Genomic DNA, 117,990 nt, shown 5'->3' with positions numbered 1-117,990 from the left:
GCTACCCCAAAAATCTTTCTGCTTCACCACAAACATCTTTGGAGTTCTCTGTAGAGATAGTAACACTGCATTCTTCTCACAGTGAAAGAGGATGGTGAGAACCTCTACTTCTGTAAAAATAATCCATGTAGGAATGAGTGGGTGAAGAGTAAAGTGGATATGTGCAAGGATGCAACAAATGCAAGTGAAACTGCGGTTGGCATCTGAGGGTAATAACGCCTGTCCTGGTGACCTGAGCAAAGCTGATGTGCCACAGGTCACTGGTATGTATAAAAATGGGTTGGCTATCCTGTAGGCTGCCTGAAGGTGCCTCAAAGTGACATGCTCCAGGGGCTTCAGGTTCTGCTACTCTGCCTATGCACACACTGGTGAGGAAAATGGTTTGCTCCCAGGGCACAACTGGCTTCTGAGCAGGGGTTTTCCTGAGAATTGCCCCATGCTTACAACTTCTAACCCAGAGTTTTCTTTCCTTCTTTGTTCCCCGGCACCTGAATGGAGATCAGTGTTTTAAGTCCATTCTTGGGTACTCCTTGGCTGTCTTTTGTCCTATGGGGACACTCCATGCCCCCATTCTTCCTGACTTACTAGAACTCTGTAAGTCTGCGTGCATAAAATTTGTTATACAAAGCAAGACCAAAGCATCTTGCCTTTCCCTACTGATGCTGTGAATTCCCTGTCACTTGAAAGCCCTAAATCAGAATAAGCATATCTTCAAAGAGGCCCCCTGCCAAAAGGAAGATTTTGAGGCAAGAATTACTACTGGTTGAAGATTTCTGCCCAGCAAATCAGATCAGCCTTCTCTGATTTCAGAATGTATATTTGATGGATAAACCTTATTCTGAATGCACTGATAGTTTGAGTGACAATTCTTTCCATGCAGTAACATCTGCACATTGCTTTGCTGTTAGTCTGCGTAATGTTTGCCAGCAACACAGCAGGGAAGTTCAAGCCTTTCTGGTGATGAATTTTTACTGAAAAAGCCAAGGCACACATCCCAGAGCTCTAGGGTGCTCTAACTGATTGGAAAGTACATTACAGAGCTCTGCTGTTTTCTTCAGTGCAGAGGCTGTATTTATTCATAACAGCATTGGCTGGCATAACAGACCTGCATAGAGCAGTGAATTAATGGTGCTCCCCACTCAGTGAATGCTGGTTGCTATCGCAGACGTGTGTGGTACAGCCCCTCATACTCTTCCATCCATGTGTCACCTTCACCAGTCTCTCCTTGTAAGACAGTTTCATTTTTGAATTAAACCTCAGATTCTCCTTCATGTTTTGAGTTGATTTTGCAGATGCAGATGTGGAAATTAAGCAAAGCCTGACCAGACAGCTTCTTGCAATTGTATGAGAAGTCTGGAACAGAAACAGAAGATGATTGCAGTTTTGCTGAGTTCTCACTATGCTGTGATCCTTGTGTTCCCATGTCTTAACCACATTCTTTGGGAAGCTGACTGTGTTTCAGAGCTAAACACACCAGTGGTTTTCCACTGCCTGTTGGCTGGTCATGCTACTTTCCTGTCTGTTGTTCAGTTCTTGAGTCTGTCCCTACAGCTTCTGGGGAAAGGAGATATAAATCAGAGAAGGTGTGCTGAGCCTCCAGCCCCAGTCCTGATGAGGAGTCCTCACCTGAAGTTGGGACTTTTGCTGTTTCTACAAAGCAGGAGCATCAGCCACATCAGTGCCTGAACTGTGCTGAGGGCCTCTCGGATGCCCACAAACTGGTGTCCTTTGCAGTTTAATAACCATCTGGTTGACAGAATTAATTTTATAAGAGTGGTAAATACATTGTCTCTAGCTGAATATATGCAGCTTTTGGAGCACCATTAAAAACAAAGTACTTGTCTGTTTTTTATTAAATGTACTGCTATGATAACTGGTCTCTTCAGTCCCTAGCATAACCAAATTATGTAATACTGATTCATCACATGATCCACTTCCTAAAGCATCAACTCTGTTTGCATACATGAGGAAAGAGGAAGGGCTTTTACATCCTGCAATCCACCCCAGTTTCCTTGGTAGGTGTTGCTACATTATCTACACATACGTACCCATATTCAGGGTAATAGCTTTTAGTTGCTCTGAATTTCTAAAGTAAGGGCAGTTAAGACTAGAAATAGAGTTTAAAGTAGTTATATTAAATATTTCAGCATGCACACACACACGCAGGGGACACAAAGCAGTCAAGGACGGGGAGTCTTTCCACAGAGTCCTTAATTTCTACTTTTCATAGCTTTGCAGTAGTAATTTCTACCTGTGTGGAAAATTCATGTCGTTAGATGTTAGTGTCCACAGAGGAGACAGAGGAGTCCTGTGAAAGTACAGACTTCCCCATCCACCTACTACATGCCTCCATAATATGTAGCCGTTCATGATCATTAAATTAGCTTTAAGTCCACACTGGGCAGAGAAGGTAATATTCGTAACTCTATTAAGTCTTTGTTCTTCACAAAATTCAGGAGTCTAGCATGACCTTGGCTGAGCAGCAGTCCGTGTCAATTAGGAAGTCTTTCTGAGATTAATGGGTTCTCTTGTTATTTCCTTATCGACAAGTCTCTGGCCTTATCTATAAGCAAATTCACGCACTCTCTTTGTAAACACGCATTCATCTTACACCTGTCATATCTGAGTTTAGCTTTGCAAGTTCCTATCATCACATGGGAAGCTAAGAAATCCTTGGCTCCTGCCTAGTACTGTGCATGGTTCTTAGTGACTGAGGCTGCTGAATGTATTTCGGAAACAACGAGGAAAGGTCTCAGCTACTGTTAGGAAAGCACGGCCTTACAGCTGTCCTTGGAACAAACATGGCTTTTCCACGCGGAACGGGGTCGCGTGCCAGCCCTGCGATATGGAAAAGCAGTTTGCACCGGGGTTGGTGCACTACAGCGCTAAAATTCAGTTTGACACCCGGCCTCGTAAGATCCGCATGTTTCAATGCCTTATTCAGTCACTTTATTAGATTCCAGCTACTCAAAACCAGGTGTTTTAGTGGGTATGTAAGTAGGCAGGTGATCTCAGCAGTGTCCTCGCGAGCAGGACAGCCTGCCGAGGATGGCCCGCTCGGATCCACCCTCCGTCTCGCAGCTGCCGCCGCTCCTGCTGGCTCGGGGAGCGAGGTAGCGAAGCTCACACGCGGGCTGACGACAGCGGAAGCGGGGCGGCGGGGCCGGGCCGGGCCGTCAGCCGGGCAGAGGCGGTGCTGCTCCGCCCGCGGCGCCCCGCGCTGCCCTGCCCAGCCCAGGACATCCCAGCCCTGCGAGCTCCTGCATGCGGGAGCGGGAAGCGAGCCGCGCCGCCCCGCTCTGCCAGCATGTCCGCCCGCTGCTGCGCCGGCCAGGTAGGGTCGGGGGCGCGGGCAGCGCGGCAGGTGTGCGGCGCGGGGGGCGGACATTGCCGGGCACGGCGCTGGGGGCCCGCCCGGGGGCTCCGCGGTCGCGGCGGGGAGCGAGATCCCGGGTGAGCGGCCGGAGGGGCCGGGGCGGTGGGCGCTCTACGCGGCAGCGGAGGCCGGGGTGGGCAAGGGCCGGTGCGCCGTCCCTGCTCTGCCCCGCGGCTCGGCGGGCTCCGGGCCGAGCTGCGCGCCGGGCTCCCCGGCCATCGGCGCGGTAGAGGAAAAGCAGCCCTCGCAGTGAGCGGCGTGCCTGTCCAGGCTCTCCGAGTGCGCTCAGTGGTGTTTCTGCCAGTTTCCTGGGTGGATTCCCCTCGTGTTTCGGAAGGGAGGCTGGACGCAGGCTGTCCCCCGAGGTGCGTGCGGGCAGGCGGGAGCCGCTCCGCTCAGCGGCGCCCGCAGCAGGGCAGTGGCATGCGGGTGGAGACGCCGACAGGGAGAGGCCTTCCCAAATCCCTGCACAGCAAGGAGCAATTCCCAAAGGGGCAACAGATCCTTTAGAGCTGCGGGAGGCAGTTGGGTAATAGCCACTGGCTCCAGGTGGTGGGGAGATGAGTCTACATGGTGTAAGAATTGGAATGATCTTTTCGTAACCACTGGCTGCTTATCAGTCCTCAGACCCTTTCACAAATCCTTTAAATTCGGCTTGTGAAGAGTTTTGGCATGTTCTCAGGTGCTGGCAGAGGAAGTGAGAGATGAGAGCAAGTGGTGATGGAGGGCGGTGCAGGACCTACACTGTTCAGTATCCGTGCAGTGAGGATTCAGTACTCCACATCTTACCATGGTGCACCTGTTTTCCTGTTTGAATCAATCCCATGGATGAAGGATCATGACTTGGAGGAGATAGGCAGTAGTGAGGCCCTTTCCAGATCTCCTTCTTGGCTGCACTCAAGGGAAGGACTCCTGTTCCTAGTAGTTGTCTCTCTGACGTGATGTTAGACACCTTCTCCAGGCACTTTATTTTGTGCTGTATTTTCACAATTTTCTGTTTCTGCCGTAGAAACCCATTACTACTGAGATAAATGAATTCGCGAGCCGAATTTTCAGTAGCAGAATATTGAACATTTGTTAGTAGAACAAAGGCATATCACAGCGCTGGGGTGCTTAGCAATATGGCCAGAGGCGCGGCTCCATTCATTTTACCGTGAACTTAAGTACTTCTTTAAACACATTCATTAGGCCCAGAAAGTAATTTCCACTTCACTCAGCTTTCCCCCCTCTCCGGTCTCTGCCCCCTCCCGCCAGCACGACGCCGCCTCGGTCCTCTGGATAGCTTCAGACTTGAAGACAGGCACCCCCCTCCGGTGCCTCCCCAGTCTCCAACCTAATTTGTAGCTGACAGTTTCCTTGGGAGGTGTGAGTCTTGATAACAAACTTCCTGGGATGCATGTGGTTTATCTTTGTTTCTTTAAGATGTCCTGGTTTCTGGCTCTGTAGTTTGTCAACTTAAAGGACATTTATTATCATGTATTTATTACTACGTTTCACAACATACTACAATTATTTCAAAGTTACAATTCACTCTTAATCTTGTTTCTACTTAACTATATTTTACCTTAACACTATTTCTACATAGTGTATTATCACTTGTAAGTGTTAAAATCATATATGTGAAAGACAACGTTTATCATTCACTCATTCATCACACTAATTCTGTCGGCAACAGACTAGCCAGTGAGCTTATTCCTGTTGTTTTACATATTTAAACACCTTATGTCCTAATTCTATTGATATTTCTATTGCCCATCCTGCCCACCCTCAGAATCTCATTATTCTCTTGCTTTTGTGTGAACCACCTGGGGAAAATCTTACATCTTTCCTATAGTTTGAAATCCTGGGCTAGATTTGGTCTTTTGTGTGTAGTTCTTTCAATCTTCAGTGGGACAGAAGGGATTACTGAGCATACATTCGCTTGCCTGCCCTCTGGGAGCTGCCCTCGGCCTCTCCGAACAGTCCTGTGGACCTGGGGGACAGCAGTAACTGCATTTGCTAATATTCTTCTTAACGCAGGGGCCTCCCTGACTGCTGCTGCACAACCGCTTTGGCAGCGTGTGAAACAAGTTGTGGAGCAGCTCAACAAAATATTGTTCCTAGGTGCTGTTACTGCAGTGGTTCACGGCGTTTTGCATTTTCATTGTGCTTTTTTTTTGGTGTAGCTCCTGGAGAAGTAACTTAAATACCAAGAGTTTGAAACTGTTGTGATGCTCGGTGGTGAATGGCATGGCTTCAGCGTGACCGACCTTTGAAACATTCTTAAAGCCTCTGTCCCTACCCCGTGTAGTAATCTCTGATAGTAATGTGTTTCATTGACACTGGTATGCCACTCTGGAGTCTGTAAATAAACTGAACTCCTTAATGTTGTTGAAGATTAAGCAAAAGCCCTAAGATAGATGTAGTCATAGTCCCAGAAATCCCTGGGGAGATGTATTCTGCTGGCTCAAGCACTACTTTTGATGTAAGACTTATCTATGCTAAATATGACATATTGCTGGAGTTACACCAGCAAACATAGTGTGGATAACCTTTCTTTAGGCTAAGGTAATAAACAGCATAAACCATGTTCCAATAGCATGCAGTGTCACATTTTTAAAATGAAAAATGGTCTTTGCCTTCATTACTTGATTTATTCCAACCTTGTTGAGGAGATGTTTGTATAACGTGATTAATACACAAGAAAAACAAAAGGCATAAAAGTTCTTCATTCTGTCTCAACCAAGCTTCCTCAGGCATTTTGTGGGTACTGTTAATCAAGCCGGAAAATCAAGAAGGAATTTGGCCTCTCCCTCAGTGTTCCCCTGAAGTTAGCCCTATGTCCAGAAACAGATTAAGTGCTTGAGGAAAGATGAAAATTTTATAAGAGTTATGCAAAACAACTCCCATGTTAGGTCCCTGATTTTTTCCTAAAATATAGTAGTTTAATGTGTTTGATATCCTGTAGTGAGAGGCTTTTTTGTGGGAAGTATTTTTGCCCTTTTTATACCTTATGCATGCCTCTCTGTGGATCTGCTTTCCTGGAACTGACTGAGAATTTTGCTGTTGTCTTTCTGAGCTGTTTAAGTGCAACTGTCGTTTGTGTGCAATTGTTGTTTGTCTATAGCTGATATCAAAATTTTATTGTGAGTTAACATGACTATTAATTTTCGCTCCAAAAAAATTTCCTGGTATGAAGTAGATGATGAGTGATTGGTACTTTTTTTGGGTCAAACCATGCTAAATGTCTAGTTGATGGTGCCTGTCAGAATGAATGCATTCAGTTTTGCAGCCCAGATTCCTGTTTTTATAGGATGCAGTGGCAAGCTGCCAGATTTCAGTGTACTTTGGTTATGCTGATTTTGCATTTGCAAAATTATTTATAATTGTCTTAATGGACAGTACTGTGTGACTTGCATCCTTGCCAAGTAGACCCTGGGAACTTTCTTTGAAGGAACTTGGCCGTTTATGAACTTTAATTTCTGCAGTTGTTTTTTATTGAGCAATGTACAACCTTGCTTTGAAGACAATTGTGATATTTAGGTCTCTGAGCTGTAATAAACTTGCTAAATATTTCTTCTTTTGCTCATGTCTCATTGACAGACCTATTTTGAGAATGCAGTGAGAATACAGTTTGGCTTGGTCCTCCACAATGCTTTTGATTACATAAAAACTCTGCTTAAATTGACAGGAAACAGGATTTTATATCTGGCTTTTCTTCAGTAGTTATTCTCAAGAGAATAAAGTTGAGATCATGGTTAAAGAAAGCAGCTGTTGCGGAAAATCTTTATTACAATGAATGTGTTTTTTCCAGAGTTAAATAAATGTAATTTAGATCGTTAACATTCATTTTGGGGGGACGGTATGTAGTAGCTGGGTTGTTCAAGAAGATGAATTTTTCAATCAGAATTGGTAGCTATCAAAGCTTATGAAGCTATTTTTGTAGGGCTGTTGAATCTTGAGTGATGTCCTTAATAGTGTTCTGCACTTAGAAATCATACTGTGGAATAAATAAAAGATGTGCTGCAAGTTAGACTATCAGGTTTTCATTTTATATCCAGACCTCTAATTCTGATGGGGTTTTTTTAAAAGAAAAAAAGGGAAAAAGCAGTGAACCTTGGCCCATCTTATGGCTTCTGTGACTCATAGCTTTTGGGGAAAGGAGAGAGATCCCTGTGCGCTCTGGGGCTGCTTTAATCTCTGGTGCTGCTTTACTCTCTGGTGCTGCCTGTTTGCACCTGCAGGTTGAGAAGAGGGCTTGCAGCCCTGTCCCCATGGTCTCCTCTTTCCATTACATGGTGAAAAGGGTGGTTCTGTCACCCTCATCCAGATTTGTGTCCTCTCAGGTTACAGGAGCATTGCAGGACATGTGTGTAGTGTGATGTACCACAGTGCAGTGGGATGATGCCAAGTGGTGTTCCTGGCTCCACTCCACACTGTGCTCCCCAAAATACATCTCTTGTTCTGCAAAAGGTTTTCCTGGGTGAGAGGGGTTTGTTTAGTGTGTTTGACCTGAACATTTAGCTTTGGGTGTTTCCACACCTCTCCCACTGCTATTATTAATCATGATAGAATATGAAGCTATCTGTCTGAGGTCAGATGCAGCATATTGTAGTGTTTATATATTATATATTTATATACTTGTATATTGTAGTGTTATGTATTTAAGACCTAACTTAAATATGTTAGGAAAAACAGCTTGGTGAAGGACTGTTTTCCCTGTTTGCAGAAACATGGAGGTTTTGCTTTACGTAAATGGTTTCCTGAATAATTGAATTAGCAAAGCCTGATTTCCTGCAGCTTTGTCCATTGAGGTTGGTATCTCATGCTGATTCCCCTTCTAGAAAATACTGAAGATGTGTTTTAGCCTTTTCCTTTCTTAGGGTTGAGAGATCATTTTTTCTCCACTAAAACTTTCACTTATTTTCAAGGAAACTTTAATAACTTATCTTTGAGGTCCCATCTGCCTGCTATAGCAGGATAAAATTTACTGCTGGATTCAAAAGTGGTCAGAAACGGAAGGAATAGTGTCCAAAAGATGGGGAGATTCTCTAAGTGTTGTATCATTTGACATTGCATTTCTAGGTTGGAATCCTTTCCCTGTCTCTGTATAAAACAGAGAAGATAGTCTTTCTCATTCTTGCCTAATTTCCAGTTGCTTCCTGTTTTTTTAGACTTTTTCTCTTGCATCCCATGAGTTGGTTGTATTGTGGGTTCAAAGAAACACCTCAGATACCCATAGCTCCAGAGCTGTGGAGTGAAGGCAATATAAGAGCTGGGCGTTCGCTTTTGAGGGCAAGGGAGTACTTTTCTGCAGAAGGATCTAAATACTACTGCTGCTTTTAGTTTAATTTTTGCAAGTGTGGTTGTTCCAGGATATGTTTTTCCCATTACTGGAACTTTCATTTCAACAGATGCATTCACCGTTGTGGGTAAAAGACATACTTGTTTCAGGGGAGCAATTGGATGAAAGCCTGAGCTATGACTATGGTAGGAGGTGAAGGTCTCTCTGGAGCTAGTGACTGCTCTCATCCCAAACACTGGGATGGTGCTGGGGCTGGATGGTGTTCGCAAGTTAGCCGTGAGAAGATGGTTGGACATTAGGTTTCTTCTAGTGTCCTTCTCAAGGACCCCAGTCAACAGTGCTTCCATTCCTGTCTCAACTGTGCAGGCCCTAATATGTCTTGGCATGTAAATGCCTGGCCTCCAAGTCATTCAGGCTGCAGTTGCTCACTCTGTCAAACGGATTTGACCTGCTGCCTTGTTCAGGTTATCCAGGAGATAAGCTTCAGCATCAGCGTGCGCTACAGTGTGAGGCAGTGAGGGATTGAGCCAGCCAGAGTTGTGGGGGACTGTAGTGTGTGCCCATGATGGCATGTGGGGGGAAGGTGGCTCTGTGACCATTCTGAAGGGAGTCCTACACACTAGCGATCTCATCATCATTTTAATTAGTGGCTAAGCAGGATCTAATGTTTGCAGTTTACTAATTGGATCTTCCAGCAATTAAAGATAGTGTGTGCTCAAGTATTTGAACATATAAATGTTAACAGTCTGAAAACATAAAGGTTTGCTCTTCCTTCTGTCCAGTAGCACTGATCCAAAATGCAACAACCTGTAATCTCTGGTACTGAGTTTTAACTGGAACTGTTCTTAATGTTTTCTGAAAAGACCTGTCTCGTCGGTTCGAACTCTTGGCTTATTACAGTCACTGGCAAAACAGTGGTTCAGGAATACTTCCTATATCAGGAAGATATAGTCATTATATTTTAAAAATGCTCATTTTTAGAAGAATCGAGAGGCATCAAGAAGCATCACAAGGATGTGAGCAGGCTCCACTTTGAACCTGCCAGTCTAGAAAAGTGTGTGAATGTTGTGAATGTCAGTTATCTAAACTGAAGCATTTTTTGCAATGCTTTGAACAAGTAGATTTTTTTCTTTTTTTATTTGAAGGGATAAGAAAGAGTTAAGGCTTTATACCAATTTATTGGCTTTGGTCACTTTCTACAAAGTGTTAATGTCTTTTTTTTACTCTCCACCCTAAAGTCCTCTTGGACTCAGTACTGAAACCATCTTTTAAAGACACAGCATGTTTGTGGAACAGCTCAAAGCTGTCTATTCAAAAGCAAAGCAGCTGTTCCAGCTACATGCTTTTAAGTCAATGTGTATGAATATTCAATTTTAACTCCTTCTGCACTCCAGTGGTCCATGGACTTAGGCAGTTACTGCCCTGCATTTTGTTTTCTGTACCTGGTGATGTACCATGTTATACCATGTACCATTCTACCTCTAGAGTCCTGGTCTCAAACATCAGAGCTAACCTGGAAAAAACCTGCTCTCTGTGTGAAGTGATGGCTCCAGTTGTGAGACTTGGCCACTGCTGACTTGTCTTCTATCTTCCAGTTGCTCTTTTAGTATCTCCTCTGCTGTGAAAGTTTGAGAAGTGGCTGCAGCATGAGCTTAAACTTTCTGCAGATGAGAAACTGTGAAATATAAAATTATAGAAAAGGACAGCTGAACACGTCATCCAGTGGAGGTTGCTGTCAGTGAGGAATGTCAAGGGATCAGTGCAGAGAAGCTTCAAGATCAGGTCTGTTTTCCTCAGTGACTTGAGAGGATATTTAAATTTGCTTCCAAAAGCACACAGGCAGATAGAAGGACTGATGCAGTGGAGACTACTACTGAAGCAAGTATAACCCAGATGGCATGACACCACTTTTTAAGTTTAATACAACTTTTTAAGTGCAGCCATCTAGCTGGTTGCTCATCTTGTGTATGGCGTGCTGCGAGGCCAAGTCCCACCCCCTTTGTGGCTGTGTGCTGGGGAGAGGAGTCAGGTGACTTGCTGGACTGTTTGCAGTGGGACACCATGATTTTCTGGGCGGGATTGGGCAAATTTGAATTTTTTGCAGGGAAAAAGACCCTGAACAACTTAGGTGCTGGGAGGAAAAGTCTTGAAGCCTTCAAATGAGACTGAGGATAAACGTTTTGGTTTCCTTCTTTGATGAGCAGGGAGAAAAGACCAGGTAGTTAAAAGGCTGTCTAAGCTAGAGAAGAAAGCCTCACCAGGAACGAGTGCCTGGGGAACTGTAGCAGACAAATTAGAAGGTGGGGTTTTTTTTTCCTCTTTTCGGTGTCAGATTTAAGTAACCAGAGGGATGGACAGTCTTCCTTATAGTGCTGTCAAATACATATGGTCTATGCTCATGGAAGGTAGCTATGCTACTGAGGAGATGGGTGATATGATACACTGTGAGGCTCAGGTCAGACTAAACAATTGACTTGATTTTTCCAAAATCATCAGGAGAAGAGCAGTTGAGCAGACTTGAATTTAGACGTTTTGCAGTGATGTTATTTTCTAATGCTGAGCTGAGTCACCACTTAGTAACGTTTTTGCACAGAGACAGAAGCTTATCGCCCTCAGTCCAGCTTAATTCCAGCTCTGCTGGTGCCTGGCAGTGGCTCACCCACAGTTTAACTCTCGGAGTAGCTTTCTTGCCTGAGTTTCCAGCTGCTTGGTGCTGTGTGGCAGTTCTGCCCCGTGGTGGCTGAGGGCAGGAAACCCTTGCCAAAAAGCATTTCTCAGGCAGTGCCTGGGCTGGCGTGACTTTTCTCTGAAATCTGTTTTAATTTTGCACAGTTTGCAGTGTGAGATGTGCTTCTCAAAATAGGTCATCAGTTGATTAACTGGTATGTTGGTTCACAAAACCTCTTGGCTTAAGTCACATGGTGAGTCTGAATATTAAATAAGAGGCAGTGGAAAGCCGGTTAAGTCAGACAAAGGACAAAATAAAGCCTCTTTTTTGGTGAATTTAGTTACTTCAGAGGAACAAACAGCTGTGTAATCATGTGACCAGTTGAAGAAGCTTTTGGAAAATGCATATCAGCAGTAGGTTTTCAGTTATAGTCTGAGGCCAGCTCCTAACACTCAGGACACCTGGCATCAGACATCTGTTGTTTTCATGAAGCAGTGCACTAACAAAATACTTGCTTCTAGACACTCTTTCCTGAAACCAAAAGTCCAAGCGAGGGCAGGTGTGTAGCCTCTTCATGATCTTTTTCATGCAGGGCTAGCTGCTTTCCCTGTCCAGACTCCTTGGATGCTGCCTGTAGCTGTGAGAGTAGATATTTGGATGTTTTTGACAGACACTGCTATTAACAGCTCAGTGACTGCATTGTCTGCAAACCTTATGGCCCAGATAATGCTGGTAGTCAAGTAATCAAGCAGTGCATGAAAAACTAAGCTGCTCTAGGCCCCCATGAAAGGAAGCTTCAGGAAGGCATGTTCTGGTGCTCTGTGGACAGGCTGGAAGGCATGCATTCTCCCTGGACGCTCTCACTAGGCTGTCAGGTAGGAGGGAAGAAGTGAAAAGCAGCTAAGTCTTCATTTATTGAAGTATGCAGGTTTTTTTCTCCATTGTGCTCCTATCCCCTTTGATTTTTACCATTTCTGATGAAGTCTTCCAAAAGGAAGTGCGTTGTTGTGATAAGCTGAATACTTGCCTATGGTTTGTATAATTTAAAAATACCATAGGCTATTTTGGGCAGTGATCCTGAAACTCTTCACTTTAATGACTGCACAAAGTATTTTCTAAAGCCTTCAAGATCTTTTTGGGAATGTATGTGGAAAATACATTCTTAAAATCTCACTGTCTCTATAAAAGCAACAGGCAAGATAGGTTCACTTACTTCTCAGTTTTGTGTGTAAACAGTTACATGTGCTTAACATTAGTCTCATACCTCATTCTACTGATTTATCAGATTGGATCAGAGCTTGCAAAAATTGAGACTTGAGTGTGTGGCAGGTGTTAAGTGTGTGCTGGTGGTGTATTTATTGTAGGGAGCCAATAGTTTGTGCACAAGTTGGTAAGCCTGCTTTTATCCTGTTTCGTTAACCTGTCTAACTCTTGTTAACCATAGGTGCTCCCCAGGCTATTGTAAGATGGGACTGTTCAATATGTCTGGGCCTGCCTGTACTTGGAAAAGTGGTTTGCACGAACTAAGGCTGTCACGTGTCTGCTTACCTCTGCTCTTTACTGGGTGAATGTCAAAATTACGTTCCTGCATTGGCAGGGACCTACAGCACTCACATCGAATGAGGTGATAGGAAAACGCCACTGGAAACATCTGTTCAGAGAAGGGAGAAGGTGTGTAGGACAGCTGCAAGACATTCACCTCTGTTTTCCCCTTCTGCTCGCGCACTGTGCCGTCATGGGAAATGGTGGAGCTGTTGCTGCTGTTGCATGATAAATCAGCAGCTGAGAAGAATTCATATGTAATTTTTTCACTTGCCACTAGGTTGCTTTATTTGGTCACCCCCAGCAGAAGAAAGAACTGTCAGGGCTCAGGAGGTGCGTGCTGGAGCAGGGGTAGGAGTGAGTGAGTGGCTGGCAGAGGAGTCACAGATCAGTCTGAGTTTGAAGGGATCCACAAGGATCATTGAGTCCAGCTCTTATGTGAATGGCCTATATGGGGATCATACCCACAACTCTGGCGTCATTAGGAAAAAGGCTGGGGGGAGCCAGGGATTGTTAAGATAGCCTATATTAACAGAAAAAATTCCCACACAGCTTTCCACAGCTGCTGTTGTGAAACCAGTCAAGTCAGCCATCATCCAGGCAGTTCAAATCCTGGTGCAGTCTGTTTTCAAGTATATCAGGTTTGCAGATTTTCAGGTCTTGGGCAAGTTGGCACTGTATTTGGTGGGCTCCAGAAGAGTAGCACTGAGCAAAGCAGGCGGCTGGTCTGCGCTGTGGTGTCATGTTGGGTTAGTGTGAGGGAGCTGGCTGATGGTAAGTATTTGTGGAAAGCATAAATATTTGTCCAGTGTTTGTAATTGTTGTCAAACTGTGGTGTTCACCCAGTGAGGAGACATAAGCTAGAGAGAGAGAGCCGGGCTGGCTGTGCTTGCTGCCTGACTTGTGGGAGCCTTTGGATTGAGAAGCACTTGAAGCCAGAACCTGCTGCAGAATGACAGACTCCTGCCAGAGCAGCCTGGTTTTCAAGGTGCCATTGTGCCTGGGTACTTGGAGAACCTGGGCTTGTGGTGATCATGAGACTCTGAAGGAGCTCTGTTCATACAGATCGGGATTTCCAAGGCCTGCCTGCTGGCAGTGGTCACAGATCTGCATTGTTGTTTGGGTTGTCTCTGTCCTAAAATCTGCACAGCATCCTCTTCCTGCAGAACCCCATTTTTTGGAGGAGCTTTTAATGATAAGCTAAATCTGTAGAAGATTTTTGACATTGCTTTCTTTTTTTCTCAGTCTTTATGACAAAAATTTGTTGCTGTCTTCCAGTGCGTTTTGAGCCCTGGGCAGACCATTGCTGCAGTTGAAAGGCAGAGCAGAAGTGAGATGGGCCGTGCCTGCAGTAAAGGATGTGGCATCAGAGTATCTGTGTGGCTTAACTGCACATTGACCAAAACTTAACAGAGAACTCTTTGTACTTCTGGGCTTTGATGTCTTGTCACCCAAAGCTAATTCTTTGAAACCTCTTGTGTCAGTAGGTTGTGGCCAGCATCTTACTCTTTGGGACAGAGACTGTTCTCATTTATTTTTGGATAACACCTATTTCATTGTTGCCTACTGTGGAATGTTAGAGGTACAGTTAAAAAAAAGAAAAAAAAAGGAAACAAACTCACATAAAACCCCCTAACCACCAAATTTGGGAGTGTAGCTGAATAATCTAACCAACTTTCTATGGTTTCCATGGCTATTCAGAGTGCTTAAAGAGGTTCATCTGAAAAAGATGGAAATACCGGTATTTTTCACAAGTATTTCCTACTTTTAGGGTTACGTGTGCAGAATTAGAAACTATCATTAAAGTCTAAGTAATGTGGAAAAATACATAAACGACTTATATATTCTATTTAAGCATTTGTTACTTTAAGTAGCAGCTCCAGGGACCCAGGAGTGGAATAGCAGATGCTGCTGGATGTAGACGAGAGTTTACTGGCAGAGCTCTCTAGCACCTGGTGTAGGAAAATGTTTTTCTCCTTACAAATGCCAAAGCTGCATACCTTGTTACTTCTATACTGTAATTGTTAGTATTATGCTAAGGGCAACTGTTCAGGTTCATCATGGATCCTTTGGATTTGGCTGATACCAAATCCTTTCAGGTTAAAAGGACCTTTAATCTTAATTTTTTTGTTGTTGTTATAATTCTGAATTGGGTGAATTATACATTTCTGGTATGCATTTGTTTTGAAATGTTATCCCATTTGTTTGCTGAATCAGTAACTTACCATAGCTTCCTTATTTCCTGGACTTGTGTTGATGCTGTAAAAGGTAATGTAATGTCACTACCTAAAAAAAATAGAATTGCCATTCAGCCACTACTGCCTTCTACTTTGGCAGTATACTTGCATGATGTGTACACAGTATTTTTAATTTCCAGCTTCGGTGCCAACATGAGGCCATTCTGTTTATTCCCCATATCTGGAGCTCTGTGTTTTGGGGAGGATTTCTGTTTTGCAGTAGCAGCAGTTTTAGCAGCTGCGTGCTTTGAGGCCCCGTCTCCTCTGACATGAGATCCAGTGGTGAAGTGAGAGGAGAGCAGCGTGGGAGCTGGGTTGGAGTGTCCCCACTTAATGTCTTCTGCAGTTGAAGAGCTGCTGTTGAGCAAGGGAAGGGCCTGTCTGCCACCCCCTTCCTGGGGGCTGAAGGCAGGAAGTATGAGCTTGAGTGTTGCAAAAAGACTCCCAGTTTATCATTTCCTTGCCATGACTAGTCATGGCAAGGAAATGATAAACTGGGAGTCTTTTCAAGAGACTTCTTCAAAATTATTTGAGGCTCTTTGAACAACCAGTCTGGTTGTGAGACTCTGTGGATTTATGTGGACTCTGTGGATATATGTGTCTGCAAACCCCCTCCCCTTTATCAGACAAGTCATTGATGCTGGAAGAGAAAGTGTCCTGGGAGGAAAACAGTGCATGATGGCTGGTCACCTGAAGGCACATTCAACCAATGAAGGTTGCCTGGATGACTCAAATGTGGCACTTGTGGATTTTCACTCCTCTGGCAAGCATCCACCTTGTACAACTGCTTGCTGAAAGCAGAACATCCTCTGAATGTTCCTATGGCCCTTCCAAAAGCTAAGGAAACACCAGTAAGAAGCAGCCTTGGTGTGCTCGAGCACCAGGCTCTGGCAGTGCACCATACCTAGCCACAGGGAGCCCCTGGAAAATGGGAGTGTTATGGGGTGAGGTTACTCTGGGTTGGTAGCAGTGAGACCTGGGAGGGTGGCTCCCTGCTCCTGGCTGCCTGCTGATGTCCAAAAATCCCTCCTGTGGTCATGGCCAGTGGGTTAAGCACGGGAATCATACAGAGCTGCTGCCTTTTGCAAGGAAGGGCCTGCCATGGACAGTGCTGCCTTATGTATATAAGTAAGGTTTACCTTTGTATTTTATATATGACTTTTCTAAAAGTAGAAGGCAGGGAAGGTGAATCCAGGTTCTGTGAAAGTCAGTTATACTGTTGACAGCAAGAAAATAATGACCATCAGTCTAGATGCCTTTCAGGATTTATTCAGTACCTTTTTCTTTGCTAAATAAGGTAACTAAATGCTCTTTGCTATGTTTTGTGGATTTTATCTTGGTGGATCCTCAGTTGTGGGTAGAAAACTAAAATAAACAAGGAAATCTGTCTCTCATCCTTAGCAAATCTGGGAAAGCTAGAAATTGATGTGCTTTAAACTAGTGAGTTTTGATAAACAAGACAGTCTGCTTCCACTTAAGTGCTGCTCAGCTGGGAGGAAAGGACTTGAGAAATTCTGGAGTTTTCAGGAAGTCTCCTAGCTTCCCTGTCTAACTTTTGCAATAGAAATGCTAAGGTGGAGGGTTTTGGTGGGTTTTTGACTTGCGGTTTTTTTTCTTACTTTTCAGCTGGCCTGCTGCTGCGGTACTGCTGCTTGTTCCTTGTGCTGCAAATGCTGCCCCAAGATAAAACAGTCAACCAGCACCCGCTTCATGTATGCGCTTTACTTCATCCTGGTGACCATCATCTGCTGTGTCATGATGTCTACAACAGTAGCTAACGAAATGAAAACTCATGTAAGTAACAGAGGTGTGGTCACTCCTGCCCCTGGAAGAAAATGGGGCTCCTTACATGGCTCTTTGTGTATAGGGGTGCTCCCTCAGAAGAGGCAGTCAATTTCTTCCACCCATCCACTTCCAAACCCAGAATCATTTTTCAATGCTTAGTCTCTTGATTTTTCAGCCTCTTCCTGTCACCCATTGAGTATGTTCCACAACAGGAAGGGCCCAGGCCTAGCATCCTTCCTCTCTGGTGCAGAAGTCTGCTGCAGTGAACCCACCCCAGGTTTGCAATGCAGGCAGTGTCACAGGAGGGAGAAGTATTAGGGAATTTGTTTTAGAAGAACAAATCAGTTCAGTCTAACCTTGATTTTGTCTCTGGCAGCTTGTTTAGTAGAAGATGCAGCAAATTAGAAAATAACTCTTCAGGTGTTGCAATTTTAATTCTGCCTTCCTCGTGTGACAGACTACTGCAAAGCACAATGCTGCAGAGCCTCTACAAGGGGTTTCCTTCGGTGTGTGTTGAGTCATTGTGTTCACATGGCCTTTAACCACAGCAAATACTGTTCATCTCTAATTGTCTTTTAAATTAAACAGCTTCAAAAGGATGAAAGGAGCTGTGGCTAAAGCTAGATTTTAGAACTCAAGTTTCTTTCAGAGTCTTAATATAACTTTCCTAAGCTAAATGCTCACCAGCCTCCTTGTTCTCACACACTGGTCCTGTTGTACCACATACTTGGTTTGGTTTCATAAGCCACCCAAGTAGGACAAATCCTCTCTCTCACCCACTACAAACTACAAAAATAAAACCCTGCTTTTAAGTAGAGGGAACAAGGGCTGCTATGCTTAATTCTTAAAAAACGAAGGTTCTGCACCAAATGCATCATTGGGCCTGCTTCAGGGTTGTGTATGTGCTTGTCCTGGAGGTTCAGAAGGCTTCCCTCAGTGCAGGCATCTAGTTGTTTTGTGCTCCTCTCCCAAGAGAGTGCTTTGGTTGCACACTGTTTCCTAGTTGAACCAGTTGCTGAACAAGCTGATGCCCTGGTTACATTCTGCACTTGACTTTCGGTTGTGTCTGGAACACTTCCCTCCAGAGCATCCCAGATGCAGAAGCTGGTGGCAGCACCCCCTTCCTGCAACACAGATGAACCAGCGGGTTTATAGCAGGCTAATTTGAGGGCTTCTGTGCTCTGCTGCCTGTGACCTTTCTTTCTTCCCATGGTACCTTCTTTCTATGTTCTGTCCTAACTTTCTTTCATTTAATAGCATTTCGGATGAGTTACCCTAGTGCCACCTTTTTACCCTGGGCTCCCTACCACCCTGTAGGAGCACCCAGAACAGACACGACACTTGCCTGTGAGCTGTGACTTAAAAACGGTTCAACATGTGCGTGCTGAAATTGCTTGCCAGGAATTACTTTGACTTACTAGATGCTTAGCTTGGCAATAAAGGGAATAACCCAAGGAACTTAAGTGCGTGGGAGACAAATTATGTGCTTATATCCAAATTTCATAAAGTTATTTTCCATCAGTAGTGTGGTTTTAATGCAGCTTGTATCCCTAACAAAAAAAGACTCACTCAGAGTATCCAACAGAAAAGTGATTCAAGAAGCCTTCAACAACATGCTTTTCAGTATTGCCAAATTTCTTTTCCAATTCATAGTCTTGAAAGCTGAGTGTGGGAAGAAATGGCACAAAGAGTAGCTGTTAGTTTAAAGTGGAAAGATAATCACTCTCTTAGTTTAGAGCATTTGATGTCTTTGAATAGTAAATGGACCATCTGAAAGTAAGCTTTCTTTATCTGCTCTCTAATTTAATAATTATGTTCAGGGCTGTTAAAAGTTCAAAGATCCCTGAAGCTAATTCAGCACAGTTGCAATGGAGTGCACCTTGAAAATATTTGTTCAAACTAACCAGTCTCAGCTTCCCAATGATGAGCTGTGTTTTGAAAGTGCTGTGCACTTACTGATTCCTTTGCTTTTGGCTGGGTCATGGAACACTCCTAGTTCCTGAAGCCAGACTGTAAGCAAATATTTTGCATGATATTTTTGGGACCTCACTCTCTCTTTTTTTGAGAGAAGACAGATTTTGATTAATTTTAATCAGATTTTTTTTTTTTAATTTTTGTATTTAGGTAAAGAATTTCAAATTGTAATGCAGTCCTTTTTAGAGCTGTAATCTTGGCAAGGAACACGTCTCTTTTACCAGTGTAGAGCTCAAATACTCATGCTGATCTTACATGAAAGGAATCTCTCTTTTGTCAGTGAGAGGTGTGTTTTTCTCTTTGGTTGTTTTGCTGTAAGTTCCCAAGTCTGCAGTAGTAGATCTCTAGGGAAAGAAGCAAGAGACAGTGGAGGAACAGGGACAAAGTTGATGGATATGTCCAGGAAAATATTTTGGATAGTATGATGTAAAATAGATTTTGCAAGAGCAATATTGCATACCAAGGCAAAAGATGGAGTGTTCATCAATCAAGACATGAGCCTGGTAACAGAAACAGAAATACAGAGAAGACCAATATGGAGTTACACAAAATGGTTTAGAGACTTGATTCTGTTCCAAAATGAAGAAAAGCAGGGCACAACTTTAAGTGCCTTGATCCATATATGATTTCTTTTTTCCTGTTACACTGTTTTTTTAAAAAATAGATACAACTTTACTCACATGTGTTCTGTTGAAGCAAAACCTTGCATTTCACAGGCTTTCAAAGGATAACTGAGAGAAGAAAAGGGAAAGAATTGTTTTGATTTCTCAAAACAATGTTTTGATTTTTTAAATTAAATTTTTAATCTTAAAGCTCTTTCAAAACTAGTGGTTTCTGTCTGAAAATATCCATGTCCTACTTAATTAATGAAAAGAAAAATAGGAAAGATATTTTCAGGAAAACAAACACCAGTAAAACTCAGTTCAGTTGTGTGAAAGCATGTCAGTACAAGGTGGCCACAACTTCTGGCAAAACATACTTTCAGGCTTATTTCCCCAGATAGGTTTATGTCTTGGCCCTTAACTGCATTATTGTACGTTAAACCCCAAACATGCTACCAAAAATAAGGGTTCTGAGTGCAGATGCCCGTTGCATATTTCTGATAAAAATTTAGTCATAGATTCATGATGACATGTGTTCTGGTCTGATTGTTTCTTGGCTTTTTATTTCATTTCTCAGCTGCCTGGGAGAGGTGATTTTACGCAGGGTTTTTTGCCCTTGCTTTCCCACCTGCACAGATTTTCTTCCATGCTTCCTGTTTTCATAACAAAGTTTGCCTGCCATATTCTCCCTCCTTGGGTGAGGCCATCCAGATGAAAGCAGGGTCCTTCAAGCCCGTTTCTACACACTCCTTCCTTCCTGTGCCCCTCTGATGCTCTTTGCTGTGCTCCTACACTCCCACATTTGGGTGCTGACAGACCCCACCCGGGGGTAGCCAGGCCCTGTCCCGGCCCCAGCGCTGGCTCCTTTCACTGAGATGGTTCCATGTGCCTGCAGCTTGCAGTGAGAGCAAGTTTAGGGCACCCTGTTTCTGTAGTTGCTACTCAAAGTTGTTCTTCATCTCTGAGGGCTTCAGAGTGTGCTGGAAAATTGCCAGCTTTGCTGTGATAACATCACTGCTTGCGCAGCAGCTGAGGCTTTTGTGTTATTGGAGCGGATACTGAGTTTCTGCAACAAGAATGCTTTGTCCTCTACTCAGAGACCAAAGAATTTAGCTTCTGCTGCTTTTAAAGGTAATAAAAGTAGCTATTTCACAGTATCTTGGCAAATAACTAATCTGTGACTTAACAGCTGTCAAAAATATCTAGCAAATGGAAAGCATGGTGGAGCATGTAGGGTGGGCAGCCTTCTCAGCAGCTGAATGTGTTTCAGAGATACAGATTGAAAAAAAATTAGTCTTTTTTGTCTCTCAGTGAAGTCACATAAGCCTTGATAAATTGTCTCCAGAAGTAGACCATCCTTTCACAAAAACACACCCTTTTTATTACATCAGTCCTATTGTCCCCAGCATTGTACTTGTGTTTATTATCTGTTGGGGTCTCCAAGACTTCGATTTTATTCTTGTTTTGTTCCTTCAGGACTATGGGTCTTCTAAAAGGGCATTCAGTCCTGTGGCTATCACTTTTTACTACGCAGTATGGTGAATACTACATGATGGCTGAGCTCTTTGTTGCTTTTGTAGGGCAAACTGAGCTGTTATTCTTGTGAATCCATGTATTTTCTCTCTGTTTTCTGTGATGAAGTTAATACTTAAAGGAGGAAAGAATGTATAGGTTCAAAAATCCCATCAAGAAACCTGTGCAATTAAAGAAGCTGCCTATTTATGGTTACTCAGAGATCTGTTTTTAATTAGCTAGTGAGTTAATCAAGTTCTGTGGTATTTTTGTTCTGTTGTGTTTTGTTCTGAAAGTCTTCTAAGTAAAGTGAACAGATCTTGTAAAACTCTGTCCCCTTGGTGAGTACTGTCATTGATATCAAACAAATAAGTAATTTTCCAAGAAAAATTTTAATTTAATATTATGCCACTTTCTAACCTCTCCTAATTGATGGTTATTATAAGCAAAGAACATGAAGGCATTCCTTGATAGCCAGTTGCTTTCTCTGGCATTGTTGTGGCTTGCCCTGGCATCACTGTGGCATTGGTAGTTCTCATAATTATTCTAGTCAATCCATTTGCTCATTTTAAATGCTGGCATGTTTGCCCAGTCTGACATTTCATTGCCTTCCAAGACCTGGGAAAAGTGTTGCTGATGCTCCAGACAATTTCTCAGAAGCTTTCTAAAAACTCTTGTATGTGAATTAGCCACAGCTACATATTTAATGTCAAGCTTCTTTATGTGGTGACTGCTCATCTCTGAGTTATTGCTGAAAGAGCTACTCAGAGTGGCCCAGCTTGAATCCATTCTCGTAACACCACACAGCTGTGCTGAGACCAGTTTTCATCTCCTCAGCTGGTTCCAGCCCAGCAAGGATCAGCTCCATATTGTGGTTATGTTTGCTACCCTTAGCTCAGCATCTCAGTGTTGCTGTGAGCTGCTAATATAGCTTTTCTTTTTGAGAAAGTCCTGGGAGGGTTGTTGACCTCAGGTTTGGATTCCTGGAACGTGGATTGAAGTTACATACCCTGCCGAGAGGCGGACTTTCAGAGCCTGGTGGCTGGAAGCTGGCAGTTTATACTTGTTTATCCCTTGTTTCCTGCATTTCAGAGGGCTTTCTACCCAGCTGGGAATGCTGCCTGATGACTAGCACCCAGGCCCTGTTGTTCTTTCATTGTTACAGCTTTGTGTACTGACCTGCTTGCTAAATGTGAAGGGGTTTCCTTTGCCACAGCTGTTGGTTTGTGCATGTTGTGTCCTGCTACATGTTGTCTTCTCTATCCTCCAGTCACCTGTAGCAGCAGTCAGCTCCAGAGGGTTTAATAATGTTGTTCAACTGGTCTTACCAGCCTCTGCTGAAGGCTGTAAGCATACAGAAAGGCCTTTTTTCTCTGAAATGGACAGTGGTTTTCTAACTAAATTCCTGTGTTTCTGTGCAGCTGAATGGTTCTCTGGCTGTGAGGGGTGGATGTCTGCACAGAGGTGCCTCACAGCAGTGGGTCCTGGCCACACAGACCTGCTTTTCTGAGCACCCAGCATCATGTTCGTGTGGTGAAACTGAAGCCAAAATGTGCAGCTGTTTGCTTTCCACTTTGCAGGGAAAGGCCTCAAAGGCAAATATTAATTTAATGAGTTGAGAGAGGCAGGAATATTCCACCTTTCTGTTAATTTAAAACAACATCAGATCAACTGGCACAGCTCCCTTTCAGAAGCTGTGATGGAGAGGAGAGTGGTTGCTGTCCCTGTGACACTTGGATGTTCTTCAGTCTGCATTTGCAGCCAGGGAAGCACAAGCCCCTGTTATGTCTCATGTAACGTGAATTACTGAAGCAATCAGAGTCTTTTTCTGTACAGCATGGGAAGAAGGGAGAAGATCCCCAGGGTGAGGGAATAAGCAGTAATGGACAGGAATGGCATGAGCTAACAGAGATGAAGGAAGGTGGACTTGTACCCCAAGGGATCTGTAAGGAGTTGAGTGAAGGCTCTGGAAGACTTCAGTCCCTATGTTTCAGATTTTGTTATATCCCCTGAACCCTGAAATCCAGACTGAAGGCATATCAAAAGTGAAAGGTATTAAATGAAGCCAGTGAAAAGTCAGTGGTGCACAGACATAGACATGCTTGGTTATGTATGCTTCGTGTCCATTCTAACAGCTTATATATGATGTGTTCTGCTTTTCAGATTCCCTTCTACAAGCAGATGTGCAAGGGTATTCAGGCGGGTGAGATGTGTGAGAAGTTGGTGGGATACTCTGCAGTGTACAAAGTCTGTTTTGGAATGGCCTGTTTCTTCTTTTTATTCTTCTTGTTCACCATCAAAATTAACAGCAGCAAAAGCTGCCGAGCATACATTCATAATGGGTGAGTATTTTGTTTGAGTGCTTAATTTTCACATCTCTTTACAAGTTTGTGCCATGAACTTTCCACTTGGGTGTAGTACTAGGCAGAAAAAAAAAGAAAAAAACTTTACTCTGCTCTTACTGTAAGAAATAATGCAGTCAAGTGAAAACTAACTAAAGTGGTAATCAGTCATAAAAAGAATGGGGTTTTTTTTCTCGTTAGGCTTTAAATAGAGGTTTCTTGTGGTACTAGAGTGAAAACCTCTAATTCCTATTACAACTGGATGGTTTTTTTGTTTTTTTTCTCTCATCCAGATTCTGGCTTATTAAACTTATAGTTCTGGCAGCAATGTGCTCAGGAGCCTTCTTCATTCCTGATCAGGACACTTTCCTCAATGGTATGTCCTCTTGTTTTGCTATGCTGCTTTGTTCTGTACTATCTTGTGAGTGGTTATAAATCCGAGAGGTCTAATCAACATGAATATTGCCTTGTTTCTTCAAGAAAAGCCTTTACAGGCCAGGTGCAAAAAGAGTATTTAGGATTGTTTAGGGGGACCACTGTGTGCACAAACTATGTGGTCTTCATGTGAATGTGCAGGAAACAGCATGTTTTTTTCCTGACCAAGAGCAGGCCAAAGGGGTAGGTAACAATACCACTGCAGGAATTCTTTAAGAATTCTTGCAAATTCTCTAAGAAATAGGGAACTGTAATGGTGCAGAAGGAGTTTGTCACTCAAGAACACAGAGCTGCGTATTAGTTTGGCTTGTGCAGGTAGCTCTGGCATAGTGCAGCAGCCAGACTGCACAGTGGAGAGGTGCCAGTGCTCCAGGAGGCACAGTAACCTGCTGGACATTGGTGTCTGCTGCCTGGAAACCCACAATGCCCCAGAGGAATTTGGGATGTTGTTAATTTTCAGGTTGGTGGCATACATACAGTAAGGTAAAATTAGAGTTCTTGGGCCCTGGTGTGAGTGCTCTGCTGAGGATGCTGTGACAGAAGCATTTCCAGTATTGGAAGGCATGCTGGCACTACACAGGCACGCTGGTACTAGGCCAGTACTGAAGTGCCAGCTGGGAGGGGAGTGTATCGCAGGAGTCTTGTGGGCTAGGAGCAAAAACCCTGGTGATACCAAAATGAGTTTGTTCTCTTGCAGTAAGTACATCCTACAGGTATTTGTAAGCCCTTAAGTTGTTGGGTCTGGACAGGTGAAAAGGGATGGGATCAGTAGAGCAAAGGAGCAGTTGTGTATGCTGCCTGCTTCCACTAAGACTTGCTTGGTTGCCTTGTTCTCAGCACCCATCTGCTCTAGCCAGGATGTCTAAAAAGGCAGGAGGAAGGAGTAACATGGGGAAGAGAATAGAGTGGGCAGACAGACTATGAGCACAGTACTCTGGGAAACTAAAGTAGAAACCAGTACAAGTAAACCACTAACAGGTAGAATTCACCTTCTTGCTCTTGCTGTCTGTTTATTGGGTCCTGGCTCAGTTTGGTGCTGCTTTTCCATCTCCTCTTTGAAGCCTTGGGATGGCTATATGTGTTTGTCCTTAGGACCCATTCACTCTTTGGATTAGATGCAGCAGTACAATGCCTTGTACCTGTGGGCCAGTGAGACTGCCTGTCATCTTTGCAAATGACCCTTTTCATGGTGAAATGTCTTCAGGAAGTGTTTGCAGAAAAGAAGAAACAGTTTTTTGTGCTGATCCTCAACAGCTGTCTAATGTAGTCTGGAGATACAGCATAACAAGCTTTCTTCCCCGAACTATCTCTTGACTTTGCAGTGTAAAGCTCTATTCTGCAACTCCTGCTAAACTGACCTCTAGTCTGCCCCTGAATTTGAGATTTACAGATGGTTTAGGTATAGTATGTTTGTGGGGTTTTCTTCCCTCTTTTCAAGAAACTTATGCTGTCTTTTGGTTGGTTGGTTTTGGGGTTTTTTTTAGAGGGTTGGGGTCATTCTCCCAACTGTTTTTTTTTTCTTAAAAAATAAAATCTCTTGCCATATTTCCCAAGCAGTTTGTTAATCGTGAAGGAGAAATACTGTGTGCAAGCAGTAGGTTTCTGTGGGTTGTAGTGTTAAATCTACACTGGTCATGCTAACCTTATCTTGATTGATCCGTAAACATCCTGCAGTATACTGTGGCAGAGGGAGATCATGAGAGTCTGTCTATGTAGTAATTCACTCCACTGGTGGTCTGACTTTTCCTACTCTTCCTCTCTAAAATAGACATGCCACTTTGTGCCCTGCCTATTTTTATGTACTTTTTTACAGGATAACTTCATCCGTTTTTTTGTTTTGTGTGCTTGAAGAACAGAATGCTTGTCAAGTGTATACAATTTGTTTAGCAAACCAGACAATGACATTTTTGCTTGTTTCAAATAATGAGCTTATGATAGACTAAGAAAAAAAATGAAGTAATCTCTACATCAACTGCTAATGGGAACGAGCCCTGACTGTTCTGTTCTTCCACTTAACTTACACGTGATCTTTTTCAAAAGGAAAGCACAATGGAAGGATATGCCTGAATTTTGCTGATGCCTTTCCTTGGTCTTTTCTTCACTGAAATCAGCTGCACACCTGGAGTAACTTGTAGGCTGCATACTGCCTACAAGCTGTATATACAGCTAAAAATTAAAATAGGTATCTGTATTTCCTCAGACATTTCTGATGTTGCATGTAAGAAATCTGTTGTCCCAAGTATCCAAGCAGCTACCCAAATACAGTATATGTAGGTCAGCAGTTAAGTAGCCAAATAACCTGTCTTAAAACCAGTCAGTGAATACCAAGTGTTCCTTGGGAGTGGCTCGGAACAGCATTTATGAATAGATAAACCCCACCTTTGTTTTTATGCAGTACTGGAATCTGGAGGAGAAGAAATTGCCCTTTTTAGTAATGATTGGGTTCCAGTACCTTGCAATTTCAGAGTTTAGATTCCTGTGGAATGCCTTCACACCACCTCCCTCCTGCCAGTCACAAATAAGGGTTTCAGTATTTTCTGTCTTAATGTAGTAACTCACAGTGTCCACAAAAATTTTCTAGGTTAGGGAAACTCAGTAGCTGTCCTAACATAATTATGTTGAAAGTGTAGCAGGTTGCAAGCTGAATTCATCAGGGAGCTAATCTTGAGTTAACTGAGCTGGCCTTTCATCTGAAATCTCCCATCTCCTGCTACATCTGTGGGCTTGAGATATTCAAACAGCATTAATAGCTTCACTGCATAGACAATAAATCCATTTTATTTCAAGGGAAAGGCAACTGCAGTTTGACCTATTTTCTGCCTCTCTGCCTTGCAGCCTGGCGCTACGTAGGAGCAACAGGAGGGTTCCTTTTCATTGCCATTCAGCTCATCCTGCTGGTTGAATTTGCACACAAGTGGAATAAAAATTGGTATGTGTTGGGCAGTAGTTATTTGCTTAAAATTCTGGTGGACTCCTGGCCAGTACTTTTCTTGTAACCAATAATGTAAAAGTATCATGGATGTAATTTTTGAAAGAAGACAGTTGAATGTCAATATTCAGAGCTGTTCATATTTGCTTCATAAACTTTCTCCTTCCCCAACAGAAATGTTTCCTCATTGCTCACTTCTACTCTGCTGCTTTATTCTTAACCTGAATTGCTTGGCTTCCGTTAACTAGTAGTGTCTTGGGATGCAAAAATCTCTTACTTTAAGTTATTTTATATTTTATATGAAAATACATCTTAGCATCTACATGCTGAGTAGAATGGTGCAAGAGAATAAAACTGGGTTTGCAAAATGTAATAGTGAAACTGCGTGCAGTGTTGTGAACTGATAAATCCTGCTTTTTCTGTGTCAGCTTAATGCACATCAATTTTTTTTCTCAACATGAGAACTGCTAAATTTGTGTTCAACTTCTTTCCTGTCATCTAAATATGCAAGATTCCATTATCAACATGGATATACACCATTTGGGCATTGACTGCATTTTTGGTTCAAGTGTATTTTCTGTTACTTTCCTAGCCCTTCACCTCTCATCAATTTAAAATATTTAAATTGTCTTCCCACATGTATTCTCCTGCCTCTACCTCCACACTTTCTGTCTCACATTTCTTCCTCTACAAGCTCTTGCAGTCCTCTCTTGTTCTAATTAAAATACCACCTGCTAAGGAAGAGTTTTAGCAAACCTTCAGCTTTGTGCGATTCCTGTTTCAGGGAGGAAGAGGTGAGAAGTCCTTATACCACAGATATTTTTAGTGGTAGTTACTGTAGCTGCTTTTTTGTGGATGAAAGATTTCCAACACCAGCATTTAACTTTAGCTTTCTTTACATTAGATATTCTTTTAAAATAAGTCCTGTTTCCACAAAACAACAGAAAAAAAAAAAAAAACACTGAAAAGACTTTCCATCCACCAAACAGCCCGTTGTGTCAAAACAACTGTTTTAGTTTCTTCTTTTAAACGCTGGTGGTCTTTGCAAGAGACCCTTGGAAGGTGAAGAAGGGAAAACAAGATGGACCACACTTTAGCTGAGGAAGACTGGTGGTTAGACCCAAGTGGAGAGGAGGTTTTTTGACTGAGAGAGTAGTAAAACTATCAAGGTAGTACAAGGAGCAGAAGAGAGGCCATGGCCAAGCAATACACCTCTGGTTTCATTGTGTGGGGAGCACCACTCCCCGGCCCAGCCTGGGACGCTTGGAGTTGCCTCTGAGGAAACCCCTGAAGTATTGAGCTGAGATACACTGATGGGCTGATTCCAGAGAATTTCTGGGAGTTCTAGGAGTCAGCGTTGGGCTATAATTACAGAAAGAGCTGATTGTGATAGTACAGAAGATAAACACTGGGGATAAGGAATGTTTCCCTCTGCTTCATGGGTAAGAACCTTGCAGGAGTCTGTGTTGGTGTAGTGACGTGTGCATGCTTCCGGAAAGTAAACACTGTCTTTTGTGTTTGAGGATATGAACTATTCAGCTGTTAGAATTTTATGTTTTGGGCAAGGGAAGACAAAGATAAGATGCTTGTCTCTCTCTCCCCAGGACTGCAGGTGCAAACCACAAGCAGGTGTGGAATGGTTTGCTTGCCTTGGTCACTCTCATCCTGTACTCCATCGCTGTGGCAGCTCTGGTCCTCATGGCTCTTTTCTACACACGCTCAGAGGGCTGCATGTACAACAAGGTCCTGATCGGAGTGAACGGTGGCCTGTGCCTCTTTGTGTCCCTGGTGGCCATATCGCCCTGTGTCCAGAATCGTGAGTCCACTGACCTTTCTCCTCCTCCTGGATTCCTGGTGCTGCCACAGTTGTGTGCCTGGAGGCATAAGCCATGTCAGGGCAGAAAATCTCATGATAGTTCAGAACTGGTGCTGCTCTTGACTCTTTATCTACATTGTGAGTTGCTGTGGCTCATTGTCAGCTTGACTGCTAAAACTACAGAGGTGTGAGACATTTTGGGTGTGCCATCAGGCACATAGTGTAAAGAAGGCTCACCTGCTGATGGCTGGCACTGTGTTGTGAAATTTATCTAAGTCTGGCAGTGGTAGCTGTCAAATTCACTCACCACTGTTTCACCATTTACTTTTGACTTCTTGGGATTTATCATTTGTAAAGTTTGGGCCTGGAGGAGTTGCCAGCTTTATTTCATATTGTGTGTGCTGTTAGTATCTTGCATACATTGGGCCTGAAAATAGTAGAGTGACTCCAACAGAGATTTTACAGGCAAATAAAATTATTGTGGCAGCTTGTCAATAGCTTTTGAAAAGCTGCTGCATTTGGCAAAAGAACAGCACAGAGATGATTCTTTACTTACATGGCACTCTCTAATGCTTTTCTAAAACAACCGGCAGAGCTAAAGAATAGACTTTTTTCTCTTTACTGGTCAGTGGAACTGTATCTAAACTGCCTCAAACACTTACTAACTGCCTTAAATAAAAACCAAAAGATACTGGTGTGCTGTTCTTTAAAGGACATAAGTTTCTTTTTCAGTTTTCAGTCTACAAAAATAACTAATTTTCCTTTTTCTTGTAAAGGCCAGCCCCATTCTGGTTTGCTGCAGTCAGGAGTTATCAGCTGCTATGTCATGTACCTCACTTTCTCGGCACTATCCAGCAAACCACCAGAAACTAGTAAGTTATCTAACGCTTTATGTAAATTCTTTCCAACATGCCATGTATTAAAAGCAAGAATTTAGCAAACCTGGATTAACAGACTCAGGCATATAGAAGTGCTGGGTTTGGTCTTCACAGAAGAAATTGCAAATAGTACAAATAAAACTGTGCAGCCAAGAGACTGTGCAATTGGAACTCTCCATGTGAGTAAAATGCTTTGGTCTAGGGGTGCTTAACTTATCTTGGGTGAGTTGCATCTGTTGCACCATGTCCTGTTTCCTAAGAACAAATTTCCCAGAGCCTTGTAGTCTGTTCTTCCTATGGCAAGTACACGTTCTCATAAAATAGGATATGACAATATACATAATGTGTTAGGTCACGTGATAGGAAAGGACTGGAACAAACTTGGATTCCTCTGGAACAAGCTGGGTGATCAGATCCATCCAAAAGTTTACAAGGTCCAGGTAGTAGGTGCTGGCCATCAAAGTGAACACTAATATGACAGGTTTTGCTCCTAGAATTAGTCTGTTAGGTAGGCCTGGACTCCTCATGAAGCAAAAACTTGAGTACCACATGTCTTTTGTTTTGAGAGGAAATATTCCAAGAAAGGACTTGGAGTTACATCTCGGAGTTATGTTGCAGTTGAGATGATGCTGTTCTTCAGCAGAGTTCTTGAACTCCACTTGCCTTTCAGCCACTGGCATTGCAAGTCAGGAGTATGGAACTCGCTAGAGTTTTAAGTTCTTTATGCTACAAAAACACCAAGACTTTACAGCACAATTCAAACTTTCCTTTACCCAAATAAATATCAGATTCATATGTTTGGACTGGAAGCATTCTTTTCACTTAGAGAAGATCTTTCTGGTTTGAAGTAGTACTAAAACATCCTTTATTATTGCTCAACTTTTGGTTTTCAATAGCGGAAGCAACAATAACTAGAGGAAAATAAATCCAATGGCAGGAAGGAAAAGTTTATACAGACACCTCTCAAGAAGAAAGGGGAGAGTTGGCAGAAAAAATCTGTCACACTTGTGTAGATACAGACACACACGCAAGAGTATTCTAGAGTTAGGAAGTAAACCAGACAGTATTTAGGTGTAAAATTTACTTATGGAACTTTAGCAGTGTTTTGAATTAATATGGAGTTGAATTTAGAAGGCTTCTGAGTTACTCAAAAGTCTTGACACAGTGTAAAATGAAAAAGAAGGGGAAGAAAGTGATATGTGGAATTAAATCATTTGCCTTGTGTTGTTTCATGCTTGTCACAGACAGTCTTCAGCAGTTATGTAAATGTTCTGATTCTTCTTGTATGTATTGCAAGTGTAGTTATTGCATTTGTTAGAGTATGCATCAAGCACACTCTTAGATGTCCTTGTCTTCCCATGCCTGAGAATTTTCATGGTTGTCATCTGCTCTCAGAGATGCTTCTTCCTCCCCGTCCATGTGATAAGGACTCCACGTTTGCCTGTCATCTTTCACAGTGGCATGTGCCTGACAATGTGTGAGGTGCTGGCACTTACTATGGTGTCCCAGGCCTTGTCACTCAGGTTTGCCATGAACTTACCTAATGTTGACTCATTTGTCAAGGAGGGATTTCCGAATTGGGCATCTTGTGTACAAGGCCTGAAGAAAATGCAAGTTACAAGTATTTGCGACACCCTTTAAGAGTTGGATATGTATTTAGAAGGAATGAGCAAACAAAAAGTGATGTCTCTTGAATCTGTGCTAATTACAGCCTGCCTTAGCTTTATGGTGCCAGAATTGGTAAAACACCTGCCAAACAGTGGACCTGCCTGTCTGCAGACATGTCCTTAATGGACACAGGTGGGGGAATCTATGCATCTCTGGCCAAGCTGTTCCATAAAGGCTGGTCATCCTTTTTTTCGCTCTCACCTCAGTGCTGTCCCTGCTGTGTGCTGATAAAGCTGTTTGTGCAGGCCGTACAAAGTCCTCTCCCACTGGGTCAGGGGACTGACTTTGAGTTTATTTTTAACCTGGACGTAGTCTTTGCTGCGTTCTTCCCTCTGCCCGTACAAACAGTTGTGCTGCCTCAATAGGGATACATTGTGGTTGCTGGAAGGAAAAAGGAGATGTCTTAAGTAGCATTGACTCAAAAAGCTCTTGATTTGATATAAGGTACAGCTGTCATTTCTTGCTTTGGGGTGATGCTGCAGACTACTCTGTGCCTTGCCTTGACTCCAGGGAGATAATAAAAAGCCAGATGCAACTTGGAACATCAAGGACTGAATTGGTTTCATTTCAGGGACCTAGAAGAAGAATTTGCTTACATGCCAAGATGAAAATCTGCCTGTAACTGGTGCATCTTTTTTTCCTTGGTCTTCTGTGTGTCAGTCTGAGAACAGGGCAACTACCGACTGCCTTTCTTAACTGTGTATGGATTTCATAGTTGTCCTCAAGGCACCCTTGCTGTGAAAGAAATTTCTGGTCTGAGGTCTGTACTATCTTGGTCTTACATGGTTTCTGTAGCCTTGGGTGAAGTGCTGGCAGACTTCCAAATTCTTATTTCTTAGTTCACAAAACAGGAGTTTTTTTCCTTGTTTGTCTGTTGTGGTCAAACAGGAAATTTTAGCACCCTACTGAGTTGCATTTTTTGTTTTGCCTGAAACACAGAGTCTGCCAGGTCAGATTTATCAATTTTTCCCTGTGATCTTTCTAAAAGATAGACAGAAACAAGTGAAATTTACCTGCCTACTCTTGCATAGTAAAAATATTTCAATGAAAGCCTTGAGTCTGAAGATTACTTTAAAATGCAATGAAATGATCTCTGCAAACTGTTCTTTTTGTTTGTTCTGTTTTGTGAAGTCCTGGATGAAAACAACCAGAATATCACAATCTGTGTACCTGAATTCAGTCAAGGCCTGCACAGAGATGAAAACCTGGTTACTGGCTTGGGTACTACAATTCTGTTTGGCTGCATTTTATATTCTTGGTAAGTCTAGGAGTTTGCAGCGACCTTTCTGTAAATGCAATGTTGTGGTCCAGACAGTGAAGGCTTACAGCAGGCTGCATGCAAAGTCACAGAGAGGTGTGAAATAGAGCTGAGCTGGAAGGTTTGTATTGTCCTCAGCTTCAGAATTTTAGAAGTTTCAGCTAAAAATGTTCAACAAGATAATACAACTTTTGAAACAAGTACATCTCATTAGAATCAAATCATTAGATCGAATTTAGATCTAGAGGCAGAGGGGAAAAAAAATCCACCTGTCCATTATCCCAAATAATCTCGAGGTCAAACTCTAAAACTCCATACAGTTACATTCACCTGAAAAATCTGTCTGAAATTTTTGTAGCCTCCTGGCAGAGGCTATGACTGCCTTGAGAGTCTTTAAAACAAAGAAACTCTTTGGGACGCTTTAAGGCTTCCTTTGAACAAATGATGAGCACAGTGTTGCCATCAGGATTTGCCATTGATCTGCTTTAAAAAAACCCTTCTTGTGCTTGTTACGCTCACCTTTGATGCTCGCCTTGTCTTATTGCAGTTCATTTCAATAAATGAAGTCATGCTCTGGGACAGGGAGTTGCTGGTGATTGAAAGCTAGTGTGTCACTTGTTTTGGCTGTGCAGCTTGCCAGGAGACAGCACTGCCTGTCTGCTGCAGGTTTTTGAGATGGTTCTGCTTCTGATTCAGTCCACTTCAAAATTCACGTACAGAAACCCCTTCATATTTTTGTGAAGTGTAAACAAGAGACTTATTCTTCTGTTTATCAAATATACATGTGTTCCATTTTGTTCTGATACAAAATATACAGATATGGATATCATTGATCTAGTTCACATTAGAAAGGCATTTCCAGTGCTTCAGGGAGGTGTTTCAGGACACAGACATGTAGCCTGTCACTGAAGTGTACCACATAGCTGGGGAGGTAAGAACACTTTCAAGGGGAGTGTTTTGAGGCATTGCTTACCAAGGCTCAGTGTGTACCCCAAAGCCTTCCTATGGGTAATGGGAAGTTTGCATTTCACGTCCTAAAGGAGCAGGACTGGTCAAGAAGTTTTTCCTGTCAGAAGAAACTAGAAGGGATTCCCCCCAGATAACTACAGTCATGCAAGAAAGTAATTTCTAGGAACTGGTACACTGACAACAGTTGCTGGTAATTTACTTTTGAAAACTGACTGCTGCCAGAGACCTGTGAGTTCGCTGGCAAAGCCTTTACAGAAGTGCTGAGCCAAAGTGATGGCTGTGAACTGAGTATGAAAGCATTGGTTGTGCACAGCAGGGGAGATCTCTTCTGACTTGCAAATTGGAGCACTTAGATTTTGCTGCTGTCAGATGGTGGTGAATTCATCACCTTTCAGGAGTGACCTACTTTTGAGCCCATGATTCAGTCTGAGCTGGCCAGTGGCCATCTGCCAGGCTGGTTTATACATAGTGCAGGACAAACTTCTCACATACCTAGTGCTTGATGATAGCATCCAGGCAAATGCTTAGCTGAGACATGGGAGTAGACTGCTTATGTTTGCTGTGATGTTGAAGAGTTACCCTGTTGGGGTTATAGTTATGCCCAGGGGTTTGACGCTGTCTTCTTTTCCTCCTAGTTTGACCTCAACAACGCGTGCAAGCTCAGAGGCACTGAGAGGAATATATGCAACAGCTGAAACCGAAGTGAGTTCTTGCTTCTTGCCACAGGATTTTTGTGCAGACTTTCTCCCATGCTTTTATTTCTGTTGTCTTTGTGGCTAGTAATCTGAAAACAGAAGCTAGTCTTGATAGTATGTGTGCCATGTGCCTCTGGGTAAGGACTCATCAGAACATTTGTCCACATTGGCCCTTCTGTAGGTCTTGCTGGTCCTGTGGAGGTGCCTTTATGTACTGAAATAACTTGTTGCTCTTAAAGTTCATTCAGCATCCTGCAGACTTCCTGTAAATCTTGTGTTCCACATGAGCTCATGTCCTCTTACTTAAGGGAAAAGTGTGTTGGAAAGCTACCAGAAGAAAAAGTGGAGGCATTCTTGAACATTTTCAGTCCTGGTTGCCTTTGTTCTCATAGCAACTATGATCCCAAATTCTTATCTCTTATTTTTATTTCCATACATAAGTATTCCCTTTCTTTTTGCCTATGGTTTCATCTCTGATCGTATTTCTTGTCCCTGTTTCAGCTGTTCAAGTTTCTTCATTCCACCTGCCTGTTTCTTTGGCTTCCTTGTTCTGGGAACACCCAGAAAACTCTGGGAAATGAGTGGGGTTTTGCTGAGTAACAGTTTCCCCTTGCTTAGGCTTGCTAATGATGCTTTTCAAATACATGTGTGTGTTTGGAAGATGAGTCTCCATCCCTAGCTCTCTCTGCATTGGTGTTAACTTGCATCTGCAATTTTAGCTTCTGTTTCACAAGTCTTTAATCAGAGTGCCTGTGAGAGTTCAAAAACACAGAGCTATCTTCTGAGGCCTTTGGTGTTTGCAGTAGCTGGGCGTAGGGAAGGAAGACATGTTTCAGTGCTAGGGTGCCAGGAGCGCTTCCCCATGGCAGGATTCTGCAGCTGGACAGGGCACCAGCTCCAGCCCAGCCCTCGCAGCCGGATGGGCATGGCGCACCAAGACCTGGCGTGGCCTGTCTTAGGCAGGTCCAGATGGGGCCTATGCCTTCCCACGCTGTGCTGAGGGACAGGATGGGGAGCACTGGAGAGGAAACAGCCGCCCTTCATGCCCCTGCACCTCCTCTGCCAGCCTTGCACTGTAGGAGGCCTGTACCAGAGGTGTGGGTTCTGTGCCCTGTGGAGGAGCAGCGGGAAGGCTGGGGACTTCTGGCACGGTGTGCATTTGGGATGTGGCCCCTCACTGGGAAGGTCCATCTCATCAGCCACAGTACTTGCCCGCTGGATTAGTTCTGGACCGTTGGGTTTTAAAGAGTGTACTAGAGCCACTGAATGTACATATAAAGAAATGACTGGTAAAGAGCAACTAATTGCACTCTGATTGCCTTCCCTGTGCCAAAGGGCCTTTGCTTCTCAGCCCAGAGAGGGTCTGTCAACTGTGCTGGAGTGTTAGGGGTTAGGGGTGTGTATGCCAGCGTTGCTAGTGTCATCACTCTGTGCCAGGAGTTAATTACAACTGGTTAAAATGTTGAAGGGAACCCAGTGCTTGCTTCAGAATGTGAGTGCAGCCTCAGGGTAATTCAAGCTGGCACTTCAGGTGAGGCTTGGCGCAACAAGAGTAGAAAGAGGTAGAGAATAAGGGTTTTTTAAGTAGTTTTATCTAAACTCTCAGATGGTCTTTTGAAACAGAGTGAGCTTTTTGGCTATTCCTGACTTTATGAACCCAGTGAGTACAGGTAGTCATGGATATGCAGGGTAAACCTGCTACTTGATGTTTCTGCTGGACACTTTACGTTAAAGACCTACTGTCTGTGAAAACATGCAACCAGCCCCTGTAAGAGGGCAGAAGCTAAAACATAAAGTTTAGAAGTGCAAAGCATAAATATTTATTCATGTGTATGTGGTGTCCCAACAAAGCTGGGGCACCCCAAATGTGGTTTTACACAGGGATCTTCTACCCTTTAGGGATTCAGGTGCAGTGTGATTTGGCTGATCACTAGCACCCACATCATCATTATTAATCATAATAAAACTTTGCAAAGCAACTCTTTCTGCAGCAGTCTTGCTGCTTGTCTGTTGATCCAGACATCCTTTAAATCAGTCTTGAGATAGTTACTTATCTATGATGCTGATACGGTTTCAAAGGTGTTTTAGACACTCTAGGATGCTGGCCTTATCTGGGCTGTCCAGGGCCGTGTTTTATCCTTCATGGACAGCTCTAAGTTTCCAAGAAGCAAAGTCCATATTTCCAGGACTGGGCTCTCCTTTAGTTTGTTTTACTTAAACATGAACAATACCAAAGTCTCCAGTAAAATTCCAGTGCCTCATTACATTGCACAGTATACTGTGATATAAATAACATATAAATATACAAAGTTAATGCACTTTCATGTTATAAAGACTGACTGATGTGATAGTTAGGGAAGTGAATTTTCCTAACAGAGTTCATTGTCTTAATCAGATCACAAGCAAAATAAATCCCAGAGAAGGTTATTATCAGTAGAAATAATGTTGGTGATGCACTACAGAAAGTGCTGACTTTTACAGTATTCTGGTGCAAGAAATATACTTAAAATTTATTTATTAGATGGTCAACACCTTTTCTCCATTTATGTTACCATTCAACACAAGAAGTGTCAATTTTAGCTTTTCTTTATCCATCAGATTAAAAAAAAAAGGAAATCTTCATTTAAATAAAACAGTAGAACCAGGTTTCTGCTTTTACTCCTTCTGCTTGTGCTCATTCTAGCTGCATTTCAGCAAAATCTTGCAAAGATAAGTATATTTCAGACTTTCACTGGTACAGTTGTGATTTCCAACCCATGCATCAGAGCTTTGGAAGTTCCTTATACTTTCATCCTAGTACAGAAATGTCCTAAAGAGCTCTTATATGCAGATCTAAATAGGTAAGTCCCCTAAATATGAATGTTCTTTAGTGCAGCTTTTCCATTTTGTCATAATTATTTGCATCTGCATTGTACCTAGAGTTATGTAAAGCGGCTAGAGTAATTTTTAAAGACTGGCTAATTTCTTCAAATTTACTGAGCACATTTTTCCAAAGCTTGGAAACTGCTGTTACAAGCTACTGGGCAAATTCTATTTTGAGTTTGGTGCTGGTTGGAAATACAAACCAGACTTTTCTAAATTAGTGTCTGTATCTTAGGCATAACAGACCTTCCTTCCCCAACTGTTCTGCTTTGCTGTAGCACAGGTTCTTACCCTCTTCCTGTTGTCTGTTCCACAGGTAGCTCGTTGCTGCTTTTGCTGTGTACCCGATGGAGATGGTAATTATGTTTTCACTGCACAATTTACCTTATTTGTGGCTTTTGGACCAAACCCAAGAGAGTAAGGACACAGCTGTGGATGGAGAGCTGCTCGTACCCTCATTCAATAGAGTACTGAAAGCAAACTGAAGCAGATGAAGTGCTCCAAATTAGGCTACAGAGGGAAGCAAGGGATGTCACAACACCATTTTAAAAATACTAGGCTAGTTAATAATTCTTTAAAGTACGTTTCATTACTGCAACATACAAAGAGTAATCTCTGTTTTTTGCATGCCTCTGTGTGTAACTGGCTGCTGGACTTCTGGCTCAGCAGCTCTGCAGGGACTGCAGTTCAGGAGTGAGATAGGAAGGGAGTGTCCCGTTTGCAGACCTGGTACAATCAGAATTATCAGCTTGGTCTTGCCAGAAAAATATTAACAGGTAGAGCAGTTTAAATGCTCTCAATGCTCAAAATCTACTCAGCAAGCCAGGAAGCTGATACAGGGCAGGATTTCAGTGTTAGTCCGGTTTTTGGCTCAGGGTTTAGGCCCATGCTCTGAGGACAAGGAAATGTTCAGGCGTTACTCTGTGTCAATCACGCATTCCCAAATCACACCATAGATGTTCTGCTGTGTTCTTTGTGAAGCCAGCTGCTGTTTTCAGTTCTCACTACATTTGCAAAACTTTCTTGTTTCCTGTCTCTTACAGCTGATGCTGAAGAGCATGTTGAGAAAAGGGGAGGCCAGACTGTGGTTTACGATGAGAAGAAGGGCACAGTGTACAGTTATGCCTACTTCCACTTTGTTTTCTTCCTGGCTTCTCTCTATGTGATGATGACAGTAACTCACTGGTTCCAGTAAGTGTATTTCTTTAATGCTGAGAAATTAACATCTCTCTCTGTTGAGAGGGAAGATGTGAACGGGAAGTTCTGCTGTTTGGGTGTTTCCTACCCTTATGGTAGAAGTTTGAAGAGACATTACAAGTCTTTCTTGGGCATTCTTGAGCAAGATCTTGCACTATAAAGGGCTGCTCTCTCTTGCTTCCTTTATGGGTTAACCTAGTTAAAGTCTTTTGTTTATTGCTAAAGTTCATTCCATTTTTTTTTTTTTTCCCCCTATAACAGTTATGAAAGTGCTCAGATTGAAAAATTCTTCACTGGAACCTGGTCTATCTTCTGGATTAAGATGGTCTCCTGTTGGGTTTGTGTTGGTCTATACTTATGGACTCTTATTGCTCCACTCTGTTGCCCAACCAGAGAGTTCTCAGTGTGAACAGTCAAAAAGTCATTTTAAGTTTTTCTCTTTTTTTTTTTTTTTTTTTTTGAATGAGGAAACACCTTTTACCCACTTATCATAATGTACCAGTTATTACCTTTTTAGTCAGACTAAACAAATGATTGCAGACTTTTTTTACCATTTTTTATTATCATGAGCAAGCATTGCCTAAGGGAACAAACCCGTTTTGAAACTTTACGATGCTTATGTGTGGTGTGTATAAAACACAGTTGTTGCATAAACTGGAATAAGTGAAATGCTTTTCAAATAACTGACAATCCTTCTCTGGCTTCATTGACAAGAAAAGAAAAAATTGTGGTGCAGATGGTATCTTCTTACTCCCCATGAATGTTTGGTATCTTGTAGCAAATATGCATTCATTCCTTTTTATACTCTTTCATTAACTGTTTCTTTTACAGTTTGCAGTGGTGATTTGGACTGCTGTTTTGTACAGCATATAATTCTTGTAAGTAGTATCCAGATAATTTTTTTCCAAAAACCTATCTAAGTAATTCTGTAGAAATAAGAGAATATATGAGAATTTGACTGCCAAAGGATCTACTAAAAATTGTTTATCTAAGTATTAAATATATTAAGTTATTTTATACCTAGATTGAGAAAGGAGTGTATCAATGATAGTAAAGTATTTATTCTATTATTACTTTAAAGGCACCTGGATATTTTATGCAATTCAGATTTAGCCCAGTTAATAACTGAAGGGGAGTTCTACACACAAATTCTCAAACTGAATTTTGTCCAATTTTGCTTTGCCAGGTTACTCAAAAGTTGAGTGTACTGCATGGGGATGTAAGAAAAGGTACATTCTTTATTCACAATGTTTGCTGTTGAGAAGATAAGAGTTAAGGGAGCACTGCCAGTTGCTGTTAAATTTAAAAGTGGGGTGCTTGTTTACTTTTCTACCCTGCTGTTTCAGCTTGTGTCTAAAGATCTCCCAGGATCTTCAGTTCTGTTTCTATGACTAGTTTTTTAATATTTTAGATGCATTGATGGTCAGAAGAGGACTATAGTGTGTTGTCATCTTTTCTGCTTGTGTGTTGGCTGGAAAGTATTTTTTCTAACTGCTATATTTTTATATTCCTCTGTTGATACTAGTTTTGCTGTTGGGATGGGACTTAACCGATCAATGTATTAATGGAGACAGTTCTTTTGTAGGACTCCTATTCCAAGCACTGGAGTAAGCAGTCAGAAAAGCAAAACCAGAAGACACAAATATAGCAAGCAGCTGCCTTAGTACAAATGACTTGACAATATTAAATACTACCTTGTCACCTTTTTTTTTTTAATTTAAGCAGATGATGTGGTGGTAGAACAACAGCTCAAATGCCCTGAATGCTAAATAAGGTTGAAGCCACATAGTTATTTACATTCTGGTGGGATGAATTTATGGCTTAAGCTAGTCCTGGTGGTTTTTGTCTTCTCTCTCTTGACATATATATTCACACACATGCACAGTGTGAAATATCAACCAATTTAGCAGGTCTTTTTTAAAAAATGTGATTGAGCCTTAAATCTTCATCCACTGCTTTCTGCAAAACTGAGAAAAGCACAACACAGAGGCCAATGTGTTGGCCAAAACATTTGCATGCCTTAGTTGTTCTGTTGCAATAATTAATGGCTAATGCCCACCTGGTGAGTAATCTTAACATATCGGATCTCAGTTCTGGTCCTGCTTTCATTACCATTTTTAGCTGCCTTGTTGCTATGGTATCCCAGGGCTTCTGTCCTGCTTGGAGCTTTCCAGGGGTGTAATCTTCCCCACCCTGTGCACTCTTACCTAAAACAAGATCTTCAGGTCTGAAGTCCTCTCTACTTACACCACCTATTCCACCAATTAGAGCCTCAAAATACATCTGTCCTGAGATCTGAGGGAAGGAGGAGTCTGTCCAGCAGTGACTGCCTTGGCGTTCTTCTGGTTTGCACCAAGAGTTAAAAATAGCAGTTGAATCTGAGCTTTGACACTGAGTTACAAAAGCAACAAATAGCTTTGGACAGGGAGGCAGGTTTTTCTCTTTCCCTTTGCTTCTGCTGGGAGGTTTTGATCCTGCCAAGAGGTCTGCTAGCATGGGGACCTGTCAGGACACTTCTGCCTGCATTTGGAGTCTCACTACGCAGATACTTCTGCATCTGAAAAAGGCCTTTATAAATGCTTTTTCAATCCAGAAGCATTTATCTGTCCAGCCTCTAAGATAAGAGCTTATGGGCTGTGCAATGATAACTAACAGTTGTCCCACCTAACTCATAGCAGCAATTCTGACAAACAATTTTGATCCAATGCTATAGCTGTGTGCTGCAACTGCGATAGTCCAGGCTCTTGATCCTGCCTTGCCTGGTCCTAACAGGCCTGCAAGATTGCCTTCTAGTGCCATATATGTTGTAGTATGAGAAACGAAGCTTTTTTCCCCTAAATTAGCCATGTGTTTGTAACAGAACAATTGGGGAAAGGAGCTTTATGGAAGAAGGCATGCACTATGTCAAGTTATAAGACAGGGAATGGTACCTGTTGTCTGGTTCTGATAGTAGGCATCCTGGTCACAAATGTGGCCCTTTGATGTTCCTGTTTACAAAAACACTTACTTTATGTAGTATTGCATCAGGACTTTTCTGCACCTCCTTGTGCCCTTTTTAATATAATTTGTTTTAGGGAAATAGGTTTTGCACAGAGGAAACAAGGCTGTAAAAAGAAAGTCCACAGTGAGGCATGAGTCCATTCTTCTTACACAGCACTTACCTCACTGGTTTGCTCCTCCATCCTTCCCTACTACCGGCTATCAACCTAAAGCAGCTAGATCTGCAGGTATACATAGAGTGGGAATAGGGCAGTGCCTGTTTACACAGTTTTGTCTATTTCTGAGCAAATCTTTGGGGGAAAACCCCCAAAAATAAGTAACTTCAAGGGCCTCTGGGTCCACGGTGCCCCAGATCCAGCTGTGGACTTCCAGGCCTTTCTAAGGAATCAGTAACTAGTGGCACCTGGGTGTGCAAAGACTAGTTCCTCACCAAGACAAGGCTTCCTGCTGGCCAGGCAAACATTACAGCCTTAGCATTCTGTGTAAAATCTGTACTGTGAACTTCCATGTGCAACTACCTAATAAAATCCTCGGCTCGGGTCAAGGAATCAAATTCCCAGCCCATAGATTCCAAACAGTTCATGCAAATGGGCTTTTAAAAAAAAAAAACTTTTTAAGAAGTGCCTTCATACCTACTGCTGTGATAACTGTTAATTCAGGTGGCACTAGAACTGGAAAACCTGGACTGAGCCTGTGACTGGGTGATGCTGCCTTGTACATTACACCAGTGTGTACAGGGCACAATCAGACCCGGAGTGCATGTGGAAGACCAAACAATCTGTGCTTGACAAACCTTTGGGGATAAGACTGCTTCAGGTATTACTGTGCAGTGGGAAATTAAGTGGGAAAACTCACAAGTAGCCTGATGCTTTTGTAAATAAATGAGTAGTTTTACATTTAAGCTGTAAACAGTTAACTTTCTCTCCCTATAGCTGAAAGTGTGGGTGACTGTCTGCTGAGGCAGTTCACTGCACAGTCTCTATCCTGCCTTGTGCCATGTTGTTCATTGAATTTGTTCCCAGACGTAAGTGGTGCAGCACATCTGGCTCCTAGTGGGTTTGGGCTGTGTGAAGTGAGGAAGCTTATAAAGACATCAAGACCAGAGAACATGTCCTATACTAAATTTCCTCCATTTAAATTTGAACTAATGCTATTGTTTAATGGACTCTTGGAGGAACACAGTGTTGGCAGAAGTTCTGCTGGGAAGATGAAGCAATTTTGTTGGCTTTTTTCTACTTTTTCAAATTTGCTATCATAAAGATTATTTGGGACCTCACTGCTGCATTGTCATCTGAGACTGGAACAATTGTACTTTTCCTCGTGAAGGCAACCAAGAGCCACAGTCCTGAATGGTTCTTGTTTGGGGTAAAATAAGTGGGACAGAGTCAGAGAGCAAGTGTCTGAATCCAAGTAACTGGACTAAAAAATGAAACGATAGAACTTTACTAGGAATGTGTGGAAAGCAGGTGGATATGCTTGTTTGCTGTTTGCCACATAGTTCCTCAACGTGTGCAGGCAGCCCTTGCAGCTGGATGCCAAGTAAGGAGCTCCACTGCAATCGTACATCAGAGGTATTGCATGTTTTTGATACTCTCAGCTTTCTCCTTCAAGCATTTCCATGAGGTTCAAGCAGCTTGTGTGTGCCTAGCTAACATGGTAAATCCTGGCTGGGTTGGGCTGCTTTCCTCTGAAATGCAGAATTCAGTGTTGCCAATGTATGCATAGTTCAGAGAGAGGGTTTGTCCCCTCTCAGAATCATAAACACTGCATGTCTATTTATTTATTTATTTTGTGTTTTAGCACCTTTTTACAAGTCTATAAGCGCTTTGAGATTATAAATTACGCATGTGTAATTGCTTTGTCAGCTACTGCTGCAGCCATTTCTGGGCTAGAATGTTGCTATTAATGAAGCAACCATTGCACTCGTGAAAAAACTGATTTTTAACAGTTCTTTGGCTTTGAAAGATGGCATCAGGAAAATTTGAGTGCTTCAGATAGTGCTGCTTGAACTTTGGCTGGCAGCCCACAGTATTGTGGGCATCTGAGCAAATCAGCAACAAAGTAATCTACACACTTTTTAAACTGCACTATAAAGATTTTATAAACTGCTAGGCTTTTCTCCTAAGTAAGTTGATGAAGCAAAATACCACAAGACTGTACCTATGTGGCTAGATGAGTTGAGATCATCCACAGCTAAAATTTTGCTCTCATCTTTCCTTCTGGGCTTTAGAAGCAATAGAAGTCTTCTGCTTGGAGGCTATATCTTCTTGTTTTATTTGCCTTTTTCTCCTTGGATTTGTTTTTTAAAGGCATTGTAAACCTGGTTCATTCCCAGACAACCCGCTGCCTGCCAAATGGGATGTCTTTGGTGCTAGAAACTAACAAAGACCACTTTGCCAAGTCTTACTGATCCTTTCCTTTTCATAGCAGGACAACCTGCAGCATTGAAGCAGAGTCAAGGATCATAGTTTTATAACATGGATTGGTTTTCCTCTGTGAAAACTGCTTCTTTGTTTCCTATAGTGGCCTACGAGTTCTTGTGGGAGGGAAACACATAATGAACGCCATGACATTTTACGTGTGTTTTCAGATTTGTAAACAGTAGTTTGAATTCAGTGTTTCACATGACTCTACAAGTGAATGCCAGGGGTCAAGTGCTTAGAAAGCTTTGGCTGTTTCTACTTAGAACAGGATACATAGCTTGGGAACTGGTATGTCTCTGCGTTTTCTACATCCTCATGGCCCAGGTGCCCCAGGATGGGGATGCAGACACACTGTGCAGAGTTTGAAGCAGCAACTTTGAGAGACTGGCATGATGACTGCTTTCTAATGCCCAAAGAAATTCTGTAGGCTTCAAGTAGGCCTTAAATCCCATTTGTTCGGAGGTTTTTATTGAATCTGGATTTGATTTTTCTACACCTGTTCAATAATGTTGTTTTTAAAAAGTTAGAATTTATTTCAGATATAAGCCAGCTTGCTTCCCTGCTGCCTGCCAGTCTCCAATAGTTCCCAGTGTGTAGCGTACAGACATTTTCACAGACTTGTTCAGAGCCGCAGTCGTCAGCTTTGAAACCACTCCAGCAGCCTAAAGCTTCTAGGGCTTATGCTCACCAGAGCTTCAGGGTGCAGCAGTGCAGCCATGCTTTTGCCAAAGAAGCCTCAGTGTGAAGCCAAGAAGAAAGTGCAAAGCCAAGAATTTTGGAAAACTATGGGGAAATAATGGATCATTTGACATGCCATAGCTTTAGTTTTGCTCTTATCGATACACGTCCAGGTGCTTAGGTGTCCTTTGGACATCCATGCAGACTTAAAGTGAGGAGAATTAACTTCCAGATAAAATAATTCTACTTGTAATATAGAAGCTGAGAAAAGATTTACTAGGAGCATATGGGTTCAGTGTCTGCTTTTTGTTCACCACTGATGCGTGGTGTTCAGTCTCATATATGCCATGTTCAAAAACTGGATGCAAAACAGTCAAAATATAAACACATTTTCTTAATGGTGAGGGGATTTTAATTAGTCTTTTTCAAGGTTCTTAATATCTCAAGGGAACTTTTTGGTGTGTATGTGTGTTTTTATTTTATTAAGCTGTAGCCCAGTGAAGTGGAAGTTTGCCAGTTTATTTAACTTTTTTGCAAGTGTTGTGGTCTTTAGTAACTGTAACAGCTTGACTTTTAAGGATTGGTAAAGATTCCAGAATTGTAAGATCTTACTTGTAAAATAGTCAACAGCTTTGCCTTTATAGCATGTTAATGGTTTTTATGGACACTTCCTTTTGTATACTGAGTGAATGTATTGTTATAGATTTAATGTTTAATGGACCAATAAAATTTTTCTTACATTTGAAATGAATTGTTGTGTTACGTTAAATTTTCAAAGTCAGTTCATTCTTGGAGAAACTTAAAAAATATCTAAATATTTAGATTAGCGATGCAGTTACTGAGCCAGTAAAAGTAAATTGGTTATCTTTTTTGTTCCCTAAATTTGAATGTTGTTTAACCAAAAAATCCTGATCTGTGGTATATCAGAGGCCTTCAATGTCCATGTTGTTTTTGTATTTTGCCATTGTGTGATACTGGACGATGACAGATTGCACAGATTTGTCTGTGGCATCTGTTCTGAACAATCCAGCTCCCTGAGACGTTTAAGATACCCTGGCAGTGCAAAGTATCTTCAAGGTCGATGTAGCACTGAAGCCTGTGCAGCTGTTTGAGATGCAGATCTCTGATTTTTAATCTTTTTTCCCTCTCCCAGATGGTGGGGTGAGCAGCTGTTGAATTTGACATGCCGAGATCCACACCAGGGAAAGTGCTTTGTCTTCACAGGTGGTGGCTCCTTCCTTCTCACCATCCATGTCCTGCTTCAGCATGTGCCAGCTGCAGTCTGCCTCCTGTGCCAGAGGGTGACCCCCATGCCAGAGCTGACCAGACCCACACCAGGACACAGTTCCCTGTGGTTTTGGGAAACTGCTGACAAAGCTTCCCAGAGTCAATGGTGGCTGCTATTCCCTGTGCGGCTCCTGGTGCATGAGAGAGCTCTGGTGCATGGAGCTGTGAGGATGTGTGTTTGGACCTAGGAGCAAGGCAGAGACAGGTTCCTGAGTGGTGCCCAAGGGCTGGGACAGTCAAGTGCCTGTGTTCCACAGCCTCCCACCAGCCTGCCCACCCCTGCCCTCACCCAACACCGCAGCATCCTGGCAGGATGTTACCTCCTTGCAATTCCAGCCGGATGGTCTTCAGGGAACAGAAGCACTTGAAGTGTGTTTGCCATGGTGTTTGCAGCACACAGGAAACAGTTAATCTTTGTTGAGAGATTAGATCCTGGTGCAGAAGCTGCAGGACTCTGAACTCCAAAGTAGTTACAGCTGCTGCTCCAGCTGAGTACAGCTCTGCTGTGCAGGTGGTGAGATCAAGAGCAAGCTGCATGTTCAGTTTTAAAGATACGGGATTGCAGCATCTTCACTTGCCAGAGGCCACACATGGAGCTATGTCTGCATTGCACAATAGTCTAGAAAGGGGTCATGGTGCTAGAGAAGCTTGTTTAAATGATTTTAAACAGGGACTGCACAATCTCTGATGAGAATGTGAGGCAGAAGGTTTCCCAAGCCCAGACTGTGATCTTCTTGGGGCAAATGTTGTCTGCAACAGCTGGCTTCACTCTTGATCTTGTAGGCTGCCTAGCAGTTGGTGTGTCAGTGTAACAGACATAGCAAGCTGCAGCATCTTATCGTAAGGTCCCAGCAGCACCTCCTGAAATGAAAGTTCTGGCTGTCTGACTTGTAACTTTTCTCTGTGGCTGCCAGCAGAGCAAGCCAGTATGTTTTCTGTCAGGGGAGGTTAGAGGCTCACAGCTTCACAGAGTTATCTTTGGCAACAGCATGAGAGCCAGAGCCTGTATCTCACCTTCTAGCTTCCAATGGCCATGGACTGGAAGAGAGCCTGGAACCAGGCAAGTTCCATGGTGGTAAGCCAGCTGATAAGGCAAAGGGCCAGGCTGCTCCCTCCCAGCCATTGCAGCAGAAGGAGAGGCTCTGGCTGCAGGCAGGAGGGCTGAGCAGAGCTTTGGAGCCTGGCAAGTTTTTGAAGGCCAAGTGCAATCATGTTTTCTCATGGAGCTGGTGTGTGCTGCAGACAGGTCAGGGTGGGCCAGGCCTGTTGCATCCACTGTGAGGAGACCACTTGTGCAAAATGTGAGCACTGCAGGACCCATGTGTTCTGCACTGGTGGTGTGTGTGAGCGTAGCAACTGCCTTCTGCCCGGGCTGTGCCCAAACCATTCAGAGAGGATTTCTGCGTGGAGAAAGGGCTCCTGGTGAAATGTAAATGTATGATAAGGAAGATATAAATTTGTTTCAGTGTGTTCTCCTTCATAAGTGAACAATACTGCAGTTTTAGCCCATGTTCAGCTAGAAACACACATTTTTTATCATCTTTTAGGTGTAATTTGACAATGCTGTCTTTGTTGCTCCAAAGTAAATAGCTTTTCAGTCCTCAGACATCTGGTGAGTGGTTGGGTTTAGTGATGCCAAGGGGAAAGGAGGACTGAAACTGGAGGACTTCTCATCATCAAACACTGAACCAAAGGAACACTCCTGCATCATGCTTTTTGTAGTGGGACTCTGGGATCCCTCATGGGACAGCTCCTAGGACCATCCTGCTTCCAGAAACTTTGGAAATGGTAGACAAGCCCATGGGAAAATTCTGCCAGTAGTCAAAGCCTCTGATAGCTTGTAATATCCTTAAGGATATTTTTATTGTACTGAGAACAGGAAACTTTTTTTTTTTTGTTGTTTCATGCTCTCACCTGATAATTTAACTCAGCATTCCCCCTGTATCCTTGTACTGGGAAAGAGCTAGGAATGTTCATTTTCCCAGGGCTACTTCTGATTTTAAAACTCTCACTGTATTCCCTCCCTTTGTATTTCTTCCTTCCCCGTCCCCACAGGCTGAAGTGCCATTTCCCAATGTCCTTTTAAAAGTAACTATCCTATAGATATTTTAAAAGTATATAGTTATTTTTAAAGTAACTATCCTATCTATTCAACAGTCCTTAGAGCTTGTCATCCCTCCCTTCCTAGCTCCATTTTGAAAGACAATGTAGTAAAAATGCACACTGTATTAATAGCTTTCTGCACTTCAAATTAGTGCACTGTGATACAGTTTCTTTTGGCTTTTTGTTTCCAGTCCTTTCCTAATGGTTACTAATGCTTAAAACAATGTTTTGGGGTTTTAGTTTGGTGACTTTGCATAATATTACAGTACCTGCCTAGAGAGCTCGGCTCTGGCAACAGGTCAAAGCCTGGCTTTGTGCGTGTGAAAGGATTATTTTATCTAGGTGATTCTGCATTTATTATCTCTTAGTCTTTTTGTTTTAGTCACATGCAAGTCGTAAGATGTGACTACAATGCTCTGCTGTCAGCTTTTTTGCTTTTCCAGGATGTGATAGTGTAACTCACAGTTTTTGCAAGTGGGAGGGCAGGGAGGTCTAATACAGTGCTTAAGAGGAGGTCTGCCAAAAGTAACAGTGTCCAAAGGCCTTAAACTGTCCTAAAGGAGATGCAGCCTATTCCTAGGAGGACTGGAAAGGTACTACTTGGCTCAGCCAAACAGCTCTGAACCACTTCCATTACCAGATGCAACCTGTTGTTTATAACACATTCGAGGTAGAGAAAATTTCACTGTCTTCCCCACCCTGTTTAATTATGAATCCAAAAATGCAGTAGAGTAAAACTTTTCCTGAGAGTGTTTTAAGCAAGTTGTCACTCCACTTACATGCTGCTCTCTAGATTTGAGGGCATATTTGAAAACAAGTGAGGTCCAAGTCTGTTTTGTCTCCTTTTTATTTTCACTTTTATACAAAAAAAAAAGTCTGACATAGTCACATCAATGAGAACAAAGCTGCGGTGTGCACTCTGACAACAACAATCATATAAGGATTTAAAAGATATTGTTTTACTGTTTGCAATAGCAATGTTAGTTTGCTTTTACTTTTTAAATATCCCCAACGCCAAATTGCTGCGCTTGAAATTCTTGAAAGTCCTCTGGGATGGTGTCTGAAAACAGGAAAATATGAAAAAGTTTAGTCTCTTCTGACAAAATTAAGGAGCACTTCAATTACCAGCCTACTCTCTTTTTACGTAACATGCTTCTCTTTTGTTTACACATTAAGACTGAACTGGGAATGTTTTCAGTTTGAGCTGTATACCACAGAAAAACACGAAGAGGCTAACAAGACAGTGAGTGCTATAGTGCCAGCCTACAAGGGAGTACTATCTATCTTCAAATTACATATCTCTAAAAACTTTGTGGCTTGCACTCTTAAATTTTTATCAATAAATGCTGACCAGAAAGGCAAGAGAAGGGGTTGTCTTGCTCTGCCTGCCAGACACATTTTTAGTGCCAGCATCTCTATTTCTCATGTATCCTAATTCAACTTCCCTGTGATGGTTTTCCAGGACTCAAGAAGGGACAAAAAGCATTAGGACCAGGACCAATAGCAACCGGCATAAAGACTTGAGACTTGGGCAAGGGAGCTGGAGATGGATCAATGTCGTAAGAGTAACTACAGTTCTGTTTGAAGTGTTGTTTGCAGTCTGCCTTTGCCAGATCACAGAACATTTTATCTGGAGAGCCACAGAGCAGCCATAGAGCTAAAGCTGCAGCCAGCAATGGAGCCACAGCAATGAAGCTCAACTGCATGACCTCAACTTAACTTTGATTATTTCCACCCTGATGCAGGAGAGGTAGCTCTAAACTCATAAAAAGGACATGCGTATTAACACACACAGTATGTAGAAAAAAGGGGTAAGTCCTTTGCTTTCTGTGGAGCACTTTTTAAAGGCTTGAAATTCTTCATAATGTAGGAACTTGTCTGAAATGAAAACAGATACTGGGGGACTTCAGAATCTTTCTCAGTGGGTTTCATTGACTTAATGTAGCTCCTGCAGCAAAGCCACTTGCCTGCTCTCTGCCATGTAAGTGTGACTCAGTGGCAGCTTTGATACATGCTTTCTGGGAAACCACAATACTGTTGAAAATACTTACCAAGTAATTTTTATTTGTAAGTCTAGAAATTCCCTGTTTAACTGAGACCTCCAAGAGCCAGCCGAAGTGTAGTACTGAGTGTCAAAGTACCAGAGTCCATCAACATAACATGCCACAGAGTGGCCATGTCCCCTGCAGGCCTGAACTGGGCTTCTCAGATCCACAGAAAGCAGACAAGGAAACTATTCCAACTTGGCTGGGTAATTATTCTCCAAACGTTGGATGCTGAGAGGAGGGGCAACCCCTTCAGCCCCAGTTCAAGTTACCTGAACTGCTGCTGGGGCAGGAGTACCCTGAAATGATCAGCTTCTGTGTGAGTGATCAAAGTTTGAGTTATTTTACATAGTGGATGATCAGGGCTAAGCTAAAAGGCTCTTGCTCCAAGAGAAGTGAGCCAGCATGCTCCCACAGAATCAGGAGCATTCCTACATGGGAGGAAAGGTATCTTATGATCTTGTCCCCCCACATATAGGACCAGCCAGCAAGTACCCAAGTGACACTGATGCCTGGTGCCTGAGCTCACTGGCTCTCCAGGTGTATTCACCTTGTATTCAAAGCTCAAGGCATCTACATACATGATGGTGTCAGTGTATTTATTGTGTGTGTACAGCTCTCACAGTCAGCTGGTTTTATGTAACATTCCTAATTCTCTGATGACAGCTATTCCCCTCAGTTGGCACAATCTCGCCAGCAGAGTGACTGCTCTGGGAGGAGTAGCTGTGAGGTGTTAGTTCTTGTCTGGCTGAGCTGCACTGTGCTGCTGGTGTCTGGGGAGGCATTTCACAGCTGTGAATAACTTGCAAAGGAAGGGCAAAGGAAAGGATGCAAAATGGCTTAATCCAACAGCCTTACTACTGGTTCTTCACTTGCTAGTTGTTAGCTAAAATGATGTAAGAACAAGATTACCATTGCAGCGATATTTCAGGTTGGACCAAATAATGTTTTCCTGAGAGAAGCAGAAAACTCCAAGCCGTCCTCCACGCATCGTGGTGTCTATAGTTACACCAGAGTCTGCCACTAGGTCAGAGCCTTCATAAAATCTTGCCCTTAATGAAAGCAAACAGAAGCTCTATTAGGTCTTTTCTAAGTCTGCAACATTCCTGAAAGTAATGTTGTTATCCATGGAGACTCTATTCTTGGGCATGCTATCCTTCCCATCTAGCCCAGGGGAGAAAAAGCAGTAAAGGTAGCCCCTTGACTAAGTGTAGGCTGGGAACTGGAGCAATGCTACATGCTAGTGAGAGCCAGACAGGGGAGGGTGTTTGGGGGGGTTGCTACATATCCTGAAAAAGCCTTGGAATTTTTTTTTTCCTGTAGTCAGTCCAGCTAAGCACTTTAGCTCTTGAAATTTTCCACAGTCGATAGTGATAGGAGAACCAGACTAGATCAGCTGAAGAAGGCCAGATGGATATTGTCTCACATAGTTTGAAGTTTGAAGCTGAACTTTTTTTTTAAATAGGAAAAATTTCAAACAAACCATTGGAATCTTAAACTTGTCTGTGAGATTTCTTTAAAAATGTGAATATGATTAACTCCAGGAACTGTTTTGCTGATCTAGCACCTTCTTTTTAGAAAACCCATCAGCAACTTTCCAAACGGCCCTGTGAAAGCTGCGCCCCACCAGCTGCCCAGTGTGTGCTCGGTATTGAGGGCTTGAGCAGGACCACACTGGAGCCAGCTGAGCTGTTTGTTGCAGCACTGCCCACATCAAGTCCTCAGCCTAGGTAAATGACCTAGAGGATGATGAGCCTAGAGGATAAGAAAAGAAAAGAGCAAACGGTGAAGGGAATGAAAGTTCTTGTGTCTTTTCATAAAACAAGGGAAAAAAACCCAAAACAATTCCTGTTATGTTTCTGAGTTTATCTGTAGAATGAACAGAACTTGTTGTCTTGCAAATTTCCATGGGAGAGGCTGGCTGAAGTGACTTTTTCCTAGGCTTCCTTGAAGCCTTGGAAAATCTTTGCTAGACACATAGTGGTCTGTGGCATCTGGCCTAACCAGACCGCAGCGAGAGTGGACAGAGAGCTGACAGAGGCTCGCTTTAGGTGTGGCTGCCTTTAAAGGATTCTCTGACCACAGACTTTGCTACCTTTCCCAGTTACAGGGAGCATTAGTTAGGCTGGTGGAAGATGCTTCAGCCATAGGAGATGTTTGCTCATGCAGCAGCTTTACAAACTTCTTGGTCTAAACGTAAGTTGCCACCCAAGATCTATTTGCTACTGCCTGGTGGCTGGGGCACAGTAACTGACAGTATAAATGTTCTTTATCAGTTTTAGTGTAAAAGTCAATCATGATCACTCAAATTACCACTGAAGATGATGCTCTGTACCAGAAAAGTGGAATAATTACACCATCAAATTACTGCATCTCAACTGCAGGGTGGTGATTTTCTTGAAGAAAAACTGACTTACCATATTTCTATTCTATTATAAGGTAAAAACCTGAGCTGATTATGCCAGGGCAGTTAGTTTTTTGCATTTTAATGTCAGCATTGATCTACAAGTATAATTCCTGCTGATTTCTCTGCTGGATGTTGCAGAGTAATATGTTTCATCCTGAATGGTGATTTTTTTATATTATTAGCTTTTTTTCCCCCAAAAAAACCAAAGTAAGAATATATAACATGCATTACAAAGCTTTGACAAAATTTCTGATTATATGCTGAGTAATCGCGAAACTATCACATCAGGATAATTACTGATCTTAGCTAGAATCACAACCTCTAAGTGGACAACTTTTATTAATTCTGTTACCTAGAATACATAAATGAACTATCCCAATTCCAACAAAAATATTCTAAAATATCAAAATTAAGAAAATGCGAAATATATTGCTTTTCAATAGCCAGCAGTAGCTTGGAAAACAAGGTACTAAATCCAGAAAAGAGCTCATCAGGGTAAGGCACAGTTAAAAGAGACAGATGGTCCATACAAAGAGGTTTAACTTGGAATTGTCTCTGCTAGGAAAAGAACTGCAGGCAGAATTTCAGAGGTCTAATCTGTTATAAGGCTTCATCAGTGCAAAGCCCAGACATAATACAAATTCTCAGGTTATCATCTGAATCAGGTGTTGAGAAATTACAGTTTAGGCAGACATGTATCTGTACTCACTTTATCTATCCTTTCCTCTCTTACCTGATATAACCAATCTGGGGTCTGTGCTGCAAGAACCAGCGATAGGAGACTTTGTCTTTCCACCCTACATTTCGGGGGTCCTTCCACAGCAGCCTGACCTGATCGTTAGTGTCCCCTGTGTGCCAGAGGGAGTTGCGGAGGTGCTCGCCAGGACCTGTCTTGGATTTCACAGCCTGCAAAAATACAATTTTCCAACACTGACCACATAGAAAAGTCACTTTCAGAAACCATAGATCTTTTTTTAGTGGGGAACAGGTCTGAAGAAACATCCTCTCCACTGCTAACAAGCCCCTAACTTCTGTTCTACAGCCGCAGCCACTGCCTATGTGAACAAAGTGACCAGCTGGGTACCTGGACAAAGGAAAAGGAGGCAATCTGACCAGTCAGGGTCAGAGCGCAATCACTGCAGAGACTAAATGCTCCAGCTGATCAGAAAGGCAACATGAAGTTCCTTAAAAAAACAGGAAAGGGCTGTGTGTCAGCTGCCTGGTTTAACCATTTTGACAGCAGTTGCAAATAGAGAACAGCAGTCGGGCAGCACACTGACATGCAGTGCAGTGGCTTGGCTTGTGCATGGCATGATGACCTAGCCCATGGCCAGCACATGGCAGGATGGCATAGCCAGGCTTCCATGAGCACCGTGTCCTTAGCTAGGAGCCACCACCAGTACCTTAAGCTGAATGCCAGGCTCTGCAACAGCTCGGAAGGGAGTCGCTTGCCAGTATGTCTGTTCCGTCTGTTTCCACATTACTACGTAAAAACTAGAGCTGTCTTGATAACCAAAAATAAAGCCAGCATAGTCGTCATCTGTCACTGTGTTCACATGAAAAGTGCCCTCAAAGTCAACGCCATTAAAAGCCGTGTAACCTAGGCAGGGATACAAACAAGTTAAAAACAATTTTGCAGAACACATGTTCATATTCTGTGTGTTTTCTGCTGTAAAACTTGAAATCTCAGAAGAGGGTACATACCAACAGCAAGGCCAGGATCACTGTTCATAGTCTGCACAATTTCCATCCCCTGTAAGGGTAAATTCAGGGTGGTTAGCATGTGTGGCAAGCTGGGTTGGCTAAGCCTTATAGCCTTTTCTGGTCTCCCTCTAGCACCTCCTTCATCTGTCTCTTCTGTTTGCTCTCAACATACCTATGACGCTTGTATCTCCGAACTAAAATCAGTGAGAACTGTAATTAAATAGTAATGTTTCAGCTGCTTGCATACCCTGAGTCAGGAAGGATTTGTCAGTTTTCCTAGTGCAGAATTAGTCATACTGGTATTTTGATACTTTCTTTCCCTACCACAATATTCTGGAAATCTGAATCTGGCCAAAACTGGGGTGCAGGGGAAGAGGGTTGTGGGAGGAAGAGAGTTTTTCCTAGGCTTAGCTCATACATTTGGATCACAGAGCTCAGGATTAAACTGACTGCCAGGACTGGGTTAAGGAAGATGTATACATTCCAGCTGGCTTGGCAGAAACTTTCGCAATGGGAATAAACTACATGTTCCCTGTGACTCAGAATACACTAGCCTCCTGAAGGCTAAAATTTGTTAGTGCAAGTAAGTTACTGAGTTCCATCCAGGAGTACTGGAGTGCTGCATCCAGCTCTGGGGTCCCAGCACAGGAAGGACATGGAGATGTTGGAGTGAGTCCAGAGGAGGCCAACGAGAGGATCAGAGGGATGGAATATCTCTCCTATGAAGACAGGCTGAGAGAATTGGATTTTTTCAGCCTGGAAAACAGAAAGCTTAAGGATGACCTAATTGTGGCCTTCCAGTACCTGAAGGGGCCTACAAGAAAGATGGAGAGAGACTTTTTACAAGAGCATGCAATGACAGGACAAGGGGTGTGGATTCAAACTGAAAGAAAGTAGGTTTAGGTTAGATATTAGGAAAAAAATCTTTACTGTGAGGGTTGTGAGGCACTGGAACAAGCTACCCAGAGAAGTTGTACATGCACCAAACCTGGAAGTGTTCAAAGCTGGCTGGAGCTCTGAGAAACCTGGTCTAGTGATGCATGTCCCTGCCTATGGCAGGTTGGGGTTGGAATGAGATGAGCTTTGAGGTCTCTTCTAACCCAAACCAATCTATGATTCTATGAAATTCTGTGTTATTTAGCAGGTCAGACTTTTAAATTATGGGAAGGATTCATGAAACTTGTTTGCTACATGTTTCAACAGGGTAACACATATCTGCCTTCTGGCAGCAGTGAAATCCACCCAGAGTAAATTGGCCAGCATGTAGTTACCTTAGATTATTAGGAGCAACAATTTTGATAGCTTGAAGTCTAAAAAAAGGAAAATTCCTTCATTATTACACCTGAAAATAGTCTACTAACCAACAGCTTCCACTTGTCATGTCTGCCAGAGGTCCAGAAATTACAGAGCCAGTTTTACTGTGGTTTTTAAATGATCTTTCTCAAACAGGTAAGAAAGACCAAGTTTTATTTTTACCTGGTTCAGAACCACCCAGTTTGGATCAATCTGCGCATCCCCCTCTGGGTCCAACACCACTGTCTGATAGGCCCTGAAGTCTGTCAAGGTGATCTCTGCGTTCTCAGGGCACACATCGATCCGATCAATCACTGTATCCTGGTCAAAATCAGACTCACAGACATCGCCAACTCCATCACCTGAATGCATCAGAGAAGTGAAAGGAGATTTATGGTGCAGCAAGTAGTCACATCTGGCCCAGCCACTGAATCAGGGTGTCCAACAAGCAGGCAGAGTGTCAGCCGTGCTGGTTGCAGTGCCTGAGAATGTGCCTCTGTTTTGGCTAAAGGGCCCCTGAGTGCTGGGGTTGTTCCTGGCAAGAGTGTATGCATTGGTAGTGACCGTGTTGCATCCTGGTGCACATGAGTAATGCCTGGAGATGAATGCAGTGCCTGAGAATCCAAATGGCTCCTGAAGGCCCATCTTACCATTATCATCTTCCTGCCCCGGGTTGGGGACCAGCCTGCAGTTGTCAGGGCCCGGGGGCAAGAGGTCAGGAATGCCATCATTATCATCATCGTCATCACACTCATCACCCAGCCCGTCCTTATCTGTGTCCAGCTGGGAGCTATTAATAACGGTAGGGCAATTGTCTGTGCTGTCCTGGTGCCCATCACCATCACTGCAACCACAGAAACAAAAAAAAAGGCATGCCAGCATCAGCTCCTGCCTCTGCACAGTGAACAGCACGGACACCTGAGGGGGAAACACACCAGTGGCAGCTCTGGAGGTGGAAGCAGACCAGTGGGCAACACAACTGTTGTTGCTCAGGTGGCTGAACTGCAACAAAGAAACTCAGGTAAGATAAAGTGGCAGGAAAGCAAAGACCAAGTCAGGAGCTATAAAAATACTCAGGGAAAAGAAAAAGAAGCCTTACATGGTGTGGGAAACATACTGGAGCCCAAGACCCCAAAACACATCCACTCCTAAAGGGTGTGTAAGGCACATCCAAAAAGTGCTGTGTCACCAATTAAGAGGCACTCAGGAGACAGGAAGAGCTGGACACCTTGTGTCCCTTGTCTTGTGTGCGTATGTGTCTTGGTGCTCATGAACATGCAGGTGTGAGTGTGAATGAAACTTTATGAGAAACTCTACATGAGCACCTGAAATCAGACTTACTTTAAAACAACCACTGTTCTCACCCTCCTGCATAGCAAGTTTTTCGTGGTGGACTTCGCACTGCTAGGTTAGTGCTTGCACTCGATGGTCTTGAAGGTCTTTTCCAAAATGAATGATTCTATGATTACAATCCTGCAGGGGGACATGCATTAAGAAATAGAGAAAGTCTGTAGCTCCCTAGCATCCCTCCAGGCCATGGCTGCATCAGCTGGTTATAGTGAAGAGCCACCAGGAACCGGGACACAGATGACAGAAGAGGGTTCAAGAAGTTATGGGGCGGCAACATAACTTTTCCATGCCAACAGTTAAGTGCATCCCTGAAAAAAAACTGCCTGAACTTGTATGCATACCAAAACCAAATTGCTTTCTGGCAATTCATAGGCATGTTTTCCCTCAGTAGCTTCTTGCTTAGCACAGGTGGAGCAGAAGTGACCTGCAGCCAAGTTAAGGTCATGCTATGGCTTATAGGTAGGCATATTCCAAACCACCTCTCCCTGCTTAAGAAAAGTGTTTTTATTTTAGGTCAGAGTAATCAATGTTTGCACAATACTGAGATAAAATGCAATAAGCACCATGCATGTGTATCTATTGCAAGGTTAACCTCAGGCAGAACTACAGCATTTTTACCAGGAAATGCTTCATAGACATTAGTGAAGTTCATGGGGGGGAAAAACCGTCTTTTTTTAAAACATGAGGAAGAACAAAGACATATCTACTTAAGAGTAAAATGCTGATGGCCTTGGCAGCTGCTGGCCCAAGACTGGGAATGATCCCTGCAGAGACATGGAAGCGGGCTCCCTGCAGCTCCCTTTGCAGAGAGCAGCACCCACCAGTGGCCCTGGCATGGAGCCCTGCAGTTGTCTGTGGCTGATGAAATGCTGTGACAGCACAGGATTTATCACTTCCCTTGCCTCTTGCTGTAAGTGAGGTGCACACAGGAAGGCCTGCCACCCCTGAAGTTGGTTATGCAGAAGCTGCTTCCAGGAAAGTGATGCAGTTTGTCATGGGATGTGCTCCTGTGAATGCCCAAGGCATATGAAAGATATAGACAGAGGATCCTTGCCAGTCTTGCTGTGCAAAGGGGTTGCTCTGCAAGTGTTTTACACTTGATAATAAAATTCTGTTTCTGCAACCCTAGGTTCTTAAGGGAAAACATACAGCCTTTAACTGTGAAACTTCTGCTAAGGAGACAGAAATAAAAGAGGAATGAAAAATAAAGCAATGAATGAAAGACATTTTTTCACTAAGAAGCTCTGAGCAGTGCTCTGGGTTTTACAGCCAGAGAATTGCTTGAATGTCACTTCCACAGGAACTCACAGGAAGCCTGTGTGAATGGGGCTAAGGATGAAGTAATTGTACTACCACAGGGAAGTGAACAAACAAGGCTAATAAATCCTAACACTGTTTTTGAAATAACATCTCTCTGGAATTAAATCCAGGCTAGCCTGAGGGATTATAGCTCTCCAGGAATCAGTAGCATGCTTCAGCTCAGGACTAGCCTCTCTCACAGCTTACCTGTCCTGATTGGTATCGCAGGAATCTCCAACAAGGTCATTGTCAACATCTGACTGCAAAAGGGAACAGAGAAAGTTCCAGTATCAGCTGTCAAGAACATCTATTTAAATTGCAGGATTAAATCAAAACAGAACCAAATCAAATACAGTTAAACTAAAAGCGTGAAAAGACACTTGTTTTACAGAATTTATTTTCTCTCTTGCATCATGCATCTAACCAAAAATTCAGTTTTATTAAAAAAAAAAAGTGAATAAAAATGGTTGAACTTAATTGAAGCAGTTCAAGCAAGATTCCTCTACTACTGAAAATAAGTATCCCTCATTTCTAGCAAGGTTAACTTCTTAAGCAGCTTTAAAATTCTACTATGTTTCTCTATATTTTCCAACATTTTTCATTAGTCACGGGGGGAAGGGGGGGTTTGAATCAGAATTCCAACATATGAAAAGTTACAATGACTTCTCACCTAGGAGCACTGAAAGTTTTGATAAATAAGGACACCAGGATTTTGTCCTGACTAAAGAAATATCAAGTGTAACTCAATCACACCCCTATGTGGAGTCCTGGAGCCGATTTCAGAGCATGAAAGATATATGCTGAGCAGAGGTCCTAACAACATCCCAAATTGAGAGTACAACTGGTGGCTCCTCCTTCTCACACCAGGAGAGTCTGCAGATCTGCAAAACTCTCCTGAATACCTAGATATATACTATATTTTATTATCCAGGAAATACACTTTATTATTAAAATATGAACACTATGGCTGCATGGGTTGCTTCATTCTCTTGCACTTTTTTAGGTCTCAGCAGTCCCTCTCCCTAAACAAGGATAATTTTTCCTTCTGCCTGCTAACCTGGTTTGGGTTGCTGATTGTAGGGCAGCTGTCACAGGCATCACCAACACCATCATTATCTGTGTCCTCCTGGTCTTCATTGGGGATCCTTTGACAATTATCCAAAAGGTTCTTAACACCTAGAGTAAAGTGGATTGTGTGTGTTAGTTAAAGACAACTCCCATGTTTGTCCATACTGCACAATCTAAACATTAAAACAGTAAAGACACTATTCCTTTTCAGCAACTACTTAATCCTGCAATGAAATTATAAGCCTGCACAGTAAATCTTTCTTATGTGTGCATCACTCATTTAATAGTAGTTAGCAACATCTTGTTAAAGAACATCTTTCCACCTGTCTTGGGGTGACTTTATAATGTGTATCCCATATCGCTGCCTATGCCTAGAAATTAATTTTTGTGCCTTTCTGTGCCTTTAAACTGAGGCTGAGAGGGGGAAGGAAAAACTGAGCAAAACTTTCTCAAAGCAGTTTGCAGCTTGTTCAAGGTCACACAGAGATAGCGACTTTGTTTTCAGCTGCAGCAGGGAAGCGAGGAGGCACCCGGCTTGCTGCTTTCCAGTCAGCTTTTGGCCAATTGTTTCAGTTTCTTTTCTCCGGAGAGAGACTGAGAGTTGAACTTTTTTTCCTTCCCTGGAATTTTGGATTTTCTCCCTTTTCTACTGGACTGCTTCAATATCAGAGCACATCAGGAGAACTTTCCACCGGGCACAGAGGGCCTGGCCCTGGGCCAAGCCCCAGCTCCGAGGACACCAAAGGCTTTCCCAGGTTTTTTCTCCACAGTGAGAGATTTTATCAGTTAGCATTATTTTCCTTTTCCTGTGTGTTTGTTAAATAAATAGTTTTATCTCCTTCACTTTCCTTCGAGGAAAATTTATTTTTCCCAAACCTGGTTGGGGAAGGGGTGGTTGTGACCTGCTGTCTCTCGCAGGATATATTTCTAAATTTGGCCAAACCAGAACACCACCCCATCACACCCATTATTACACACAATTCATTCTATCCTGTTCCTGTATCACAACTTACAGGATGGGACATTTCATCTTTGTTATTACATTTAAAGGGGTGTGATTTTTTCACTTCTTTCAAGCCTCCTACAACAATGAAAATAACACATTATATAGCTCTTGGGCACCAGTGACTGGCAGCAGCTGGATGCTCTGGGATGTTTTGCACCTTTAAGAAAATGCTGAATGATCAACAACCTTAACTTCTACATGAAACATGGCTTGGTTTCTCTGTTACAGTGTACAGTGCTTCCAATGCAAGCTAAGATATGTATTAATTAAATGAAAAGGATTAAAACCACAGATTTCATGAAGAAAGACTATGTGTTACAGCTAGCGACATGAAGTCTTCTGATGTACAGCACACACTCTGGGCAAATTTGAATGACATCAGAGAAGCTGAAAGTGAAAAATCACCAACCATCTCCATCCATGTCATCATCACAAGCATCTCCTTTCCCATCACCATCTGTGTCCCTCTGGTCGTTATTCAGGACATTACGGCAGTTGTCACAAGCATCTCCGAAGATATCTTGGTCACTGTTTCTCTGGTTAACATTGGGAACCAAGACACAGTTATCCTGTAAGACACAGAATCAGACATCAGTCAGGCCATGAATCTTTAATTTCTACTTTAATTGATTTGTAAACCTCTTATATTTATTTCTACTTACCAAACAAACAAACAGAAAAACCAACCAAAACAACAAAATAGTGTGAGCAGTTTTGACATTTTATGTGAATATTAGCTCTGGATCAGATTTCACTTGGTCCCTCAAAGCTCTGCTTTGAACCACACTCTAATCATAAACACGCAGTACCATAAGGCTTTACTTATAACCTTGATTTCTGATTATCATTTTGGATGCGTCTATGGTGAGGAACCTGTTTTGGTGCCTGAGCTTTCTCACATGGTCCTTCTCAAAAGCTGCAGTTCAGAGACTCTGACAAGGTTTGCAGATGGTCTCAGTGAAAGGCTATTGCCCCCTTCTGGTACAGACTCAAACTGAAGCTGGAAACTGGGGAAAGAATTTTTTTGATGCAAAAATATACAGGTTTTTGTTCGGTTTTGGTGGGTTGGTTTGTTTGTTTCAAGCAAGCTGCTATTGGCTTTTAAAGTCCATCAGGAGGTGTGTGGAGAAAATTTTATTTCAAAGTGGTATAAAATTTCTACACCCATCTAGTACACTCATGACCTCACTGTCTTGCCCAAAGAGAACAACAACAGAGACTAGAAACAATAAAGAATTTACTTGATTATGAAGGTGCTGAACCTGCAAGTAGATTTAAAGCTGTAGGAGGATTTAATTTTTTCATTTTAGAACATTAATAAAACCAGCTGATTTAAGCTAGCAGAATTTAGCCTGGGCCTCTGTGGCAAAATTGCCTGAGACAGACCTTCTGTGACTGCTAGTCTGCCCTAGTTCCAGGTGGACATTTGTACTCTGGATAACATGTTATTGTTGGCTTCCTTGGAAGCAGAGTAAGCAGTATCAGTCAATGATCTTAATATAGAACAACAGTCGGCTTGTAAAAATCCAGGGTGAAAACAAAACAGCTTTTCCAATCTGAATTTATTCTCTAGTATATTCTGCTGTGTGTACCCACATGGAAACCTCTTCTGCTTTGAGGACATGATCTAAAGCTTTTTCAAGTTATTGGCTAGACACATTCATTTGTGTGGGGTTTGGATCCCTGATGAAATCTGTTGTCAGGTCAACCTGCTTTTTAAATAGAAAGATATTAATGCAAGTAATGTTCCTGAAGGTTATGCTGTGGGAGAGTGACAGAAGGACACAAGCTCTATACACAAACAGCTCTAGAATTAAATGGTAAAAGGTAGTAATGGAGGATACACAGATGGGATTTAAGGCTGTGTGGCTTAAGTCTTGTAAGAACGAGCATTATATAAAAGAAAAATACAGGATTTAGGGGGCCACTGACAGTGATGGGTATGGAACAATCTCTGGCAAACAGTAGTGAATCAGATTTCAGAATCACTTCCCATTGCTGCAATGGGAAATCCTTCTGTTTGCACAGACCCCTGCATCCTGATCTATACACAGCACCTGCTCATTGGGAATGCCATCTCCATCTGCATCGTCATCACAGGCATCTCCAATCCCATCACCATCAGCATCTTCTTGTCCAGAGTTTGGGACAAATCTGCAATTGTCCTAGACAAGAAAGGAGACAAGTCTGGTGTTCTATAGGTAAACTAGACGCCTTCATAATTTGAATGATTTTTTCCTATTATTAATTGATTCATCAACTTAAATAGAATTCAATAACCTGAATAAAAGATGAATAAATTGAGTCATGTTTCTTACAGTCTTCCTCTTTATCCCTTCATGCTCTGAATTATTATAGAATTAAGAAAGCATTTCTTACCTTTCTGCAGTTTTCAGCAGAGCATGAGAGTTCTTCATTAGGGTAGCCATCAATGTCAACATCTTTTCCACAAATATAACCATCACCAGCCCAGCCAATGCCACACTATCAATAAAACATCATGGTAACACTATCAAAAGGTTAATGAGTCACTGTAGAAATATTCAAGAAGGAAAACTCACGCCAGTCTTGAAAAGAGCAGCATATGGAAGTCATGGCCAGATACTTAAGTACCATGAGATACAGAGAGCTTGAAACAAAGATTTTCTTTCCACATTGAGAGAGGCTGCAGTGTATCCAGATGTAGCTATAAAGAGCTACAACTTGATGTCAACTGGAATGTGTGCCTGCCACACCTAATGATTGCAGTGGGAGCTATAGATTTCTTATAGACACTGGCCAGGAACCAGTTTAGGCTCCTCACTGGCAGGTTGAGCAAAAGAAAAGGGGAGACCTAGGTAGAGTATGCACCTAGCATCTTGGCAAGGGGCACATGGTTAGATGGGATGACTGTGTTTTGTTCAGTATCTCAAGAACACATCTGCAACTAGAGGAAGTTTTAAGAGAAAACTGTGTTGACATTTACTAAGTTTGCATCAGAAAAACAAATGCATCTGCACACAAGTTTCTCCTAGCCAATTAAATTAGTACTGTTTCAAACCAACATACCATTTTTGTCAAAGATATATGCAAAGAACTGCATGTCAAAATCTGGCCTTCCCTTAAAACCAGGAGTTGCCTAATACAAGTGTCTAGGCATGTTCCCATTACAGCATGGACTTAAAATATCCTAGATTATTTATCTTTGAAACAGATGTACTTAAAAACTAAACCAAAGCACGTGCCAGAAAAAGCATGCACTGTATCCAAATTTAGGACACAGGATTAGTCTCTTACTTTCTGTTGCAGATGGAAAAACTAAGTAATATACTTAAGTATACTCTTACAGTGGAAGTTCATATGCTACTAGTGCTCCTCAGCTCCCATAGCTGGTAAGCACAGTACAGCCTCCCTGTACAGCCTGGAATCTGTGATCTCACTTTAAAAAACATCTCTATCAGCCAGCAAATACAGGCACATTGGCTATGCAGAGAGGATCCTTACTCATAGCTATGTAGCTGGGCAGCAGGAGAGGAATTTGTCCTTGTGATGTCTTCTGTAGTGTGACAGTTGACAGTCTTTTCTGAGGAGACTACAGAAAGTCTACAAAAGTGATTCCTAAAGATCTAATTACACAGGCACAGTGAATATGATACATGAATATGGCTGCTTTACAGACATGTGGCAAGAACAAAACAGTTGCAAGATAGTCTCAGCCCAGTTTTCACAGCTGGTCTTGGCCAGTGTGCCACAATTGGTAAAATATCCAACTGTATAAAATGACCACAAAGATTTTCTCATTTCCAGCCTATAAAAAATGCTGGACTTCACTGTAAAAATTCATTAATTAATGAACTCACAATACATGTCACCTCTCCTCTCCTCTCCTCAATACAACGGGCATGGATGCTGCATGGATTGAGAGCTCGATTCCTGCAGCTCCGTTCAGCCTGGCATCCTCTGGTTTGGTCTCCTGTATATCCTGGTTTGCACTGGCCACAGTGGTAAGACCCCTGTAAGAACAAAAAGTCACCAGCCAGACTTTAACAGGACTTTTTTTCCTTTTAAAGCAAGCACAAGAGCAAGATTCAAGTCACACTGTTTATGCTGTGCAAGTGTAGTTTTTCATCCAATGACGCCTCTTGTACCGCGAACAAACTTTATTTTCTACACTTCTTTATTTCTACAAGAAAATTATATTTGATTCCCAGAGTGCATGCTGGAAAACATACTCAACTCTTGCCTGCTTAGACCAGTCTTTTGTTAAGCCAGAGAAAAGTCATGTAGCAGCAAAAGCTTCTTCATGATGCCTTGTCCCTGCCAGCATCACCCTGAGCTGCTTCCAGGTGACTAAAACTTTTGTGCAAAATTCTAAGCAGCAGCTGATTAATCAGGCTGGATGACCTTATTTCACTGTAAAGCACACCCACCAGCTTATCTAAAGGCAACTGGGCACAAATTTTAATCAAAGAGAGATGAAAAAGTTCATCATGTCTTTGTCCCATTTTATTTTTTAAGCTAAAATGTTTTTAAACCAATTTGATCCAAATCTTCTTCGTCAGAAAAGAATTCTGTATCTGAAGACACAGCCATCCTCATTTACACTGCAATAAGAACATCCATGTAAGTTTTTGCAGTGGTTTACCATGATACATGCATATGTATTTCATATGTATCACTCTCTTGTGTAAACAAACACAAAGGAGCTAAGCCAAGGAATCTCATTATGTGTTGGGCCAATCACCATATGAGATATAAACAGATAAATGCTGATAAGGTGAGGTCTTCTTTAGGCATCTAATGTGGCTTTTGTCTCTGTCTCACATTCTTGTTGACCTGTAACTTAAGACATAAAAGTTAATTGAGAATGATCTTTTTACCTTATGGAGAATAATTATTTTTTGATATGTCCAGGAACAGAAATGGGTAGATCTCTGACAAACGTGCATCTAACCACTGGTGAAACTTCATACAACTTCACTCTTTGTGTACAAAGTCTGTTGGAGGAACTGTCAGGTCTGTCATAGTACACCATCATAGAGAAATCTACTTAACTACTCAGACTTCATAGAGAAATCTTTCTTACTACTACTCCTCTATTCCTAACTTCATTACAAATTATAACTGTGCTGTCTGCATACTTTCAGGATGAAGATGAAAATAAACAGATGGCTGAAGAGTAAAATAATCCCTGGGCCATGCTAATGGTATGGCTTATTTAAAACACACCAGCCTGTGTACTTTATCCTAATGGATTACAGGGTAGTATCTTCTGGAGTCTGCTGAATTTGCTCGCTATATTCTGTCCTATATCAAGCTCTGGTATGCATTAAAATAGCCTCTAAGGCAGCATTTCCATACCAGACTGTTTCTGAAGGGATACAGGACTAGAAACCCCACACTGTTCTGTTTTGACAGATGCAGGACACTTCATGTTGGCCCTCTGTAGACAGGGCCCAATGGCCTCCCAAAGAGGCTGCATGTCTAGTCATGCAGCAAAACACAACACGTGACAGTAAATGTTCTAAATATTTAAAAAAAAAGATACAAACATCCTGAACAGTGAAAGCAGCCCTAAGAAAACAAGTTTATTCATGAGGAAAGCTAATACTGAACACAAATGGTAGCCTCAACAATACCTTGCTGCAGAAAGGACCACCTTTACACCTGAAGAATACTTTTAACCCATCTCTTGCTATAAAGAAAGCCTGTGGCATGTACAGGACAACCAGGGGATCAGGCCCAGCCAGCACAGATTTATGAAAGGCAGGTCCTGCTTGTTCTGTAAGAAGGTGACCTGCTCAGTGGATGAGCCTTTGACACTATTTCCCACAGCAATCCCCTGGGGAAATTGGCAGCTGATGGCTTGAGCAGGTGTTCACTGGGTACAGAGAGTTCACAGGCCCAGAGAGTGGTGGTGAGTGGAGTTACATCCAGCTGGTGTTTGGTCACAGGTGCTGTTCCCCAGGGCTCAGTACTGGGACCAGTTCTGTTTGGAATCTTCACTGATGATCTCATGGAGTGCACCCTCAACCAGTTTGCAGATGACACCAAACTGGGTGGGAGTACTGATCTGCTGGAGGGCAGGAAGGCTCTGCAGAGGGATCTGGACAGGCTGGATCATGGGCTGAGGCCGATGGTGTGAGGTTCAACAAGGCCCAGTGCCAGGTCCTGCTCTTGGGTCACAACAACCCCAGGCAGTGCCACAGGCTGGGGCAGAGTGGCTGCAAAGCTGCCCACAGGAAAAGGACCTGGGAGTGCTGGTGACAGCGACTGAACGTGAGCCAGAGTGTGCCCAGGTGGCCAAGAAGGCCAATGGCATCCTGGCCTGGATCAGCAACAGTGTGGCCAGCAGGACCAGGGCAGGGATTGTCCCCCTGTACTTGGCACTGGTGTGGCCACACCTCAAATTCTGTGTTCAGTTTTTGGGCCCTTCACTACAGGAAGGTCATTCTGGTGCTGGAGTGTGTCCAGAGTAGGGCAATGGAGCTGGTGAAGGGTCTGGAGGACAAGTCCTATGAGGAGTGGCTGAGGGAGCTGGGGGTGTTTAGCCTGGGGAAAAGGAGTCTCGGGGGAACCTTATCATTCTACAAGTACCTAAAAAGATGCTATAGATGGGTAGGGTTCAGTTTTTCTCCCAGGTAAGAAGTGATGGGACAAGAAGAAATGGCCTCAGATCCTCAGGCCATCTCAGGTCAGGGGAGACTTAGACTGACTATTAGGAAGAATTTGTTTACTCAAAGGATTGTCAAGCATTGGAACAGGCTGCCCAGGGAAGTGGTGGACTCACTATTCTTGAAAGTGTTCAAAATAAGTGTGGAGGTGGCACTTGGGAAAATGGTTTAGTGGGATTGTCAGTGCTGTGTTAACAGCTGGACTCAGCCTTAAGGGTCTTTTCTATCATATATGATTTTATGATTATGTGATTCTATGTCTAACTTGCTTCATAGCATTAAAATGGTTGTATGCCCTCTTTATTGGATCCTAACATCTTTCAAACCATTTTTACTTTTCCTGTGCTTGCTCTCCTGGGTTTAATATCTATGGGCATTAACAGTCTTGTACCAATTGCCACTCTCATTTCCATTTATTTAGAGGGATAGCTGTTACTGTATACATAACTCCTATAAAGAGAGCACCCAGCAGAACAGCTTGTTGCAACAGTTCTCAGGTGGCAGGAGATAAGGGAAGCAAAGTTTTAATCTTTCAAAGGAGGTTCCTTGCAATAACATATCCATAGACACACGTCTCTGGATGGTATGGAGAGAAGAGCTCCTGCTCTTCAGGGCAAGTGATAAGGATACAATTCAGATGGACGTGTTAATGACAAATCAAATATTGATTTTTTTTATTATTAGTTAGGAAAAGAAGAAAGGATTCTTTGATTTATATGAAGCCAAGAAACAAATCGTATTATTCAGCTCTTCCATCAGACCCATAAATCCAATCCTAACCTCATGGAATTTTAAAACAGTCGATTTTTGAAGGCATAAATGAAAAGATGCTTACCAAAGTGTTTATGCAATGGGAATTCGGAACACAGAGTCCAAGTCCACCATTCTGACATTCATCAATATCTAAGCAGACCTAGCAATAAACCAAATCCACAAATAATAAAAATAATGTCAATTTATTGAGATCAAAGTCTGAAGAAACAACACTAAAGTTTAAGACTGGAAGAGACATAGACTCTCCTGAAACTGCTCTCAGAATGTCACAGACATATCCACAGCTAACTTTCCAAACCCTGAAGAGACACTACAAACCAGAGAATTTCTGCTTTAGGATGTGTTTTGGTTCACCCTCAAGAGTTTATACAAAAACTGTGTTCCCACTCTAGGTGCTTCCGGAAATATGCAAAAAAATTTACAGTAAAATGGCCCTTTTTTATAATTTTCTTCCTAGTTCAAAGCCATTTTACAGAAATCAACAGAGCCCGTTGATCAGAGATACTTACAAAGATAATGACATTTTTTCTTGTCTCTGTGCCAGTCAAGAATATTAGATTGTCACTCCCATTAAAGCTAAGCAAGCACAATTCAGATCTCTAACTGAAACACTCTGAGCTCTGCCTAAGAGCATAAGGTAATTATGGAACAACTGAAAAATAAATGCAATTCAATACAGATGCATTGCTAACATAAAACCAGCACCTTGCAATGGAAGTTGTCGTGGAGGTGCTGCCACTCACCTGCTTATTGCTCTTGGCATAGCTGAGTCCTATCCCTTGCACGGTTTGTCCCGTATATCCTGGAGGACAGGTCTCACATCGGAAACCTGGAGCAGTGTTCACGCATCGCACACCAGGGAAGCAAGGGTTGTAACGACACTGCAAAGAAAAAACAAACCAAGCACATGTTCATGCTTCAGCAACATCCAGACTCAGACTGTGTATAAAGACCTCCCACCAAAGGCAATGCTTCACACAACACCTGTATGTCTTCTGTTCAGAGAGGGCTTAGAGAGGAAACCGTCTCTGCCTTCAGCTATCTCTGTAATTTAAATAATATTTGCAACCTTACATTACAGCCTGTAGTTGATGTCCTAAACTCTCAATCCTTCCTTTAGTTGGGCAGATTCGGACCCCTGGGAGGCTGAAAGCCCCCTGGAAGGGTCCACACCACAATATCAGGAAAGACAAATAACTCCAAACACCCCTACTAATGTGTTTTGTACACACAGAAGTGGCAGCAGCATTTCCCTTCAGTTATATTTGGACAAATCTCATAGCCAGAAGGAATCCAATCATAAATGAGATCAGCAGGAATGTGTCAGTAGCACCCACACATTTCTAGACCAGAGGCCCACAGACAGTCCTTGGAACTTCTCCCAAAATATCACGTCCACAAAATCACCCTTGGCCTGAAGGCACCATTCACTTCATTGCCTTATGCAGTTTTATAAAACAGCTGTGACCAGTTTCACTGGTCTTGTGGCTGCCAGTTTGGGAAACACATCCTGCACTGCTGCCTTTCCCAACATCAACACTAGCTGCTAGGTAACATTTATAGGAGTACCAAAAACATCAACATGCCATCCTGCTGCACAGGGCTCAAAGACAACAATAAATGAGAAACATGAAAAAGAAATGCTAAAGTTTTAAAAATATGCCTTTTTTTCTCTTTCCATCACTGACAGACATCATCTGCAAGATGGAGGGAGAACAAACCAGACAATATCCACCTACAAAAGACATACAACTTGTACCCAAACACACACACACACAGAAGCAGGAAAGCTATGCTTAATATCAAAATGTGTTTGACAGAAAGATTTGTTAATAGTACGTCAATCAGTACTATAAGGAAAACGTAAAACCTAGGACAGACATTTTGTGCCTCCTTATTTTGCTGTGGATTCTTTATTGTAGGCAGCAGAGGGCACCCAAATTACACAGCACACAGAGCAGAGCTGCAGCTCCCAAGATAATGGGCACCAGCATACCAAAGTAATGTCTTCAAACTGCTAATGAATTAGGGAGCATACTGCAGAGATGCTAACAGCCTCAGGAAAGATGATGGCAGCTCTTAGTGAGGAGTCTTCCAGATTTGTCTTTACCAGAATTCGTACAATAACTTCTTTTAAAATGCCTATTATTAGGAAGTACAGAAATAGTTCATTCATAAAAGGCTTTAAATAAATTTTAAAAAACAAAACTGACCAACCAAACAAAAAAACTTTCCTTCATATCAGCTAACTCAGGAAAACAAGTAATATGACACATCCCCCCTCATTAGACAATTCAAAACTATTGCAATTTATTGCTTCTTTATTTCTCCCTGTGCAACTCTAAGTAAAAATCCAGCTGATTAAGTAGGTGTTTGCTGGTGAACAAAACTGCTCCCGACAAGGTGACATTTTAATGGCAGTGTCCATATAAAGACCTCATAATAAACAAGACTGTATCTCTATGACACAATTTTGGCATAAATTTCTTGCTGTTTCTAATGTGAAAGCAGGTCTGTCATGTGGAGTGGCGGCAGGAAGATGAAGGTACACGAGTCTCCAGTGACTAGAGCCTGACTGCTAACAGACAACCACTTTAATATCAAGCCATCATAAACTAGTCTCTGTTTCTTTTTCCACCGCTGCTGTAATGGGCTGAGTTGCTCCAGCTCTGAAAATGGCAGGGAGGAGATTACTGCCATGCTCTGTGTCAGTCTGAAAATAGCTCAGGAGGTGAAACCCATCCATATTGCCAGGCTCCACCTAGGCTGGCTTGAGCTTCACACCATGGCTGTCTGTAGCATGGAACATGTACCACAGCTGTCTTGGATCTACCACTTGCATTCATATTTCAGAGCTTCACCTCCATTTTTCTGGAGGTCGCAGCAGACACAGTTCATGCCACGTAAGGCAAAACAAGAGACATTGCCAATGCCTCAGGAAACTGCCACGTTCAACTCACTTTCTCTTTCCAGTGTTTTTCACAGACAGGTATAAGTTAGGCACATCACATCCTCTCTACTGATGGTCTACAGGAGGGAGTAAATCAAAAGAGCAGTCAAAGCACATTTCCTGTTGGCTAGGGAGGAGAAAAAGAGAATTGCTTTTACTGTTTTACATTATTAAACAGGTACACTGGTAGTACTGTGTTATCCACAGTTGCAGTTTATGACCTAATTCTGATGGTTGCTTGGTCTACTACATCAAGGTGCTTTTCCAAAAAAAAAGACTGAAGAGTAATGGTAAAAATCATCCCACAGAAAAAATGCAGTGAACCTGTAGTTGGTTTTGTTGCTTCTGTTCCAACTAAGTGTCACATTCCAGTTAACACAGGTGTTCTTCAATCATTTAAGATACTGTAAATTTATTAATTCAGTAGTCAATACAAGCAAGCTCTGAATTTCTAACATACAGCACAAGAAAAGAACCAGATTTAAGTCAACATTATTGGGTTTCAACACAAACACAAAGAAGCAAAAGGAAAAATGACAATAATTGTTTATTTTCTTTCACAGACTTCTAAGGTAAGGATGAAAACATGGCTCCAGTTCGGGTTGAAGGGAAGACTCTGGTCACCGATACTGGTTCAGGAGCACAATAATTTAAAGAAACAAAGCCCATATTGACAAGAAGTGCTTCTGCAGCCTATAACAGAAGCTACTGCATCTTCTTGTGGAATAGAAATGACAATATCAAAAGTTTGTTTCGGTTGGGTTTAGGTTCTGGGTTTTTTTTCCAAACATTAAGCTCCTTTAAGTGACTTCTCAACTCACCAGAGCATTTCAAGTTTTCACACATATAACCTCCATAAAGTTGCAGAAACAGCAAAATAGTCACATAAAATCAAATCAGAATGAATTAATATTCACTGTGCAAGCAGTCAGTAAATGCTGAAGACAGCAAGTATTAGCAACCCATTGATATGTATGAAACAGTTGCTTTTTAGCTTTTTTTTTTTAGTTCAGTGAAAGTCACTATTTTACCTCATCAATATCTGAGCATGTAACTCCATTTCCTGTGAGTCCTTCAGGGCAGGGCCCACACTGAAATCCCTCTGCTGTCTCCACGCACCTCACTCCCCTGAAGCAGGAATTAACTTCACATTTCGGTTTAGTACGCCTAGGAAGCTGAGTTGGAAAACTCACAGTGCCCAAACCTTTAATGCAGAAAGAACAACAGTTTCAATAGTTGAAAGAAACATTCATCATAGTTCTCAGCTGGAAAGCATTCTGAAGAAATCCCCAAGACACTTCAAGTCCCTGCACTGTGCTCCAGCCAGCTGTGCTGTGCCTGAAAAGACTCCATGGTGGGAATGGCCCAGGACCTTACTGTGTCCGCAGCAAGGGGAAATTGAGGCTATTTTTTTAGGTCCATGTGCTTCTCCTGGCTACATATGGGGGTCTTCCTCCTAGGCTAGTCCTAAAACATATCTGCCAGGGGAGGAAGATCTGAAAGCCTGTGACCTCAGACCAGGGGACTCAAGTATAAGCGTACAAGTACAGGGCATTTCTCTGGCTAAACTGGCAACACTACCACTTCATAAGAAAAACAATGTTCTGGATTCACAACAGCTTCTCTGACAGTTGACAAATAGGAAGAATAAAGAAGCAGCAGCTGACAACCCACAAACACAGCAGGACCATGCAAGTACACAGGCTTAGGTGCACAGAGACCAGCCAAAGACTGGTCTTTCTGAGACTCTGGCAGGTACAGAACCTTGGTACAAATGCATGTAGGAATTTGACATTTCCTTTGGCACTTACACATAAAAGTTATCCTGCCTAGAGCTCAACTTGAGTTTTGATGAGGCTGACAGACTGGGAGAAGAAATCAGCTAAAAGGCCTGATGAGTTTAAGACCTTTCATCTCACACAGTAAGGGAGTATATTGATTTTTACAGTGACTTCACTTGTGTACTGATTGTCAGTTGTGTAGGAGGGCCATGAAGTGGCATTTGGAAAAGAATTTATTTCTTTCATCTAGAGAAAAGATGAAGACCACCTTTTGGGTCTTCCTGCTAACTAGGGACTGCCTACTCAGAACTGCATAGGATCTTCCTCAGACTGATAATACCAGCTAGAGCAGAACAGGATTCCTCCCTTGTCCTTCTACTAAGATGGTGCATGAGATAGTTGGGAGACAGTGTCTCCCTCCACAGGAACATGTGACACAGCTTTGTGGCAGCGTGAGAACTGCCAGTACCTGCGTGGTACTGCTCGGTTTAGTGGCATTTTATTCCCCAACAGGTGATTGGCAGGTCCATGGAAGCTTTTTCTCTAATGCAAATCGATTTTAAATTTGTGTCCAAATACAAACACATCTAGAACAGTATTTCTAAAAAAGTACTTTTTAGAAACCACATAAAGCTAACATGATCATCACTAGTTTTAAAACAACTCTGTATCTCTTCTACATTACCAGCAATAACAGGAATACTCACCACATGCTTGGCATTCAGCTATGGTATTTCTCAGAAAAGTGGTTTCTTTGACCTTGAGAATATAGAAAATAAATATTATTTAGGTACAGATAGTTTCAGTTTGCACCTGGCTGAGAGAACAACCATTAGTGCCCAAGATGCCACTCAAACCATGCAACATAGGTAATCTGTTTTAAATGAGATGCTCTTTGTACTCCATAAAATTAAAGATACGGAAAATGGATGTACTTAGGTTCAGCCTTCATCAACAGGACCTTTAAAGGTCCAAAAGTCCTTGTTTGACCAAAGGTATGTGCCACCAGCAATTCCAGTTCTGACACCCACCAGCAAGTGAAACAAACACAGTTTCAGTTTCATGCAACAGACCCACAACTATCTAAGAGTGGGCTAGGATGGCTTCTCTACTTCCTCACCGGACACTAAATTTTCTGGATCTGAATAAGCAAGCCTCTTACACTCCCACATTCAATGATCCTCCCTTGCAAGCACAGGGTACCAGGACCTATATGGTTATTTCCTCTCCATTGCATCATGCCTCCAAGGCAATGAACTCTACACATGAGTTTATTGCTTATGTGAAGTCTGCGCTGACTTATTCTGTGATTCTGTGACTCTATCAAAGGGGTAAAATTGGGATATTTCACACTAAAGCCTCTATACAGTACCTGTTGTCTAAGAAGGTCTTTCACATCTCCCAGTATTTGGTTCATCTGCATCATTTGACCCATCAGCTGCCTGTTAAAATCACCTGCAGGGAAACAGCAATGAAAAACAGTACACAACATAACTCTCCTTCGTTTGCCATGGTAATTTATGAGATATAAGATGGAAACCCCATAAAGAGCCATGGAGGGCAGACATTACTGTTATGTAAGCCCTGTAGAAATCATCAGATAGACAGTATTTATCTCAAATTTTATAGTGTTATTTGCATGAACTTGAGGCTTTTCTGGACTGAACTCCTTATAGCCCACAGAAACAGGCAAAGCAGAAAGCTCTCCACAGAGAGAAAAACAAGATCACGATTCTTCTACCATTACTTCAGTGTCAAGGCTCTCTAAGGCAACTAAGACCACCAGTGCTACTGGTTCCTCCCAGGCCTGAGACCAGCAACCCTAAGGGAAACTTCAGGATTTCAGAACTGGGTATTTATGATGACCTGTTTGGGGTAGGAGGGCAAAGTGAGGCCATGAAGCATATGTACATACAATGGGAAGATACCCTGCATAAGTTCATTCTGTGTCATAGAATCAGAGTCATAGAATCATCAAGGTTGGAAGAGACCTTTAAGATCATGCAGTCTAACCATCCACCCAACACTACCACTGTGACCCCTAAACCACTAAACCATCACCTAAGCACCAGATCCAGGCACCACCTGAACACCTCCAGGTAATTCCACCACCTCCCTGGGCAACCTATTCCAATGCCTGACTGCCCTAATAATGAAAAGATATTTCTAATATCTAATCTGAATCTCCCCTGTCTCAGTTTAAGGCCATTTCCTGTTGTCATCCTACTGCAGGCATGGCAGAAGAGACCAGACCCCACCTGGCTATACCCTCCTTTCAGGTGGTTGTAGAGAGCAATGAAGTCTCCCTGAGCCTCCTCTTCTTGAGACTAAACAAACCCAGCTCCCTCGGCTGATCCTGAAACGACACATATTCTACTCCTTCCACCAGCCTTGTTGCCCGTCACTAGACACGCTCCAGCACCTCAATCTCATGTTTAAAGTGAGGGGCCCAAAGCTGAACAAAGGATTTGAGGTGCAGCCTCACCAATGTCGAGTACAGGGGGTTGATTACTTCCCTGGTCCTGCTGGCACAGCATAGTTGTAACCACAACTGATTAATACATATTTTTCCAAGTGAAGTTACCCAGCTTTCTGAGCAAGCTCACTGTGAAGTTCTGAGAACACATCAACAATGCCTGCTCTGACAAAACAGTGCTTTTAGTAACTGCAGCAGTCACTTGGCTTCTCAAAGGCAGCTCATCACACTGCACACAAGTTTATGGCTGCATTTGCTTCTGACAGGTGCACACTTTGTATGGATTCACAAAACATCTACTCAACACACTATGGACTCACACCAAAATCAGTCCTCAATACTAAGTAACAAATTAAAGACCTCTAAGACAAGATCAAAAATTACATCTGTAATAAGCCATAGGGAAGGACCAGATCAAATCCAAGATCTTCACAGGAGATTTTTATCTGTTAAATGAAATATTTGTTTTGAGCCAGTGACAGAGAAGAAGCAGAGAGTATGTTTAGCATAGTAACTTGTAGTTGCTTCTGTTCGCAGCTTACTTCTGAATCTGTACCTCTCTCAAGAAGATACTTGTTTACATCTCTAAGTCTGTACTTAAAAACAAACTTCACAAATACATGCTCTTTCACAGTCTAGGCAGGCAGGATATTTTGATGTTATGCCCAATAGCTTCAGGGAGGTTTATTCACATGTTATTTTTGGGAGTACTGAAAGCTTATATGAAAAATGCTTCTCTTAATGTTTACCTCATTGTTTTGTACTTCAAAGCATGTCTAACTGTTTCCAAACATTCTAGTGGGAACTATCCAACTCCTCACGTACTATGTTCTCTTCACTTCATATTTTCTCATCAAAACACTGAACAAATTTAAAGAGTCAGGAATCACCTGTTCCACAGCCTGCCTCTGTTCTAGACCTAACCTTGCCGTATTTTTATTTTGGTGACAACAGCAGGACGTAATATCATGGGTATTTCAGAATCCCATAGTGGAACCTGGCACACAGGCTGTCAGGCCAGATGCTGGGGTCTATTCTTGTTTTATTTTTAAAACAAAGACTCATTTAGGCATTATTGATTGAAATCTGCAAAAAATTCTCAAGACTTCAGATGCTGTTTGTTGGCTAGCACCTAAATCAAAACCAGATCTATTCTGTAGTTAAGTTTTGCAGACTGCTGAACATTAAGGTGGACTAAAAAGGTTATACTGCCTTGAACCTCATGTCCTGTGTGCAAATTTAGACAGCAGAGCAGAAACAGCTGAATACACCTGGTTTTGGTTTTTTATCTTCTATTAAAAGCAATTCCAAAAGTAGGCCCTACTTGCAGCAGAATGACTAGGGTTCAGGGATAATATTGTCCACAATATAGTGGACCCAGGAGCAAGCAGGTAAGCAAAAGGTACCAGCCTGAAGCTATACAGTTATCTGGCCCTTCCATGTAGCCTCTCTTATCCATACCCCATCCAATAAGGCAACTCGTCAGTTCAGCTAGTCCCTAGCTCTATATTCTTGAGTTTTAACAATATGACTAACAGAATGGCTTTCACAGTAATAACTAAGCTCAGAGTATTACTGACCAACAGGAAACTGAAGTCCCTCTCTTTCTCTTGACAGGATATTGCAGCATAGAATCTAAGAATGGTTTGGATTGAAAAAGACCCTTGAAGATCATCTAGTCCAACATCCTTGCCACGTTAGGGATGCATTTCACTAGACCAGAATGCTCATAGTCCCATCTAGCCTGGCCTTCAACGCTTCCTGATGGGGCATCCACAGCTTCTCTGGGCAACCTGTTCAAGTATGGGCCCTGGATTTTGAGCAGGCAACCAGCTTCATTGCACAGCCAGTTGGCCCAGGCATGTACAAACACTAGCCACCATGAAACACCTCACAGATATTTCTTCTACCTCTCTTGGGAACAACAGCTCTCTGGCTCAAGTAACACACTTTCCCGTGTCTGTGTCATTCAAATCCTGAAGTGTCATTCAAAGACAATGACATTCATAGAATCATAGAATAGCCGGAGTTGGAAGGGACTCGTAAGGATCATTGGGTCAAATCCTGGCCTGGCATGGGACAACCCCAAGAATCACACCATGTGCATGAGAACATTGTCCAGCTTCTTGAACTCTGGAAGATGATGGTTTCTTGTCCAGAGATCGAACCATGATTATAGTACAGATGATGGCTGACAACAAAAAAAGTTTCCGGACAGCCTATAATCTTTCACCAAAGAAGCAGTACATACAAGTTGTATATGGAATTAGGAAGAGGCAGGTTCCAAGTAAACAGAAGGAAATATTCCTCTGATATGTGATAAATTTCTTGCCAGGAGACATTCTTGACCATGCCTTCAAAACTGACTGGACAAATTCATGGATGAAAATATATTCTTGGACAAAAACATATATTGAGTACAAAACACAAAGATTTCACCTCTGAGTCAAGAGCTCTGAATACCATGAACTGCTGGAGAACAGTAAAGCATCCAGAGAAAATCACACTAAGACTCCATTCCATTATACTCTTGCCTGTGGGTCTATATTGACTTTCTGTCTCTAAAAGCAACTTGGTTAAAAGAATCTTCGGTCCGGTGCAACACAGCTATTTTTTTTATACTTTGTCAGGTTCAGGTACCCTCCACAAACTAGACAACCTCCAAAGATCCCTTCTGACCGGAATGATTTTGCTATGATCACATGCAGCACGCTAATCTCATCTACCAAACCCAGTACACCTTGCATTCTATTTTCCTACCCAACCAAAAAGATCCAAATATATATCTTCAGCCTATGTCTGATCATCATAATCTCATCCCACTGCTTAGGTGTCTCAGCCTCACAGACTGAACATGGAGGGAATGCTGCTGCCAAAGCAATGAGCAACAACCAGACATGCAGTCAAATCCATGTACAATTATTAAGGTCCAAAGCACTCCCAATGATTTTCCAATTAATATGAAAGCACAAGGTTTTACCAAGATATTAGGTCTCACCCCTCCTACACAGCTAAGCATTTGCATTCCAGCTTTTCCTGGCAGTAGTCAAAATTGTCATTATCTGATATATTACTGCCATAGAAGAGCATCATGAAGCATACACATGGTTCAAGGCAGCCAAGTTAAAATTGCTGTTGGAACACTCACCTTTTCTTTTGGTGGATTTGGCTATGTAGGCTCTGAATGTATTTATGTGAGTTGTTTATTATTATTATTATTATTATTATTAATGATACTAATTCCACTTGGAAGTTAAAAGCAACTGAATTTGAGAGTCTAAGCCAGGTGGAGGCAGACACAGAGACAGTATTTGTCTGTATATTACCATTTGCATTATTGATCAGTGAGCAAAAAGTTACAAATGAGAACGCTGCAAGTCTGTAATTTGGAAACTCACTGTGAGAGAGATGTCAGTTTTTGCAGAATAAATATTGAATTAGCCTTCCACATTCAAATGCCTGTTGATTTAGTGAAAAAGAGAGAGCTTTGAGGATAAAACACATTTTTTTACCTAAGTGTATATATGTTAAGAAGCAACGAAATAGAAGTATGTACAGCTAAGGATTTACACAGCTAAAAGGTAAACCAGATTTTGTTACGACTGCACAACACTGATGCCTATACTCATGTGACATACCCAGGATGCTCTCATAAAATTTCTGCATCTTATCTCAGTTCTTATCAAAAGCAGCAATGCTGCAGGGTTGGGTTTGGCAGAGGGGACAGGAAAGGGTGCAAGAGAGAGAATGTATCATGGATCCTATTTCAAACCTTGAACTGAGTTTCCTTCCTGTAGTTGTCATGTATTAACATATTGCATGCACAGTGTGAACCCATTCTTCTCCCTCACATCCTGAGCAGAAAGACAGATGGACAGGGACTAGAAGGACTACAGATGGGACAGTCTGGGATAGCACAGGTTTTCTGAGTCCAGAGGTCAGGAAGCACCCTCACCTAACACAGGGGATTGCACTAAGTCCCTGGGGCCCTGCAGGGATCTCAGTAGCCTCCGCTTCTTCCTTTCCTCTCTCTTCCCAGTTCAGTCTCCACAATGCTCAGCACAGGTAGAAAAGGAATTGGTTTTGAATCAATGTCCCCTTCAGCAGGTGACAAAAGCCTTGGCTAAATTGTGGCAGGACTAGTGGCTACTCTAAAATGGCTTTTCCCACATAGACCTACAGCCTCTGTAGCCATGGCACAAACATTTTCTTCAGTCTCCTGCAAGCTTCTTAACACCTTGTTCCGCCCCTCTGGGTGACAGTCCAGTGCTCAACAAGAGCTGAATACTGTCAGTGTGAAAGAGTACATGGGTAGGTCTTGCTACTCCATTCATCTACCTTTCATACAGCCTGTAGCAATGTATCCCATTTAGCACTACTTTCCACCTGCAATAGTTTGCAATTTGAATACTTAAAATATTATTAAGCTGACACAAATGGATCATCATCACAAAAATTCGACTTCCAAATTATGCTAGAAAACCTCTTTCAATCATTACAGACTTGTCTTTCACTAAAACAACAATTCATTGCTTTATCACCAGCAACAGTGACTGTTTTCTCTCCAAACGGAGCTATTTATAAAACATTTACAGGAAATTGTCATAGCTATAATTTAGTCAAATAATTGTTATTATTTGACTGAAGGCTTCTTCACATTTACCATATTCATCACATTGCACTGGTGTCATTAGGAATAATTTTAACTCCCAGTTGCAGACCTTACCAGTGTACTGAGGTACAGGCTCAATTTGTTGAAGAAAACAATCCTGCAGGTTTCCCACTTCCGCAAGCGTTCCTCCAGTTACCAGCTTCAGCTCATCTAGTGTATCCTGGGCTCACAAGAAAAACAGAGCTCACAGTTCTGGTACAACAATGGGAAAAATATGAAATATCAGACAAAGTAAATTAATTTTTTTAAGAGAGGTGGTCCATTTCCTACACATGCAGGGCTTCTATGCTGTTCCCTTCAGGTCCATCCATCACTATTTGAACTGTAAAAAATCTCTAATCTTTGCCTTGCAGATTTTCACATAGCTGTGGTTTTATTTCAAACTTTTTTTTACTGTTACAGTTCCTATGATCTCACACACTAGGAAGTTCACATATTTCTGTATCTGTGACATATGATTTTTTTAAGTGCATCCAAAACAGTCTTTTTTCCTTTTTCCTCTCCTCTCAAACAGGTACATATATTCATGTCAGGAATATGGGCACCTCAGTCATTCTCCATAAAAACAGGCTCACTTTCAAGCCTGTAATGAAACAAAGTGGGCAACCTTGGGGGCAGAATGCCTTTGCACTTTATAATAAGTATTTTTGATTAATGATCATTGAAGATGTTGTGGAAGACACTGTTTATCTTGGACTGCTGACAGGGATATGACAGGAAGCTTTATCCACTCCTGGATGGCAGACAGAGGAAGAAAAGCTACTGCAGTCAAACAGATGAGGGTTGCACTCTGGAACCACAAGAGCCCCCCTTTCTTTTGTCTTTTTTAGTCTCTTGGCATATCATGAAGAGGAAAGCCACATACACAGACAAGCTCTGCTCATACAGGACAGCTGTAAGAAGCCAGTGAAACACTGCCCCTACTGCATTAGCTAAGTCCTTGCAAAAAGTTCAGTCCCCAAAAAACAACTAGATTGAAGTGAAGGAGGCAGTATTTTTTTGATTTTAATAAAAAAGCTAAAAATTGTGTTTAAAACAAATAGCATAATTATTACAGGGGTCATGTAAGCTAAGATTTCACCTGCTCCATAGGGAACTTTTATTTACATTTATTTCACAACTTAATACTAAAGTATTACTGTACAGAGCTTGGCTGCTGTGAAGATTGAGGTTTGAATTCAGTGATTCAGAGGATCACTGGTGATCCCTCTAAGTGCTCAGCCTGCTCCCAGTTTCCATGCTCACCTGTGGCTTCTCCTGAAGAGTGCGCAACTCAACTGCCACCACCTTCTGAGACAGCGCTGAAAATGGTTTTGGCAAGTCCTCAATGGCACCTACTTGCAGGCAGTCCAGATACAATTCTATTGTGCTCAATCCCTGCTGCAAGCCACTCAGCCACAAGATGACACCATGGGGTTTCCCATCGGCCAGCTGGATGTTGCTAAAGATCACGGAATTCAGCCTTCCATCATTCTTCAGATAGCGCAGCACCGCTAGGACAAAATACACAGAAGGACTGTTAGAGGGTAGCAGATAGCCCAAGGCTGATCAAGGAAGATCCTGTGGAAATCTGCAATTGCTCTGGAATTTTTCCACATGTCCGCTTCAGTAAATGCATCCCATATGCAGACATAATGGTAATAACAAATGGGACATTGACTTTCAAAGCAGCACTAGCAGGATGCTTGCGTGACTCCCTATTTGTAAAGCTCTGCTGCCTGTGCTGAGTTTTCCTCTGCTTTGTCCAGGCCTCTCTAAATGGCTTAACCGAAGTCACTTTATAAGCCATAATGTGCTAAAATGCAAGTGGTAAAGTTACAGGGTGTAGCAGGCAGCCTGCAATCAGCACTTTGGTATGTACATATCTGATAGACCCAGAAATACTCTGTAGCAGAAGTGTACAACTAAAAAATCAATTTCAGTGATGCATACCGCATACAGTGAAGCCATCTAAGAGTGTATCCAAATGCATAATTAAAAACCAAAGGAAGCATGTTTCCAAGCCAATAACCTGCACTTCTCTGTAACAAACACTCAGTAAAACCAAAATATAATGCAGAAGAGGCATAGTCCACTCCTAGAGGTCACTAGGCCTCCTCTCAACCCTTTTTAAAAGCATTAGTGACTGACCTACCTGATAAAAATTCTCATTTTACTAAGTAAAATTCACCATCAAAAAAAACCACAACAGCAGACAAACAAATACTCTTACAATAAATATTCACTGAGCAATATTGAAAAAAAAGTCTCTTTCCTAAGGAAATTGGATCAGTAAGCTAGGGTCTGTGAGCCAGATCTCTAAGATCAGCTAGCTAGTTCTCTCCACAAAATCTCTCCCTGGCTCTTCAACTGCATATCTGCAGAAGCAATGAGCTGAACGCATCTGGACAGTGTATAACTACCCTGCGATATCAGATAGACCTTGTTTCAAAGATCCCCCCGAACACCAGCCAACAGCCCCTTATTTCCTGATCATAACAGTTATGTGCATGAGGAATCAAGCTGCACAGACACCAGGCATCTAAACGTTTATGTGCTGGCTTTTTCACAGAGGGCTGCTACAGTTGCATCAAGTGAGAGCTTACAAATGGTCTGATACTAAGTCAACCAAAAATTGTGGATATAGTGGAGGTAAAAGTTCTTACTATCTTCAGACCTAGTAACACCTACTTACTGAAACCATCCAATTTCTATTAATTAAACAACCTCCCTTCCCATCTTTCCACTACTAATATAATTGCTTTGATGCTATATCTGTTTGTTGGTGACCTCCCAACTCACTGAGCACATGCTCCCTAAAATTTTTCTAATTCCTAAGTCTAATGATTAAAAAATCCCCAGATTTATACCAGCATGAGTAGGGCAGGGTATGTCTCCATCTTTGAAGTCTACACTAGTGCTAGAGCCTCAGCAGCTGTGATCAATATAAGGAATGTTTTCACTGCTGTCTATGTCAAAACACTGCCAGAGCTGAGATTTCTGCAAAGGTGCATGAGGTCACTAGTAACTCGCTAAAAGGTAGCATTTCTTGGCAAACTCAAAGATCTGGCAAGACAGACTACACTGCAAGGATTTTATTTATGTGAATATTATGCATGCCTGGTCATATAAAAACAAGGTCTTTGGATCTGGGCCCTGCATTCAGAGTGACCAAGCACAACAGTAGCCTAGAGAAAGAAAGAGGAGATGGAGGCAGGGCCCAGAACAGACCCTGCCAGAATAGTTTCAGGACAAGGAGCAATCAGGCTTGGAAGGAGGATCAAGTATTCTTTCCTCAGCCAAAGCCAAAAAGTCATCTGGTAAACTAGAGTAGGCTTTTGAAGAGAGATTTTCTTGGATCACAGCCTCCACCTCTTAAGATTTAACTCATCCAAGGCCCTGCAGTACATTTGCTGCTTGAATATTTGACAGATATTCATGAGAGTGTCACCTGAACTGATAAAGAAACAAATTTTCAATTAAAATAGGAGATGCTTCACAGAATTGTTAAATTGCAACACTTCTGTGCACTAACTGCTGTTTGCTCCATAAAGGAGTAATTTTAAAAGGATAAGAAATCCATGGATGCTATCTGCGTCTGAAAGGCACAATTGTCTACCGTAAGTTTAGCTGTTAACTCAGTAAGTCAGACCTGTGCTTTTAAAAAACATTTAGGTGTTACAAACATGTTACTATCAGTTATACCACAACAGAACCAGAATATGAGGCAACCATTGAGAACAAAACTCTTAAATGTGACATTTCAGAGTATAACTAAGGCTTGTTTTGAGCTCCTTAGGTCAGATTTGGGTGCTGGAAATACCATACAGAGAAAGCACTACACATTCTTTCGAAACCATAGATATTAAGACTGCGTTTTGCTGAGATGCCAACATTGGTCCACCGCTTAAGCGACGATGTTCAGTCTCGAGAGGATCATACACATCTCACACACTCCATACTTGCAGTTCACATGACAATCTCCTGGATGTAGTTTAACTTACTGTATGAAGTAGCCATATGGGATCCCTAACACGTCCAGAGAAATCACATGTGAAAACACTGCCTAACACGTGCTCACTGCCATACGCCTTGAACAAGGTGCTCTAAAGTAATAAGGAGGCAAAGAAATCCAATGAACGTTCTTGCTCTAAAAAGCCTCCCTCTCTTTGGTCAATTCTTTACGTCAATCTGAAGGTCAATCCTTTACATCAGATAGGTTATAGATGTCCCCCATCTATTCAACACTGGTCATTGACAGGACAAGTTGCTTCATGCTGCCTATCCATGTGCCACTGTTTTGTTTGTCCTGTCACAGATGCTTCTCAAACACCAACCTACTGAAGACAAAACCGAAAGAAACCATGTAACCTTCCACCAGAAACACTTTAACAGACTTAAGAGGCTGTCAATAACCATCACACACGCAGAGATTTTTGAAAATTAGAGTCTGATATGTTCAAACTTGCATGTATATAGACACATTTGTGTGTACACATACGTGTTCCTATATGTATGTACAACATTTACACACATAATTGTGCGTGTGTGATAGGGAGACAGGGAGTACGTGTAATCTATAATTTATTTATCAATTAAGTCAGTGTTAGGAATCGTATTACACTTATTAATATGGCTGTGTGACCATGTATTACCCATTCCCAACACACCCATAGCTCTTATTCCCTTACCTCAGAAGGATTTTGGCAGACCTGATAAAACTACCGATGTTTTATCTAACTCATTCCCCAATAAAGTACAATAAAAAGGTGTGCTTTTGTTCTTTTGCAGCATGTTGAATAATTTCCCTATGTATAAACTGAAATTTCTCCTTAGAATTTCACAGTATATTCGATTCAGCTAATCACTCAGTAGCAAATTACTATAGCAGTGGTGAAGTCAATGCAGGAACAACAATGTACAAAATTCAACAATCTTTCATTGAACCTTAAATTTGTAGTATCTCCTAGATCTGGTTTAGAGATCAATGAAACTCTCTATTTCTAAAACTGCTGCAGCTCCTACTCTGACTCCTGATTAACTAATTCCAAGAAATAAAGAACAAACACTTTATTTCACCCAACAGATCTTATAAGTGCCAGGAATATTTGTCTTGCATAGTCACATCTAACCTCCAGGGTCAGCGGAACAAGAACCTGCCTTTCATATGCATGAGGCAGCATGTGCGTGTGTCCCTCACATTCCTGAGTAATAAGAACCAGTGATTGTCCCTAGGGAAAAAGGAAAAAAGAAAAGGAAAAAGAAAAGACCAAGCCAAATTGACTCCTTTCTCCATATTCCATGTTTTTCTCCTCCTTTCTCAGCATTGCTCAGAGTAAGCACCACAGCTGAGTTGAGATACCAGCTGATCGTCAGGTCAGCTTCCCCTTGCAAAGAGAGAGAAGCATTAAGGAGAGGAAGGAAGGAGATGAAGGAGTGAGAGGGGATGTGAAAGGTGACAGCATGCAACAGGAATGACTCAAGCACAAAGGTTAATCACACAGTTGTCAACATTCATCTATCACACACCAGTAACTATGGATCCAACACCATTTCTACCATATACATTCCAAACAACTCACCTTTACTCATCCGTCCCATTACCGTAAATTCAAAATACTTGCTGTTGTCAGCTGATGAATATAGGCCAAAAACAGTGGCTGTGCTCTTTGGCTGCAGTTTGAATGTTGAGAGCAAGTACACTTCATTCAGCATAGGATCCCCAAATGCTTGTTGCAAGAAGTTCAGTACCACTCGCTTGTTGGAATAAGGAAGAAGATCAAAAACTGGGGAAAAAAAAAATCAGATTTCAACAGCAAATTAAATATAATAATGACCAAAGAAGAATGTGATTTGACACCACATATTGGATGCTGTACACTCTTCATACAGAAACTCTGATCTACCTCAAATAAAAAATGATCAGTATGATGATCATCTGTAAAGATCAAGAAATTCAAACCCCTGGCACTGGAAGGGATATCTTAAGCAATCTGGTCTAGTGAAATATGTCCTCACACATGCAGGGAGTTTGGACTAGATGGTGCCTGCCAGCTACAACTATTCTACGATTCTATCAAAATATCTATAACTTGTTGCAACTGATACTATTTTAGCAACTTTTATTTTTCAAAGGCATTATTGATAAGTTACTAACATAGAAATATCTAGTCTTCAAATTGAGGTACTCAAATACTTTCAGGTAGATCTCAAAAGTTCTTCTCTTCTGAGGATTCACCTCAACAGAAAGCTTTTTAACCTATTTCTGCTATCATAAATTCAGATGTCTGTGTTCACATATCAATTAGATAAGGATTCAGCATTAAAATTTTCAGCCAGATTTCCAGAGTGCTGATCCTTTGATAGCATTTGCAGGGCACCAATTAAAATGCCAAAAAGCCAGGTAAGCAACATGATGTTCACAGCCTTCTTCTCATTTCACTGACTTTTCAGAATATATATTATATAAATAAGACTCATCCTTCCCTTCTGGCACAGAAAACAAAGAAATACAGGCCTCACAAAAAACCAAATGAAACCAAAAACCACAAACCCTGAAGGCATAGTGAAAGCTGTTTCAAATTTTTATTTTAGTTTTTCCACAATGCATCAGCAAAGGGTCTATGATTTTACACATACATATATCAGCTATGTTTCTTATGGCACTGAAACAACAAACTGGGGTTTTTCTCAATGTTCCTAAATCCACAATGTCTCCAAACTCAATAGACTCTTCTGTTAGGTTTCTTGATTACCTCCTATTCCAACTCACTGCAATTAAAGCAGTATACATATTATACCCTAGCAAAGTAGTCTGATAAATTATTATGCACAAGTGTTATTTAATACCAGGCAGATGGCAAAGGCATATGACAGCATATTGTAGCTTAGCTTGATTCAAACCCATGGTTGTACTAATAAGTTTAGTTTCCCAGGCTGAAAAAACACTGGTGGACCTTTGCAGATGAGCCTTGCCTACACAGCACAACCCCAAAGCTCTTGTTGTCTTCTAAGGTGATGAGGCCATCCTACCATTCCAGTGTTTCCATATGCTACACACAGGAAAAGACTGAAGAGCACTCGAAGGACAAACACATGGGCACACAGACCTTCCCACAGATATGTGGGAAACCCTGTTCCCCTATACTAGAGTGGGTACATGCTCCATCCATTCATCTAGACACTAATGTTATTTCCAAAAAAGAGAAAAAATGAAGACCTTTTTCCCTTCATTTCATGAAGTCATTGAAATAATCTCTGAACTCTACACTTCTATTCTAAGGACCTCATGAATCTACAGAGAATTTTCACAACACAATACAAAAAATATCTGGCCCTTGATTTGCATGCACTAGTGTCCCAGTTTGAGACTGTTTAATACTGTTGTCAAACAACTAAGAAACATATATCTAAGGTGGACCTGGTCAAAACACTTCTCTTTCATTCAGTTCAAATTTACATCATGCCAGGACAACCACTGCTCCTACTGAAACCAGTGACAGGGACAGCAGAAGCAAAGGGCTGGATATTTCCTCACATTTAGTGCAGAAAGAGCAAAGCAACTGCCCATGCAAGAGATTGAAATGCAACTCACTGCTCTGTACAACAGCATTTTACAAGTAATCACCATTCATAAAAAAGAGGTGTGTTTCCTCAGCTGGAGCAACGCAATACAATACCAAAGACTTTGAGAGCACAAAATATAGCTATATATTTTGTTCAGTTCAAGCTCTATTGGCTGAACTTCTATCAACTTCTTCAATACTCATTAATCAATGCTAGAGTCACTTAAAAATATTACAAAAGTAATGACTAAATACTGTGAAACATCTAACATTACAAAAAACATTTACTGAAATTGTTGTAATTTGCATATTTAAGTGAATACTCAAATTGGTTTGGCAGTTGTGTTCCACAAACCACAGTGCTTCAGCCAGATCCTTCAGCACCATGTTATCAAACCCTTTCCTCGGATATCTTCACTGACCAGCATGTGGAGGCACTACATGACCAGATCCATCCTTGAGCACAGCTTGCACATATGGCAGCAAATGCAGCCAGCAGAAGAATGAGTGGGTTATGAAAATTCATTTTACATCCTTAGAAGAGTTGGCAGAGAGAGACAGCTCTTAGCCATTATAGAGACAATTATTTGTTTGGAAGGAACAGGGAAAAAAAGTTCCACAAAGATTTCATGTTTTATTTTTTGAAGAACCTCATCTCTTTGCTCCTCTCCGTGGAAAGGCAGACTTGAAAGCAAATGTACAGAATAGGACTGCCAAAGCTGAAAGGCACAAGCAGCTGGTTTCAATCCATGCAATGGATTGAAAACTCCGACATGCCTTCATGCCTTCAAGCATGAGTGCGCATACCCACTGGGCTAAACTGAGCCTGCTTGTGAGACAGATCAGGAATTCTCTCCTCTGCCTTCCTTCTGGGGATTTTAGAATAGAGCTGTTCACCCTCTTACCCAAATGCTAACAAGGGATGAGCTACACGGTGAGACAGTGGCAAACCCCGCTTTGGAAATCTGCCCAAAACCATCAAGGCTAGCTTTTCAGATGAGAGCTAGAAGATGTGATGGGAAGTGCTAGGACGAGGAGGCATGAAGGAGTGAAATTAGTAACACAGGAGAGCATGGAACTCAAAACACCCCTTCTTTTCCCTAACTCTGTTGCCATGTCACACCAGCTTTTTAAGACCACCCAAGGCTGTTCTCTGGTGACATCTAATCATAACTGTAAATGTAAACACTGCTCCACTGCTGTTCAGCACTTTTCAAGGTAATTATTAATGACTTAGACACCTGGAGTGAAATCCTAACCCCTGCCACAACAATGTCCCACTGACCCCAAGAAGCGTCCCTTGTTGAGAGTGGAGTTTTTCACTGGCTGCTGCCCCTGACAAGTTAGAAATCTGTCTTGTTTTTTTAATTTGGTAATATGCCACTTGTCATTACAACAATTTTCTGAAATGTTTTTACATCATAAAGGTCTTCAACAAAGGCCTTTGGAAATGCAGCTGTATTGTTGTGATCGGCTGTCTTTTAGATCTGCTTAAGTAATAACCGATTGAAGTGTCAAACATCATTCTGTAAGGCAGTGGAGGGGGTTAAAAATGTAGCGAAAATCACAAGCAGCTTTAATGCTCCTGGAGTAGCACGAAGTTGCACTAACTGCTGCACTCGGCAGCCGGGCTGGTTCCACTCACAAGCTGCTACCGCAGAGCGATACCACCCACTACACTCAAGTTCTAAAATACAGCGTCTCTTGACTTACTACGTGCATAATATTGCCACAGCAATGCTGGGTTTAGAAGTATGAGTTTTCCTATGAACTTTACTATGTAATAGAGTTTTCCCAAAGAGTTTTCACTGCTTAGAAATTCACTTCTCATTTAGGAGAACTTCCAGCCGAGAAAGGGCTATTCAGATGCTCCACGCACCTACCAGCACACCTACAAAAACACCTTTTGCAAGCTGCATGGAGGCGACTGACAGCGGCTACACCGCCATCTCCTCCGGTCCCCCCCGCTAGTCCGGCGGGGCAGTGCGGCGGCGGGGCGGCTCCGCGGGCGGGCTCTGCGCCCCGACGGGCAGCCGCGGCTCCCGCTGCCCGCCACGGCTCCAGCTTCCCTGGCACCTGCAGAGGTGTTCCCTTTCGCTGCCAGGCAGAGTTCCCGGCGGAGGGCAGGAGACGGGACACTGCAAGCCCAGAGCCAGAGGGAAAAGGAGAGCGCGCTCCATCCCGGGGCGCGGGACCCTTACCTCGGGGGGCGGGCGCGGCGGCGCGGCCCGGGCACAGCTGCAGGGCGAGCGGCAGCAGCAGCAGCGCGGCGCCGCGCTCGCACCCCATGGCGGCCGCGGGCCGGGCAGGGCGGCGAGGGACGGCCGCCACTCCACGCCGGACCCCGCCATTTAACGGGGGCGGCCCCGGGGCCGGGCACGGCCGGCGGCAGGCGGCGGGCCATTGGCCGCGGCTCCCCCCGGAAGGCGGGCGGGGGCCGCGGCGGGGGACGGCCGAGTGCTGGGGTGGATGAGGAGGGAGCGCGCCGTCGGGTCCCGAGCCGGGAACCGGCACCAGTGGAGGTGGCTCGGACAAAGCCGGACATCCTGGCGACGCCCCCCAAAATCAACACCTGTGGGGACCGTGGCTGGAGTTTGCCCTTTGAGGAGTCCTGGAAATTGAAGTATTTTTAATGGCTTTAGATTAATAGTTGCAGAATTGGTTAGGTAGGAAAAGACCTTTAAGATCATGAAGTCCAGTGGTTAATAAGCAGATACGTTTATTACCAGTCACGAGAAGATGGCCCCAAAAGTAAACTGGGTGTGCTTTAAGAGCCAGGTAAGAGTTCTGTAAGTTCAGGAGGGACAGCAAGTCCAGTGCTGTTGCAAGCAGCCCTTCAGAGAACCACCAGCCTGGTGAGGGATGTAGAAGAGTGTCAGAAGCACGAAGATAATGCAGCCCTACCCACCCAGTCCTGCTGACTACAGGATGCTTAACTTTGAGGTTGGAACCATTTTACTTTAAAATCTTTCTTACCTCCCTTTCTATGTTCACCAAATAGTTACCATGCATTTCTTTGTGTCTTCTGACAATAATACAGCTGTTGTCTTTGCAAAGCCCCCTCACAAATTTCTCTGCCTGCTCTGCAGTCAGGTGTTGAGTGTCCACTGGTAAGGTTTAACACGTAGTAGAACAGATTCTCTCTCATGCATACCCAAAGTCAAAACAAATGTGGATGCTCTGGTGTGAAGACTTGGTCTTGGTAGGAATTTAAATACTCCACTTTTCCTGACTGAAGAGTGTCACTAAAAGGGGTCGTGCAGATTGCAGACTGGGGCAAATTTGGTTTCTAGAAGACTCTGACTGGCAAAATGAAGAATATATCATCTGCTCCTTTATTTCATTTAAAGAGCTCAGAAGCATTGAGAGTGCTCAAACTGACCAGATGGAGACTATGTGAAAAGGCTGTTTGTCTTAGCAAGCTCCCAAACTCAATAACTTAGCCAAAGTCAATTTTACAAAAACCTTCTTCTTTCAGCTATGACAATTTTGAGCATTGTGTATTCCCTTAGGATATCATTACCCCATTGCTTGTCCTCTACTTCAGAAAATTCTAGCCTCTGCATTGCTGATGTTAAGAAAGTACAGGAGAAAGGGAGCAAGTGAGAAACCCAAACACATTGTGGGCTTCCCGTCCTGCTGCACAGTGCTCTTGGTCCTGTACCTCCCTGTGTGCATCAGCCCTGCTGCTGAACCTCTGTCACGTCAGAAATCCAGGAAGCCCTGCTTGGCCCCATCGCAGCTTGCTATTCACACTCAGTTGGAAAAGCTGGAGCTGTCTGATATTATTTACGTCACAAAAAGTAGGGCAACAATAGAAAGGAAAGTTTATGTTAAAGTGAGCAAAGTAGTGTTGATTAATGTTCAGTCTCATCAGCTTGGTGCATACATCTAACAAGCACCACAGAGAACAGCCCTTGGGGGGCTCATTGTGTGTAAGGCAAGACACAGCACGCTGCAGGGTGGGGGCTGCGTGCTATTCGAAGGGGCTGCCCGAGCAGCTCTACACCACATAGAGCATGGCTGTGGGCTGCTCGCCAACAAAAGCCCAGTCAGATTTTCAGATACTTTCAGCTGGCCTATATTCACATACCCTCTAATTGCCCTCCCCACATGGCATATACCCTATAACACACCCTTACTTCTTAGCTTATTCGTGTTAGCAGTGTTGACCTGCTCCTTAAGTTGCCCATTTCTTCCTCCGCCCATTGCCAGGCAGAAGGGTGCTCTGCCACATACACTGTGTCACAGCATGGTGCTATACCTCCTCCTCCTCACCGTACTGCTCCTCTGTATATGTCCACACACAACAAGAAACACCACAGCTTCACTCCCACATCCTTGCCCCTGCAGTGGATGACATGGTAGTGCTGAGAGCTGCACAGTGGAGTGAGAAAAACAGATCATCAGGTGCAGAGTGCTGTGGAGCAGGGAAAAAAGGGAGGCTAAAAGGGGTAAGCAAGAGGCAAGAAGATGGAACAAGAAAAGGAGGGACTTCGAGTGTCACAAGCTCCTTAAAAAGAAGTCTTAGTTCAGAATTTGTCCCCAGCCTAAAGCATGGGGAGACAGTACAGATGCTGCAGAGGCTAATACATGGATCTAGAGCAGCACTGATGATGTTCTACTGCTTATTAAGGAAAAGCCTTGACTCAACAAAGAGCATTTTTTGCAAACATATACTTAAGTGCATGACAGAAAAACACAATGAAAGTCTGAAAAATCATAGTTCTGGACAAAAAAAAAAAAAAAAGGATAGTAAAGGTTTTCTTTTGCCTAAAAGGAACACCATCAGTAATTTGCAGCCATTTATTATGTACTTTGAGTTTACTGAGTTTGAGTTTATCAAAACATTAAGTGTTTTCTTGAAAGATTTCCTTATCTGACAAAAATATATATTAAGTAATTATAAATTACCATTCCTCACTTCTGATTTAACTACAGAGGAGTCTCTTGCACTGGTGCTGACCAGCCCTACAGGAAGAGGATTTTTTTGGTAGTATTATATATTTGTTAGCGTTAGATTTGTGCGGGCCATATTCTGTTCTTGCTCTGTATGCTTATTCTTTGTGCTTACTCACAAAGAATGCACATGGAGGCAATGTTTGGCAAACAGACCATGCAGCACAATACAATGTGACAGAAGGGAACTGGTTCACAGGGTGTATGAACAGAAGCTTAAGTCCATTTTTAGATGAACTTAGTACATGTAAAGGTCACTGCAATTTTTCCAGTTTTCATTTTTATGCTGAGTTTTATTGTTGGAATATGTTACAGACTAAAGGGGATTTTGTGCTCAATCACAACCTTCTTTAAGGGATTTCCAAAAGTAGAATGTTTATCTGCTGTCTAAAAGGGGCTATTAGACCTTATAATCAACATTTTAAAATAAAAACAATAGAATAGTAGCAATTGCCTTTTCACTCTTGTGTATTATCTGAAGTATAAACTCCAGCTTACTGGAGGTTAAATAAGAAGAAAGAATCAAAACATGATTAATGAATTGTGTTTCCAAGAAACTTTCATAGTGTCAGTAACATTTTGTAAGGAAGTCATAAGTATGTGACTATAATATTTTTATATAGAATCTGCAAAAAAACCTTGATCACTATATTTGACCTGATTATGTAATTTGATAAGATTTGAAGCATACAGAATACAGACAAGCTGCAAACATAACAGATTTTGCTTTACAGAAGTGTCTGTGACTTGTTCAAATTCCAAATAATGGTGTAAGGGAAATAGAAAAGAACCCTGCTGCTTAATTCACCTTTCATGTTTTGTTCCTAATATGCATCAGGAGATTCACTGTTTTCATGGAATTATATGGATGATTAAAAATCAGGATTCATGGGCAATTAAGATACAGAAATCTTAAGGCAAGGGAAATATCAGCTCTAAACCACATCCTTTCCTATTTATGTCAACATTGCTGGTTTTGATCCTGCTTCATTAAAAAAAAAAAAAAAAAAAAAAAAAAAAGTTGGTTTCAAGGGTTTCAAGTTTCAAAGACAGGTTTCAAAAGAATTTTTGCTTTTCCAAAACACAAACTGAAGCTCCACTTTTTCAAGTCAAGTCATATATCCATCTTCAGTGCACCTATTTACTTTTCATTTACTCTGATAGGAATTCCACTTAGGCAACCAAGAGGAAAAAAGTTCCTGACATGGGGGAGGAAAGGTACAGTGCCTCTTTTTTTATCTTTGCTCCGGACTCCACAACAACACAGAGGTAAGTTGGGCCTGAATGCAATGCAAAGCTTACTTCCCTATTTACCTCCTAAGCCTTCTTGTAGCTGTCTTAAGAAAAGCCATATGATGGGTCATAGAATGGTTAGGTTTTTCTTAAAATAAGACCTCTAGGTTCATCGAGTCTAACAATCAACCCAGCACCACCACCATATTCACCACTAAAATGTGTCCTCAACAGTTACAGGACTGGTGACTCCAACCACTTTCCTGGGCAGCCTGTTCCAATGCTTGACAACCCTTTCTGTGAAGAAATTTTTCATAGTGTCTAATACAAACCTTCCCTAGTCCAACTTGAAGCCATTTCCTCTTGTCTTATCACTTCTAACCTGGGAGAAAAAACCTAAACCCTACCATCTATAGCATCCTTTCAGGTATTTGCGGAGTGATAAGGTCCCCCCTGAGCCTCTTTTTCTCCAGGCTAAACATCCCCAGCTCCTTCAGCCACTCCTCATAGGGTCGTCCAGACCCTTCACCAGCTCCATTGCCCTACTCTGGACACACTCCAGCACCAGAATGACCTTCCTGTAGTGAAAGACCCAAAATTGGACACAGAATTTGAGGTGTGGCCACACCAGCGCCAAGTACAGGGGGACAATCCCTGCCCTGGTCCTGCTGGCCACACTGTTGCTGATCCAGGCCAGGATGCTATTTGCCCTCTTGGCCACCTGGGCACACCCTGGCTCACGTTCAGTCGCTGTCACCAGCACTCCCAGGTCCTTTTCCTGTGGGCAACTTTGCAGCCACTCTGCCCCAGCCTGTGGCACTGCCTGGGGTTGTTGTGACCCAAGAGCAGGACCTGGCACTGGGCCTTGTTGAACCTCACACCATCGGCCTCAGCCCATGATCCAGCCTGTCCAGATCCCTCTGCAGAGCCTTCCTGCCCTCCAGCAGATCAGCACTCCCACCCAGCTTGGTGTCATCTGCAAACTGCCTGAAGGCGCATTCAATCCTCTTGCACAGGTCATCAACAAAGATACTAAACAGGGCTGATGTAAGTATTGAGCCCTTTGTAAAATACTCCTTAATGAAATAGATCTTTGGGATCACAGCTGCTAGCATCCACCATTCCCTTTCAGAGCTTTGCATCTCAGTGCATCTCAGTTCACATGGTGAACAGACCAAAGCAAAGTACCTGGACAGACTGAGAAGTTAGCTGGTGCCTACCCGTAGGGAGGAAAAGACATAAAAAATATCCTTAAAAGTATGTACCTTAAATAAGTCTTTAGAGGGAAAAATGTAACATTAAAAAAAAAAAAAAGCTTTTGTTAACACTGTCAGTGGTATGTTTTTCTGAGGAAAAAAGTGGATATGTATTTCTTCTCCCATGTTCCTCATCAAATGGAACAGAATGACCTCAGATCTGTGGCGTAAGTTTTTATCATGACACTTTCCTCCACAAATTTCAGGTGAATCTGAAATTGTGGATCTGGGAGGGGTAAAGGAAAAGTGAAGCTCCACCCTTACTCTCCTTACGCATAGAAGACTTGAATAAGGGTGGTCAGTGCAGGAGGTTTTTTTTAATTGGTGTGTGGTATTTTTTCCTTTCGTGGGAAGGATGGAAACTTGACTTAGCATTTAGATGTGCTGTGGTAAGTCTGCACGAGCTCTGGAACAAACAGCTGACAACTCGATGCCTTTAAAGGTCTGCAGTTAAAACCACACTGAATGGATTATCATTATAACCTAGTCAAAACTGGTAACATGTGATCAGAGCTCCTTGTTTTTAGAGCAAAATTGCTAATGATTGCTTTTCACAGTTGATTGAGAGCCACAATTTTTTTTTGCTCCCATGAAAAGTCACAACTCTGTGTGCAGTGTCAGGACTGGAGGGTGAGGTTCAGCCAGACAGTACCAAAAGTGTTTCAAGAGGACTACAGCTGTGGCATTTCCCCACAGGATCACAGGTACTGGCCACCCATGTCCCTTCCCAAAAGGCTGACCCCCACCTGGATACAACCCGAAAGGACTTTGTAGCCAGGTAGGGGTAGGCCTCTCCTCCCAGGCAAGAAGTGACAGGACAAGAGGACATAGTTCAAGGACATCGAGGTGCTGGAGCAAGTCCAGAGAAGGGCAATGGAGCTGTGAAAGGGTCTGGAGCACGAGTCCTGTGGGGAGGGGCTGAGAGAGCTGAGTTTGTTTAGCCCTGTGAAAAGGAAGAGGCTCATGGGAGACCTTATCACTTTGTACAACTACCTGAAAGTAGGCTGTAGCCAGGCAAGAGTTGGCCTTATGGGAAGGGATGTGGGTAGTATGAGGACGTAGTTTTAAGCTGTGACAGGGGAGCTTTGGGCTGGACATCTGGAAGAATTTCTTCACAGAAAGGGTGATTAGACACTGGAATGGGCTGCCCAGGGATGTGGTGGAGTCACCATCCCTGGAGGTGTTTAAGGAAAGTCCAGATGTGCCACTTGGTGCCGTGGTCTGGTTGACATGGTGTTCGGCCACAAGTCGGACTCGATGACCTCAGCGGCCTTACCCACTCCAACTGATTCGGTGACTCTGTGACTCCTTGAGCCCGGCCAGCGGTGGCCGGGAGCAGAAGGACCCGCAGCCCTGTCCCCCCCGGCCCTCCGCCCTCAGCGCCTCCTCCCTCCCCCCGCGAGCGGCCGCGGGCGCTTGGGCGCCGCCATGCGGGGAAGCAGCGCCGCGCTCCCGGCCGGCGCGGCGGACAAGATGGCGGCTCCCATGGAGCTGAGCTGCTGGGGAGGAGACTGGGGGCTGCCGTCCCTGCACCCGGAGTGTCTCACCGTCATGGTAACGGGCGGCGGCCACCACCCGGCCCGGGGGGAAGGGAGGGAGCGGCGGCGCCCCGGGGCTTGCTTGCCGCCCGCACGGACATCTGCGGGGCTCCTCCTTGCCCCGGGAGAGGCCGGGGGTGGGAGGCGCGATGCTGGGCCCGCGGCGCGGCCCTGGCTCGTTCCCGACGGGAGACGCGGACAACGCTGCCGCCCTTCCCGGGAACGCCGAGCCCTTCCCGGGGCGCTGCCTTCCTTCCCGGGGCCTGCGGGGCCTCTGCCCAGTGTTGCCTGGAGCCGCGTGAGGGCAATGAAGCCCGACCGAAAACCGTCGCGCACCTGCTGGTGGTTGGTCCTCAGTGCACGAAGGTGTTTAACACAACTTTTAAAGCCCTGTCTTACGCTTTTCTTGCACATTGTGACAGGTTTTCTCCCCTGCGCTCCAATCTTTATTGCAGGCTTATGCCAAATTTTCTGGGGCTCCCGTGACAGTGAATACTGTAAATAACTCCTGGAGAGCTCCGAAAGGTATCGTCTTTGCAGCCTTCATTATTTTAATCACAGCCGCGATACAAATGTGGGTTCCGTTTTCTGTGTTTGCGTTGGGTTTGTGTTCATGAGTGCAGTCTCCCTCAGTTAAATGACTTCACAGGATCAAGTGTGATGAATTTGTGAGAATAAAATAATGCAAGTCATAAATGAAGTGCTTCAGAGGACAATTTATCAAAATGTGTATGGGTGAAGCGGCAGACAGTTAACAAAGCAGTAATGCCAAGTATGTAGCTGTTTCAGTCAGGCAGTCTGAATTGATGGTATAGTGAAAGCAAATTTGTGAGCTTTTTGCACTTTGCATATTTATAAATTAGTAGTAACTAGACTTGTGTATGGGAGAGCTCTTTGGTTACCTGTAGCTTAACGGTTTGGTACAGTTGAAAGTGGAATGTGAGCCTCAGCAAGTACAGCTTACACCACCTGGGATGTTTAGTGCTGTGCTGAGTTAGAGGGTTTGACTGATAAAAGGTGAAGGTAAGCTGTCAGAGAGGAATTTTTTGTTTTGGATGCTTCTATTCATTGCTTATTTGTTTGCTCTCAGCAGTTATTGTCTTGGTGTATTTCGGAGAGGTAAAATCACTGCAGGCTTAAAGTCCTCTGTCACACTTAACCACATTGTCAGTTCAGGCAATACTGTTCATACAGAAGTTGAGCCTTTGGTTCTTGCTTTTCAGTGTGTTTTCTGTTAGGGGGAAATACCAAGAACTGGTTGGGTGGACTTGCTAGAAATTTGGTGGCTATCCTCATAAGGAAAATACATAAAATAAATTAAGAAAGCAGTCTAAGAGTAAGTGTTGGTGATAATTGATATTTTAATATTATTTAGCACTGTCCTGTTGGGCTTGTTGTGGCAGTTATGTTGTGAATATGCTGTAAAATAGCCCCTGTTACACAGACTTTGCACTCTACATGCTTTGATCATGCAGTTTTATGACTAAAGGCTGTCCAGTCAACTTCTGAGAGAGGGGAAGTATGTAGTTCTTTGACTGATTCATGGTTATGCAGTGGTAGCTTGGGTACTGGTTGTAGCAAGGCTAGAGAAAAAAGGTGATTAAAATGGATTTGGAGGGGAGGGACAGAGGAAAATTTGAAAAGAGGCTCAGAGGTGAATGAATTGAGAGAGCAGTTGGACTTAGTTGGAACTTTTATCTTAAAATGAACATCTGAAATCCAGACAAGTAGCCTAGCTGTCAAAGTATTGGACACCTAGCAAAAAACATTGGCTTCAGTCTGACTTGATGTTGCCCTTTTTAATGTCTTATTATTAGTAAAGGCCACAATAGACTAAGAGTATTTGTAACCTTGGTGGAACTCCCCTGCTATGTAAAATTTTATGTTTATGTTTGCATGTTAGGAAAATCAGAGCAAGCTGTTGAGAAAAGGAAAGTACATAAAGTGACTGATTGCTTTCTATTTATGCTAAAACTCATCCATACAAATTGTTGACTGTATTATTTATGCCTTCTAGAAGATCTACCAGTCCTGGTATCAGAAGACATTGTTATTTCTCAGCCAGCAAAAATACTGAACTTCTTAAGAAAGCAGGTAAGTCTCTTTCAAAAAGATTTGTTTTCTTTGCCTTGCAGTGACTCTTGTGTGTCTCCTTTGTACACTGATACAGGCTTCCAAAAACCTGGAATTTGGTTCAGACCCAATGTTTTTCTGTTTTTCATACATGCATGAGAATTGCAAAATGGTGGATAAGAAATTGCTCTTTAAAAGTTTGATCATTAGTTGTGTGAAAGATTTAAAAATAAACATGAAAAAATTTAAATTGAAAAGGATGTCAAACTGTCCTAAATCGAGCAGTTTCTTACTGTTCACCCTGCTTGTAATTATAACACTTTCGATGTCATTATGACTTTGCATAGGATATCATAGTTTACACTAACAGTTTAAATGGGTCATTTCCCAGTGCTCATTTTTTCAAAGATAATACATACAGTGTTGTTTTTAACCTATGTATTTTTTCTATAGCTTGTAACATAAAAATGTCTGCAGGCATTTCTTGATGCACACCAGGTTATTGCCTCCTCCTTGGCTTTTGTAGGACTCTTAATGTTTTGTACACAAAGAATAAAGCTGTGCAATTTTTTCTTTTCACAAAGTATAAAGATACCTAATAAACAGTGGCATCATCTTTTTATTCCTAAGATGGTCCTCTAGCCCACTGTTCTGCTTTTACATGAGAAATGCACTTCCTGTCTGGTCAGATGATCTGACAAATGCCATGTTAGTGAAACTTCAGACCTTCATGGGGAGAAAAACAGAATCTGAAAACTGCATTTGAGATGGAATTTTAGACAGTTTATTTGAAATTCTGAAGTTTCAGATTCATTTGGATTGAATTTGAATTCGATATTCATGTGAATAACAAAGGTTCCAAAATGTTGGGGGAAAAAACCCTCTTCATGTTAAAGAGTTGCATGCTTACTTTCCAGATGTCCAAGTATCAGCACTGGCCCTTTGTTTCTAAATTAATGAAGCAAATCTACTCACTTCCCCCAAAATTGATCAATCCTTATAATGTATCTTAGAAGAATCCAGTGTTAGAATTAAAAGATCCGTCACTAACTGCATTAATTTAGCGGCATATTTGATCCCTTACATTGTTAGCATCCAGTTTCTTAACTTTTAGAATGCAAAATATGGGAATGCATGCTTTTTATTTTATGCTTACACCTGCTGAAGTGTCAGATGCTTCTTCAAAAATAACAATGGAGACTTACCAGAGGTTTTCTATATCCCTGAGTGTTGAAAAATTGCCTCTGTATCACTGGACATTTGCTTGGAAACAAATAGGAAGGAGATACAAGGGTTATTTTGGAAATAGGAGGGCCCAAAGCTCTAGGAATGGGAAACTGGAAAAGCAAGAAGCAACAGGGTTTGGCAGAGTTGACCTGAAGAAGGAAAATTCTAGTGAGTGCATGCTTTCTGTCCCAAAAATTGTTTATATATTTACTGCCTTGATAGCTCTTAAGTTTGAAGTAACTTTGCATTGATCGTGTTTTTTGAAAGTTCTGTGTAAGACTATATTTTTGTTTTGGGGTTTTTTTTTTAATTTGTAGAAATACAATGCTGATTATGATTTGTCTGCAAAACAAGGAGCTGATACACTGGCATATATTGCACTACTTGAAGAGAAACTGCTTCCTGCTCTGGTAAATATTAATAAATACTTTGTAATGGTCAGAATATTTGGAATTGAATGCTGAAAGAGGTGCCCAGCATGAGAGACATTAAAGTCTCTCAGCACAGCCCTGGCTGGAACATAGTTGCTTTGTTAGTCTGTTTTTTGGAAATACTGCCTAGCAACTTCTGAAAAGGAGAGAAGTGTGTGTTATACATCAAGTAATAATAGTAGATTTATGAAAGACATTTTAAAAGTATACCTAGAAGATTTTTTTCCTTTAGATCTTTTTTTTCTGTTGGTCTTTGGGAAACAGTATCCTGGAAATACCTTATTGTGGCCATGTTTTGTTTCATTTGATTTCCTGAAAAACCTTTGATTAAGATGTGTCTGATGTGAGACACACAACTGGAAGCCTTTTGAACTGTTGAATTAAAATTTTTGATTAATGAAAATGCCCATCAGGAGCTTATTTTTCAGTTCTAAATAAGACATGGCCATTTGCCCTTTACACCATTTCAGTGTAATTACATTAGTGCTATAAAACCCACAGACACTGAGTGACTGAATGACTGAATGACTTTGGCTTCATTTTGTACAGATTATATCATAAGCTAGCCTTTTCAGCTGACCCTGGTTTCAAATTCATAATTTCATAGTATCTTTTATTTTAAGATTTATATAAAATTTCAAAACAAAATTCCAGGAAGTTCAAACCTGTTGCTATATGTGTGCAACTTTTTTGTAATACATTTACAAGATTGTGTGTGTGTGTACATACACTGTTTGTATCTGTACATAGATAGTACACATGTAATTTTATGCAGATGCATATAGTTCTCCATAATGTCTTTTGTGTTTTTCTTTATTTTGAAGGTAACTATTGCCTTACTTATATACTCCTATACTCAGAGGATTAGTGTATTCCTTTACAGAGCCTGGTAGGCCTAAATTACAATAATTCCTGGTTCTTCTGCTTTTCTGAGAGAGATTGTCTTGCACATGAAGTTTCATGAGATGTCTACTCATGTCATTCAGATTTCAGTTACATTTTTCTTCATGTTGATACAGCTGCACACTTTCTGGATTGAGGCTGAAAATTACTGCAGTGTGACAAAGCCATGGTTTGCCTCAAAGATTGCCTTCCCACTGAGTTTGTATCTGCCTGGAAAGATGTCCAGGGAAGCGCTGAACAGGATCTTGCTGACCAAGGGAGGACCTCCACTCTACAGTCTCACTGAAGTGGAAGCACAGGTATGTGTTGTGCATTAAGGAATTCATAAGTTGGTTCTCTGTCAAAGACAAGAACTGAAACAGTCTAGCACACTTTCAAATGATGAATGGTGCTGTGCAGCCTGGCTACACCTAGGGCTCTTAGACAGTCTTGTGTCTCATCAGATATACAGGGATGCCAAGGAGTGCCTAAATCTCCTGTCGAAGAGATTGGGAACAGCTCAGTTTTTCTTTGGAGATACGTGAGTGTGATTTTTTAAAATTGTTTTGGTAAATGATTAATAGAAAAGGTACCACACCAGTCTCTGAACACTTGAACTTCTTTTTTTTTTAACCTGCTGGGATGTTAAAAGTGCTTCCAAGTTGCTCATCTGAATGAGCAAACAGGGCACAAATGACATAGCTGGACTGAGTCAATGTGATGTCTCCCTTATCCTGCTTTTTTCCACAGCAAGGGAAATGCTGCCCACGGCTGCTAAGAAAATGTAAGGTGCGCTGGGGAACATTTTCTAGCCACTGAATGTCACCTTGTAGCTTTGTAGAAAAAAATGCTTTAGGCTGAGGTGTTAGTACTCTGCCCTCATGGGAGGAGGGTGTAGGTCCAGGAACACTATTCCTGTGGTGTGTGTGCAGAACAGGAAGCAGATAGGGACAAGAACATAGAGCCAAAAATGATCCCTTCTTTAGCTGTTGAAGTTGGACCACTCCATGAGAGGGTCCTGGTCCCCAGTGTGACTTTTGTGGTGCCAAAAAGATGTTTTAGAGTGTCTTGTTTAGGATAGCATGACTATGTTTTAATGCTGACATTACTGTTTCAGCTTGCCAGCATGTCTCTAGTTAAGAGATGCTGAAAGGAGTAGATAGTTGGTACAAAGCATTTATCAGGTTGATAGGCAAAGGTGGAATGACAGAAGAGCTGACTGTATTCTGTCCCGAGTTGTGTTTGACATACATGGAAAACTAGGTGGTGGAAATCTTAAAAGTCTTACCTTGAATCACTTCAGTGTTTTCTTGTGTTACTCTTTTTAGGCCTACCACCTTGGATGCCTTCGTGTTTGGTTTCCTTGCACCGATTTATAAAGTGTGCTTCCCCAGGGTACAGTTGCAAGAGCATTTGAAACAGCTTCCCAATCTGTGTCGATTTTGTGATGATATTCTAACTTGCTACTTCAGGTTAACTGTCTCAGGCAAGTTGTGATTCTTTTATCCTTTTTGTCATCTATACTTGTGTTGGGATTAGTACTCTAGGGTTCCATTTGTGAACCAAGGCACATTAGATTTCATGTAGTTTATGCTAGACTTTCTGTGGCGAAGTGGAGAAACTTTTAAAGTTGAGCAGAAAGGATTCAAAATCAAAAGCAAGTGTCAATACTCAGTTTTAGATTCTGTCAAGCATTGGCATATGGCTCACGCTTAGTACTCCTGATTTTCTCACATGGAATGGCTTTTCCACTTAAATTCTTCTTTGCATAAAAATACTGTGTGAACTCTCTCTCCAATGTGAGTTTATTTTTTAAGAATTTAAAAGCTTTTGTAAATACCTTTTCACTCTTCATCTTTCTGCCTTCACTCTCCAGGCTATTCTCCAGCTGGACAGGATACAGCAGATGCTAATCTGCAGAAACTCACACAGCTTGTAAATAAGGAATCCAACTTGATTGAAAAGGTTACTTTTACTTCAGTATCTTTAATTTTACTGCTTTGTTGTGGTTACTTGTTCACAGATACCTTTGCATGGCAGTTGCAACTATACAGTGGACTTTATTTTAATTATTTCTTTTCTAGTGAATTACATTTTGTAGAGAGGTGGGAAGAATATTACATGATTTGGAAGGAGGAATTAATGAAGCCTTGCACTTAGAAAAGTATTTTTAATACAACCAAAAGAACATTGTCTTGCAGGTGTGCACACCAACAAAGGAGTGGTATCTTTCTGCAAGCGCACATTCAGCAAAGGAGGAGGCAAATGTGTTGGTCAAAACCCGGACATGGTCCTGCACATTAAGACTGTTCACCAGCTTTCCTTGCTCCCAGCTGCATGCTGTAGTATCTAACCAGCAGTCACTCTTCTCCTGCTTGTTCTACATCTAGCTGTTTTTCCTATGTTCCTTGTTTCTAAGGCTGTCACTCAGCACCTGCCAAAAGCTATACAACTTACCTGAAAAATACTTGTGAAGAATTAGCCTTTTCATGCAGATAGAACATTTTAACTGAAAGGGTAGAAGGCATTTCTTCCTGACAAAAACCAGTGTGTGAAATAGAAACTGTGATCAGCTTCTATAGCATTAGGTATTGATGTTCTTTCTGGCAGTGAAGTGTGGCTGTGGATGTTTTAAACAATGGGTTACATAGACATTTGTCAGGCATGATTGAGGAAAAGGTGATCCTGCCTTGAGGAAATGGAATAGACCAGGCAGCCTCTGCAGATCTGCCCTGTGCTGTCTTTTATTCTGTACCAGGTGAAACTTTTTGAGACCACATTATGCATAGGGCATTAGATGGATTTCCTATGAAAATGTGAATTGTTTATTCAGGGATTAATTTTAACCTGTCTTTGAAAAAGGTCTTATCACAAGTTCTTTATTAAGTACTTTTTGAAATGTGTCACTAATACAAATTCACTCAGCATCTCCCAAGCATTTCTGATGTGAAAAAAATTATTCTTGCATGGTACTGAATATACAGAAGCATCCATTGATAGCAGTTTGACTCTTGATCTGCCTTCTAGCAGCATTTGGCTGTTGTACAATTTATGACCTCTTAGAATCTGTGTTGCTTCCTTCAGTAATGTTGACCAAATGACTTGAGCAGAAGCACATCCAGTTGCTCTGGGTTTGATGTACCATATGTAAGGAAATGAATAGCAGCTCTAACACAAGCATCTGTTTGGGAGTGGAAAGAAACCAAAGCACCAGTTGTGGCTGGTCCTGTCAGTAAACATACACCAACCCAGTATTAATGATGGCAGCCCTGACAAATAAGACTAATCATATAATCTATATTCTGCTGTTGCCAGATCCGGCTCTCATTGTTTCTCTGCAGATGGACGACAACCTTCGTAAGAGTCCTCAGCATCCCCCTCGTAAGCTCACAACGCTCAAGCTTGCTGCAGGTGGAGAAGAAAGCAGTCCAATGAGTCGTTTGTCACCTTGACGCCACTTGTTGCCCGTACATGTGTGTTTTGTAATTCAACTGAGTGCCACAGTAAATTTTTTTCACATGAATGTTTTGCAAGGGAAGAATCTGCTAATGGGTACAAGTAGAGAAGAAATAGAGCTTTACAATATTCTATCTGTTTTAAGAAATTGCGTAGTTTAGGCTGGCCACACACTAAGCTGAAGCTAAGCTAAACAAAGCTTACTATTGTGGATGTTAGCATCATTTTGTACAGCATACTTTTGACTTTAGCCTAGCAGAAATGTTTACCAAAAGCTAAAAATTCTGCTTATGGAATGTTCACTATTACTTTATTTTGTGGGTTTTGATTTTACTGTAATCATGTTACTGTATGTGAGTGGCTATACTCTTTGTCTGAAAAGGACAAAGTCCAGTTGCAAAGTCTGAAAAGACAAAGTGTTGCCGTTATGGCAGCTGAGAAATGAAAAAATGACAGGAAGGTAAATATTTTTATTGTGCTTTAATGAACTTGGGGTTTGTGTTTTATGGTTGTTTGTATCTTTGAAAATTTGTTATGTCGTACTTTGAAGGGGATTATTGAAAAGCATGTGCGCTATGGGGATTAAAATGATGCACAATGCTAACATTTCACAGTACCTCGTACTAGTCCTTTGTGAAACAGGCTTAACCTGTGCACAGGGTAATACCACATGCTGCAAAACTGTTAAGTCAAAGTCACTTAAAACTTGTAGTGGATGGAGAAGTTTGATTAGTTGCTGTCAGGACAAGACTCGACTAGCAAACGTACTGTGTCTATGGATTGGAAGGGACTGGTTAGAGCTTTATAAGAAAGATGATGTAGGCTTTTAAATTTGTTGCAAATGCCTCTTAATCAGTTTTGTCTTATTTTTTAATAAGCTCTACAGTTGATTCAAAAATTAAAACTAAAAATTGTCCAAATTTTTGTTGTATGATGATCTGTCTAGTTCGAAGTTCTTTTCTCTTTGCAAACTGTGGTATTGCAGGGCATATTTCTTCTGTTGAATTACATTTTCTCTTTAACAGCAGCCTTGCCAGTTCTAGAGACCCAAGCAATTCTGCCACAGGAGAGATGCTGTAATTTTTTACTGGGAATGTACTGGCAGGTGCTTCATGAGTAGGTGTAAAGAGAATTAGACAAGTAGATTGGCCAAAATGGCAGTGCTTGGGATACAGAATTCTGATAGCTGTATGTGTGGGATAACTGTTCTGGGTTTTCTTTTTGTTGTTTTTCTGGCCAAATCAAAATAGTCTTTCAGCTTCCCTTCGGCTACTAGTCATGTTTGAGATACACAGATAAATTATTTCCTGTTTGTAAAAGACAAGATGGTAGATTGTGTACATACTGTACCTTTGGACTTGATATGTAAGGAATGTAATATCTTTAACATTTCTTAATTGAAATGTTCAGTTTCTAATGAGCACTTTAAAATACTGTTTAAGCTTCATGCTCTTCTAGAGTATTTGTTGCAGTGATTTGAAATTAATTAATCTCATCTTTCATGGTAACTATATAAACTGACAGTCCATTACATGCAAAAGTAATTAAAATGTTTAAAATTTGTACTGGCTGTACCTTGACAAGATTTACATGAGATCGAGTCACATAGCTTTCCAGAGTTTTTCTTTTACAAACACGGCTATGGAGTATATGCCTTAGTTTGTCACTTTTGTGAATACATACACTCAACCTATAAAGTCTCTTTGTAAAAAAGGGTTGTTGTTTCAATATTAAAATTTTGGATTTTTAGTGGAATTTTTGTAGAGCTTTTTGTGGAATTTTTGTTGAGTTTTTTGAGTGTTTCTCTGTTATCCTTGTAAAAAGGTTTATCTTGTCCATTAAAAAAAAAAACAAAACCCCCTGCTGACTGCTAGGACAAGAAATTGAAGCAAGTTAGCATATCCATGAGATCAGATTTTAAATTTTTATCACACCTCTTCAGTACCATTCCTTTTCTTTCAACACAGCCGCTTTTGGGAAGGGGGGAGTGGGGAGGCATGCATTTGCTGATCTTACTAAATGTGAGCTCTGGGCCATCTGACGGTGAAATTTTGGTAAACCGATTCTCAAGGAACTTCTTTCACCACATGGCAGAGGACAACAGTGCTAGAGATAACAGCAAACATTGCCTGCAATCATGCACACAATCCCAGGCAACCACTGAGGTTGCACAGTCGTACACTCCCTTATTTTACTCTCTACCAAAGGAGAATTCAAACCCAGACTCCTTTATGTAGACAGTGTCATCCCTGGCCTGGTAACTCAAGCTTGCTCGTTAGTTTACTGGCATATTTTGTGTGCCTGAGTTCTGAAGCTGGGAGGTGAATGCTTTCCACGGTGGGGTGAATTTGAGTAACTCTCGGTCTGCATCTGAAGTAGTCAAAGCTGCTTCTCTGGCTAGGGAAGAAAGATGAGATTGAGTTGTGATTCATCTTCCTGGAGGTGATACCTAAGAATTGAGTCCTGGATTTGTGCTGTGTCTGCTGTGTGCAAAGGAAGCCCTGGCTGCCTGACTCTTACCATAAGATGAAAACCTGCTGCGGTGATAGCTTTTCCTCCGCTGCCAGAGCTGGTGGGTGGTCTGAAACACAAGGAGTCAGGCAGCCTTCTGCCTAGGCAGCAGTGGTGTGGCCTTGGAATTGCTGTTTGCAGCCTGCTTCCTGTGGAGAGCACTGGCTGCTGTAGCTGCTGCAGCTCTGCAGTCTCTAAATACTTCACGTTCATGTGTTCACTTTTGGCTTCTGGTGCACACACCTATGATGCGCAAGTGTGGGATTTAGCACTGGGTTTCCAGGGCCTTGCTGCTACCAGGGCAGCTGACAAGCCTTGTCCTCCTTGCCCTCCCCCTGGAAAGGTGGTGGCTAGGAACAGAAACTACCTTGAAAGCAACTTACCCAGCTGCCAGTTGTAAGTGGAGAGGACCACTTTGGCAGGTTGTAAATTTAACACCCCTGCTCCCAAGCAATCTTCTGGTGAAAGCTATGTGTAGATATCCTTAGGGCTATTTTGTGTTTTTCTGTGTCACCTGGTTGTAGGAATATATATATTCCAGAAGAAACGAGATGAAAAAGGTTACAAATTAATTGCTACAAATATGTTCTATTTAACATTTCCAAGACTGCTCTAAAAATGTCTGCCCCTCCTTTCCCCTTCTCCTCTCTCCCCACTCCCATCCCGTTCTGAAAATACTGTTACATTGGGCTTTTATATACACTTACACATTCATGATGACACATAAATTTTGCTAATGTAGCATAGCACTCCATTAAGAAGAAAACCACCCTATTTGATTCCTGGTTAAAATGGATTGCAGACTCCCTTGAGTCGGTTTCTTTTGCTTGGTATGATTCTTGGCACTGCAGCAGGAACCATTCGTAGTGCCTTTTTTTTTTCCACGCAGAAAGGCAGAGCAGCTTTACATGTTAGCTTGACAAACTATGCTGTAGCTCTTAAATCTGGATGGTCTGTGCAGTTGGCAACAAGCTGTCCTAAGTGGTGATCATAGGCATGTTTCTTGATGAGAAGCTGTTCCCCATGCCTAGCCACTTGCCAGGCATATAATACATGATAATCTGGCCTGGAGGCCTCTCAGCGATACTGCTGTTCTGCATCTCCGTGAGACCTTAGCCATGCCATGATAATGGATGGTGATGCAGGGCTTAATGCTCCTGTAGTGCCTTGTGTCCTTGTCTGGGCAGCAGGGCAGAGGCCAGTCCCCACTCTGTGGTCTCCTCCTCACACAATGGAGGCCTGCCCAGCAGTGGTAAGGGCCAGGAGCAGCCTGTTCTGGAGCTGAGTTCTGTATCACAGGCAGCTGCCAGGATGGCAAGTGAGTTTTTTGCACCATCTCAGGGATGTGTTAAAGCAAAAATGGAAGAACCAAGTCCAGGGTTGCCTGTACCGTGCTGGTTTGCTGTTTGTGCCTGGAGCAAAGATCCCAGGAATAGGCCCCAGCTCCCTAAAGATATTAGATCAGGTTGGAATGAGAATCTGGGAAGGAGAAGGAAAGAAAAGGTGATCAAGGGAGAAGCATTAGGGGCATCTGTTTTCACCCTCAATGACTTCTTGTCAGAGACTTACGAGTATCATGGTATTTGGGACTGAAAGACTGCTTCATGAGCTACAATGTACTTCTCATGCGGGCAAAACGTGGGGGGAATCCAGTGGCTTGCTTCAAGTTTGATTGAAAAAGAAAAAAACAACAAAAAAAAGATTAAAATATTTGAAATGTGCTGGGTTAGTCTGCCTCAGTGCAGGACCAAGTGAGCAAGATTTACTGTGTTTCATTAAAAGTTAAGCTGAGATCAGGAATCACTGTACTTCAGAACAAGTGAGATCTTGCAGTAAATCAGCCCAGCACAAGGATGTTCCTCAGTGCTGTTCACCTCCCTTTTGCTCATTCTCTCTTTAAATTCACATGGGTTTTATTCTTCATGAATGTCAATGTTCCAGATCTGTATATGTTCAAGTGTTGCATGTGGATTCTGTTGGTGATTTACTGTTATCAAAATACAGAATGTGGTCCTTCATTTAAGCCCTCAGTGCATAGAAATTATATGCCTCGAGTATCAAGCAGCTCATTAAGTAGAAGCAATCCTGGTGTAAACATTCAGTGCTCAAATCAAATTTACCAAGCCATTTTGACACAGGTGGCTAGGCAGCCTGCCAACTCACACAGACGCCTCACAGTTTTTGTTTTCAGGAACAGAGAGGTGAGAGAGGGAGAGCACACACAAGAAGGTGGAAGTCTCTGCAAAGCTCTGGCTTACCCAAAGCAACCTTCAAGTAATGGAGATGGAGTCCACCTTCGCTTGTATTGTCATTTGCTGTGGTGAAAAGAAACGTACACTGGGCTATGTATGTTCAGGCCAGGATTTCACAGTGAGTTTTGCTCTGAGTTGTGACCACTAGTGAGAGACGCCTCTAGAAATCCCTCCAGCAGTATGTTACAACTGCTCAGCAGCAGCCGTGGTAAGAGGAAGAGCTGTAGCACCTCCATGGCCAGTGACACATATCCTGCTGAAACTTGGTGTTGGAAAAAGGTCATTTTTTACACCTGCATGTTCTACAAAGAAATGTAGTGATTTGGATGGGAAGGATTGCTCATACCCAGATAGAAATTTGGAGAGGAGGGAAGGGAACTGATGGATACAGAACAGGCACAAATTCTCCTGGAATAGCTGATACTCTGTGATTACGTGGGAAAAGGATTTCAGCTCTCTGCTCTGAAAAAAGGAAAGTGAGAACTCATTTTGGCTGCTCCATAGCTCTTGGCAAGTGTCTGAGCCAGTGGATTAGTAGCTTCTCTGCAGTGGGCAGAGGTACCTTATTTTTCACAAAAATCCCTGGAAGGTCCTGTTTCCTTGGTGCAGGATATGAAAAACACAGAAATCCCCTTGGCTTCCATGGGGTAAGAAAGCAGTTTCCCATCTGTTCTGTTTGCTTTCTTAGCAGCACACAAGGATTATTCTGTTTATCTGGTGTCGTTATTTTAGCTGAGCCAGGTAGCTGTCTTCACAGAGGGAAGATGAAGTGTTGAAATGGTGTTGGCAATTGGTGGCACCCAGTGCAGAGAACATAGCAACAGAGTGACATGCTCAAAAGGACTGAAGCAGGCTGAATGCTTGCTTTTTTTTCCTGAAGATATTTTGTGGGAGGCACCGTATCTGCTAGATACTACCTCCAGCAATGGGCAGTCATGACAGCAATCCCCAAGGGCTCTGTGGTGCTTGCAGCCCTGATCAGTAGACATCAATTTTCACTGGAGACTCCAAAGAGAACTAGGACAGCTGAAATGTCAGTCCCCCAGTGAAAGACAGTGGGCACTACCCACGTATCTTGTCAAATTACCAGCTCAGCTTTCTCTTGGGTCCACCTCAGGTCACACTCAGGTGCACTTACATCAGTTTGGTGTAGAAGGCTCCTGACCTATGCTGGTGTATCTTGACACTGGTATTGTGCCAGTTTGCTCTCCTGCAGTCCCACCAGATGGAGGAAGACTGAACCTGAAGTTGCTGGCTGTCCATACAATTGCTCATCATGTTTAGTTTGGGAAGTTCCAACACATGTTAGGATGTTACCATTCCTGTTTTTACAGCTTCTGTCTTGGGATTTGATAACCGGTTGGCACTAAGAGACAAGACAAATAAATAGGAATGCCCTTTCTTGGGGTATCAAAAATTCACCCATAGCTGTGACAAGGGTTGACTCTGAAACAAGCCTGATGCGCAGCTTAAATGAGGGAAGCTGATATTAGTGACAGAAAAGTGGGGGACAGACATCTCTTTTACTAACCTGTACAGTTCATTAAGGAAAACAGTTAAAGAGGAGCCCATGTCAATTTTAGGGCCTTTTGTTCAATGCTCAGGGTAGACTTTGTCCAGAGTACTTGCTCACTGTGTTTTCCCTTTTATCAAAAAAATATCAGTTCTCTGCGCTTCTTTCCTGGGTTTCTGAGTGGGCCAGATTCCTGGAATGAAGCTACTGCATCCTGTCTGACTCATCCGGTTGCAGGAGAGGTGGGTGTTCCTGAGAAATACAAGGGGCTGGTTTCCAGAGCTGGTTAAAGTACTCGCCAAGTTTCGAAAGTGATTTGTAGTCTGGAAAATCTTTGCAGAGCATGAGGTTGCTGTTTTATCTGGCAGAGCAAAGGAAGATTTCCTTACCTCCTTCACATAAGGGCACGTGTTTGTAGAAAAGTCCTGCCCTCATCTGCATAACACTGCATTTTCCACTCTCAAGTTTTTAATTCGTATTTCTGGTACAAAGAATTCTTTTATTCTATTCTTTTCTTGTGCCTGGAAAAGTCTGACAGAAAGAAAAATCAGTTTTGAGAGGTTCTTTGTTCTCCATTAAGAAAATTGTTCACTGTCAGAGACGGAATATCTTACTTCCTGAATCAAAAATTGTATTCTTGGAGAAAGAAACAGTAAGTGCCAAAATGACATCTGCTCTCTGAATTGTCAGACTCTTTGAAAGGTTTTTGACAGCCTTAGAGCCTGCATTGCTTCACTGCATCTGCTGATCTGTTAGAGCTATTATTGAAATAGCATATTGCCATAAATGGGACAGTACAGAACAAAACCAGACCACTTTTCTTCCAAAGGCTATTTGAACAAAATAAAATAGGTTATGCTCTCAGAAATTACCACAGGATATAAACCATCTGATTTTCATTAAGTAATTAGCTGCTAGTTCTTAACAATAATGATATCCTTTTCATTATTTTTCAATCAGTTTAGTGTGGCCTGAGGTTTTGATAACTCTTCTGTGTGTCTTCAGCTTTAATAACACTTCCTTTAGTTGTAGATTTTACCAGATGTCTTCCTGAAACTTGATTTGAGATAATCCCTACAAAAAAGTTAGGTATTTCTTCATATATAGCTGACACACCCTGGAAAGAATGGCTATACAGTCATTTTAAATTGATATAGGTGAATTAGATTGCCTACTTGTTTCTTCTGACTGCATTTGATAGCAGATCCATTAATGGGTTCCCACTTTTCCCTGTCCATGTTTTTTCAAAAATTTTTTTTTCTGGTGCATTTTTGCAAAAGCTTCCAATGCTTTCACAGGTCAAACACTAACACTGAATAGATGAGATGGCTTGACTTGACACAAACACTTGTATTGCTTGTGCTCCTCTGTTTTTCATCCTTTTCCAGGACCTTCCCAATTATTCAATAGCTCAATTCTGCAAGAATTCAGGTACATCCACAGTGCCTGGTGTGGATGTTGGAAGGATGTTACCTTTTGGAAGGAAAACAGGGTGTTTCCTAGGATCTCCTGTGCCATATGGATGTGGATATAGTGAACTAAGTATTTTGGCAAAGACATATCTGCATTTCCCTTGTTTAACTCACAGAACAAAATTAGTGGTCAGGGGCAACCTTGAGGAAAGCTTTTTGAAAAGGACAATATTATTTTTTGGGGCCTGAAGCTTAAAGAACAATATGCATTTAGGACTTACCTAAATTGTTTCTAATTACGTTTTAGCATCTCCTCACTCATGCACTTGTACACTGAAGCAAGACAAAGAGTCTTTAGTGCTTAGATATGTCCCAGCCTTATGTGCAGCTGCATCACCTCTTGAGACTGACCCCCAAGGTGCCCTTGGAGAGCCCAGCTGCAGATGGGATCACTTTATCCATCTATCAAAAGTGAAAGCAAAGGAGTTTTTACAGCTCACACTATTACTCCTCAGAAGTCACAATACAAGAGCTGAAGAAGGGTGTTTTACTGGGAGATGGGAGCCAAAGAAAGACTTGGAACAGCAAGCAACATGTCCAGGAATATACTGAAAGGATCCTGCATGGGAACCTGTTAGTGTTTGCATCACTTAGAGTCAGAGCAGTCTGTAATCCCACCGCCTGATTTTGCCAAGGTGTTCTATAGCATCTCATGCTAAAAGTGCATTCATTTACGAATACTTTGGTACAAGACAAAGGTACTGAAAGTATCAGAAAGGATAGTGAAATTTTGGTTGATTCCTCAAAAGAGCAGGCAGGTAGATATTCTAAATAATGTGTTTGGTTTTTGTTGAACTAAACCAGTAATTTTTTGACCCCAGAACATTTAAGAGTGAAAATTTACTGGAGCTTTTGACAAAATGATACAGAAAAAAAAAAAAAAAAAAAAAAAAAAAAAAAAAAAAAAAGGACAAACATTATTTCTTGATAGAAGCTTTTTTATCTTTTTACTTCATAATGATTTAATACTCACCCTTTGAATTTCTTTGAACAACATTAGCCGTCTTAGAGCATGAGTGAAATTTGTTTTCCTTCCTTTCCAAACTTCTTTATTCACTGAAAACTGTCTTTCTGAGGAGTCAAATGTATGAGGCAGAGCTGTGGGTTTTTTTCAAAAGGTATTTTAAAGTCTTTAAGTCTCTGGAAAGAAGAGCAGAACTTTAGTTGCTGTGGAAGTGCCAAACTTGATGATGCCTTGTCACCACCATTAGTCTCAATTCTCAGCAGACCTTGAACAGAGTGACTTAAGATTTTTCCAGGAAATGAAATGCTGGCTGTCACAGTGCAAGCAGCAAATACACTTCTATTCTCTTTGGATTCCAGAAGTCAAGTTCTCTGTCATATTAAAATTCAATACATATTAAACGAAGATGCATTATATGTAAATAAAGCCAACTGATCAAGTCCTGGGTTTTGTGTCCTAAAAGTAAAATGAAGTGTCACTCTGTTTCAGTACTGACTCTGAAAAAAAGAGGTTTTTTCCTCTTGAATCACTAACCCTGTAGATAAGCAGAGGACATTTTATATCTAATAACACCTGTGGTTTAGTTTAAAAATGCAGTGTTGTGGGAGTGTGTTTCTGTTTGGTTCAGTCCAGATCTCCCCTTAGATTTGTATTTGTTGCAATAACCCAGTTTGTACCCTCCCTGTTTCATGTTAATTGCCTTACTTTCCTTCTCTGCCTCCTCCCAGGCCCCTGCCAATCGCGCTGGCACTCCTCCCAGGCTTCTAGAAAGCTCTGGCTGGAGCGTCGAGTGATTGGCCATTGGGAAAGGGTCCATCCCTTCTTCTCCTATGACTGGTTCCTTTGTGCGCCCTTTGCCCTGTTTACCACACCCTCCCCTCTACTGTTTGGTTATTCTTGTGATCCCCCCTTTGTCACCGCCCGCCCCTAAAAGCTTCAGCACCGGCTCGCGTTGGGGCTCGGAGCTGGGTTCCCTTGGGAGGTGAAACCTTGTGCTCGAGGGCAGAATAAACTTCCCGGATTTCACCCAGAACTGAGCCTGCCTCCTTCTTCCACCACCTGCCTATATCGCCGCGGTCCTGTGGGAGGACCCACCAGCCAGACCTCTGGCCTCCTAGATTCTGGAGGCTGGCCCCGGCAGCCTGCTGCGTCCAGAGCTGACCGGGCTAAGTGGGAACTGCTCCAGAGGGATGCAGGGGCACAGTGTAAAGGTTGTGTAACAAAGCCTGTTTGCAACTTAGAGCACATTACATTACTTGTCTCCAAATTCCAAATTTAAAATTTCATTTATAGCATGGATGCTCTTAACTAATAGCATTTATTTGACATGAAATCTTTTCTTCCAAGCCACTATTCCTACAGACTAATGGAACAAAACCTGTTCCTCATACTTCATGAGTTGTAGTGATTTCTGAGCAGATCTGTTGGAGCTATTAAATGAGTCATTATGCTGATTGTAACAGCATTTAATATTTTCAGGTTATCAAGAGGAAGCTATGGAAATATTTCACCTGCAAGAAAGAGTGTGCTACACTCATTAGACTTTTTGCTTTAGATAAGCAAGAAAGAAGACTATTAGACTGCATATTCTATTGATTTTTGATATCTGATCAAGTACAGCTCTTGATGAACTTAAAAAATACAGGTAGAAATCAAACATGCATAAGAATCATAAAACAAAGACAGACCTTCTTGTTGATTTGCACGTCAGATGTAATTCTAAAAGATGGGGTATTAATTTTCTGTATCAAGTTGAGCTTTGCAAATCTTGACCAGAATCTCTCTCACACTGTCTTGCTCAAAGAAAGAAAGAGCAGATATATAATGCTTAATTCTTTCTGGACAAAAGCAAGATCACCAAATACACCTTTTCGTTTGCCCAAAGTCTATTAAGCAAGTAAAACCTTCCCATTACTTTTGCCCCTTGTTAAGGGATCAGCATTAACAAAAAAATGCTCTCCAGATATAGTACTCCTCACCAAAAACTGATATAAGAGCCTTTCATACTTACAAGGTAAAATGAAACTAAAGATTTATTTTGTTAGCCACTGGTACTAATAAATAATCTAACATGAATGTTAAAGTGTCTGCTCTAGCCATGGAACTCTCATCTGTGTCATCTCCTTAGCTGTAACCTTAAATATTGTGCAGGACAATATAGTATGTTCATAAAACTGTATTGCCTTAGGCTTTTCTCCCCATACTAACTGTTAACTTAATTGACGCAGTTGGCAGTGGCTAGTGGGAGCTGATTATGCTATAAATGTTTGCAGCATGCAGGGTGCCTAGTCCTCTTTGAACTGCTTATAAAATTTGGATAATAAACCATCTGTTCCTGGTGTTTTCCCAGGGTGCAAATGGGATCCAGAAAAAATGGAATGTGCTGCTAACTGTGAATCAGGTATCACAATGGTGGTCAGACTCCAGTTTCCTCTAATGGCTTCAAAGTCTTTAAATTTGAATCACTTAAACACATGATGCCAGTAGCATGCATGCAGGAAGTAATAAAGCTGAAAAAATAACGTGGTTCATTAGAGCCAACGCTTCTGTTCATGAGCACCAGTTGGACAGCACTACTTCATGTGGACTAATTACTGTGTTCCTCCAAGAAAGGACATTACAGAAATTTCTCAGAAAACACAACAGTTTTGAGACCTCATCAGTTAAAATTAAAGACTCCATCTGAGCAGGAACTTGGTGTGTTGTGGCACCACTTGCAGCCCCTTGCCCCTAGAAGCATCCTGGGTCTGCCTGCTATACAGCTCTTTCAGAAGGCAGAAAAGGAATCCAGTGATCCAGTGCATGTCTGGCTCGGCATGACTGCTCCCTCATTGCCTGTGTGTACCCATGGCTGCTGGGGATTTTAGAATCAAATTAGGGTGGTGGTGATGGGAGCAGGCTGTGACAGGAGCATGGAAGTTGTGCTCAGGGCTGGCTGAAGGGAGGCACTGTAGCAGGATGCCCAAGTTCTGGCAAAGGGGAGGAAGAGGCCCTCGAGTGGAGTGTCTGCCTGCTGTGTTGTCTCCAGGTGGGGACCATTCCCTGCTGGGTCTTTTCAAGAGTACTCAAGGCCTGGACACAGCCTGCAGCTAGAGCAATAGCAATGTGGTACCACTCTGCCTGTTCTGCACATTCTGCATCACTGTCTTTCTCCCAGGCTTGAGGTCATGGTCTGCAGCATCTCAGACTGGCACACAGCATCCCCACAGTATTGTCTGGAAGGGTCTGCTGGAGGTCCTCAAAAGGTCAGGTCTTCAAAAGAGTAGGCTTTTCCCAGAACCTTTTTGGGGTTTGATATGCAGGGCAGAGAAGAGAGGGTGAGATGAGGATTTTATTTCTGTTGGTAACACCAGAGTTGGAACAAAATAACAAAATCCTGGTTTTAGTGGTCCACAATTAGAGCACTGATAAGTCTTCACAATGCTGGGAGAACCTGGGAGGTATACATATGGTACATTATTCACCACGACAGCTTGAGTGTGTAACATATGCCAAGCAAGATGACATCAGATCTCAAGAATCTGCATTGCACATTGCTGAGCTGATAATCATGACAGTTGTGAAAAGTGGGAGGAAAAGGATAAATGCAGTTTTGAGCAGAGGGTGACAAAATAATTTCAACAACTGGAATATTAGAGAAGAAAAAAGTTTACTTGTGAAGTGAGGGAACTTAAGTAGCCAAGAAGGAGTCAGTCCTCTTGGGGTGTCAGAATGGAATTTGGCCACTGTTGCAGAGACTGAGCTTGTTTCCAGGGAAGAGAGATATAGTTTCCTAGGGTTAGCATAAGCACAAATAACCTTTTCAAGAACTAAACACTTACTTTTAGTACATGTTGGAGTTACTATAGAGTTCTGGCATGAGCTGCTGGTATATTGAGTAGGGCACTCTAAGCCCCACACTAGGTTTTACAATGAAATGTTCTCCAGTTTTGCTGGTTTTCTCCCATTGGCATGGATTTATTCATCATTGCAACCCTAGCAGTGATGGTAATAGCTTCCACTGAAGTGGATCCAAGTATATGCTCCTTAACACCCTTTTACCCACCACTGGGTATGAAATAAAGGAATTGTTCAAGTGTATGAAATAACTGTTAAAACCAGATCTGAACATGAAATGAAAAATCATTCTTCAGCCAACTGAAACAGCATGGAAAATTTGCAGAGATAGATGGTAACTGCCTGAATTGGAATTCATCCAGCAAATCCAAGCTAGCATCCTGATGCAAAAGCCTTACTAGACACTCACTCCTACACAAAGACACTCCTGAAATGGGAATAGCAGTAAGCAGTGAGGACTTCTCTTTCATGCCTCATGTCAAAAACAGCACTGCTTGTAGCACACTCCAATTATGTTCTTTTAAAGCGGACTTTGCTTAGTCAGCCAGTGCCATCATAGGTGCAGCATGTACGTCATCCTTGGAGGACTATCATCCAAATACTGTCCTGCTTCATTTGCAAGACATGACAAGTGATGGGGTGTGTGCCAATGACGTAAGTTTTACTACCTTGCACAGATACAGTCCAGCTGCAACAGTTTGAAGCTCCAGCAGCTCCTGGCTTGGAGAGAGGCTAGGTGTAGGCACAGCCTTAGGGCAACAATGTTGGAGGGTGTCTGTGTGTGGCAGCAACGGCTGGACACAAGTGTAACGTGATGTCCAAAAGGCAGCACAGAGCTCCTTAGGCAGCTGTACTCTGACACTTACTAAACACTGAGTTTTTCCTTTTCCTGGAACAATTCTGGCAGGTGGGAGTGAACCCATCACAGAACCATTTCAAAGTGTAACTCTCATCCAAATACTCATCACATTGGGCATCCTTTGACCTAACAGTCATCCCATCACCCTGGGAACCACAAAGACCAAAATGAACATGGGCTTTCCTCACACTGAAATGCTGAGCATAGATAGGCTCAGATATTTTCTTCATGACAACAGTGGAATACCCACATGGTGAAACTTCTGGGTCAGCATGTCCGTGTCCAGCCTGCTAACCCTCTGAGTGCTGAGTGTGCTGAGTATGCAGATAAGTTCCTTCCTGATGCAGGGTTTTTAGAACACACTATCTCAGCTTCATTTCAGTTCTGTTCTAATTTTCATCTCCTATTGACAGTGGAGACACCTAAATAACACCCATGGCAGCTTGCATAGCCAGTGTTCCCAGCCCTGGAAGCCCCATCCCAACCCCTCAGTGGGGCTGAAAGCCACAAGATGCACACACATAGAGCAGGAATCTGAGGTATGGTTAAGTGACTGGCAAGTAGAGGATGAACGAGGCTCACTGCTTGGTCAAGGCTGTGCACAGAGCTACATCCCAGGCTGTGACACACTGGAGTCCTCCCTGCTGCAGATCCAGGCTACCCAGCCAAAGCACACCAGTGCACCTCCAGGAGACCAAGCCTCTTGTTTGCACAACTGTTCCTCCCGAGGTGTGACTAACCCTCCCTGACTCCTTGCATTTCAAAACCAGTATGACAAGCTCTGTCATTCTGCTTTTTTCTCTCTGAAACTGCTGGCTAAAATTCACTAGTTTCATATGTTTTTGCACAGTAGAATTCCTCCTGAGAGATAAAAAAATTGTAACCCTTGTCTCTGTGTGCTCCATTGTCTTCCCAGCTTCCTCCCTGTAATGTTCAACCCAAGCAAATGGAAGAGACAAACCACCTCCTAGACAGAACAGGGATA

The 117,990-nt window shown here is 42.4% G+C and overlaps 3 protein-coding genes across 5 annotated transcripts; 2 read left to right on the top strand and 1 right to left on the bottom strand.

Moving 5' to 3' along the window:
* Nucleotides 1-3,281: 3,281 nt before the first annotated feature.
* On the top strand, nucleotides 3,282-39,907 carry SERINC5 (serine incorporator 5). The gene is made up of 12 exons (XM_082300861.1): nucleotides 3,282-3,334; nucleotides 16,734-16,901; nucleotides 23,144-23,322; nucleotides 23,616-23,698; nucleotides 26,593-26,686; nucleotides 28,291-28,502; nucleotides 29,279-29,374; nucleotides 32,180-32,306; nucleotides 33,911-33,977; nucleotides 37,149-37,188; nucleotides 37,876-38,023; nucleotides 38,291-39,907. The coding sequence occupies exons 1-12, from the start codon at nucleotides 3,308-3,310 to the stop codon at nucleotides 38,436-38,438; spliced, it is 1,389 nt and encodes a 462-aa protein (XP_082156987.1). The 5' UTR covers nucleotides 3,282-3,307; the 3' UTR covers nucleotides 38,439-39,907.
* Nucleotides 39,908-48,518: 8,611 nt separating this feature from the next.
* THBS4 (thrombospondin 4) lies at nucleotides 48,519-88,831 on the bottom strand (the record flags this gene model as incomplete). Its single annotated transcript, XM_082302238.1, has 22 exons — nucleotides 48,519-48,580; nucleotides 50,478-50,617; nucleotides 52,706-52,878; nucleotides 53,376-53,572; nucleotides 53,677-53,725; nucleotides 55,153-55,331; nucleotides 55,620-55,813; nucleotides 57,826-57,878; nucleotides 58,676-58,794; nucleotides 60,102-60,261; nucleotides 61,750-61,857; nucleotides 62,072-62,176; nucleotides 63,532-63,684; nucleotides 67,181-67,258; nucleotides 67,863-68,000; nucleotides 71,101-71,273; nucleotides 72,558-72,609; nucleotides 73,223-73,305; nucleotides 79,053-79,158; nucleotides 80,244-80,491; nucleotides 84,560-84,763; nucleotides 88,744-88,831. 22 exons carry the CDS (start codon nucleotides 88,829-88,831, stop codon nucleotides 48,519-48,521), a joined length of 2,862 nt encoding a protein of 953 aa, XP_082158364.1.
* A 6,608-nt stretch (nucleotides 88,832-95,439) lies between these two features.
* MTX3 (metaxin 3) lies at nucleotides 95,440-105,276 on the top strand. 3 transcript variants are annotated; one of them, XM_082301283.1, is made up of 9 exons: nucleotides 95,440-95,544; nucleotides 95,984-96,053; nucleotides 97,546-97,622; nucleotides 99,146-99,238; nucleotides 100,279-100,461; nucleotides 100,606-100,682; nucleotides 101,470-101,627; nucleotides 102,018-102,106; nucleotides 103,483-105,276. In XM_082301283.1, the coding sequence occupies exons 1-9, from the start codon at nucleotides 95,464-95,466 to the stop codon at nucleotides 103,591-103,593; spliced, it is 939 nt and encodes a 312-aa protein (XP_082157409.1). In that variant the 5' UTR covers nucleotides 95,440-95,463; the 3' UTR covers nucleotides 103,594-105,276. The 3 variants fall into 3 exon arrangements, with proteins under 3 accessions (XP_082157409.1, XP_082157408.1, XP_082157407.1); XM_082301282.1 differs by having other exon boundaries at nucleotides 103,457-105,276; XM_082301281.1 differs by lacking the exon at nucleotides 103,483-105,276 and adding an exon at nucleotides 102,343-103,391.
* The last annotated feature ends 12,714 nt before the right edge of the window (nucleotides 105,277-117,990 follow it).

This window comes from Coloeus monedula, assembly GCF_965178545.1.
Source record: "Coloeus monedula genome assembly, chromosome: Z".
In the NCBI taxonomy this organism is placed as follows: domain Eukaryota; kingdom Metazoa; phylum Chordata; class Aves; order Passeriformes; family Corvidae; genus Coloeus; species Coloeus monedula.
The sequence above is the reverse complement of the archived record's forward strand: the minus strand, read 5'-3'. Positions and strand labels throughout refer to the sequence as shown.

Coding starts and splice junctions, on each gene's coding strand:
- SERINC5 (XM_082300861.1), top strand. CDS start 3,308: ATGTCCGCCCGCTGCTGCGCCGGCCAG. Junction 23,323..23,615: donor CGAGCATACATTCATAATGG/GTGAGTATTTTG, acceptor TCTCTCATCCAG/ATTCTGGCTTATTAAACTTA. Junction 33,978..37,148: donor ATGCAACAGCTGAAACCGAA/GTGAGTTCTTGC, acceptor TCTGTTCCACAG/GTAGCTCGTTGCTGCTTTTG.
- MTX3 (XM_082301281.1), top strand. CDS start 95,464: ATGGCGGCTCCCATGGAGCTGAGCTGCTGGGGAGGAGACTGGGGGCTG. Junction 96,054..97,545: donor CTCCTGGAGAGCTCCGAAAG/GTATCGTCTTTG, acceptor TATGCCTTCTAG/AAGATCTACCAGTCCTGGTA. Junction 101,628..102,017: donor CTTCAGGTTAACTGTCTCAG/GCAAGTTGTGAT, acceptor TTCACTCTCCAG/GCTATTCTCCAGCTGGACAG.